The sequence below is a fragment of the Bactrocera tryoni genome, chromosome 1 (assembly GCF_016617805.1).
Source record: "Bactrocera tryoni isolate S06 chromosome 1, CSIRO_BtryS06_freeze2, whole genome shotgun sequence".
Lineage (NCBI taxonomy): Eukaryota > Metazoa > Arthropoda > Insecta > Diptera > Tephritidae > Bactrocera > Bactrocera tryoni.
This window is the reverse complement of record NC_052499.1, coordinates 77,482,666-77,626,844: the sequence shown is the minus strand read 5'-3', so window position 1 is coordinate 77,626,844 and position 144,179 is coordinate 77,482,666. Positions and strand designations below refer to the sequence as shown.

The 144,179-nt window shown below is 36.1% G+C and overlaps 9 protein-coding genes across 17 annotated transcripts; 4 read left to right on the top strand and 5 right to left on the bottom strand.

The window, feature by feature from the left end:
* Positions 1–1,392: 1,392 nt before the first annotated feature.
* On the top strand, positions 1,393–9,943 carry LOC120782342 (pickpocket protein 19). Its single transcript, XM_040114575.1, has 9 exons — positions 1,393–2,013; positions 2,093–2,618; positions 2,675–2,797; positions 4,010–4,159; positions 4,258–4,399; positions 6,257–6,310; positions 6,466–6,604; positions 9,143–9,252; positions 9,633–9,943. Exons 1-9 carry the CDS (start codon positions 1,808–1,810, stop codon positions 9,878–9,880), a joined length of 1,698 nt encoding a protein of 565 aa, XP_039970509.1. The 5' UTR covers positions 1,393–1,807; the 3' UTR covers positions 9,881–9,943.
* A 6,698-nt stretch (positions 9,944–16,641) lies between these two features.
* Positions 16,642–18,624, bottom strand: LOC120776869 (pickpocket protein 19). Its single transcript, XM_040107964.1, has 7 exons — positions 18,464–18,624; positions 17,855–18,386; positions 17,704–17,793; positions 17,418–17,567; positions 17,026–17,342; positions 16,861–16,964; positions 16,642–16,790 (listed from the first exon to the last, which is right to left on the bottom strand). Exons 1-7 carry the CDS (start codon positions 18,622–18,624, stop codon positions 16,642–16,644), a joined length of 1,503 nt encoding a protein of 500 aa, XP_039963898.1.
* Positions 18,625–28,147: 9,523 nt separating this feature from the next.
* Positions 28,148–28,688, top strand: LOC120782886 (general odorant-binding protein 99a). Its single transcript, XM_040115435.1, has 2 exons — positions 28,148–28,204; positions 28,270–28,688. The coding sequence occupies exons 1-2, from the start codon at positions 28,166–28,168 to the stop codon at positions 28,675–28,677; spliced, it is 447 nt and encodes a 148-aa protein (XP_039971369.1). The 5' UTR covers positions 28,148–28,165; the 3' UTR covers positions 28,678–28,688.
* Positions 28,689–38,952: 10,264 nt separating this feature from the next.
* LOC120769634 (signal transducer and activator of transcription B) lies at positions 38,953–99,351 on the bottom strand. Of its 4 annotated transcripts, none has more exons than XM_040096742.1 (10): positions 98,660–99,349; positions 80,271–81,286; positions 52,457–52,998; positions 50,993–51,219; positions 50,692–50,888; positions 46,830–46,976; positions 46,503–46,587; positions 44,742–44,823; positions 43,839–44,659; positions 40,014–40,416 (listed from the first exon to the last, which is right to left on the bottom strand). In XM_040096742.1, the coding sequence occupies exons 2-10, from the start codon at positions 80,587–80,589 to the stop codon at positions 40,014–40,016; spliced, it is 2,823 nt and encodes a 940-aa protein (XP_039952676.1). In that variant the 5' UTR covers positions 80,590–81,286; positions 98,660–99,349. The 4 variants fall into 4 exon arrangements, with proteins under 4 accessions (XP_039952688.1, XP_039952682.1, XP_039952676.1 ...); XM_040096762.1 differs by having other exon boundaries at positions 40,302–40,416; positions 43,867–44,659; positions 98,660–99,351; XM_040096754.1 differs by lacking the exon at positions 46,830–46,976 and having other exon boundaries at positions 38,953–40,416.
* A 2,366-nt stretch (positions 99,352–101,717) lies between these two features.
* Positions 101,718–125,022, bottom strand: LOC120781501 (UNC93-like protein MFSD11). Its single transcript, XM_040113727.1, has 5 exons — positions 124,936–125,022; positions 103,827–103,996; positions 103,297–103,766; positions 102,795–103,228; positions 101,718–102,726 (listed from the first exon to the last, which is right to left on the bottom strand). The coding sequence occupies exons 1-5, from the start codon at positions 125,020–125,022 to the stop codon at positions 102,526–102,528; spliced, it is 1,362 nt and encodes a 453-aa protein (XP_039969661.1). The 3' UTR covers positions 101,718–102,525.
* Positions 125,023–126,597: 1,575 nt separating this feature from the next.
* LOC120766507 (inositol polyphosphate 1-phosphatase) lies at positions 126,598–128,926 on the top strand. 3 transcript variants are annotated; one of them, XM_040092068.1, is made up of 4 exons: positions 126,598–127,138; positions 127,189–127,347; positions 127,405–127,536; positions 127,602–128,926. In XM_040092068.1, exons 1-4 carry the CDS (start codon positions 126,940–126,942, stop codon positions 128,228–128,230), a joined length of 1,119 nt encoding a protein of 372 aa, XP_039948002.1. In that variant the 5' UTR covers positions 126,598–126,939; the 3' UTR covers positions 128,231–128,926. The 3 variants fall into 3 exon arrangements, with proteins under 3 accessions (XP_039948002.1, XP_039948003.1, XP_039948004.1); XM_040092069.1 differs by having other exon boundaries at positions 126,602–127,146; positions 127,215–127,347; positions 127,602–128,924; XM_040092070.1 differs by having other exon boundaries at positions 127,045–127,138; positions 127,215–127,347.
* A 921-nt stretch (positions 128,927–129,847) lies between these two features.
* LOC120772810 (LIM and senescent cell antigen-like-containing domain protein 1) lies at positions 129,848–135,182 on the bottom strand. Of its 4 annotated transcripts, none has more exons than XM_040101611.1 (7): positions 135,098–135,182; positions 131,695–131,814; positions 131,325–131,630; positions 131,041–131,182; positions 130,848–130,964; positions 130,640–130,781; positions 129,848–130,573 (listed from the first exon to the last, which is right to left on the bottom strand). In XM_040101611.1, exons 2-7 carry the CDS (start codon positions 131,796–131,798, stop codon positions 130,377–130,379), a joined length of 1,008 nt encoding a protein of 335 aa, XP_039957545.1. In that variant the 5' UTR covers positions 131,799–131,814; positions 135,098–135,182; the 3' UTR covers positions 129,848–130,376. The 4 variants fall into 4 exon arrangements, with proteins under 4 accessions (XP_039957545.1, XP_039957555.1, XP_039957537.1 ...); XM_040101621.1 differs by having other exon boundaries at positions 135,085–135,154; XM_040101603.1 differs by lacking the exon at positions 135,098–135,182 and adding an exon at positions 134,732–135,011.
* A 273-nt stretch (positions 135,183–135,455) lies between these two features.
* Positions 135,456–136,134, top strand: LOC120772831 (bolA-like protein DDB_G0274169). Its single transcript, XM_040101641.1, has 3 exons — positions 135,456–135,559; positions 135,619–135,833; positions 135,892–136,134. Exons 1-3 carry the CDS (start codon positions 135,457–135,459, stop codon positions 136,039–136,041), a joined length of 468 nt encoding a protein of 155 aa, XP_039957575.1. The 5' UTR covers position 135,456; the 3' UTR covers positions 136,042–136,134.
* On the bottom strand, positions 136,098–137,757 carry LOC120772804 (protoporphyrinogen oxidase). Its single transcript, XM_040101591.1, has one exon. It carries the CDS (start codon positions 137,634–137,636, stop codon positions 136,203–136,205), a length of 1,434 nt encoding a protein of 477 aa, XP_039957525.1. The 5' UTR covers positions 137,637–137,757; the 3' UTR covers positions 136,098–136,202.
* Positions 137,758–144,179: the final 6,422 nt, after the last annotated feature.

Genomic DNA, 144,179 nt, shown 5'->3' with positions numbered 1-144,179 from the left:
CAGTCATACCTTCGAATTCTTAGATAATTTCATCTGTCTTGGAACAAGTATTAACACCAACAACAATGTCAGTCTCAAAATCTAACGCAGAATAACTCTTTTCTGCAGGTGCTACTTAGGATAGAGTAGGCAATTGAAAAGTAAAGTCCTCTTTCGACGAAAAAAAAACCAAACTCTATAAGTCACTCATTATTCCCGTCCTGCTATATGGTGCCGAGGCATAGACGACACAGCTGATGATTCGGCGTTACGAGTTTTCGAGAGAAAGGTTCTGCGGAAGAGCTATGGTCCTTTGCGCATTGGCGTCGGCGAATGCCGCAGTCGATGGAGCACATCGTTCGTGCAAGATATACGACGACATTGGCGTAGTTCAGCGAATTAGGAGACAGCAGCTACGTTGGCTAGTTCATGTCGTCCAGATGGATGAGAACATTCCAGTTCTGAAAGTATTCGACGCAGTACTCGCCGGAGGAAGCAGAAGAGGAAGAAATCTCGGTCATTTTATGGTTGCTTTCCAATTTCGTATGCCAAGTTTATTCGTCTCCTACCCGAGTTGGTCAATCCATCTCCATCGCGGTCTTTCCCTTGCTTTAGTGCTGAATGCTTCCATCTTATACAGCATACTTGCATAACATTTTCAACTTTTATAAGTTGCTCTGACTCAGGGTTCCACCATATACGACACTTGTCATTCTCTTTTATTGCTCCAAAAGATCCATCTCAGTATATTTCTTTCGAAGATTTGCAATGTGGCTTTGTTCTTTTCGAGTGGAGTCCGTGATTCTGTTCCGTAGCACTATACTGGTCGAATTACGGTTTTGTTAAGAATCATTTTATAGTATAAAGCCTGTTGAGTATTTTTGAATTGAAGGGACGCCTATTGGCGACTTGTATTCTTTTTATGTACTCAGACTTGTTGAGTTATCGCTACTGAGCTCGACGACCAAGTAGGAAAAGCTTTCAAAGTTCCTAAAGCGTATTACTCAATTTTCACACTCGGTGCTGGTTGTTTTTCGTCTAGATTACAAATGAGAGAATTACTCTCCAGCTAAGAAATACATTATATCTACTTTAAACAGTGGATTAGAATTAATTTCCTGCCGATTAATATTAAACTTCTTTAGAGTTTTTGACTCATAAATATCTAAAGAGAATGCCTGTAAGTTAGATTTTCATTGAAGAAGGCTTCAAGAGTTATTAAAATATGCGAAAGGATCACGCTCAAAACCAGTGAGGCTTTCAATGCTTTTTTGGCTCAAATGTTTTATGCAAATTGAAATAAATTTTATTGAAATCTATTGAATAAATATTTTATATTTTGAATAATGGCTATATATTTCATACTCACACATATTTTCACTTAGGCGAAACATCTTAGTCTTATCAAACAACCCTCATACCAATTGTTAACCAATTTCCATTATCATTTCCTTTATTGGTCTGCTTAGAGACATTTTCACCTGAGTTAAAAATCGATTGTGTAATTTTGTGAGTAATGGTAGTTAAAAGGAAAACTACTCGTATTAAGATGCCCTCACAAATCAACGAAGTGATTGATGTACGCAGTGGCACATGAAGTTGAATAAATCAGAGCGACAAATAAGTGTCTTCAGTCAGATTTTGAGTAAATATTTCCCTAAAGCTTATTTGCACTCGGTAAACACTCCCTCCTTCCTACTTCGTCCAGCTCATTAAGCAGTGGTTTTCCTTGAGCTTTGTGCTATTTAAACCGCAAGCTTCAATAAAGTGCTCAACAGATTTCCGAAAATCTTCTGCGTGCTTTGTTCGATTGTTCGTTTGTGGTGGCATGGCATACCTGCATGAGCTCACATATCCAATGTCGAGGCCACGCAATGACTTGCTCCTCTTCAACAAAGCGAGCACAAAGACAACTCTGACAAAGAAGCCGACATTATGTCAAGTGGTGTTGCCGTATTGCAAAGGCTACTGCGACATCTCCTCCTTGCATGGCGTGCGCTATCTGACCGACCCAAAACTTTACTACTTCGAACGGTGAGTTGAGCAAAACAAAGCGCACAGTTTGCATTGCAAAGTCTAATGTTTTTGTTTGCATGTGTGTACATTATCACAGCGTCATCTGGCTGCTGCTGTTGATCGCCACCACCTGCGGCTGCCTGTACGTTTACGATGATTTGGCCGATTTGTACTATTCGCAACGCATTCAAACGATTGTCGATGACACCGTTTCGCCCATCTTCACTAAGCCATTCCCGGCGATTGGCATATGTCCACGCAACCGCATCAATTGGCCAAAACTTATGGAGGCACATGAAGTATTTCTCGCACGAAATGCCAGCGACGAAGTGGTGCAGACATTTCGTCGCTTCTTCGCCATAATGGGCGATTTCAGCTTTGGCGAATTTAACCACTTGTCGCGGCTGTATCGACTTGATTTGAATCTGACACTGCTGGACGATGTGAACATAATGGAGGTAATGCGTTATGTCGGCTTCACATGCGATGAGCTGTTCGTGCAACCCTGTCATTGGCGGCGCAACGCATACAATTGCTGCGATCTCTTTTCGATGGAACGTACGGAGTATGGGTTTTGCTTTGTCTTCAATTCGGTAGTCACAAAACGGGGGCGCGAGCGAATGGTGAATATTTCTATTGTTTAAAAGAAAAATTTAAACTTTCTTTTTGTGTTTTCTAGCTTAAGGACCGTTATTATCCGTATCACAACGCAAAGACCAACGAGTTGTCTGGTTTGGATGTTGTCATAAATCTTGACGAGACTAAGCAACCGCCAAATTTTACTCGCACAAATGGAGTCTATGTAAGTTAGAGATTTTCAGTTGAATATTCTAGACTTTTAAGAAATAATTTTATCTCATAAGTATTTTGCTCTAACTCATGAAAAAAATCTAGTAATTTAGTGCTTACGAACTATTATTATTTAAAGCAATGTTATAAAATGGATCTCATTTAATTTAGAACGCCGGTGCGCTGTGGTTCTAAAACGATCTGAGACTGTCACAAATTTGTTAAAGTGGCTTTCCGCAAGTATGACTGCATTGATGTTCCAACCTCAGTTTTGCAAAAATTGGACAATGTAGGAAAAATGCATGGATCTTTCAACGTCAACTTCACTCAAAAAACTTTGACAGTGTGAACCCGACAAAATTTGCACAAGCCTGTTGGACTATGTGCAGTAAAAACTCCTACGTTTGCGTGAATAATATCTATTGTGCAAGGGACAAGTAGTTTCATAGAAATCTAGACCAGAAATATCTCATAGTCGGATAAAAGCTAGTCGTCGACCAACGTCTGCTAAGCTTACACGAAGATTTGATTCAAGAACTGCAGAGCACAACGTAGATCCAACTCGTTTCCACTCCGATGCGAGAGGGACAAGGCCCCTATCAAAAAAAAACTGAAAATTCAATTTTTGGCGGATATTTCTACAAACAATTAAAAATTTCAGTGAAAATTTCGCGACATTTTTTTCAAATAGTTGGAATCGAAAACAATCCTCTATCCAAGTCTTCAAGGATTGTATCTTAAAGAACTGTGTAAAATTTCATGAAGATTGGCTAAGTGGTTCTCGAGAAATCTTGTCAGCCGACTTCAAAAACACAGTTTTGTGAAAAATGCATTTAAAGACGGCGCACTTAGCCTAGCTAGCCACGAGCGCACAAGTTCTCAAGGCTGTATCTCCGAAACTATTACTGGGATCAACTTGAAAGTTTAGGACAATATTCTAGAGCTGTTGTAGAATTTAATAAGATAATAAATAATAATCGATTTCTTGAAACCGTTAACCACATGTAACCCCTTAAACTAGAAAAAAAATAAACGAAAACTCCTAGCGAGCTTATTACCTTATAGTCTTAACTTTTTCGAGAGAGTCTTCAAAAGTTTTAATATGAATACTCTGGTATTTCATCATACACCTGCTTTGATTATTTTTTTATAATAAATAAAGAAATTATGACCTTCATAACCTCTACGACTCACCTTTCTCAAAACTGTTATCTTCTATACATAGGTTATGGTAAAACAGCCGCAACAATGGCACAGTGACCCACGGTTTATCAACCCAAATACATACACAAAAATACCGGTAATACCACAATTCACCTTAACAGACGAACGAACACGTGCGGTGGGACCAGAAGAGCGGCGCTGCTTCTTTCAAGTAAGTGCAGGAAATTTATAAAACATTTACTATAGAGATTATGTATATATCTATGCCATCATATTTGCAAAAATGCGTATATGCACAACTTCCTTTAGAACGAAAATGGTCATCCTCTTTACAAGAAAATCCCAGGTTTGGAATATCGACGTGGCAACTGTTTCACACGCTGTCATCAGGAATATGTTTTCAAGCTATGCAAATGCAATTTGCGGGTGTTCTTTCCACAGGCTGCAAGTGGTGAGTGCTTATATATACGAAACACCTACATATGTGTATGTACTATGTACCCTGTAGGAAAAGTACTTTTACGGGATAATACTCTTACGAGATTTATTTCTCTATCTGTTATCACTAATATTGGAAGGACATGTCGGTTGACGATTCAGATTGCTGATATAAGTTCACTTTTATATATCCTGATTATTTACTGTTTCGGTGATTATTTAACATAAAAGTAAATAAATATCGTACATTTTGACGCATACACATTGACGAATACTATAAGGAAGTAATAAAAAAATGTCAGAAGTTGACTCCATCTTCAGTTGAAGAACTTATGGACCCATAAATAAATTACGCAAAAGAGTAAAACTTTCTTGAAGCTTCCCTAGTAATTATTTACGTATGTAAAACCAGTACCTTTGTCCGGATAGTAATAGGACTGAGTGGATTAAAAAAACAATTTATTGAACCAATCGCTACAATTCTTTAAAAACTTTCAAAATAGGGTCTTTCTACGAAATAGAGAGAGCTGAGGTGCATGCTGATTGGATCCCCTTTCAAGTGCCTTTTCTGGCAAAGAAACAAAAAAAAGTCCTTTGGGATACCGGTCTTGGTTAGGTAACTGTTACCGGTCTAAATCGTGAAATATCCTGCTCACCGAATTGTTCTCTCAGTAATTCTATTGAGTGTCACCGAGGAAAGACGGTGTGAGCCGGGGCGTTGTCGTGGTGCAAGTTCAAATCGGCCCGATTGACCCTTCGTTTGAGTCTCTTGAGCACTTCCACGTAAAACTTGGAGTTGACTGTTTGTCCAGGAGAAACAAATTAATGGTGGGCAATGCCTTTGATATCAAAAAAGACAATGATGATTGTTTTATCTTTGGATTCGCTCATTCTTCCTTTTTTTGGTCTTGTACCACCGAAACACACCACTTCTTGCTAAAGCAACATCTGAGAAAGCCTGCTTTATCATATCAAACGTTTCTGTCGCAGATTTACCGAGTTTCACACAGAATTTAATCGCGTACCTCTGCTCTAACGAACGCTGCATTTTCGGCTTGCACCACTCACAGAAACATGTCGCGCGAAAATGTTTATCCTGACTCTCCAGGTGCTCAGAGACAACTGCTAGCTAGGAACGCCTTCTGCCGAATACAGTCGGTCTGCGCACCCTCCGAAGTATAGTCGTGCGAAAGAAAATTAGGCGTTGATCCGATGTAAGACTTTGGAGGACAATTTACTAGAGTAAATTGAAATTAAATGTTAAACGTATGTATTTACTTAGACTGCTGATTTGACAGCTTTCCCTCTAAGAAAATTTATGTATACCTCCCAAAATAGATTTACATATCGTCATCTAAAATGCAAAAAAACGTGTCATCAAAAAAATTGAGTTTTTATTGCTTACGATTCACTATATCATGTTAAAAATATGTAGCATAAAATTTTCAGTTGACGCTGTCAGGTATAACCAATATATAACCTATATAACCAATATAACCAATATGTAACCTATATAACCAATTTATAACCAAAACTCAAATTTTGCTACAATATGAGTGGATTCTATCATATTGCATTTCCTTGTTGTGTTTTTTGTTAGGTTATTTTACGCTTTAGGTGACGATATATACATATTTTTAGCCCTTTAAATCACCGGAACAACAGAAAATATTAAGCAAGTTAATGGAAGTACACATTTTAGCCATATGAACTTTCTCTTCCGACTTTTTCCTACAGGGTATATGAGTTATTTTTTGCAAAGTGTGCAACTGTTCAACTGCAGATACATGATATTCTTCGAGGAATTTGCTAAATTTTCTTTTTTTTCCCCACATTTTCTCGTTTTTCTTTCATTCCAATCATCGTATAGATAATATAACGGCATGTACTGCAAAGGATTTCAAGTGTCTCTATGAATATAGAGGTAGCTTTAGTGCGTTAATGTGTAGCACCACTCAGTACAAATGCATACTTGTGCTCACCATGCGAGCAAGCACCGTTGTGATTTGCACTTGTGTGACTTCACTCAATTCGCATTTTTCCTAAGGACTTACTCGGTATTGACTTTTACTTTTGCAGAGATTTTCAAGACCGACAATCTCGTGGCGGAAAGCCAGTATGTTGAGGCCGTGTCCAATCACACTATGATTTGTAACTGTTTGAATAACTGCAATCAGATGATATACGTCACCAATTACATAAGTATGCCGCTGGAAGAGTGAGTTTAACATATGTATACATATGTATATAGTTATGTATATAGTAGTGATTTAAAAGTGCTTATGTTTCGTGTTATTGTTTCTATTAGTGAATATAAAAATATATTATTAATTGAGTTCAAAATTGCAAATAGCGGTAAGGAAGAGATACACCATTCCATACAGATATTTATATATTTGCCTTCAATGAATTGAGATTTGACACAAAACAAATTTTCATTACGTATGAGTGTAAATATTTAAGCTAGGAGAAGATGTGGACGGATTTCATTTACTTTTGACCTTTAACGAAATATGCTTGAGAAATAATTTTCACCAAATTTTATAAAAATAACTCCCACACTAGCTGGCAAACTCTGAGCTCAAAGTTAGTTAAGAAGAATCTGTCCTCACTAGAAATAGAGGCATGCTACTTCATCTTCAGACTCATTTCGGTACTTAGTCAAAGTGGAAACGCTGAAAACTGCAAGTCCCTTTAGCTAGCAACACGAAGCACTCGTACAGCGCTCACATCGGTATGGGAATGAGTTCTACTGTCCGAATGCGAGTCCCTTTCGGCCTGGAGTAGAACGTAAGAGATCTAATGAATTGCTTGCCCTTAACAAAGTTCATCTTGCAGCAATTGTAGAAGTTCGTACTGGACGCTGTCGAATAGGCATTCATGCCGCAAGGCTAAAGTAAAGTCGGACGCAAATTTCCAAATTTTTAGGGAAAATGGTGAGGTGGAAATATCCAGACACTTTCACCTCCATTGTCCAGCCTTTGCAAGATTGAGGTTCGAACATCGTGGCAGTCATTCTTTCTGATAGCTTTTATAGATATTTGTCATAAAGTGAACTTGATTAAAGAATATTATTGTTTGGCTGTATATAGGCATTGATAGGGAATGATTCTCGAACCGATTTCTGTAATTTGGTGGAACAAGCTATAGTGTATACGAAACTACACGTTCACGTAGTCCATTTCGAGGTTCCCTACCTTTTTTTAAAGATACACACACAGAAACTTAAAATCTAATGGGGAATGTTTAATATCATTCGACGGAACATTCCTTGGCATTTATTTTTTAAAGATTATCTCTTACAAATGTTGGCCGCGGCTACGTCTCAGATGGTCAATCCGTTGAGTCCAGTTTTTGATGACCCGTTTGAGTATTTAGACTGGTAACTGGCGAGTGACACGCGTGATATTTTGCTCAAAGGCCTCAATTGACGCGGAATTGATCGCATAGACTTTATACTTTACATATCTCCCCAGGAAAAAGTCTAACGTTGTGGTATCACACTTGGTGGACAATTTACCGGTCTAAATCGTGAAATATCCTGCTCACCGAATTGTTCTCTCAGTAATTCTATTGAGTGTCACCGAGATCACGAGCTTCAATTTCAGGCATCAATTAGTCGGTTATCATATCGCAATCGGTCGTCATTGACGGTTACGCTGTCATCGGCATCATTTTTTGTAAAAATATGGACTGTTGATTCCACTTGCCCACAAACCACGACATATCGTTTTTTTCTGTATGAAATGGCAGCTCATGATTCTCTTCAGGTAGCTCTTCGTCCCAAATGCGGTAATTTTGATCGTTAAATATCCATTGGGTCAGAAATGGACCCCCTCGCTGAACAAAATTTGGCTCAAAAAAGTCGGATATTCTTGGAACTTTTCAAGAGCCCATATAGCGAAGCTATGTCGCTTGGGAAGATCAAGCGGCTTCAAATCATGCTCAAGCTGTAGTTTGCTGCTTTTAATTAGATATCTTGATTTAAAAGGTGCCCTGTCATTCCATACATCAGTCCGAGTTGCTGCGAACGGAGCCGAATCGACTCTCTACGGTCTTCGTGTACACTCTCAGCTACGACTGCTATCTTTACTTCACTGCGTGCTAGACGTGGTCTATCAGGTCGAATATAATCCAATAATGACTGCTGGGTTTCAAGATGGATGATGGTGTAGTGAATAGTACCATCATAAGTTGAGCGAACCGCGAGAAATACATTCTTTACAGAACGTGAATATTCGTAGGAAAGTTGAAGGATTTGTAAACGTTGTTCAGGTCATGATGAAACACCAAACAATACTGAACAAAAAGAATATAACAGCTTGACACGACTCATGCACGATCTGTCAAAACTAGGCTTTTGAAAAAAGTACCTTTACTAGGATCACCTGTTAGTTCAATTTCGACTACCTCATATGTAAAGATAACCGACATTTGATAATATGCTGCATTCAAATTGGTTAGTAGTTGCTGAAGAAAAGGATTTCGTCAAAAAGTGGGCCGTGACACTCTCCTTGTCGAATATTTATACCGTCTTGCCTGCAAATGTGTTGTATTATCCTAACGTTGAGTTGCTTGAAATTTTTTCTGATTTTCTCTTTCTAATACATTACTCTTAAAGAGACTTTAATAAGCATATCTTCCAGATTTTTTCGATCCAATATTATATTTGTATTAAAATCATTTAACAATTTCGTTATATCTACATTTTATTAAATCCGAACACTCTTTCTACTCCATTTCACTCTAATCTCAGCGTCAACGCCACAGACGAGGTGAAAAAAGTACACCTGGATGTGCACTACGCCTCCAACTACATGATGAGCTACAGCACACGAATCCGTTACACTTTCGTCGAGCTGTTAGGTGAGTGCGAGCAGCCAAGCAACAAAAAACTTCATAACAAAAAGTGCAATAACTTTTTCACTTTGCGCGTTAACCGCTTGGACTTAGACATGGTTTTGCGTTGTCACTTTTTTGTATGATTTTCTGATTTCTCTTTTTAACTTTTCTCCCCAGTTTTAAGCACTTTTTTGTTTCGCTGCGAGTTTTGTTCTCTGACACTTCCAATTTGCCACTTTTATTGGTTGTTGCAACTTTTTTTGCGCAATTTATTCACATTTTCAATTTGGTTTCAATATTGTTGCCATTCAATTCGGAATTAAACGTGCAGTTTTAGCTTTTTCTCTGCTATGCTTTAGCAAAATCCTTGTCATTGTGTGTGTTTGCTGTTTTTCTTTCGCCAGCTAACTTCGGCGGCATCATTGGCCTCTTTTTGGGCGCCTCACTGATGAGTGGCGTTGAGCTCTTCTACTACTTCACCATTGGCCTTTATACATATCTGCGTCAACGCGGCTATATTTCCAGCGGATTCAATTTCTCTTTGCGCAGCAGCCCAATAGTTGCGAGTTTAAAGCATAAAAAAATGTTGAAGAAACGCAAGCGATTTTTGGAAAATAACAATCGTAAGTTTAAAGTTCAACTGAGACATTGAACTTTGTGCTTAAAATGAATATGAAATTTTATAAGACAAAACCAATAATTTAAGTTGAAATTATAAGAGGATTATTGTGCTTTCTCTGCAATGCTATATATATTATATGTACAATAAATATTTAACATTTCAATTAGAATTAACTTTTAGCATTTCTGTCAAAAACTTTTCACTCGTACGATGAGTATTTAGGTCCTTAATGTTTATTGAATCAGACAGAATGCACTAAGTGTCATGTTAAGTGAATGCTCATAATGGTCCGATTCGTACAATTTGTTCAGAGGTTGTATCTGTGTCTTAAACAATAATCCATGCCAAATTTGCATGACCACCTATACGCCATAGTGGTCCGATATCTGCGGCTTCGACAAATGAACGACGTATTGAGAAGAAAAAGATATGCGCAAAATTTCGGTTGGATATCTCAAAAACTGAGGGACTGGTTCACGTGTAACAGACAGACACGGCTATATTGATTCAGCTTATCACGCTGATTATTTGAAGGGTGATCCACTTCGGGGTTACCAAAGTATTTTTTTAGAGAAAAAACACAGAAACTTCAAATCTAATCGGAAATATTTATTTATCTTTCCAAAGAACATTATTTGGCATTTATATTTTAAAGATCATCTCTCTCAAATGTTGGCCGCGGCTACACCTCAGATAGTCCATCCGTTGAGTCCAATTTTCGGTGACTCGTTCGAGCTTTTCGACTGGTAACTAGCGAATGAGACGCGTGATGTTTTGCTTCAAGGACTGAATCGAAGTGCGATTGTTCGCGTAGACTTTAGACTTTACATATTCCCACACGAAAAAGTCTAGCGGTGTGATATCAGGCGATCTTGGTGACCAATCGACCGACCTGAAATTATCTGCTCACCGAAGTGTCCTCTCGATAAATCCATTGATTGTTGCAAGTGATGTGGGAAGTGACGCCGTCTTGTTGCAACAAAATGTCGCCGAGATCACGAGCTTCAATTTCAGACATCAAATAGTCGGTTGTCATGTCGTGATAGCGATCGCCATTACCTTTACGTTCTTACCGACATCATTTTTGAAGTAATATTGAATGCAGCTCTTGAATCTATTCAGGTTGCTCATCGTCCCAAATAGGGTAATTTTGCTTGTTTACATACCCATTGAGCAAAAAATAGCCCTCATCGCTGAATAAAATTTGGCACGAAAACGTTGGATCTTCTTGGAACTTTTCAAGAGCCCATGGCGCGCAGCAACGTTGCTTGGTAAGGTTGAGCGGCTTCAGTTTTTGCACCAATTGCATTTTGTACGCTTTCAATTTAAGAGCTCGACTTAAAATGAGCCAAGTCGTTCCATATGTCAGTGCGACTCATGCGTGATCAGCCAAAATTGCCTTACTTGGATCACCCAATATACACTTTATAGGGTCTCTGCCGTTTCCGTCTGGGTGTTACAAGCTTAATATAAACTTTTCGGGGTATAAAAATATGCCAGTGTTATTGATATGGGAAATGGAAAGTCCCAAAGCGCCACCAGATAAAATTAATTTGAAGAGCTCCAACTTTACTAGATTTTTTCGTCAATTCGGACAATATTTCATTCGATATCTAAGAAAAAAATGAAAAAATATTTTTTTTTTAAGAAAAAAATGAAAAAATGTAAAAAAATTATTTCTATTTGTCCACCCTAACATACACATATGTTTATAAAAAAAATACCGCTATAGCTACATATATGGTATTTAGTGCAAGTATTTATTCGCTTGAATTGCAGACAAACTTTCAAATCAAATCTGAATATTTTAATGCAACCTTGTGAATTGTAAAATCGTAGAAAATGCAATATTTATGCAGAAGTAAATGTAATCCACAAACAGCATTTATTATTCAAGCTACTGAATCACTGACTGCGAGAGCAAGTCAAGTGCCAGTGGTAAAGCAAATATTGTATAAACAGATAAATATGATGAAATAAATGCACTGATATGTATTCATACACATATATACATATATACCAACATTTATACACAAACTCACACAAACATCAGTTAGTTCGTGGTATATACTTTATGATTTTATGTAAGAACTGATGCTTGACCATCGCTCATAGTGGCTGCAATGGCTGCAGAAACTTTTGTGCAGCTCATGCAAATCACTTATGCGTGTATACCACCACTATTATGGGCATACAGACTACATAAATATATTTGAATATATGTAAGTATGTGTGTGTGTGCATCCTTATTTCTTTGGGAATTGTTCGCAATCAAAATATTTTGCAACGGTTGACCACAAGCCACTACTATTCAAGCATAAGGGTCATTATTGTGAGTAAGTTGCAGCAAAAATAAAACAACAACTAAAACCAATAATAAGTACTGCAACGGACAGATAGCAAAACCAAACTGTTTGGCTTTATAATAAATATATTAATTTGAATGACTTAAATGTAGTCAGAAAGCGCATCTATTTAAAATGGTAGACGAAACGAAATTAGAAGCTTTTGAAATTGAAAGAACATTAAGACTTAAAAATTATTGGTATATGAAAGTAAAAGAATGTTATTGAAAGAAAAAAACAAAAACACAAAGTAACATTAACATTAACATAACATTATTTAATATAACATAACATAGCTTAACAAAGAAGCGATGCGATCTGCACAATTCAAAGGTTATACCCTTGGATAATAACACATGCCGAATTTCGTGAGGATATCTTGTCAAATAAAACAATTTTCCTTACAAGAACTTGATTTTGATCATTTTTTTTTTTGACAGTTGTAAGCTACGTTGGACCGATTTCGGCGGTTTCAAAAAAGAAGCTTCACGGAAGGAAAGCAAATATGCAAAATTTCAGATCGGTGTACAAAAACTGTAGACCTAATCGACTCAGCTCGTCACGCTGTTTATTTATGTACGCATATATATAACTATAATGTATTCGAGGTTTCTTCTAAGAGCTACCAACTTCGTGACATACTTAATTTATCCTGTTCAGCCTAAAAAAGAAAATAACTATTCAATAGGTAAGTGTAGAAGAATGTCGTAGACACCGCCTACGCGGTTATAGCCGAGTTATCATTTCAGTATTTAGCGCCAATTCGAGGTGCTTAATGCAGACAGGTACTTCTCCACTTGATCTCTCCAACGGAGTGGAGATTTTTCTCTTTCTCTGCTTCCACCGGCAGGTACTGAACCGGAAATCTTCAAAACTTAAGTGCTTTCTTCTATCCACGCAGCAGATCATATACCGCAAAATCTTTCTCTCGAACGCTACTGAGGTCAACTCATTAGATTTTGTCATCACCCATTACTCTGCACCATGTAGCAGGACGGGAATAATGAGTAACTTGCAGAGTTTGGTCTTTGCTCGTCGATAGAATACTTTACTTCTGAATTGCCTACTCAGTCCGAAGTAGATCCTGTTGGAAAGAATAATTCTGCGTTGGATTTTGAGGTTGACATTGTTGTTGCTGTCAATACTGGTTCCAAGATATACGGAATTATCTACGACTTCAAAGCATAACTGCGATGAGTGGAGATATTTCGTCTTGTCCTCGTTCACAACCAGCCCCATACGCTCCGCTTCCTTATCCAGTTTGAAGAAAGCAGAACTAACGGCGTGATTGTTGAGGCCAATGATATCAAAATCATCGATATCATACGATAGAGAGTCCCTTTGTCTGAAACCTCGCACGGCTCGGAGATTACACTTGTGACAAGGTTTTTTTTTCAATACTCGAAACAGTTGTTAAAGTCAATTTCCGGAAAAGCTTTCAATCTGCGTAGCGATTCACGTTTAATGTCTTCAAATGACTCAAAACGGTTTGCATGGAGAGGTCGGTTAAGTTTGCTGAATAGCAAGAAGTCACACGGAACTAAATCAGGTGAATACGGCAGTTGCGGCACGATCTTTGTCTTTGTCTTTGGCGAAAAGCTCAAGAAAATCAATGCAGTATGCGAATATGCATTACCGTGGTGCTTAATTTCGGCCTCTTTTTACGAATAGCTTCGCTCAAACGACCCATGACACTCAAATAGTATTTCTTGTTGTCAGTTTGGCCGGTAAGAAGGAGTTCGCAGTGCTCCAGATCTCGATAATCGAAGAAAACTGTCAACATTACCTTGATTTTTTACCTGCTTTGACGTGGTTTTATCCGCTTCGGGACACCTTTGCCAAGATATTTGGCTGATTGATCGGCTGTCTCCGGTACGGTAGCATAGATTCAATACTCATCGCCATTATAATACGTTTCATGTAATCCTGGTAGTTAGAAAGCCACGTTTAAATTCAGTGATTTTATAACCAATAATGATTTCACTTTTCTAAGGTCCAAACTATCTTTCAAAATGGATTTCACTGCGGCTTCCGATATTCCAACGATGCCAGTATGATCTCTGGCCAATCATCGATTCTCAAGTTCCAATTCCTTTATTTTATTGTTCGTCATCAATGCGTTCTCGACCTTCTTTAAATAATTTGTACCAAATAAAATCACTTGGCTCGCGACAAACAATTATAAGCGAAGGCCTTTTCAACGTTCGAAACGTTTCAACACCAGAAATTTAATTCCGCACACAAAAGTCAATGAATCTTCTTTGTTAAATAACTTTACTCATCGTAAAAATCGCCAAATACACTTTATGTACTTCAAAATAACAAACGTCTATTTTTTTTTAATATTTCTTTATTTATTGGATCTGCTTGGTAAAGCCTAACAATAAGTATTCAAATCTTAAATCTATTTAAAACTAAAAAGCTCAAGAATGTGGTTGAGCTTTTTGGTTGCTCTCTAGTAGGCATGTTTCATTGCAGGAGTTTACCATGGCATTAGCCAATGGGTTTGGATGTTCGCGAAGTTTAGAAATATATCGAATTCTGCTGTCTTCTATCTCCTTCTTTACCATAGAGAGGCTTACTAGAGCTGTGTCATCCGCGAAAGTGAATGTTAATGCGTTAATAACTGTTGGAATGTCTGCTGTATACTCGTATATTATGTACAGATTTGGACCTAGCATTCTACTCTGAGGTACATCAGCCTTTATTGCTCGTTCTTCTGATATGAAGTTTGCTACTTTAAATGTAAATTTGGAGGAAAGGAGTCATCTTTGATAGTAACACTTTTTCAAATATTTTAGAAACACAGTGTAAGCGACTTATTGGTCTGTAGGAAGACGGAAGTCTTTCCCAGGCCTATCTATCATAATGATCTGCGAAATTGAATAGTCCCCGAAACCAATAATTGCATTAAAGAGCAAGGAGAGCACCGCTATAGCAATATTTGGTAACCTGACACCTTTTTCCGGTTGAGCTCTTTTATGATACTAGTAATTTCAGAATTAGAAAAGTCCTAATGGACAAAGTTGAAACTTAAAGTTGTTCTTTGGGTAATTAGATCGAGATACATTTTCTAGGTGATTTGCAAAGCAAATTGGTGGCTACTACTGGTTGCTTAAAAGATTTTTGGGTTTTCCAAAGGAAGTTTCTTTATATAATTTTCAGTGTTGTGTTCTTCCTCGCGTTTAAGAGCTTATTTAATTTAAGCGGTTACTAAACACTAATAATTATTTTGAAGTGGCATTTGGCACAGATGTCACTGATAGTCCATAACTACTTAAAAAAAATTGTCCTTGAATGGCTTTTCGCGCGAAATTTAAATTAAGGAATCTGACTATTTTTTGCCCACATATAACATATGTATGCTCATGATATTATCACCGATTTTCACTCTTTTATCTTTTCTGAAACAAGTTAAATAATTGTAGAAACAGAAAATTATTATCTATCAAATATTTAAATTAATATAGTAATATGTATACATACACATACACAGCTACTTAACGTGATTAACATTGGATTCGGTGGCCACTAATTACAGGTATATTACAGTTATCTCTATTCGGCTTGTACTGAATATATCTTATCTAAAATGTTCGATAGTAATGAAATAATAATCGAAAGAAACGGAAAAATTTTTATACACATATACATAAATACTTTTTTCAAAAATTGCATAGTTCTGTAGCATATTTTTCTGGGGACAAATCGAGTACAATGAAACAAATTGCAAAGCCGAATTAAGGGGGCATTCTCATGTTATCACTTCGAAAAATCGATTTTTTACATATGTTCTTCGACTCATTTATAGTTATCGTTCCTACCAGAATTGTTTATTTTCGAAAATATTTTCATATTTTTTAAACGATTTTTAACGAAAAAATTTTTTTTTTGGACATTTCAAAATACAAATAAAAATATATTAAAAAATTGAAATGAATGAATTTTGTTGTCGCATAAAACAAAATTTCCTACAAAGTGGTAAAATGTATGCGTTCACATGAGAGTACCCCCTTAAGATAACGACATATTCTGCGCTGACGTTATTTTAGCAGTTATTTTTGTGAAGAGTTATCACCATTTCTACTCATCAGTGGTCACCTAAAACATTTTAGTTAGAATTGCCTTAGGTATTATACACAAAAAAATATTTTTAAAAAATTTATTTTTAAATTTTTTTTAATTTTAATTTTAAATTATTTTATTTAAATTTTTAAAAATTGATTTTTTTTGTATTTAATAATTTAAAAATTTGTTTTTCTTATTAATTTTATAAAACTTGATTACCAAAACACAAGCGTCATCACTTTTCACATTTATTTGTTAGCAAGTCCAGAAACCCTCCTTAAAAGTACAATCTCTTTGATTACCAAATAATCACAACACTCTCCTGTGGTAAGCAAAGCTTTTACATTCCACATTAGTTGCTGCCGATATTCTTATATTTCAGTGTACTAACGAAAGACCGATGCGCTTGAAATAATTATATAAGCCGATAATTCTCCGCTTCCAACGGCCGCAAGAACGCTTAAAGTACTCGATTAAGCTCATAGCCGAAATACCGAGAAATAGACCAGCGATGCCGCCATAGGAAACTGTAATTATATTGGTAAAATAATGAGATTTAAAATTTTGAACAAATCACTTCTGAATTCTGATACTCACCAAGCAAATCCACCCAAGTGGCGACCAATACGGAGCGATAGGAAAAGAAAGTCGCTTGCTGATAAAATATTTGAAACTCACTCAAGTTAGCATTTAGTTCGTCACTACAAATTAAGGCAATTAACAAAAATAGTTTAAGCAACATTTTTAACTATATAGTATTACCCCCAAGGATCGAGGTAAAGCGCTGCATTATATTTTATGTAGTCACAGTTGTGATAGCAGGAGCAATTCAAGCCGCTTTTATACAAAGCCTCCTCGTAGTGATTTTTGCTCGCATAATACTCAATGAAATCTTCTAAGTTGTTTAAACAGCCGACATTTGCGAGGTTGCAAAATTGGGTTGTATTCTTGAGTGCCTCGTTGGCGCTTTTACTAGTGGGTGATGTTGCAACGGTACAATTGCACTTGGCGCGGATATATTTTAAGCGGCATTTGCGCATGCAAGATCCTTCTGTAATGCCCTTCTTTCTCATTTCACTCTACAATAAGCAGTGATTTTGAGACACAGCGTTGTATTTTTCTAAATTTCGATCTGCCATAAAAAGTAAACTTACGGTAAAATAGCAGCGTCGTAACATTGGAAGGAGAGAGGCTATTTCCGGGTCAGATGTAAAGCGTATTGGGTTGACCACGATTATTGTACGTTTGGCCTCAAGAAATGTAGCTCCGATATCCGGCTCCGTACTGGGTTCATGAACAACTAGCTGCCAAACAATTATTTTTTTTTTACAAATTCTAACTAACTTTTACTAGAAACATTATATTTATTATTATATAAACTCCATACTCGAAGTCTGTCGTAAGTTCTTAAGTTTGAGATTAATTAAAACGAACACTCACTGCAAATTTATCCTTTTCCATATTCCGAATATAGACCTTCAAACCATTGCCAGGACCAACGCCAAAAGATGTTCTTAGTGAGCTCTCATTCTTCTTGAGGAATTAATCAGTTGTATACAAATCACAAAAACTAAGAAAATAAATTAGTTACCTTTTTATGCAGCATATTGAAAGAGAAGCAGTAACCTCCATAAATCGGCGTGTATCGAAAAATGTCACAACACGGCAACTCTACGCTCTGCCAAACACATTTCTCGAACAACTTTTCACAATTATAGGAAAGCATTTTTTGAATATCACTCCAAGTGTAGTTAGAACCTTCAGACTTCCAACCATATTCATCATCCTCAGATAATGCTACATTTTCTTGAATCCTACTAAGATTTCGAAAATCGTCCAGTTGTTGAGCATAAATTAGCTTGCGAATTTGCCGATCAAATTTCGCTTCAAATAATGCAGAATAATTATTACCCAATAACTTTATTTTCATTTCCGGTATTTTGGTCCAATTGATGCCGATCAGTGGGCAAATAGAAATAGCGGGAAACGGTATTTCGCCAATGTGCAGATCGGTGTGTTCGACAACAGTTTGCACATAATTGTTAATGAAACGCTTCGAGACTTTCAAGCTCACATAAGTTGTGATCAGAACAACGACGAAGATGGTTAAGAAGCGGATTATTCTGCGGGAGATTAGAAATATATTCATACCATCCTTTAATACCTTCCACTTAATCCAAAAAAAACACTTTGCTGTTACCTTGTAAAATATACGCACTTCATTTTCGAACCTGCCCTTTCATCATCGATCGCTACTCGTTCTGTTTTAATTTTACCTTCCGTGTCACTTGTTTTATAATTGGAATTTCTGTGTTCCGTGTTATTTGCTTTATTCGCGGTTTTAACGCCGTGGTGTGCCATCATTGAACCCTCGTTAAAATATGATTGGCGCAATTATAGATTTGGAGAGACTACCGTGCGATTAGCTAACTAATTAGTTTTATCTCAAAAGCTCCTAGTACAACAAATTACAATGGCAAATCTAATTATCGGGAAACAAAATCACAATCAGTTATAATTAACTGAATACAAACTGATAAAATATACAAAGTAATATGTTATGTTATGTAATTGATAAGTATGAGAGTTGCCACGTATACATATTTTATTCCATTAATAAAATTTCGACTCGTTTAGATGAAAGGTACGTTGACTTATTGTAAGTAGATTGCATTCCAGTTAGACTACAATATTTGGAACAAGCTTGACTGTCTATCTGAAAGTTTCGAAAGTAGGTTTGTTGTATCTTAGAATCGATTAAGTTTGTGAGAATTGTAAATATGAGTGAACTAAAATTTATATTAAATTTAATGTTTTGAGAGGGTTTATCTGTTTTCAAAATATTAGCAACTCTGCATTTATTTGACCAAATTCAAATGCAATCATCTAGTCCAATTAAGTCATCTCTGTTATTTCTTCTCTTTTTCTAACGCCAAAAACAGTCTGCGCTTTTTCTTCATTATGTACGCAGGTCATTTTTTATATTTCGAGAATTGGCAATCTTAGCGTTGCATTCTGTTACCACAACAAACGTTTTACTTACGAGTGCTCTTTGTGCTACTGACAGTTACTTAAAATATTCATCTCGGCCAAAAATTTTATTAAATGATGCCTCATCCACCGTGTAGGACTGACTTGCCAACGAATGACTTTGTTTGCCGTAAATAAGAAATATACTAAGATTCTCGATACCTGAAAAATCGTTTCATGCGTTAATCAAGATGATTAAATCTGTGATTAGTTACTTTGCTGTGCCCATCATACCAATAGTCATGGTTGCTACAACATCAGTGTATTTAGTAGGCGGTCTTGCTTAACCATTCGGATGATTCTATCGAAATTCGTGAAGAGTTATTCGGTAGGTTAAATATATGATGATTAATCGTTTATGTAGACTTTTAACAACATTCGAAAGCGAATAAAGCAAAGATAAATCCGAGAAAGATATAGGGTTGTTACTGAAATGCAAAGTCGTGGCATTAACCCCTTGGCAGCGTCGCAGTGGGATATTAAGGGATTTGAAGCAGCACCAAGTTGGACTATTATTATTTTTCTGTGTCTGAAAATTGTAACCATTCGCTCGAACCAATTTTGTTATATTTATATTCCTGCGACCAGTTGCTACAGAGTATTATAGTTTTGTACACCTAACGGTTGTACGTATCACCTAAAACTAATCGCGATAGATATAGGATTATATATAATATATAAATGATCAGGATGACGAGAAAAGTTGAAATCCGGTTGACTGTCTGTCTGTCCGTGCGTCCGTCTGTCCGAGCAAGCTGTAACTTGAGTAAAAATTGAGAAATATTGATGAAACTTGGTAGACAGGTTCCCTAGTACAAAAAAAATTCGAGTTCGTAGTTGGGCGGAATCGAACCACTGCCACGCCCACAAATCGCCATAGCACAGTTTTAAATTTCACTTGTTTTTTTACTTTCCAGTACACAAATCAATAAGCAATTAATATAATGGGATTAAACTTTGCAGGAATAATGCCTTTGGTGTATGCCACCTTATGAGCAAACATTTTTCAAATCCAAGCATAACTGTTCAAGATTCTAGCTACCCAATATGTGGACCCCAATACCTATAGTTGACTTTTAATCGAAAATGTCGGTCAATGTGTGATATATATGACTGGATCTAAGGGATAATTCTCTGAGAATGGCATGTCTGCATGTCCAAAATGGCTTGGATAAGATCAATACTTCCCTTGGCACCCATATAATTAATATAAAGATTTTCGAACTTCTGGACGACTTTGTACCGCATATATCGGCTAATATGTTATTTATCCCAATGAAAAAAAGAAAGCGTGTTGTACTCATAACAGTGTATCTTTGACTCTTGACCTAGTCCCCATATAAAATATATGTATGTATATCTGGATTTTGGAACAACTGAATAACTTTACTCCATACGATTGGTAATTGTATTTAAGGAACCTTGATGAAACCTTGGGGCATTTATCAGCCTGTGGCCTTTAATTGCATGTACTATTGTCAAAAAATAGATGAAATCGGCACAATTCCACATCTGTATCTCCTATATATACAATAGGGTATTTTAAAAAAATTTTTTGAATTTTTTTTCAACTCTTACCCCCTCAAATGTTAAAGCCAGGCGCTGTAGCTTAACTCTAAGGGGTTGCTATTTTTTTTTTTAGGTTCCCATATATTTTACATAGGAATTTTCGTTTTTTCATTCAAACTAAAATTTCACCAACTAATTTTCGTTTCTCAAAAATTACCATCGCATATTCAGTAAGCTCACTTTTCAAATTCAAGTTTGATTATCTCAATTAGGCGATTAAACATAGTGATTTGAAATTTGGAATGATTTCAATAAAAATAAAAACAGTCTCTGAAAATAATAATTTTTACGCTGGAATTTTCCTAACTTTGGCAAGTTGCAAGAGTATGAAATGTTACACCCGAACATAGCCCTTTCTTACCTGCTTGTTTTAAATTTCATTCTGCTGCAACTTGTTCGTTTGTATTTTAGTTTCTCTTTCTAATTATCCTTCCATTTTGATGTCTTCCGGTTATGCTTGTTTTGATTGTGTAACTACATACATACTAGCTGCTGCTACTACAAAACAGAAGGTAACGTACATACCCGCATGATTTGCTATAGAATTTGTGGTATACAGCGTGTATTTATGCATGCTTGTGTGTTGGCCGATTACAGTGTAGTTGTGGTTATTGCTGTTTATCAATTGTTGTTTAGTTATTAGTGGATGTTATTGCGAGGTATCGTATAAGTACATTTAATCAAGCGCCTGTGTGTATGCTTTAACTTGTGAACAACAGCGGTTTTAATAGCGATCACTGCAGCTCAACTTGTTACGTTTATTTAATACAAATTTCGCTAACACAAATTTCGCGGAAATTTATATATATTTTCGCGTCTCTTTTACCTCATTTACAGCATTAGTATTCATTTTTCGAGCATTATGCTTCGTGATTATTCACCTGTTTGTTTCAAATCAACACTGCGTTTGTGGTAATTCTAGCCACAAGTTTTTCAGTAGTTATCAATATTTGCAACTGTTGCGACATTTGAATTTTAATTCGTAGTTTAATTGTTTTTGTTTTTGCAGTACCATTTTAATTATGTTGGCTTTTAGCCTTTCTATCACAAGTAGACATCCCTCGCGAGGACGTTCGAATGATTTTGCTGCATATTTTGGGTACGAGACGCGTTCTTGCTCGACTCGCCCCGATAATGCTGTTTTCTTTCTTAAAAGAATACCGTAAATAGGTCTCTTTAAACAAATTTGATCGTGCGAATTCCGATCCCACATTCATGGAGAGCATTATAATTGCCGATGAGACATGGACTTATGAGTTTGACATGCAAATAAGTCAACAATCATCGGAATGGCACCGTTTTCAGTCAATCGAGGAGATAAAGCAAAGTTCGTTGAAGGAACTGAAGGCCATCCCACAAAGTGCTTATGAAAAGTGTTTCGAGTGCTTTGAAGACGACTTATTTTCGGAGATACAGCCGATTTTGTGACGTGGCGTCCGTGTTCACTAGAATTGTCTCCTAAACTTTCTCAAAACTGACTTTCTCGGAACGACACCCACGATTTCTCAGGTTCTACTGGATGGATTTACTTGAAATTTTTATAAAGTCTTCTTTATAGATTTCTTAAAAAATTCGAGATAGTCAGAAAAAGTAGTCCAAAACAAATTTTTTTTTTCAGGCAGTCGCCATTTTGTGAAAAAAAATTGTTCCCACTTTTCCGTAGTTCCGGCCATTGCGACATTATTCTAGATTAATAATTTTTTTTTTTTTTTGGTTTCAGATAACTAGGAGGGTTGAAATCATGGTCACATGGAAATTTTTAGAGTCTCCCCACTTCGTCAGCTCTTAATTTTTGATTTTTTTTACTTTTTTTAGTTTTTAATTTTTTTCTGAACTCTTCTAAAATTAACAAATAACTAATAAGAAAATGGATACTAAAAATATTAATTGCCTTTTTTTACGACACTTTAAAAATTACCTGAAATTCATACTTCTAGACCAGAATACCCCCTTAACAGTATCTACCAACTAGTTTTATATAAATTCTGTAATTGTTCAGAATTTTCTGCGATCAAAAAGAAAATTACACAACAAAATATTTCTGACAAAACTTTCAAGCATTTCAAGCTTGGCAGCAACATCCTTTCGCTTCATACTTGATTCCAAAGAAAATTGTTTGCTCATCTTTCAAAATCTTAAGTTCCTCAGTCGCATAGCTTATATTTGTAACACGTCTTTTGCTCTTGAGATTTCCGCTTCAGAGATGCCACGAACTGACACTTTACCTGCACGTCAAGAAGTAAGTGGCAAGCTTGCCGGAGTGAAAGTGCAAGCGTGCATGCTTTGCGAAAAGCTGTCAGTGAAAGTTCAACAAGATTTCGCTTGATGTAAATTTTCACATTTCGATTTGCTCCTTCACTTGGTTGCTGCATTAGTTGCGCTTGCCGCTGGTGTAGGTGAATGTGGAAGAATGTAGAGAAACTGTAGCAACTATACGATATGCTCCCACATTTCGTGGCGGCAACATGTGTTGCATACTGCAAGTTGGGACCACACATTAAAATGCAGATGAAGCGCAAAACTTTTTCGAAAATGCGAAATTTCAAATGAAGTACAGTTGCATAATGCAACAGTTCGCATGTGCGTGAAGAAGCCTGTTTGTGTGAGTGTGTGCGCTTGGGGAATATGCAGGAGATACGGAAACCAAAACTCATGAGGAACTCGAAGGAAACGTTGAAAATATATATGTATGTTGTTTGAAGTTTTTTTTAAGTACATATATTAGGGGTGTCCATTGTAGTAAGTTAGTTTTACTAATTCATCATTTTTGAAATTTCATCTAAACAAATATATACTGATATATTTACTTCTCTTCACAAATTTGTGCGTAATATAAGATTACATTGATTTTTATAGTAAGAAAGCTCCAACAGAGAAGACCCCAAAAAGTATTTTCAGAATATAGATCGGATCAACATTCACCTAAAATGCAAAACAACGTATCATCAAAAATTAATAAATATTAAGCTTTATATTTCTTGCGATTCACTAGAGCTATAACCAACATATATCCATTTTATAACCATTGAATAACCATTTTATAACCAATACTCAAATTTTGTTTCAATTTGAGTGGGGTCTATTATGTCGTTTTTCCTTCACCTGTAAACTTATGAAAAGTGATGTTCCGTTTTTTTTTTTTGCATTTTAGGTGACAAAATATTCTTACGACTCAAGAGATATCCATATACTCCTTTGCTGAAGATGCATCAGACCATCCTAAAAAAAGTCTGCTCTCCGTGAAACAGTTCGACACAATTATTTTCTTGGTATGCATCTCAAATTTAAACTTTTTTATTTCGAATTTTGGACTCATATAAGTACATACATAGCGGCCCCAAACACTTTACAACACCTCAACTTACCCACAATAAGTCAATATTTAATGATGATGTTTGTTAAATTCCGCCAAAAATTCATTCCGCATAATAGATTTAAGCTTAAGGTCATGCGTTTTGCCTTGTCGCATTGCCTTTCTCTCTTACTCTTTATCTCTCTCTTCCTCCTGTATTTGCAGGAAATACTTTTTATAACTGAAATGTCAATGAACCGTAATCAACCAATCTAATCTGAAACTTTTCAAATACATGGCAAACAAAGTTATTGTGAGACGAGTAAGGAAGAGCTAAATTCGGATAGAAAGAAATTTGAAATTCTCTAATAATAATCTAGGAATACATATATTGAAATATTTCGTAAAATATATTTAAATCGGTTTTGGCGAATAATTTAACTAAAATTATTTGTTTAGGTTAAAAATATCACCAAAGACCACCGATGCCACGCCCATAATACAATAAAAATTTTATTCGTTCCGTACTTGCAAATTTACTTTTAGGCTTTTATTTTCACTGTATATAGCAGATAATGTTCTAAAATACTAATAATTTATTTGTCCTTGCCAGAAGCTACTTATGTTACGGAGCAACTCTGCTTATCAAGTAATCTGTAATCCAAGCGAGCATTAAATTGAATCAAAGAAATCTTATCAGTACTACTTTCACATACTTTCTATGACATAACCCGAAACTCTTCAAACTCAATTAACCAAAAATAAATGAAAATTGTTTGTCTCTGTCTACTCTCATCACTGAAAATTTCGACGCATTCGAAGCGGAAACCGAAGCAAACAAGACAATAGTCAATATCCACATGTCTGCACAATACTTGTATATGACATGGTGTATGCTACAAATGCGTGCAACTGACACAAAGACTGGCTATAGAGAATGCGTTTCAAAGATCTAAACGATACGAAAGCAGATTGAAAAGAGAAATGAAAAAATCACAGCAGATAAATAAACGCATAAAAACTGATGTTATAGAACTCGTTGCAGGTGCGATGATGTCCCTTCACCTGTTCGATGTTTATTTTCAATGGCAACGACATGACGAGCACACACACACCTATACATAAGGAAGCAATTGTGTATGGGTACATATATGAACTTGCCAAGACGTGGCATGCAGGGAGCATGTCGCCGCAGGTAAATAAATTGGTGGTTAGATTATAATTTAGCTCAAAAAAGTGAAATACTCAAAAGGTGAAACAAAAACAAATGCACAGAATAAAAATAAAAAAGTATTGGGTTCCTTTTTTATAACTATGGGTACGAAAATAACATAAGAGACAGACTAAATATAATTTCGGTTGCATTCTGAAGTGAGCCTTTTTTATTTTGGAGTTAAAAGAGCTCATGAAAATATTAGTTTGAAGAAATATATTTAAAAAAAACAACAAACTATTTAAATTTACAAAAATTTATAATGCGACATAATTTTCAATTATTTTTTTAAGAAATAATTTCGAAACAAAAATGCATTCTAAATTTATTAAATTTTTTTTTTTAATTTTATTATTATTATATATTATTAAATTAAATTGTTTCAAAATTGATTTTCCTTCACCAACTTCAAACCATATTCACTATTGATTCTATTTTAATGCCCGCCACTGTATATTTTTACGGTGCATTGACTTGGAAAGATAGGACGCGTAAGCCAGGTGAGGCCATGGAATATGGCTGATGTGATAAGGAAGTATTATAACAGAAATAATCGATTCTCAACGCATTTCAAGTGAATTGAACCGAAAGAATGGGTAAAAAAAACTATTATTAGCAAAAAAAGTTATCTTGCGTAAAAGGATATATAAATATATGCGTAAGAGTGCGTAGGAGTTTACGTAAATACGTCAAGCATATATACATATTTATATGTAATTAAAGCAGAGGATTTAAATGATTTGCAAAGTTCCAGAAGAAAGTGTGTTATGTCTCTCAGCTTGCCATACATACTAATCGATCAAAATCAAGTTCTTGTAAAGATATTTTGAAAGGTATTCAAGCTTCTTTTTTGTTATTTTTTTTTTTTTGAAAAGGACTTATTTAATCAAAAATATGCATTTAAAAAAATTTAATTTACTTTAATAACCCATCCTTATTCCATCCTAATTTTTTATACACTAAGTTTATCCTTCATCATTTTGACCAGGACTTATTATAAAACGCTTTAAAAAATTTCGTGAGAAAAAACGAAACTAAAATGGACTTTATTATTTTCTTTATTTAATTTTTAAACAAGAAGTAACGAGATTCAATATATTTTTATTTGGCACTATATGAAACATCAGAACAAAGCAACTAAGAAAAACTTTTTTCAAACAAACCTAAAATCGCGCGGCGTGGTTTTGACGAAGGATGACAGGGCAGGGGAAAACAACAACTTATTTTAAAATAATTTTGGATTCCTTTGATCCCACAGCCTATCACCAGATGGACTTCTGAGAAAAGGTATCTGGCAATCAGAAGGATTCTTCTGTTTAAAATTAGCTCAAATCCAAAAACAACTTCAGAGTGGCTTTAAAAATCGAGATTATTATATGTTATTCCTTTCTTGTTACCTGACAAATATATGTATATAAGAAGGTTGATCTATATGATATGTTTCACCATTTCGAAAAAACTTTCTTCACCTTCACAGTCGAGGAAACACGTTTAAAGTTTGGAGTTTTTTTTTTTGGAACTGTGCGCTGATATCTTCGAATCTATTTGGCGGATCAACTTAAATGTTTCAAAAATGTCTTCATTTTATATAACAGGTGATTCAAGTAGAGGAACTTTTTTCAATAGCCTTTTTACTATTCACTACGCCATCACCCATCTTGAGACCTAACATTCATTTATAGATAATATTCGAAGCTTGTGCAAGAACTGAAGCCTCTCGACCTTCCCAAGCGACATCGCTGCGCTCTATGAACTCTTGACAAGTTCCAAGAATATCAGATGTTTTCGAGGCAAATTTTTTTCAGCGATGATGCCAATTTCTGGTTCAGTGGGTAGCAAAATTACCGCATTTTGAACGAAGAGCAAACCGTAGAGATTCAAGAGCTGTCATATCCATGTTTCTTCAATATTTGGTGCCTGAAATTGAAACTCGTGATCTCGACGACATTTGGCTTCAACAAGACGGCGCAACTTCCCACACATCGCATCAATCAAAGGATTTATTGAGAGCACACCACGGTAAGCAGAAGTATATGCGGACAACCCCGCTTCGATTCAGGTGTATCATTCGCCAGTTGCCAGTCCAAATGCTCGTACGAGTCATGGAAAATTGAACTCAACGGATGCACCCTCTGGGACGTAGCCACGGCCAATAATTAAAAGAGATAATCTTCAAAAAATAAATGCCAAAAAATATTCTTTCGAATAATAATAAACATTCCCCATTAAGTTTGAAGTTTCTGTGTTGTTTTGTTATTATACCCATACCTATTATAATATCTCGTACTCAACATACTTATGTAAGCAAAAACGTCGTTGAACTTCAATTTGCTGGCTGGATTATCCAAAAACTTGGCTTTCAATTCATTATGTTAGTGCTTTCGCTTACTTAGCTGTCTGCCTAAACTATGCACGCTGCTGACTAAAGTCCAAAACTACACATTAAATTAAAAAATTGGAAGGTCCATGAACCTTTATACATATTTTCAAATATATGTATATACAACACATACATATGTAAGTGAAGAACAGAAAAGAGATTACCGATAAGCAAGGCTTCACTCTTTTGGATCGAAAACGAATATTTTATGTATTAGAGATGCTACAAGAGCAGGTAAGTACCAAAAACACACAGGCAATGAAATGCAATCAATTTATAGCCACCCTTTGTTCGTTTAATTCAACCAACCCAATCGGGTATAAAAGAACGTCGAGCAAAGGAGAAATTATTCAGTGTTCTACAGCAAGTGAAGAGTGTTAGACAGTTTAAAAATTACTTCAAAATTTACTAAATACAAATGAAGACCGCCATCGCACTCTGTTTATTACTTGCTGTGGTAGGTGCCAGCTGAATTTTATATTTTTATTGAATAAGGATTAAATTTAATAAATTTTTCTTCAGACTTCAGCCGAATATGTCGTGAAAAACGAGGAGAACTTGCAGCAATTTCGCCGCGAATGCGCCACCGAACTGAAAGTGCCCGCAGAACACATAGAACAATTTCGCAAATGGCAATTCCCCAATGACTCCGTCACACAGTGCTATTTGAAATGTGTTTTTGAAAAATTCGGTCTGTTCGATGCTGAGACTGGTTTCAACGTTGAGCACATTCATCAGCAGCTGCAGGGTGCCGAAGTGGCGCCACCTGGCGATGCCGACCATGATGACGTCGTTCACGACAAGATCGCCGCCTGTGTCGACACTAATGAACAGGGTTCGAACGCCTGTGAGTGGGCTTATCGTGGTGGCGTTTGCTTCATTAAGGAGAACCTGCAATTAGTAAAGCACAGCGTTAAGCCACAAGCTTAAATTATTATTATCTGGAGACTGATTTATTTTACATTTAATAAATAAATTTAAAAAATAGTTTTAAACTTCTCAGACATAAAACAATTATCTTAAAATCCTTCGAGTATTTTATGGTGGCTGCATGAGTCTGCATGTCGGGTGCAATGCCCACTTGTCCGACGGCAGCACTTGAAGTCATGCTTGAGCTCTGCACCGTTTCTTCTAGTGATCGTTCAGGTAGCCAAGCACACACTGCTACAAATGACAGCAGAAGGATGTGGCAGAGGTGAAATAATCTCGTCCCAGCGGTTGAAATGGTTAAGTGGTACTATAAGATCAATCGATACACTGACGGCTTGAAAGCGTCGGAGGGAATCGGTGCACGGGTCGCAGGGCCACGTACCAAACTCTCCATACCTATGGGAAGTAATGGGTTTCCGGTCACAAAGATATAGCCGGGAACGAAATGGCTGTTGAGTTCGTCCCCTCCGCAGCATCTACTGAAATGGTAGGACTTGAACATTTCACTGGGGCGGGTTCCCATACAATAAAGGAGCTGCTCCGCAACGAAGAAGGACTAAGCAGAAAGAAGTATTGACAACAACTACCAAGTTTTATAACCTCTTTAGGTTAAATTATGCAATCAACCTCCCTAGATATAAATATAGACTACTTTTGACATTTTACACTGGCCATTTACACAACATGGGCCTAGATTCTTGCGTAAATTGCCAGTTCTGCGACAGGAAGCCTGAAACACCAGAACTCCTGCTAATTGACTGCACAGCAGTCTGCAGACGCCGGTCAAAGGCTCTTGGATTCATGTTTCCAAATAGAAATCACATCACTTCACTAGCACCCAGTAAAATATTGGACTTTATCAATATGCTGGGGCAAGGTGACTTAAGGTCGTGATGCATTCCTGATTTACTAAGTTTGTCCGGAAGGTAATAATACTGTTTTTCTTCCGCCGCGGCTGTACTTCGTAGCATCCGCTGAGCGACTGGATTCGGTAGAGGGCGTTCTTAGCTAACGAACGAGCGGCTGGTTAGTAGTCTCCGAGCACCTGGAGAGTCAGGACAAACATTTTCGCGCGACGTGCTTCTGTGAGTGGTGCAAGCCAAAAAAACAGGGTTCATTAGATCAGAGGTACGCGATTGATTATTATGTGAAACTCGGTAATCCTGCGAGAGAGACGTTTGATATGATCAAGCAGATCAAAAACTAATATATTTCGGTGGCACCAGGCCTCTTTGGTGGGCCGGGAAGAGGTCCAAAGTGAAAACGATGTTCATTGTCTTTTTTGACATCAAAGGCATCGTTCACCATGAATTTGTACCTCATGGACAAACCCTCAACGCCAAGTTTTACGTGGAAGTCCTCAAGAGACTCAATCGAGTGCGACAAGACATCGCTGCTGATTGTAAGTTGCATCACGACAACGCCCCGGCTAACACCACCTTTCTTGTGAACAGCTAACTAACCAAGACCGGCATCCCAACGCTTCCGCAACCGCCCTACAGCCCAGATGTGGCCCACCCGGACTTTTTTGTTTCCTTGCCTAAAAAGGCCGACGAAAGGCAAGCATTTTTGATCACGTTTCGGATGATAGCCGTTCACCATACTTGGCAATCTCGTCCACTATTTCATTGCCTTCGATGCCTTGCACCCAGTAGAAGTGAAATTTCTTACTTCTGGCAACATTTTTCACTGCTGCCCTGCTTTCCAAGACACTTCTGGCCGATATGCGATATGAGCTTACTGCCTTGAGTGCTGCTTGGCTATCTACGTAGATGTTGACTCTGGAATTGCCTGCAGGTACATTAGAGGCCAACTCCGCGGCTTTCGCAATAGCAAAGACTTCAGCTTGAAATATACTGCAGTTGTTCGGCAACTTAAAATACTGCCATATGCCTAACTCTGGACCACCGCTCAAAATCATCTTCTTATTCTGAGCAAATTTGAGTTCTGAAAGTTTGAACTTAATAAATGAATATCAAGCATTTTATGGAAGGTCTCTGAGGGAACATGTTCATCCAAGATTTTTCGTTAATTTTTGTATGCTTTGGTATTTTCTAACTACACACGAAATCAACTTAAAAACATTGACATCAATTCAAGTCCCGCCAATCATCATGACTGCATTCATAGCTAACCAAGAGCGAAGCAATTAGTCGTAATAAGTACTTCATTCTGCACATTTCAAAAATCATTGTCAAATGTACACGAAGCTTCACTTTCAATAACACAAATTGTGCCAGAGGTTCTTGGCTCTTCTGTCTTGTACTGAATGTGTTGTTGCTAACATAATTCCTTGTTGTTGTTGTCCGTCAGCTACTTATTATGATTACAATGCTCGAACTCAAGCTACGTGAAAACTATTGTTCAGTGCGCATTTGCTCCAGAGTTCGGCGACTTGTTGTCGCGCCATTGTTTCTCCCCGCCATCTGCACTCATTTGCTTACCTTCATCATTTCGCGCGCAATTCTCTTCATTATTTTGTTGCGTTGCATTGCTACGGATTAATCTTTCGTTGCAAATGTTTTTGGCATGAATTCAGCGAAGTTCAAATATTCATTTCAGCTGCCACATTTCGGATGATTTTCTGTATTTCTCTCTCTCGCTATTTAATCTCGCTGCTTTGTAGTGGATCGGTGGAGGTCAGTGCTGCTGCTGCTGCAACATTTAGTCATTTGTGTTGGCGGCAGTGTGTGTGTGTGTGTGTGTGTCATTCAACTATTTTTCCCTAGGTTCACTAACCACCGTTAGAAGTTGAAATATCATTATAATAAAGTGCTACGGTGAAAGCTCTCCAAAATATGCAAGAAATTCGTGAAAGCTGAGAACACATTAGAGGGGGAGAACAAATCGTTTAGATTCTTAAAATATTGTTTTGTCAGCATTCTAACATTCATTTATCACTGTTGCACTGAATTGTAAGGATTATAATATTACTAGGAATTGTAGAAAGTAAGAGGGGTTGGACCTGAGTTGCTTATATGGCAAATAATCCATGTTATTCCCCTCTATATACCTGCGACCCTGAACAGAAAATTTCAGAAATTTACTGATAAAAGTTTAAATGTTAATTGACTGAAAGAAATGTTTCCATTTCCTAATACCCACACCCACGGCTTGATCCTATCATCCAATCTTCGCAATATTTTCTATAAACTCATTGATGACCATTAATGGTATCTTCATTTCAAGAGTTCCGAGTTTCCATAATTTTCTCTGATTTTCCAAAGCATCTTGAAACAGCTTTAGAGTATTTAAAACAAAAAAATATTCTCGGATCCCGATTGCCGATGATATAGAGTCCACCAAAATAGCAATAATATTTACATTACTTATGTATAAGAGCGCTAGATGAAATACTGGACCGATATATCATCAGATTACATTATGACAAGGAAAGAGTGCCGGCTTAGTTTTTTAGTATATTTTTATATAATTGAATGATATTTTCATGGGGGGTTGGTGAAGTTATACATATGTAACGTTTTTGAAAAATTTCCTTATTTACCGCGCTTTAAATAGTTTGGAACAAAATCGTTATATTATATGACATACCAGCAGATCATTTCATTTACAGGACCTCATATACATGGAATGTGAACATCGAACTTTATTATTATTTATATTCAATTTTCGTGAACCAATGACGTCAATATCGCCTATTATTAGGTCATTCACTAAGTGGTTTCTTTTGATTACTACTACTTACTGATCTTGTTGAATTTTTTCGAAGCCAACTTCACACCTAACCGCTTTACCATTCTATATTTGAACAGCTAATTAATAAACAATTTTCTTAAATTTTTTTAATAGTTTTTGTTTGAGACCCTTTCGAAGTTGGAATATCTAAGAAACATTTGTGATGCGTACGAAGTTGACTGAACGCCAAACCATAATTTGCAAGATTTCGTTCCGGAAATTTCGATCCTGAGAATGCACCGCGTTCTGAAGACCTCTTGAAACAGATGTGGATGAAATAAAGTCGTCGAATAATCATTCGAGAGATTGATGAAAGATTAAATATGTCTAACAATAAGGTCTAGGACTTATTTCGAAACCTAAAATACGGAAATATGGATTCTTCATGTTCTTACAGAACGTTATTTGCTTCGTCGCATTAACGACTGCGGTTTGCTTATCAAACGTCATAGAGTGAACAATTTTTGAAGCGGATTATTACTGGCAACACCTACAACCTACTGTTTACAATATGTATGTATGTGAAGTGCAAAGGATCATTATCTAAAAAGGATGAGTTATTGCCACCAGTATTCTCAAGACTTGGCACCTTCGGAATAAGTATTACTTGTTTCGATTTCTGCAAAATTTTTTGAATGGGAGAACATTCACCTACATTTATAACCTCAAAAACTACTTGGACCAATCCTTTGTTTGCTCGGAACAAAAACGTTATGAACGTAGAATCAATCTTTTGGACAAAGTATGGCAAAAGATATTGTATAAAAACAGAGAATATATAATTATATAAAAGATGTTATACAGGGTCCGGCACTTGAACTGTAACCAATTAAAAAAGCCATAAATTCGATTTGGAAAATTATTTTTATTTTTTTTAAGTACAAAATGAGTGAAAATAAACATAAATTCAGGACCAATGCACTTCTTCTCGATATGACCACCTTTTGCCTTAACTATGGCCTTGAGACGGTCAAAAAACGAATCGCATGCTTCCTGAATGTGGCTTGAGCATCTCGAGACTGGTGTATTTTTTACTTCGGACCTTGCTCTCCAAAATGACCCAAAGAGAATAATTCATTGAATTTGTATCTGGTGAACTCGAGAGCCATTGTGTGGTCGTAATGAAGTTCGGAACGTTGTTTTTCTGTCATTCTTGGTTCACTCGCTCTTTGTGAGACCGTGTTGAGTCTTGTTAAAACGTCCATGGTTTGCGACCGATATGTTTGTTTGCCCCCGGCTTCAAAGCAGCCTCCAGAACACTTTCCCGATAATACGTCGCATTTACTTTGACCATCTGCGGTTACAGCGGCCCAAACCATTATTTGTGGCGGGTGCTGCCTCCTGGTGGCCAACTGATGACTTAGATTCTCGTATGAACGGTCGGTCAAGTAAACCCTATCGTTTTGAGAGTTCACGAATTGCTCAATTGGAAAAAATTTTTTGTCAGAAAACACAATGTTTGGAATTTGACCGCTTTCAGCCAAGCGAAGCTACTGCTTCGCTCTTTCAAGTCTTACTTGTTGCTGCTTCGGTGTGAGATCATGGGCCTTTTGGAACTTATAAGGCTTGACCTTGAGCTCATTTTTCAATATGCGTCGGATGCTGCTGTCGGATATTTTCAGTTCTTTAGCCATTTGATTGGCACTTCGTCGCGGATTTCGCTCAAGTCGCTTCTTCACTTTCCGAACCATCTCACATTTTGATGACCACCTCCATGGCGTTTTGCGATGCTACCAGTATCATTGTAACGAGTGATGGTGCGATAAGCAAAAACTTTATTCACATCAAGGTGTTTGAGCTCACGAACAATTGCTGGCTGTGATTTTCCAGCTAAATATACAGCAATCACACTATTTCGTTTGAATTCCATCGCTAATCACTTTTTTTGCGTTCACTTTTGGCAAAACGCTTTTGTACACTTGTGAACAATACTCCGAACTGTCATTCAGCAAATTTATAAACAGCTGATTCTAGTGCGGCAGTTGCGAGAACGGACTGAAGTTGGTTACACTTCGAGTGCCGGACCCTGTATGAAGATTAGCTACATTCATGAATTAATTCACTACGAATCATGATTATTGAATGTAAAATGCAATCAGCGTGAGTTCTGAAGGGTTGACAGTGAACACGGAACTATTTACAATTGTGGGCCTTGCCTATGTCCGTCTAAAATTTAGCGACAGCAACGTCTCACACACACACTCGCGCAGATAATTTGCTGCCCAACAACAAAACTCACTTTGTTCGCACAAATATTCGAAGCTCCGTGCATTGCTCTTTTTCACACTAAAAACCGCGCCTGTAAATACAATTATGTGGGCGTGGCAGTGGGCCATGTTGCACTGTAAAGCGTATCCCCGCCACCATGAAAGCTGTGCCATTGTTGCACGCAATGTTGCACAAGTTTTACAAGTTTTAATCTTATTTAACTTGTTGTACATAAATTTAATATGTGTGACTTCATTTTTATGGCGGACTTTTCGCGCCAAAACCCATTCATGTGCGGCCATTGGAGCTGCGGCAAGCGCACAATTGCGACGGACAAATAGCTGTGATGCCCATGCAATGTAAATATATATATATGTAGTTCTTTACTTGTGTGAAATGCAACTATTTGAGGTAATAAAAGCAATAAAACAGGCGCTGACTAAGAAAGGGGTTGTGTGTCATTGTCTCCTCGTAGTCCTCTCACCATGTACTTTCTTCAATGAAGTATTGTAGCACAGATTTCCTTTATTGCCTATGTGGGTGTTCTCAGTTGTAAGAAATAATTTTAGTGGGTGGTAAATGTGTTCCTTAAACTCCCATAAGCCCAGTATAACAATTTCCATTATTCTGGTTATTTGTAATCGCCTCATAACACATTGAGGGCAAGATTTTCAAAGCTTTTCGAATCTGGAACTCCAGCAGAAGAGTAATTACCTCAAAGTGGGGTTTACTACGTCACATGGTCTACACAAATATCAACCGTACCGCACTAATATATGATGAGGTGGTTGTCTCTGTCGAAAAAGTATAGCAAGTCTAGCTGCTGTCTGGGGATTACGGCCGCAATGAAAACTACGTCTACTAAAGCTCTGAAAGTTATCCGGGACATTCTGTCAATACATCTACAAATGAACTATGAGGCAAGGCCAAGCGACTTATGATTTTAGGACATTGGAGTCACACTCGGCTAGATGGTAAGTAATAAAAAAGCTTTGAAAATTCCATACAACCTTACTTAAAAAGCTGAATATCTCGAAAAGTATTAATGATAGCGATTTTGACGTCGAACATTTTTTGTAGCAAATACAATTTTCTACAAGTTTGTAATGAACATTTTTTCTATAGCTCTTGTCATTTACGAGATTTATAGAAAAAAATGCGAATTTCGTGAAAAAGCCAGGTTTATAGCCCCGTACTACCTCGCCGGTGTGAGTTACGACTTTGTTGCACTGGGCACTTTTGTAAAGTGAACAATTCTGAGAAATATGCGTCTAAAGTCAAAGCGATGCCAAAAAATACCTCTGAACTGTAGGAATTTAAAGATATAAAATCACAATTGTAGTGTATTTTCTATGGAAAATTTGTACATGCCTTGGTCCAGTTCTTAATGTTAATATTAAGGGCTAAAATTTTCAGGAAATTTTTTAGGGTATTTCAAAGGAAACTTCGTGCCGGGACTGAAAAAAATTTAATAATTCAAAAAAAAAAAAGAAAAACACCCTAATATATATATATTAAAAGGAAAAATAAATTATTATTCAATTTGCTCTGTAATTTAAGGTATTAAGTTATATAAAATGCAATTATATTAAATATAAAAATAACAACCCAATTTCGGTTTTTAAATTATTCAAGATTTTCTGAGTGTGTTCTAATATGAGCAAAAGATATAAGACTTTATTCAAAATTTTAAAGTTCTTAAGGGGTCTGTAGGGTAATCTGGCCTGTTTTTTTTGACATTTTTTTTTGTCATAGAAATTTTTACTCTTCAATAGAACTTTTTTCACATATCATGAGTTATATCGTGTATAATATATGGTATATATTTTTTCGGAATTTTTTGATGACACCTGTCGGAGAAATGGCTGGGTAAATGAGATGCGTTTTTCACTGGCGAACACGATTTCTCATGTTTGGATCATCTGAAACACAAAAACCCAATTTTTTCTTAAAAAGTACGTGAATGGTTATCGTCCCTTCTAGAATAATGAAAAAATGTTCATAAATAAAATAGTTTTTTTTTTTATTTTTCTAAATTTTTTTTACATAAGTTTTGTCATAACATTGTCAATAAATTATAAAAAATTATTAAACTAATATGGACGACAGCCAGGCGTTTTATGAACATTTAAAAAAAAACTAAGCAAATCGGTTGAATAGTTCGACCGGAATCATGTCCGCCTGTTTAACAAACGTGTGTGTTTGAGAAAAAAGTCATTTAAAGTTTGAGGTGTGTACTCCGAGCGCTCCGAACGTCGAGCGGTATTATTATTTATGGGCCTTTTTCGAAACCTTCAAATGGTAACGTGGGCTTCTACATTAATTCTAAGGGTATAAAGGAACAGAAAATACAAAAAAAAAAAATTTTAAACGATTACCCTTCTGACCCCTTAAATTGTTCTTCAAAATCTATGTCGTCCCACTTAAAGTAACCTTGGCGCCAATCACTTCGAAACAGTTCTTAAAGTTAATTTCCGGAATAGCCTACAATGCGCTTTGCCAATCAATTGACTCAAAATGGTTTCCCCGGAGCGGTCGTTTGAGTGTAATGAAGAGATAAAAGTCACACGGAGTTAAATCAAGCGAATACAATCAATTGAAAATTTTACGAAAAACTCAATCACAATCAATGCAGTATTCGACGGTGCATTAGCAAAAGTTGTCGTTCCATAATTCCGGCCTCTTTTTACGTATAGCTTCGCGCAAACCACACATTTCATTCAAATAGCATTCTTTGTTCACTGTTTGGCCCATCGGGAAGAATTCGAAGTGCACCTCAATAATCGAAGAAAATAACCTTAAATTTTGATCTGCTTTCACGTGGTTTTTTCGGCTTCGGCTCATCTTTGCGACGATATTTAGCCAATTGATCGTCTGTTTCATCGCCAGTAATAATACATTTCATGACATCCTGGTAGTCGGAAAGCATTGTTTCACAGACGTTAAAAATTAAGTGATTTTGAAACCAATCGTTCCATCACTATCCTTAGGCACATATGAGCTTTTAAAATAGTTTTTACTCATCCTTTCGATATTACAACGATGCCAGTACAACCTCTGACTGTTAATCTTCGATTCTCAAGCACAAATTCCTTTGTTTCTTTTCCTTTGATGTTGGTCATCGGTTTTTGTTGATAGCTGTCTTAGAGGTGCTCCGTCGTCAGCGCGTTCTTGACTTCATTGAATAATTTGTACCAATGAAAAACACCAACTCGCGACAAACAATTAACACCGGAGGTCTTTTCTAAAATTTTGAAAGGTTCCGCAAATAAAATTTAATAGAACTTCACTCATCGTAAAGGTCACCCAGTGTACTTAATGTTCTTCATAAAAATAAAAGTATACTAAACACTAATGATTATTTTGACACTGACAGTCATACCATCCTAGAAAGAAAATATTTCGACGAGTGGGTGTCCGCGCGAAATATAAATTAAAAAGTCTTATTATTTTTTGCCCATAGGCAAATGTTACACGATATTTTTCTTCCCAATGTGATGCTCATTTGTCGGAACCGCAGATACAAGTATAGCTATCCTACAAATTAAAGGATCGGAAGTGCGTGTTTCAAAACTTTTTCATTTGACGAGATGTCTTTAAGAAATTTGTCAGGGATTTAAGACACAGATCAATCTCCGTACAAATTTTACAAATCGGATCAAATTTCATGATAAAAAATGGATTAATTTTACGCATTTCGATTTTAATAAAATTGTTCCTAATATCATATATATTCATGATATAAATTAGTTAAAGTAACCCTCAGACTTATCACACTGATCACATATGTATGTACGTGACAAGCACACGCTCATTCAGAGAATATACTTTACATTCTCTGCTCTGACTAGGCAACCAAAAACTCATAGCAGACAACGCAAGAAAATTTTATTTCCCACATATCCAGGCACACATACATATGCCTACCTACAAAGTCACCGCGTGTTGCATAGCAAAAGGCGCAAGCGGTGCGTGTCTCTGCTAATTGAGAACTCGACGTGTCAACAGTTACCAGCAACTTATTAATTATGTTTTACTGCTTTATTGTAATATTCTATCACAAAAAAATTAATTTAAGTAAACTATTTATGGTGTCAAAGTGATTTTATAAGGCTAGAAGCGTTTATAAGTCAACAATCTAACGAATAAACGAATACTAATCTTCTGCGTACTATTCAGATCTAAATGTCAGCAGCGCCCTCTGAGAGCGCATAGTAAAAATATTTTAAGGTTGCTGCGCACATACCCTGTAGGAAGTCGAAGTCAAATTACAAAAAACCAGTTCTATTGCTTTTTGGCCCAGTTAGTTGACAATTTTAGCGACTTTTAAGCAAGAAGCGTGCAAAATTAGACAAAAACACAATTTAAAAATTGTTTTTTAACTCAAAAATAAAATATTTATTATATTGTTTATATAGTAATGGCACTTAAAATATCTTATTTTGCATATTGTAGTTTCTATTATACGCGCTAGCTTATACAAATATATATGCATGTATATAGTATTTAATGTCATTATATATAATATGTTTAAAATATTCATATTTAATATTTTTCAAATTGTTTTTATATCATGTATGTACTTTATTACGTAATGGTTTTAGTTTAAAATTTTTTTCATTTTAATTTTATGATTTTTTTTTCAGAAATTTGAAATGATTTTGGGGAAAAATTTATAATATTTAAACAGAATTTGTATATAAGCATATTTATAATTTTTTCTTTCAAATACAAAGATAAATTTTTACAGTTACACAAAATGATCAGCAAAAACATTTAATTTGCAACGAATTTCAATTTTTGTTCGTATGTTTCCAAAAAAAATTGTTTAGGGGTTTTCAAAAACGCATACATACACTACTTGACCATAGAGTCTATTGTAAAATATTATTTTTTATTATTTTTAGTAACAAACTACTTGGGTAAATACAAACTGGAGTTATGTAATAATAATTATGGACGATTTTCCAAATGCAAAACGCAAGTCAAATATATAAAGCACAAACTACACATATACATATGGACGAATTGCACACTAACACATACACAAAAAATGCAAATGCGAATGCGTTAACGAGTGTTAATAACAATTACGAGTATACTTATGCGCAAAAATTATGCAAAAAACTATGCCGTTATGGACGTTCATGAGTGAAGTCGTCGCAACACTTCGTTTGTATTCGAGTGTGTTTCGTATATCAATCAACACTTCGTTTGTATTCGAGTGTGTTTCGTATATCAAGATTCGAGTTTCGTTTACCGACGCTTTCGGCTAAAATAGGGATTCATCGTCTACGCCCACGCTCCACCCGCCGCACGCAGTGGCAATGATGTGTATGCAGGCGTGCGCATTGGTATGTGGCATGTGGCCGCCGCTGCTGCAGTCAGAAATGCGTGACGCGTACACGTCGCTTGGTGGCCGTCAGCTAGAACTATAAATCCGTTATGGGTCCAGCAACGCTCAATTTGGTTGGCGATTGCCCGACACAACCGATGCTGCTGCTCGCCGTGGCGATCGTATGCGCTTTGTGTTGCATTTGATGTGGCATGATCACCGCCGCCGCCGCCGCCGCCGATGTTGCTGATGACATTGCCGTTGAGTGTGTTGTTGGTGGTGGCAATGCGCTGCTTGAGTTGTTGGTAGTGCAAGGGTTAATGTTATAAGTGTAACCAGCAACGTAGGGATTTACAACCACACCGTTACCAGTACTACCTGTACCGTTAGTTAGTTTATATGCAACACTTGCGTTTGGATAATGGGATGCATTGTTGTTGTTGGTCGCATTGTTGGCTGTATTGGAATTTAGACGTAGTGTTTTTACCATATGCTCAAGCCTAAAATGAGAGAGTCAGTAAGAGCATACGGAAAAAATACAAGTGAGGTTAGAAACGTACACGGAAAAGTCGGTTAAATTACTTTTTAAATGTAAATGTTATTACTACATACTTGGATTGTATATTTAAGGAGGAAAGTGCATAACAAGCTGAGGAAATGTGAGTATATTTATGTATGTTTGTATGGGTGTGCATGTACAACGAGTATGTGTGCGGTTTTTTGGGTTATTTTGTGGCCTTGTGGCATGCCGCAAATGCAGTGGAATGCTTTTGTGTTCTTGTTAGTTCTGCTAACCATTTCATTGTAAGTGTATGTGTGTGTGTTTTAGTTTTTTAGTGTTAGTTTATTACAAACAAAAATATTACAAAAAGAAAAACAAAAAAAAAATAATGACAATAAATTGCAGCTTAAAATTATTTTGTTCATATAAAGCATGCAGCTTAACTTTAAATAAAATTTAATTAATTTATAAAAATAATTAGAAGAAAAATAAATTTGGAACTAATTTAAGTTTTGATTTAACTACATAAGGCATAATATTTTTTACATGCAAAATAAATATTTATACTAAGAACATATGTGTATACATACATATGTGTGTCTGTACATATTTTTTTTATTAAATCTTATACAAATTACTATTTAAAATAATAACTAATTTGGAAATTGTAGTCTATTACATTTTTTCGGCTAAAAAAACTTAATATTTATAATGGGTATCTACGTAACTGCCATAAAAGCCAGTGATTTACATACATACATATTTAGCAAATTTAAATTTTTTTTAATTAAAACAAAGTAAAATTTAATAAAAAATAATTAAAAAATTAAAATTTTCCGTGGAAATCAGTTAAAAAAAATAAAAAATATTAAAAAAATAAAAATATTAAAAAAAATAAAAATATTAAAAATAAAAAAATTAGAAAAATACATAAATTAGAAAAAATAAAATAAATAACATTGTATAATAATTTTAATAAATTTAAAAATAATTTTTAAAGGCAACAAATAATCCGAGCTAAATTTTAAGTATTTGGCTTTCTTGTGCAACCAAGCCGGCGCTGAACTTTGGTTGGTGGTTTTGTTTTTTGATCATATACATATGTATGTACATACATATACATAGTATGTGTATATTATATTCAAAATTTTGTCATCATTCTTGGTTTTAAATATTTTGAGGTTAAAAATGGTCTCTATATTTTTCCTAAAATACACTATATATGATTAATAACCGCACTTTGTGTCTTTAAAATTTGTTTGGTTGAAAAAAAAAACAAATAATAACGGCCCCAGTGATGAATTTTGAAAAAAAAAATAAAATTGTATTTTTTGCATATTTCGAAAGTAGGTTTTTACCCTGAAAAAGTCCATAATCAAATTTTAAATGAAGATTTCGAATATTTTTTTTAATTACAGGCTTGTAAAATGTAGCAGTTGCTGTTGTTGAAGGGACAGAAAACAGCCACCTAAGCAGTCCTTATTGGATAAAAAACCGGGACCGTTCCGGTTAGCTTGACCCGACTGTTGTGAGAACGATGTATGTATAATGTGGTCGGCCAGTTCAATCAGCTCGATCAGTTTATCTCTAAATGCGTTTTTCTTGAAACAAGTTTGTTTTTAACTCAAAATCGTATTTTGGTAAGAAAATTATGAAGAGAATTTTCTTCAACTTTCTTTTAAAAACAATGCAATTTTGTAATTTTTAATTTTTTTTAAATTTTTTTTTTGTACAGAATATACTTTTTAATACTGTTTTTTTCGGTTCATCCAATGTAGAGATCGGAATTAATGCAGCGGTCAAAGAGCTTTTTTTCAGCACCCTCGACGATCACTTATCCAAATCCCTTACCCAAATTTATTTCAAGAATGTTTTCTGCCGCTATAACAAATCGCTTATCCGCCGATCTTTGGCGATCCATTCCCACGACAGTAGGGTCTAAATAACAGGAAAGGACCTGGACGTTTTTCCGGTCAAAGAATTGTCAACTCGGCACGATTACTCAAAATTAAAATTTAAGAATGTTTTCTGCCGCTACAACAACAACAATGCACCAAATCTTAAAATATTTAAAACAAATCGTCTTTTTAGACCAAACAATGTCGCATACAAAGAAAAAAAATTGTAGTTTTTAGAAAAAAATTCTTGCGGAAATATTAACAGGCGCTTTTCAACAAGCTTACTAAAGAATTTTTTTTTTTTGAGAGCCAATTTTAAAATAAATTAAAATAATAGAACTTTGTCGACCGAAATTATAATGAAAATGTGGGATATATCTCATTTGGAAATACTATTAAGCAGCTTTAGTTCTCTTGATATCGAATTAAGTTCTTTTGAAGAAACAAAAATTGAGTAAACCTGAATGGCAACAAGTTGCGAGAAACGATGTAATAGAAACCACTCAAATTGAAAAAAAATTGACTTTTGGTTATAAAATGTTTAAATATTGGTTATACAGTGGATATATCAGCAGAAAATTTTATGCTACATACATATATGTTATATGATGTAGTGAATCGTAAGCAATAAAAAATGAATTTAAAAGTTGTTTTGCATTTTAGGTGACAAAATGTAGATATAGAAATTAAAAAAAAAATATTATTGCCTTAATAATCAAAGATTGGCTTCCATGACCAATGAAGCGACAATGGCGTACTCAACTCATTGTTTACTGATAAATCATAATTGTCCTCTCTTAAGCAAATACTAAACTGCTTGCAACAAATAACTAGGTAACTGGGTAAACTATATATGGACTAACCGATTCGGACAAAGAACAAAAAATATTTTAATAAAATCAATATTTGCTTGAAATATCAATTTCGTTTGACTCATTGGTGATAATAATAATATGAAATAAGAATAACTACAATAAGTACGAAATTATTAAAAATAATACAAAAAAGTGCCGGTTTTATGTACAAAGGTATAACCAGAACTAGCGAAATATTGCTTAGAGGTTGTCCTACAAATAATATATTATTAATTATTGTGAAAACTTATTGGATTGACAAGAGAAAAAATTTAACCAATTTTGCTTCACTTCCTTTATGTTCGATTATTTGTTGCTATAAATTATTATAATAATTATAATACTTGCAATGATGCAATAACTCTGAAGTATTGGAAACGTCAATTATTTTATTTTAATTTTTTTAATATTGTATTACTTAATTAAATTTTTTCTTGTCAACCAAAAGCAAATAATGAAAATAGTGTAGGCAAATACTGGCTTAATTACAGCATGTTGCATGCAACAAGCGCGCAACAAATATACATATGTATATACATTTCATATTAATGTAAAATATAAAATTAAAAGTAACATTAAGCCATAAATCAAACAAATAAGAATAAGAAAACAACTATCTTTGTGCCACACAACATTTCACTAAAGTGTATGCAAGCAATTAAACCCACGCAATGACACGATTATCGGCCTCCTTACGCGCTGCCACCGCATCCTGCAACTCCTGCTGCAGCTCCTGTGACGACAGTTTGCTATCGTCGTCCGCCTCATTGCCAGCATCCTCATCAGCGTGTGTCGCAGCCACGGCAGCGCCACTTACTTCCTCGTGATATTCACCGTTACGCTTCGAGCCGTCGATTTGTGGCACTTTTCGGCCCTTCTTTTTGCGCATTTTGACCGCCTCCTCCTCGGCCGGTGTTGATATCAACGCAAAGTTTGGCGGCGACATCAGCTGTTGACCGCTGGCCATTGCAGCGTTACCGTTAGGCATGGCTGTTACTGTACAAATGCCTACGCCACTGGCACCACTGCTGCCACTGTTACGCGCAGCAGCACCGGTGCCAACCACACCACCACCACAACTACCCGCTCCCACGCTACCGCCACCATCCGAGCTGGAGAACGAACTGCGCAACTCAGTGGTGCGTCTATCACTTACGGTCACCATGTCCGCGGCGGTGGCACGCTGCTGCGTGGCCGCCTCAACGATATGCAAGCGCTCGTCCTGCTCATCCACGGTGAGCGCAACGGTTGGCGGTTGATGGTGTATGGTGCCGTAATGCAGATTCATCGATTGTGAGCGTCGTGCCGGCGCTGTTGGAAAGGATTTGCGTTGTGTGCGCAGTGTTTCATTCTCGTAGATGATGTCGGGTGCGTTGCGCTGGTTGAAGAGATTCGTCAACATTTGACGCATGTACTTGTTCTCCGCCTCGAGGTGTGTAATGCGTTTGTTGGACTCTTTGCGGTCGGCGCGCAGATGATGGACTTGAGACTGAAAGAAGAATGGAATAAAATGACATATAGGATGGTTAGATTAGAGTAAATATGCGCGTTAGTATGTATTTTTAACTAACCTTTAGCTCTTCAATGTCGCGCATCATGCGCAAGTTGCTCTCATTAAACGACCATTGACGCTCTTCGACCATCGCTTTTACCCTGAAATATTAAGAATGGGTGTTATTGTGTTTTGACATTTTGTATAATTAAAAATCAGGATGGAATCATGTGTAGAAGTTCACGCAAGTGGAGAAAGTTCTCTAATTGCCATTCAATTGGTAGTGGCCAGAAATGATTCTTTTACATACGGCTCAAGCAGCTCACGACGGTCCTAGACGAAGAACATCCGTTTGAAGCCGAGCTAAAGTGAGAAGGCGAAGCAACTCCACAGGGTTGTGCGCTGGGTTTGGGACCCGTGACGTAAAAAAAACGCTCCCAATGAAAAATTGCCAACAGTCTCGGAAGAGAAACCATCTTTTGATGACGACCATGGCAAACGCATTAAGGATAACTTTTTAAGGGCATGACCTGGATGTCAGGTGCCTTAATTGAGAAGCTGCCGCTGCGCAGATGACTGATGTCTTGCTTTCCTTTATGCCAGGGTGGGCAAGGATGTTATCTTTGGCACAACAGTCGGTAAATTCAGCCTCCACGAGGAAACATCCCCAAATGGGTTGAGGCTGATCGACTTCGCCGGAGCCCAAAATATGGTTATCTGTAGTACTATCTACCAGATTTTCACCGCTTTATGCCGCTATGGTATGGTGGTATCCTCACAAAACTAATACGGCTGTATAAACTGACTTCGAGCAATATCAAAACCTCCGTCAGTATCGGGAAAGACCTCTCCAAACTTTTCGGTATCAAATGAGGTTCATACAAGGCGACTTTCCTATCATGTGACTTTTTCAATCTATTTCTGGAGAAAATAATTCGAGCTGCAGAGCTAAATAAAGAAGGTCTTCAATAAGAGTGTACAACTGCTGGCGTATGCCAAAGACTTCGATATCATTGGTCTCAGCAACCGCGCCGATAGTTCTGCTTTCTCCAGAGTGGATAAGGAAGCGAAGCGTATGGGTCTAGTCGTGAATGAGGATATCGCACACGCGACTGGGCTCCCACGTCAGTGTTGACAGTCATAACTTCGAAGTCGTTGATAATTTCGTCTATCTAGGAAACAGCATCAAAACTAATATCACTCTTGCCAACAGGTGTTACTTTAGACTGAGTAGACAATCGAAAAGTAAATTCCCTCCCTCCACGAACAAAGACCATACTCTACAAGTCACTTATCATTCCCGTCCTACTATGTGATGTAGAAATATGGACAATGACATCATCTAATGAGTCGACCTTAGGAGTGTACGAGAGAAAGGTTTTGCAGAAGATTTCTGGTCCTTTGCGCATTAGTAACGACGAATACCGCAGTCGGTGGAACGATGAGCTGTACGGTATACGACGACATTGACATAGTTCAGCGAATCAAGAGACGGCAACTGCGCTGGCTAAGTCATGTTGAAGTCATGAGAAAACTACAGCTTTGAAGGTTTTCGACTCAGTACCCGTCGGTAGAAGCAGAGGAAGAGGGAGACCAAATACAGAAAGATCTGACTGCACTTGGTATTTAAAAAAAGAAACGACTAGCGCGACGTTGTTAACTCAGCTATAATTATGGAAGTGGTGTCTACGCCAGTAAAGAATAAGAAGAGTAACAATACTCAGCCATTTCAAATAAATTATGGAAATATTTAAAAATAATGTTTCTAAGCCGGCTAAGCTACCTTATTTTCAGTGCATTTTAAAGCATAATATATCTCTCGTACTCATTTTTCACTTACCGATTTAATAGCGCATCTTCGCGCACACGAGCGGCCTCTTTCACCTCACGAACCACGTCGGTCATCATACCTGGGGTGTATGCGCCTAGAAATATGCAGCATTATGTGAATTTAAGAAAATATGCAACAAAATCGTGAAATCAAAATACTGGTGTGTTGTTGGCGTTGTAGTACGAAAACCAAACCAAGTTTTACAAGAAAAACGAAACATAATTTCAAAATACTCGTACTCAAATAGAAAAGCCAAAACAAAAATTTATTTTTGAAAATTAAAAAAAGATATTTGGAATACAAATAAAAAAAGAAACATTACATTGGACAACATACCTGAATGATAAGTTGGCGCTGGACTTTGCATACCACCAAATCCACCGCCAAATACCATGGGCTGACTGTGCGTACTTAATCCACTCAAGCTATCTCTACGGTGTCTCAAACCCCAATTGGGTGCGTGCTTTAAAGCTTCAATATCAACTAAAGAGTTTGTTTTTGGAATTTTTTTTGGATTTAGTTTTATTTGATTTTTTATTGCCAAGATCGATACGATAAGAGAGAGGAAGAGAGTAAGAAAAGAACAAAAAGGGAAGACATAGAAACAAATAATAATTAAAATACAAAAACAGAAAATAAATTAAAAGTACAATTACAACAATAAATACATAACAGACTACTAAATTACAATGCTAAATGGCACTTATTTACAACTACAAATACAAATACAACTAGAGTCACGCTGACGTTGGAAGGGGCGTAAATAGAGATAGTGTACATAAAATAAAATTTTATTTTTGCAATTTAAAGCGGCGAGTAAACGCTGTGTAGCTTTGTATTTAATTGATAACTAAGCTCAAAACAAATATTTACTTGCAGTTGCACGCTTATGAATAGTTAAATACTGCTTAGCAAAGCTAATGAGCTGTGAAAGTGCGGATGCTACAGACATATACATGTGTATATATTAGGGTGGGCAAAATAAGTAATATTATCGTTTGGTGCTATGAAAAATTGGTTTTAAGTCACCGCTACCAAAATCTCGTCAAGTATGAATGAGTTATTTTCAAGTAGTTGGAAGCGAGAAATGAATTTTTCTGATCTTATAATGAGAAAAATATCTCAAATTTTACGGTGCTAGACCTTTTCGTTACAACTAAGAGCTCATGCTCGAAAAGATTTTCTTAGAGGTGTCTAAGAACCTATTTTTCAGGGTGACAGCAAAAAAAATTTTTTTTGAACCACCCTAATATGTTGTATGAGTATTTATGTACCATATACACAAGGTAGTAGAAAAGTCAGAAATAACTATGCCGTAATTACTATTTTTCAGAATATCAAGCGCAAAATTTTTTTTGAACCACCCTAATAAGTTGTATGAGTATATACTAAATATACAAAGTAATATAAAAAGTGAATAAATAACTGTGCCGTAATTAATTTGCTTTCGTAAATTATCTTTGCTGATGTGAGATAAAGAATCTTTATTGTAAGTCTAAGATCAGAAAAGACAATTGCAAAACGAGATAAGAGCCCAGAGTTCAATTGAAGCAAATCTGTTTCAGTTTATTAAAAATAATTAAGTTGTTATTGTGGTAGATTAACTGTAATTTCAATTAAATGTTTACTAAATGCATTCGGTCTTATCCATTATTACAAATGTTGTCTTATTTCTAACCAAAATCGAATTTTGAGGGATAGTTATATTCCAGAAATAAAAAACCATGCCGTTTCAATGAGTTTCAACCTCACTTTCATCTTTTTTTCACCTTTTTTAAGGCCCACTTTTGTAAGATCGTTCTCCTAACCTGAACCTGCAACAACTTAATCTAGCCTTAGACTGCTTTTTATGCCCTGAACATGGCGTATTACATAAGTTTGCCACTAAGTTCATCTGTCTGTCTATACTATATATACGAACTAGCCCGTCAGTTTTTGGGATATCAATCTGACATTTTGCCGACATCGGACCCCCATAGAACATAGTTGCCATATAAACTGATTGTTCAGATTCAAATCTTTGCATTTTTATTTGGCAAAGTATTTTTACCACAAGAAAACTTTAGGAATTGGCTCGTTTATTAAGTAATCTGATCTTATTGAAGCTTTTCGCAGCCAACTAGTAAGACTTGTTTATAACAATTTTTTTGAATTTTTTGGAATAGTTTTTGTTTGGGGCTTTTTCGAAGATGGAACATCTGAAAGGGTAAAAACACAGTTCAAACGAAACGAAAATTATGTGTTGTGTACGGAGATGATGTGTTGACTGAATGTCAATGCCAGAATACGTTTTCAAAATTTCGTTCCGACAATTTCGATCTTTAGAATCCTGGAAGGACTCTTGAAGCCGATGTGGAGAAAATAAAGTTATTACCCAATGAAAATCATTGAATAACAACTTGAGAGTTTGCTCAAAGGTTAAATTTGTCTAGCGCGACCGACGACAAGCACATGAAACGTCCAGGATTAATTTCGAAGTTTATCATATCGGTTCCTCATGCTTTTACAGAAAAACTTGGTCGCATTAATGACTGCTTATCAAACGACAAAGCAGTGATCCAATTTTGAAGCGACGAAAAGCGTGTTGTTTCCTTGAATGTAAAGTGCAAGAGATCATGGCCTAAAAAGTATAAAACAGCTCAAACCATTTCGAAGACTGATAGTCACAAAAAAATATGACTTTCTCTGTTTGGTGGGATTTCAAAGGAATGCTTTATTTTGAGCTTTTGTAGATAAGGTATAGCGTTCCAGTTAGGATAATGCGAGGCCTCATAAAAGTTTGATGACTCGCGGAAAGCTTGAATAGGTTTGGCTAACAAACCCTCCATATTGTCCAGACTTGACACCTTTAATCTATTACTTGTTCCAGTATCTGCTCAATTTTTTGGATGGAAGAAAATTCATGTTCTGTAATGAATGTGTTTCGGGTGCTTCGCTCAATTTATGGTCAATATTGTGGGCCTACCGAGCATACTATTCGCAACACCATCACCGATCTCTAAACTCAAGATTCCATTGTTGGATAATATCTGACCGTACAGACTACCCACAGCACAGAAGAAAATATGGCAGCTGTAGGTGAGAGTGTACAAGAAGACCGTGGAGAGTTGATTCGGTTCCGTTCGCAGCAACTCGGATTGACGCATGGAACGACTTAGCGCATTTTACGTTGAGATTTTAAATTGAAAGCCATTTCTGGCTCCATGGATATATAATCAATAAAATTTGCTGCATTTGGAACGAAGAAAACCTGAAGAGATTCAAGAGCTACCATTTCATCCAGAAAAAACAACGGTTTGGTGTCCGTTGGAATCAATCCGTCCATATTTCTACAAAAGTTATCCTGGTGAGAAAGTTACGTCAATAGCGACCATTATTGCGCCATGATAACCGTCTATGTGATGACACTTTGTTTCAACAAGAAAGCATCACTTCCCACATATCGCATTAATCAATGGATTTATTGAGAGAACACTTTGGGATTTCAAAAAATAGAAAATCGTAACCTCGAAATGGATCACCCTCTATGTTTTCTGCATGTTCTGTATATACTACTTCAATCATTGACCTACCAGTTTTTCAATTCGATCAGCCAGAAGAAGGCTTCACTGTAGAAAAAATGATGAAAATAATCAATTCTTTTTCCCACTACTATAATTGATAATGATGATATAAGTATGTAAGAGTAATAACTCTTTAGCCGAAGTACAACTTGACTTACTTAGTATTATTCAAGAAAATGTGCTTCGTTTCTAATTAATTTCACTCAACTTGTTCAACTACTGTACTATCGGAATTCAGTAAACATGTGTATGATATATACATATTTTATAGGAATACTTATACATTTATTTAGAAGTGCTGAGCAAATAAAAGTTGAAAGCCTACAATGACATTAATGAAAGCATTCATTAAATTGAAGGAGAAAACCTACTAAATTAGTTCTGAGCGATTAACTAAGTATAATTAGCGGCTCACAAGGTAATACTGTGCCACAAATAAAAAAGTAAAAACAAATTATTTAACTCTACATATACATACGTATAAGTATAAAATTAAGAAACTAACAATGAGTAAAGCTAAAACTTAACGTGTGTGTTGTTGCTACATAATAATAACTAAAAATATATATATAATACAAATATATAGTACATCCCGTGTATGCTTGTAGTCAGACATAAAATACTTAATTGCTCACCTTTTGTTTCGTGTAGATTTCGGCAAATCTTCGTATTAGTTTCGTGCAATAGATTAATCTGTTCCATTAGAGCAGCGAAGAATTTATTATTCTCCAAATCGCTCGGCAACTGATTGCGACGATCGGGTGTATTTTGGCCACTCACTTTCGAGTCGTTGTCGGACGGATTCAGCAGGCAAGGATCGCTGAAACGGAAACTAACGGAGACGAAAAATATGGAAGAAAAGTTAACAATATTGTATAAAAGGTATAACGTCTGCTAAATGTGCATAAAAGATTAAATTTAATATATTTTACATACCCTCTACTAATATTCGGATTGCTGCCACTGCCATCGAGCACATCTGTCGAGTTATTTTCCATTTCCGATGAACCGCCCATCATATTTACTATGGGCGGCAGACTGGCGAAGTCTTGGGCATCGGTTTGTTGATAATAACCACCAGGACCAGGTCCCATGCCGCTGTGTGGGAACATCATGGAGTAGCGGTTGTTGTAGTGAGATTGTTTCATGTAATTTGGCACATTCTGAAAGGGCAGCAAAAATGAGAGCTTGAAATAAAAAATTCTCTATGAAAGACCCGAGGGATAGAATGAAGTCAGGATATTTAATTACAAAAAAATTTGAAAAATATTAGCCGTTTTTATAGCGAATATGCTAAAATGTTGGTATTGAAGAACGATCTCACAAAGCTTGTTTCTTTCGAGGTCTCAGCTAATGTAACAATTTTTGCTTATGAGGTCTATGGACAGTTGCCTATTAGATAAATTCAATACAACGGTTGATCCAAGTAGAGGCACTTTTTTCAGTAGCTTTTTTTGGCAGAATAGACCACGTCAACCGCAGCGAAGCAAATGCTGCTATAGCCGCAGATGAGAGTGTACTCGAAGGCCGTGGAGAGTCGATTCAATGCCGTTCGCAGCAAGTCGATCTGATGTATGAAACGACTTGGTAAACTTTACGTCGAGAGTTTAAAATGAAAGAGTCTTTGTGCATGAACTGAAGCCACTCTACCTTCCCAAGCTACATCGCTTCGCTCTATGGGCTCTTGAAAAGTTTCAAGAAGAACCGACGTTTTCGAACTAAATTTTGTACAGAGGGACGGTGGAATCATCGGTTCATATTTCTTCAATAATCATAAATCAATGGATTTATTCAGAGAACACTTCGGTGAGCAGATAATTTCACATTTTAGGGCTGTTGATTGGCCACTAAGATCGTGTGATGTCACACCGTTAAACTATTTCCTATAGGGATATGTAAAGTCTAAAGTCTCTGCGGACAATCCTGCTTCGTTTCAGGTCTTGGAGCAAAACATCATGTGTGTCATTTGCCAGTTAAATGCTCGAACATTGGACTCAACGAATGTACAATCTGAGACGTAGCCACGATCAACATTTGAAAGAGTTGTTCTTCTAAATATAGTTCGGTGGTCTACTTAAATTAAATAAAAGAATCCTTTCCAGGACGCGGCTTTCTCCCTACCGCATTGACGCTTAGAATGTTAAGTATTCTCTTTTTCACGGTTTTCACAGATTTGAGCAAACAAAAAGAGACAACATTGAGTGCCTCAGAAGCCTTTTGTCTTCTATCAATATATTTTCGGTAGAACAAGGAGATCTGAACCATTTTGGGTTTAAAGAATGCTTCTATGATCGTCTCAGAGATCTTCACTGAGTTCATTCGATTTTTCTTCAATCTCTGCTTCCTGCTAACTGACAATGAAAGCTTTATAATACAGTTAGATTCTCTAGCAACACTCACCCGTTGAAAACCTTGGCTGAAGGGTCCACTGCCACCGCCCGCATAACCGCCGGAAAATGACATTGGACCCGAACGCAAACCAAATTGTTGTTGTTGCATTTGTGGCGAGTGCTGTTGTTGGTGTTGCTGCTGTTGTACATATGAAAATGTTGGCTGTTGATTCGCGTTATTCAAACTGTTATTAGACAAATACGCTTGATTCTGTTGTTGTTGTTGTTGCTGCTGCTCACGCTGTTGTTGCTGGCTTTGTTGATGACGTTGCTGCATTTGTTGTTGTAGGAATTTTTGCGGATTTGTTGTACTAATACCACCACTACCGCCGCCGACGCCACTAACAGTACTCGCGGGCATTGGATTATAATCTAAGAACTCTGATGAGGAGGACAGCTGTGCATTGGAGGCATCCTTGAGACAAGTCTCCAGCCAGGCGTCCAAGTGATCCTTCATATAGCCCTCAGCATGGGTATGACCTTGACCGCCGCCACTCGGTACAGTTGCTGTGCGTGATTTCAGTTTCTTGCGTTTATTCGATTCGTTCATAACTGTAATTAGAGGAAATGGAAATTGATTGAAAGTTTGCAAAGTGATGTACTGTTTGTGTGGGCGTGGTGTGTATAATAGAAGATTTGGTATTCAGCGGGTGCAATCGTGCGTTGCAAAAATTAGGTAATCGCAATCGAAATTACGATTCGGCATTGAATCGCGGACAACAAAGCGGCGTTCGTTCAATGCCAAAGCTTGTGCCATACATATCTACAGACACACAAAAGTATATATTCGTAGAAATAAAGTGAATGATGTGATTGCCGCGAAGTGATGTCACCATGAGCCATCATTAATTTCGCTTTGCATTTTTTATTTTCACTTAAAAGTCTCTGCATTTTTTTATCGAGTTTTAAGCTCCCTTTTCCGCATTAAAGTAATGAAAGTGGGCGCATCAATTGCAACTGCATTACTATAAATCACCTAAATTCCGTATTAGGTGCCCTGCATTCATGAACTGACTAAGCCCATGCAGTGCAAGAAGAAGCATAACGCCTCCGCTATTTTTGGCTCAGCTTTCCACATTCGGATCTCATTTCTCATGCTATTAAATAGTGACAGCACTTTGAACTTTTCACGGTAATAAAAACATATGTCGCATGTCGAAATTATTTTTAAAGCCTTCCTGTCCTACTATAAATAGTTGAGCAAAGAGAGGAAGGGTTGAGTGAAATTGATATGCCTTGAGCTATGAGGGAAAAATATTTCAAAAATACAATAGTTCCGATTTATTTGAACTGGCAGCTTCATCAAAAATTTTTTAATAAGAAGTATGTATGTTGTCATTTCCCTTTATATTCTTGTTCTGCGGTTTAAAACTTTTTTAAAAGTGGGCGTGACTCCGCCATCTAATAAATTGTATATGCATATCTTCCAAGCCACAAAAGCGATTTCAACCAAACTTGCTGAAAAGAAGATGTCCTGCTAGCACTTCTAAAAGCACTATGAAAATATATGAAATCTGTTGATAACCACGCCCACTTCCCATATAACGAGTATGTTGAAAACCACTAAAAGACCGATAATTCACTGAATAAATGCGTCATTAGATTATACACCCAAGATAGTACGCAAAGACTTCTTAGGAGTGGGTATCAAAAGTGGACAATGGACATGGCACCCCCTGCCTTAGTGTGAAATCCTTTATTGCAGCGACTACTAGACACATTTCAGCAAAATTTAGTGAATATCATAATCAATACTAGAGCCAACATCTACGTAGACAGTCAAGCTGCAATCAAAGCAGTAACCTCGTATCGCATATCGGCCAGAAGTGTCTTGGGAAGCAGGACAGCAGTCGAAAGTGATCGGAATACTAACTGGTCACTGCCTGGCGGCGGCACACGCCCGCAGAATGGAGTTGATAGATCAAGAAGACTGTAGGAAATGTCTAGAGTAAATCACCAAAGAAACAATGGAACATCTTTAGTGGACTTGTCCCTCATTGGCAGGACTACGCTGCAAGCATCTGGGGCCCCAACGGTATGATACACTGAAGGAGGTATCGATAGTGATGCCAGGTATACCATCCCATGTTCAAAAATAGTATGAATTTACCACAACTTTTCAAGTTTACAGATACAGATTATGTGAACCTCAGTGCTTATATCTGATTTTTTTACCGCAAATACCGTTAAACTTTGATCGTGAAGCCAAAAATTGATAGATTCGAGTCTATAGCTCTAAGCCCCCATATATGTAACATACAATTTTAAACTTCTTTTTGACTTAATTCGATGTATAGGTCAATATGTAAGATATCTTAACAACATAAAAGAAATGTATAAGACTCGAGATCCTATAGTACCGAATGTCTTTGAAATCGGTCTGTGAATTACCCAAGCCTCCATATATTACATATAGTCATTACCGTTATTCTAGCCAACTTTATGCCGAAAATGTCAGTTTTTGAATGATATTTATTATATTTCCCCGGCTTTGGGTCTTCAAAATTATAAGAGCTTAAAATGTTGGGTTGGATTACACCCGAACTTAGCTCTTCCTGCTTTTCTCTTTTTGTTGTACCCTAAACAAATATGCTAAGATTGGCACGAAGTTTGTAGCAGGAGAAAGCGTTAGAAAACTTATAACAAATACATACATATAGTACATATATGTGATCCAAGTAGACTTATTTTTTTCAATAGCCTTTTTTTTGAGAGAGATCACGCGTAAGTCGTGTCAAGCTGTTACACCAAACAACCTTTACAAATCGTTCAACTTTATTGCGAAAATTTACGTTCTGTAAAGAATGTGTTCGGGTTGCTTCGCTCAACTTATGGTCAACACAATAGACCTATACTATACTAGATACTATTCGCAACAACATCACTCATCTTGAGACCCAGCATTCATTATTGGCTAACATTCGGATACAGATCTATTGAGAGAACACTTCGGTAAGCAGATCATTTAATATTTTAGGCCGGTCGATTGGTCACAAAGATCGACTGAGATCACACCGTTAGACTGTGGGAATATGTAAAGGCTAAAGTCTATGCAGACAGTCCCGCTTCGATGCAGGCCTTGGAATAAAAAATCACTCATGTCATTGGCCAGTTACGAGCCGAAATGATCGAATGAGCCATCGAAAATTGGACTCAACAGAAGAACCATCTGAGAAGTATCCGCGACCAACATTTGAAAGGGATATTTCAAAAAATAAATGCTAAAGAATGTTTGTTCGAATGATAATAAACATTCCCCATTCAATTTGAAGTTTCTGTTTTTTTTTTATTTTAAAAAGTAGGGAAGCTGGAAATGGATCACACTTATATAAGTGACCAGCATGATCAGCTGTGTCAATTTAGCCATAATTATTTCTATCTGCCCATCCGTCTGTCTCTTTCAGATGGGATCACTATAGCATATAGTAGTCTTATAAGGAATCTTTTGTATTTGTTAAAGGTGGTATAGCAACCGAAGTTAATTTTTTTTCTTTTCTTTTTTTGTTCACCTATTCCTGTCATAATCGTTTCCCGGTGAATTAAGAAATCGGATTCCGTTCAGTCAATTACCGATCGAATCGCCTCAATTACCAAAGTGTTTAGCGGACACCAACATGCACACACACACACAGAAGCAATGTGCTAATTAGCGGATATTTTTTCACTCAGCCCCTAAGCAAATAAATATAGTATATACTAATGGCTATACCTACGCATGGGGAGGTGTGTGTAAAGGTAACAGCTACTGTTTATAAATCAGCGAATTTGCCTGTGAGTGCAACAAAAATGTGAATTGGAAATTAGATTGACGTGAGAAATGCGATACTTAGTAGCGCTATCAAATGCCAATAGCGGTAAATTTGCTATTAACCGATTGCTAAGCGGCAATATGTCATGCAATAATGCTCACAAATCAAGCGTACATGTGTACCTACAGGCAATAACAACAATGTTATGTATTATTGGATATATGTATGTATGTACATATGCAAGCTTGTGTTTAATAGTCTTATTTCGCGCACATTTTGATTGCTGAATTTCGTCTTCTGGAAATGGGCGTGTTAACACTCGCTTATATCGTTAGTAAACACTGCTAATGGCGTTAATTGTACGTTGTTGTTTTTTGCAAAATTTGTTAACATTGAAGCGATGGTCGTTTTGGTGGGGAAGAGGTGTGTATTTTGGAGGCTTAAAGCATTAGTTGTACTGTTGTGATAATCAGCTCTAATTCCAAAATATTTTGACTTTATACCGTTTTTGTTGTGAACAAAGGAGACTGAATCTATTTAGACAACTCGTATTTCTAAAGCTTGTTTCGCGATGATTCACACGTGCTTGCTGCGTTTGCGCGCTGGAACTGGCTCGACCAGCTTTTTGCCTTACGTTGGGTGCAAGAAATCGCAGGAATTTGTGAGTCATTGCGTCAAAGCATTCAATTTATTTCGTTATATAGGTGCAAGCATGCTTATGACTAGGTCTGACTGTATACATATATACAGTATGCATTTAAATATAGCACCGGGCTTATGACAGTAAGAATCGTATTTTTTAGGGAATTGAGTAAGATGCTAAAAGCTTAACAAATTACAAAAAAGTTGTAAATTTTTAAATTATTAGAAATTTTTAACACATCTATAGATGTACATATAACCAATGTATGAAGTTCAGCAATGTGCCACACTCATAGAAAGAGGCTAGGATAGTTTTCATACCGAAGAAACCTCCCAACCTACTCAAAAGTGTTTAGGTCTATAAGCTTAACTTCTTTCCTGCTGAAAACGCTAGAGAAAACCTTGGACACAGTACGTAGTCTGTAGAGATACTCGCCAAGGTGGAGTGCTATCTCCGCTTCTATGGAAATTAGTGGTGAATAAATGTCTAAGAGACTTAAAAGGCAAAGCCTCTAAGATAGTGGCATATGCGGACTATATTGCCATTTTAAAAACTGATCTGGGATTGAACCCGGAGAAAACGGATCTGCTTGTGTTCACAAGAAAGTAAAAAATTATTCTATGGAGATTCCTCTCTCTCAAGAAACAATTTAAGTACCTTGGGGTAATCTTGGACAGCAAACTGCTGTGGAAGCACAACGTGGAAGAAAGTGTGAGGAATGCCAGCAATGCTTTATATGCGTGTAGGTAGATGCTCGGCACAACCGGGAGCTCTCTCCCTCCCTTATGCATTGGCGCTACACAGCTGTTGTTAGAGCCATTCCGCTCTACGGTGCAGTAGTATGGTGGACAGGCGTACGGAGATTCACGTATCAGGTAAGGGTTCAGAGACTCGCTGCGCTAAGCATAACAGGAGCTTTAAGAACAACTCCAACGGCGGCTGTTGAACTGTTACAAAACCTGCCACCTAAAAACTTCATCGCCGCAAACTGCGCAGCAAAATCGGTGGTATGGCTACTGGCTGCAGGAGAATTTACATATAGAACCTTCTGGCATAGCTCAGTAGGTAATGGCGTTTGGGCAAACACACCTCGGATGATGACGACCACAGCAAACGCTTTAAGAATTACGATTTAAGGGCATGCACCTGAAAGGAATGGTCTCTTAATTGGGAAGGTGCCGCTGCCCAGATAGTTGATGTCCTGGTAAGAGCAAAGGCTGACACCACCACCATCCAAGAAGTGCGATGGACGGGACAAGAACTGAGACGAATAGTTCCTTGTGGTATTTACTACAGTGGCCCCATAAAGGAGCGCAAATTCGGTGTGGGATTCGTGATGGGAGATAGACTCCTTCGCTGCGTTCTGACATTCACACCGGTAGATGAATGTCTAGCCACAATCCGCATCAAAGCGAAGTTCTTCCACGCCCCAACAGAAGAGAAAGGCGGTATGACCAAAGATGTATTCTATAAGCCCTTGGAGCGCACATATAAGACTTGCCACAGCCACGATGTTAAACTCATCCTTGGCGAATTTAACGCCAGGGTGAGCAAATAAGGCATCTTAGGCACAACGGTTGGTAAATGTAGCCACCATGATGAAACATCCCCAAATGGATTGAGACTGATCAACTTCGCCGGGGCCGTAAATATGATTATATGTAGTACTAGACTCCAGCATAGAAAAATTCATCAGCTAACTGACTGTCTCTGGATCGAAAATCCACTAACCAGATCCATCATGTTGTGATACACGGAAAACATGTCTCCAGTGTTAGACGTGCGTAGGCTCTGAAGTCCTAGCATCTACTCGGACCATTATCTCGTTGCAACCTAGATGAGCACCCGCCTCTGTGCAGCAAAAAACGCACATCAACAAACACAAGGAAGGTTCGACGTCGAGAAGCTGCAATTACAGCAGACAACCTAACGATTATCTACTCGACTTGCACTTCTGATCTCTGACAGCACTCATCAGCAACTCGGTATAAGGAAACTGTGGGACTGTGGGACGGCAATTCAAGCTCGTTACGTACAGCTGCAAATGAAACCATTAGGTTTCGGAAAAGGCAAAAGCACAGCTGGTACGATGAGAAGTGCCGTGACTATTGCATCCCCAAAAATTTATCCGATTACGGTTTCGAAATGAGACAGGAAATGCCGTTATCAACAATACAAATTATGTTAGACAAAGGCCGATTTTAAATTAACACCAATTGCCGCAATTGATCTAATAGCGTTATTTTTATTATTTCCGAAATATCCGTGTATATTCGGGTCATTCCGAATACACAAGAATACGATATACAAGCTCGTACATATACGATGCGTATATAAAGTTTATACTACGTATGCCATCAGAATATTTCTTCATATAACCGTTAACATTGATCCCATAAGAAGAAATATATCATAGTAGATGTGAAAAGGATTCTCTATATTTTCTGCTAATCAAAATGTTGTATGAAGACGGCAAATATGTACGTATGTATATACCACAAAACCAATCCCCAAATCAAATTAAATTAATATCAAAACCCAACGGTATTTGCAATTCGCATGCATGTTAAGTCTTTACGTAAAAACTTGGAGCAGTCATGTGAAAACAATACAATGACTTACATAACTGCACTTCACATGACAGCTGACAGCGACGCAAAAAGAAAATTGCAACAAACAATGATAAAACCACTTAAATACAGATATATGTCCGTTATTGTCATTTATCGATTAAATTAGCAATTAATTAAAATTACTGTTTTTCCGCACGCACACAGCTTTGCACACACGCAAACCGAACAGAGCCGAACGAACGTCGAGCTGCCGTATTTCACTAATCTAAATTGCATTTGACCGTCAACAAATTACGATTTCATTTCCAGTTACCAAACGACAGCGATAATAAACCATTGGAAACTAACTATTTAATTACAATTTGAAAATAAAAGCCACTCCACTTGACGTCAAGCGAGAGCAAGAAGGAGAGGGAGATAGAGGGGAATCGGTGGCAAAAAGAATTAATGAAAATAAAATAATGAATGGAAATAGTTAAAAAGCACAGTTATAGCCATTTATCTTCATTTCAATGAGTGCTCAATGCAGTGGGCTTTAAACTGGCGGGCAGGTGAGGATCAACACACATATGTACATACCTGCATATATTAAGTAGGGTGAGCCAAAATAAGCTAATATCGAATTTATGGGTTAAATTGTATACAGAGGAATACTGCTGTGGGCAAAAAATAGTAAGACCTTTTAATTAAAATTTCACGCGAAAACCCATTTGTCGTAATATTATTTTTTTTTCTGGGTTAGTATGACTGTCAGTGACATTTTGTGTGCGGAATCAAATTTCTGGTGCCGAAACTTTCAGAATGTTGGAAAAAACCTTCGGTGATAATTGTTTAGCTCGAGAAAGTGCTTTTGATTAGTACAAATTATTCAAAGAGGGTCGAGAACGCGTTGACGATGAACTATCTACATCAACTGATGGTCAATATGTCAATAAAATATAGGAATTGATGCTTGAGAATAGAGGATAAACAGTCAGAGATCTTTTTGAAAGACTATTTGGGCTTAAAAAAGATGAAAGCAAAATTGGTTACAAACACACTAAACTTTTTCGATAAACAGAGTCGCTCTAACGTCTGTAAAACAAAGCTTTCCCACTTTTAGTATAACATGAAGCGCATTATTACTGGCGATGAGTGTTGGATATATGCTTACGACCAGGAAACAGACGATCAGTCGGCGGAATATCGTGGCGAAGGTGAGCCGTAGCCGAAAAAAATACGTCCAAGCAGGTCAAAAATCGAGGTTGTGTTGTTAGTTTTCTTCGATTACCGAGATGTGGTGCAATCCAAATTCCTTCCGACAAGATAAGGTGTCAACAAGGAATATTATTTGAGTGTTATGGGTCGTTTGCGCGAAGCTTTTCGTAAAAAAGGCCGGTATTATGAGCCGACAACTCTTGGTTTTTGCAACACGATAATGCACCGTCGTACACTGAATTGATTCTTCGTAAGCTTTTGCCAATTTTCAACCGATATCGAGCCGCAACCACCATATTCGCTTTACTTAGCTCTGTGTGATTTCAAATAGGCGGTTATCATAGCCCGAAAACGGTTGCCATATGTTCTCATCGACATCATTTTTCTGGATAAAATGTCAGCCCTTGAATCTCTTCAGGTTGCTATTCGTACCAATTGCGGCAATTTTGCTTGTTAACATACTCATTGGGTCTGAAATGGACAGCATCGCTGAACAAAATTTGGCTCGACAACTTCGGATCATCTTGGAACTTTCCTAAAGTCCATAGAGCGAAGCGATGTCGCTTGCGAAGGTCGAATGGCTTCAGTTCTTTCACTAGCTGTATTTTGTACGCTTTCAATTTAAGATGTCGACGTAAGAGATAGAAATTCGATTTTTTTTTGGCTCACCCTAATAAATGCATACCACCATGTGTAAGCCCGCTAACGTCGGATTTTGAATTCATGTGTCGATATGTGCCTATGTGCTTACATGCAAACAAATTTCAGTCACTAACTGTTAACTACAGTCATTCACGCACACACACATGCATACATACAATGTGGTAGCCAAGTGGTTGAGCGAATATCTGAAGCGGTGGTGGGTGATTGAGTGGTGAGTGGCTTCACCTGCACGCTCGAAAGTTCAAACGTCGCGCATATTCGTGAGGCCATTCAATTGGCAGATAACAAATTTAATTGCCCATTTTGCATTATTATGAACCGTAATGGACGCGAGTACTCGAACGATTGGACAGATATTTGATGCGTTCCTCATGAATTCAGCAAAATTTATAGCGCAACACGAGGCACTAAATTCAGCGACGAGTTAGTAGCAGTAAAACCATAGGATGCATGCACAATGTACCTGTATATGTACTGTTATCTACTGTAGGAAGCCGCACTGGCACGCACACAATGTGGGAGCTCTCAGCGCAGGTATGCGATGCGCCAATAATGTCCGATACTATTTTCTCGTGATTAACTCTGAAATTGTCCTCAAACGCATGCAACTCGGCTAATGCTTGCTTATGACATTCAAAAGCAAATTTAATAATTATACTACTTGTATTTTATTGGCAATTCACTTATGACTAGCGCATTTGGCTTGGCATTTTATGCATAATCGTTTTGACTTTCTCGCAGAGCTCGCTTTGGTTTCATCATTGTCATACCATTGTTTTGAATACCGCTAATGAGCCGAAGAAAGTTGTATGACAACATAAATGGATGAGATATTATGCATGAATGTCCGTAAACTGCTTTATGACAAACAAAACTTTTATAGGCATGCATATGTATACGTATAAGTATGACTTGACTTGACTATGCGAAATATTCACATAAAAGTGCATAATGAAATCTATTTTTATCCAACATTGCTCAGTTTTGTGCTCCCAGAGGTGTGGCTGATGGCTACCACATCGCGATAGAGGTAAAGTTTGGCGGCATAAAAGACTCAGAAAAAGATAGAGTTAATACATGAATGTCGCACACCTGCTTCTTAGAAACTAAATAATGCTTCGGAAAGCTCTGTGAACTGGGAACCTAACCTAACTCTCTGAACTTTTGATTTTATTCAATGAAAAATTTGAAACGAATTGTGAGTATTTATTTTTCAGGACTGTTCTTCGAAGCAGCTATGGATGTCACAAAAAGAAGAGGCTCTTAAAGCATTCCAAATGATGAGTGCAGATGTAGTCCCTCCCATAATCGTCTTACTATAAAATATTCCCATGAATATATGTGCACCCGGGTTGAACGAACCAATGAGCCTTTCGGACGATAGGTTGAAACTAAATAGTCTTTAGAAGACAATATTCATACGAAGTTCATCAATCATCGCTGACTTGTTGGCACAGACATTAGACTGGACGTGGCCCCATAGGTAATAGACTAACGGTGTCAAATCGCACGTCCGAGGCGGCCACTTGACTCGATTGACATTCGCTGTGTGGCTTGTGGCGCCGTCCCGTTGGAACCACATATTGTTCAAGTCCATGTCATCAAATTCGGGCCAAAAATATTCGGTTATCACTGAGCGTTAGCGATTTCCATTCACAGTAACGTACCGGTCTTGATCATCACGGAAGAAGTACGACCCAAAGATGCCGCTAGCCCATGAACCACACCAAATCGCAATTTTTTTCGGGATGCAATGGTGACTCTTGAAGTACGTGTGGATTGCTGTCTGACGTATATACGGAGATTCTGGAGGTCAAGCGGTTTCAGTTGTTGTGTAAATTTAATTTTGTATGGATGTAGGCCAATATATTTTCGCAAACCTTGCCACAACGACAATTGACGGGCGCTTTTTTGTCACAATGTATACATTTAAAAGGGTCTCCGACGTTTCCTTTTGTTGTATTGAATTCGGTGATTTCTCAGGAGATTTAAATCTTTGAAGTAGTTCGAATTATCATTTTAATCACATTATTTCTCAACTCAAGCATCTTGCAGCTTCGCATGTACAGGTAAATACATATATGTATATATGTATGTATGCACATAGAGTCACACATACATATATTAAGCAATTACAATTACACTTAAATTGAACTCTCGTCGGATAACGTATAAAATTCAAATTCAACTCAATCCAATTGGCGCTAATGTATCTCAAACACAAACTGGTAGTCATATGAATATGTACATATGTATGTGTGTATGCACTGCCAGTTAATAAATATGTCTATCTCAAACATTAGTTTTGTATGCTAATTAATTGGTTGGCGCACAATTCGACTTTGTCACACTGCCGCCTGCCGACACTTAAACGTTTTTATGGTATATATGTACATACATACATACATAAATACTCAGAGTCCATAAGTACATACTCGAACAAATATTTAACTTGCGTTTGCATGTCTAAGCACACACACACACACTAACACACCGAAGTCAATACGTTTGTGCTTTTAACGAATTCGCGTGTCACGCGGCATCAAAGTCGTTCATTCGTTAAAATTCATGTGAACAAGACTCTTATCCTCTCAAATTGGCATGAGACAACGGAAGGCGGACAAAAAATACAATAATCATAGCAACAACGATAATTTAGGGGAGTAACAAGCCAGCATATATCTGTCTACACACATAAATAAGTATCTATTTCGTGGCATTTGAACATGGATCTGCTCTTAAATTTATTATTTCGGTTTATTTTTGCTTAGTTTCTTGGGAAATTTAGCTGAATTCAAGCAATATTAATTGAAATCGAAAAAACGATAATGATTGCTATAATTTAAACGATATCTGATTTTTACAAATGAATTCTAGTCGTGGAAAAATAATGAAAAAATTCTCCAAGTCCATAAGTTTTAACAAAACTCTCCACGCTTCCGCAATCTACTGCTTCTTCATTTTTTGGCATTTCTCAAATATCTTCAACTAAGGACCTAAATCGATATCTATCTATAATTAGATCTGTGAAGATTACTTCAGAGGACGAGAATAACCAAGAAACGCGGTCACAGAATTAATTCTATTAATAGAATTGGCAAGAGGTGGAGTATCTCACTGAAAGTGGTCCTCTGGCTCTATGACACCATAGTCAAGCTCATTACGTTCTATGGAGTCTTTACGTGGTGGAAGGCGCTAAAAAGGACCACACTTGAAAAGAAAGTCGATAGTGTTCCAAGGATGGCGCTCATCAGCATGTTTGGTGCAGTAAGGACCACTCCAACCAAGGCACTTAACGCCATTTTGAACATAGTGTATGGCCGCGAAAGTGGCTATTAGACTCAGAGAATCTGGATCCTTTAAAGAACGCCTATCTGAACACTCGGATATCCTGACATACTTTGACTTCACACCGGATCACCTAAACCGAACCCTGACGGCTTCTTCTCTGCCCATATGCCAACAAAGGAGCTATGGGTGGGAAGAACCCGTTGGAGGGGAGGAGCAGTGAGTTTCTTTACGGAGGGGCCAAGCTTGGGGGGTAGGTTGGTGAGAAGTTTTCTGTCAGTAGCTCTCTATCAACTCCAGTTTCCAACTTCCTGACTATTGTAGTGCCTTCCAAGCCGAGGTTGCAGCCAGTAAGTTATCAGTAGATCTGCTGCTCCGCAGTGTATCCTCTTTCAGAGAAGTGACCGTTCATTCAGATAGCAGCCTCGAACTCATTTACAGTGCACTCAGGGTTGGTCGAGGAGTACCTAGCCTCGTTATTCATAGCATCAATTGGCTTTGTGATAAGACCGGAATGTGTGCGAGGCCATTACGGAAACGCAGGAAATTGCAAACTGATGAGCTGGCAAGGAAATGCATTCTAGAACCGCTATCGGTAGAATGGGAGCGGTATCCTCCTGTGTTCAACTACTAAATAGCTGGGCTTCGCGGAAGCTTGGCCATCTGTACTTGCACAGTCGCAAAGTCTTTTGGCTTAAGATTGATCGCAGGAGATCTAGTGATCTCTTTGCCCAATGGGTTAGCCCCTTCATAGTAGGGCTTTTAATAGGTCACTGCCCTATTGGCGTCCATGCTGTAAGGTTGAGAGTCTTACCAGGCGTCGTTTTCAGAATCTTTATGGAATAAGATGAGGTGGAAACAACTCAGCGCTTCTTTCTTGATAGTTCCGCGTATGAAATCCCACTGAATTGGCGATAGTTGAAATTGAAGGCCTATGCAAATTTGTATTGGCTACTAAGCGTTCTGCCAATCTACAAGTCCGAACACATGAGTTCTTCATTTTAATGGCTTCACAAGGGACTACATATTCCAGTCCACGTGCGATCTTCGATCAATCATCTAACCCAACCTAACCTAACCTAATATTAGGTCGAAAAGTATAAAAACTCAATTTTTCGCATAGACCCAATCAAATATATACATAATAGTATACATACATCAATATATACATGAGTACATCCCTAACGGCTCTTGTAATCTGTACCAACAGCTTGATAACAATAAAATACTTATTGATGTTTCCAGCGGGCGTATCACTACACGATCACATAAACTGGCTGTGCCATGCTCCCACAGCATCACAGTGATGTGAGTGTACACACATACATATGTATGTATGTATGTAAATATGCTAATGCGATACACAGCCTTCGCACAGACTTCCCTTTCCTGCTTCGCGCTTTGATGGCGGTTGGTTCAAATTGAGGCGAAATGTCTCGCACATTTTCATACATTTCTCTTTTTCTTTGCAAAATATGAAATCTAATAAACAACCAACCACACACACACAGACACTGACTGACAACTGTCCACACACACCTCCTCGGCTCGACACGACCATACGCAATAAGCGCTGTTATGTAGCTGATGTTCGTTGGTGTTCGCTTGCCGATTATTTATTAATAGCAATATCAACAACAATAAGAGCAACATCAATAGCAGCGTTTTATTTCATTCCATTTTCCATTTCATTAATGGCATTTGAAGATTTATGCCGCAATGAAATTATGGTGTCAGTGCTGTAACGTAAGGTAACGTAACATGTACTGTTCTTCTTGCCTTTCCAAGAGCCGTTGCTTTATTGTACATCTGTATGTATGTATGTGCTATGCATATTATTAAAGAAATGTGTAGCCATCAAAGTTTTCAGATAGTTATTATTGTTTTCTTTCCATTATTCTGTTATTACTTGACTTGCTTTGCCGTTGTGCGCCGCAAATAGCCGACAAGCTGACCGTTTCAAGTGCTGTTAGACGCGCAGAAGAACCGCCATAATCTATGGCATTTATCTTCAGCACTCCACTCCATTCGACTTATTGGCATTACTTCACATGCGCTCTTTCTTTGCATATCTGAAAGCACCACTTAACATTATGAGTGTGCAAAATAAGCAAAAGGAAAAGAAAAGAAAGATGTGGGATTCGTTTCCTAGTGGAAACTTTTCTAAGCGGCTTGAGATAATTGAAATGTATTTACAGAGTATGTAGATGCACATATGAGAAATTCTGGACTTTTGACTTACATTGTGACAAAAAAGTACCCGGAAATAGTAATTAAATTTCCCGGTTAAATGATATTTCAAAAAAATATTATTGGTAAGTTAGTAGAACTGTCCTTAATTACTATGCTAAATAGGAGCGCAATCTGTCAACCAGTTTCTTTACAGCAGCTGCTTAAGTCGGTAGACTTCAGTATTAGTTGCGATTTTTACATTGGATAAAAATATCGAGGAAAGGTTTTGTCTCAAAATTTGTATTTCTAACCAAATTTCGTGTGCTAAATCATTGTCAATGTTGGAAAAGGCTTGCGGCGATTCTGTTTTATCAAAAACACAAGCCTACGAGTGGTGCAAAGCCTTCAAAGACGGACGAGATATCGTTAAAGATATGCCACGTTCTGTACGACCTTCGACCTCTTCAACTGATTAAAATATTAAAAAAGTGAAGAATATTGTTGAAAGTTGCTGTCGAATGATTTTGGTGGATATTTTGGGTATCAAACGCGTTCTAGCTCGACTCGTCCTGATAAAGCGGATTTTTTTTTTCAAAAATAGTACCGTAAACAGGTCTCTTTAGAGATGCTTGATTATGAGAATTTATTGGGAGCATTATAACTACCAATGAGACATGGTTTATGAGTTCTACATGTAAACAAATTAACAATTAGCAGAATGGAGGGAAAAACGAGCCGAAACCAAAAAACCACGCCAAAGTCGCTCATACATCAAGGGATGCTCATTGTTTTTTCGACATTCGTGGTTTGGTGCATCATGAATTTGTTCCGGAGGGACAGACGGTCAAGAAGTTTGGCCGTATTGCGGCGTTTCCATGAGAACATCCGTCGAAAATGGCCGGAATTGTGGAAGAAGAATTAATGGATTTTACACGATGATAATGCACCATTGCATCGAGCTACGATTGTGACCAAATTTAAACCCAAAAACGATATGAATGCCATCGATCAACCACCGTATTCACCAGATTTGGGTCCGTGTGTTTTTTTCTCGTACCCCAAACTGAAATTGCCGCCCTATGGAACCCCTTTTTCGGTCATTGAAGAGATGAAACAAAGTTCGCTGAAGGAGTTGATGGCCATCCCAAAAAGTGCTTGTGAAAAGTGTTTCGAGGACTGAAAAAATTCGCAGGCGAAAAAATAAATATTGATGAATAAATAACTATTTTGCATTTTGTTTACAATTTCCGGGCATTTTTATGTCATAATATAAAAAGAATTGCAACTTTTAAATATAAATGTTGAAAATTTCCTGGTAATTTTTTGTCACAATATATATGCAGATCAAGAATAGTTTATGTATTAAGAATTCATTTTTTATTTGAATGAATTATTCATCTCAAGTGCTTGCTATAAGTACACTTTTTGTAATTAGGTCTATAGCATAGGGGCAAAATGTTAAGTTTTGAAGATGGATTAATATTTGGATACTTCAAAAAATTAATTGAAAGTACTTCTGACTTGTTTGCATATTACATGCATTCGAATATACATACTTACACATATGTATGTATATAAGAATATCATTCGAATATTGATCTGACAAATAGTTTTGACTTTCAATGCGATATTTTTGAAACGTTGTTTTTAGGCCAGTGAGGAAAATTACTCCGAAATGGCTTGAAATTTTCTCACGACCTCATAAATAAATTTATCAGGTATGTTGACCCTTAAAAAATTAATTTCCAATACTGTATTTAAAAACTCATGAGCCTTGTACTTGTTTTAACCATTTAGTCTCTAAAAGAATAACAATATTGGGAAAGAACAAGCCTAACCTCTGAATCATTTATCTACAACCAGGGAAGAGGTGCTCGGTTAGGTTGCGTTAGATGTCTGGCCTCTCAGCATGGCCGAGATCACATTTGGCCTGTTATATACAATCCTTTGTGAATCTAGAAAGTCCTGTAATTGGATATAGCCCGTCTTTCTGCTTTCAATGGTTATTCTAATCAGACACTGTCCGATAGGGATTCATGCGGTAAAGTTTAACCAACTTACTGGATGCCAGCAACATTAGTTCTTTGGAAGAATATGAGATATGTTAAACTCAACACTTCTACACAAGGCAAAAGCACCTCGGATCTCATACTTTTAGACATCTAGGTGAAATATACGTACCAGAAACCGAAATCAAACACATAGGTAGATTTTTGGTAAGTTCAGGCGTTTACGCCGATAGCTACTTGAATAATATTCGCCCATCTCCAGTGTAAAATCGTATGCCTCTGGCGTATTAAGTTATTGATTTATGGCTCTCTCAGTAGTTTTAACAGTGCCGTTGTATGGGGAGTGAGCGGAGTTGCCGTCTGATTTCTAAATATTAAATTTGCCTTCGTTCCATTTTTTACCAAAAGTTAGTCATTAACAATATTTCCTACAGGGTCGGCAAAAACTACGTACGCATAACATATGAAATGCAGTAATGCACTTGCATATGTATTACGTAAACACGATCATACGCGGAATTAGCGACGCTATGCTATACTTATACTTACATATACATATGTTTATGTTATTCATACATTCACATCTTCACATATACATAAATATACGTATGTAATGTAATATCTTTAAGTAAAACCCATATGATGCATTATTAAAGTTTGATGTGTATATTTCCTGTGAAATGTAAACCACACATACTCATATACAGAAAAAACGAAGAAAGTCACTCCAAAAAAGCAACAACAAAACAGGAAAACTTCACTGGATATCTATTACAATAACGCCAAGACAGTAAGGTGCGCACCCTAACACGAAAGACACCAGACAGACACAACAAAGGAATATAAAACTGCAAAAGGTTGTATGTTTTACTGACTAACCCCTGGTTATAAGTACGTCTAAAAAATGGACAGATGTTCTACTAAACAAACACGAACGCCAAAAGGCAGCAAATAAACCAATAAATCACATTTCACCACATTTCACTGCATTTCGGTCGGATGTGCTTTTGGTGAGGATATCAATTAGGTGTTAGACAAGGATTGACGGAAAAGTCTAGTTAAATGGGAACATATTGCAGTTTTTTTTTTATTTTCTCTAGTTACAGTAAAAATTTCAAAATTGTATTTATAGCCGAGTGAATTAAGCTTTCTTCTTATAGTTTTATACGATATTTGTATAATCTTTTATGGCATATGCCTCTCGTTATTAAAGCAACAAACAGCAGTATGATATACATACATACATACTATGTAAATAATGATATTCCCATACACCTTTTGTGGTTACAACTTTCTTTCACACCCTTCGGTATAATTGCAAAAATTTGAGCTTTGCAACGCAATAGGGAAGTAGAGTTGTAAATTCGATAATCACGGTGTTGAACACTATTGCCGGATTACTAAGCCACAAATACCATAAAACAGCTAGGATTATTTCACATTCCTTCCAAATTCCTCCTCTACCCTCATCCTCATCTCGCTCACTTAACTTTGTCAGCGGCGCTCAATGAATTCAGTTCCTCACTTAATCGAAATATTCAGCTATTGCTAACAAGTAGCTGGGAAAATTGTTACTTTTTGAAAGCAAGAACTTTTAAAGATTGTTCTGAATAGTTCATTACAACTCATCTCTTTTGCGCAAACATTGTCAAGTCAACCATTTATGCGATAGAGTAAGAATCATTGACACTAAAAGGATGTGCTACAGCGAAACCAGCCGAAATCAGAGAAATTTTTCCATACAAAGATTTGAATATTATCGTTCAGTTCGTTTGGACCTATAACGGTGGTTCCGGTAAATGAGCAGCTTCTTGGGGAGAAAACGATATGTCTAAATTTCAAATCGATGTCACATTTCTTTCAACTGATGGTCAACATAAGCGGCCTACTGAGCATGCTATTCGCAACACCATCACCTATATTGAGACCCAGCATTATTGGATAATATTCGACCGAATAAGCCACGTTCAGCAAATGTTCGTACTTTGGATGGAGAGCAACCTGAGAGATTCAAGATCTGCCACTTCATCCAGAAATAATCGGTGGAATCATCGGTCCAAACTTCTTGAAAAATGATGCCGATGGAGAGAACACAACAGATAATTTCACGTTTTGGGTCGATGGATTGGCCACCAACCGGAGTGTGATCTCACTCCGTTAGACGTTTTCCTATGGGGATATGTAAAGTCTAAAGTCGTGTATAACATATAGTTTCCTTCTAAGTGCCACAAACCTCATATACCCATATTATTAGTAACAACACTTGCTGAAATTTCTATTTTTAAGCATTGTCTTCAGCATAAATTTGATTCAAATATGGCGTAAGACATCCGAGATTATGTACCTAAATCTTAAAAACTTCTTGTAGATTAAGCTAAGGGTTTTCATGGAAGGTAGGTGGTGTAAATTCTGCTACATTTCAAGAAAAAATATTTAATATTGTAAATTATACTAATGAAGGGAAGTCCAACAACCATACCAGGGTATCTTAATGTCTTAAATTAGTTTTCTTCACTCGCCTCTTTTTATATACTATACATACATATATGTAATACAATAAATACTAGATCACAGGCACGTACATACTTATGTGAGCACAAACTAACCTCTCTATGGCTAAACCTCCAAAGCCCACAACTTTCAACGTGTCCCATACGCCGGATCTACACCAACAACAAAAATCATTCGACCACTTTTGGCTTGGCCGTACTCTCTCTTTTTCGAATGTCAGCATGAAATCGTGTAAATTGTGCAATAAAACAAGATTTTAACGATTCAAAGAAATTTGATTAATTCCCCATAAATGGCAATTGCAATAATTCGCAATTTGCAGATTGCCCCGAGTATGTATGTACATATGTATGTACATATGTGTGTGCATACCAGTTATGTGTCAGCAGTGGCAACAGGAAAAAAAGCCAAATTGCCACATGTTGTAAATAAGTTTCATTGCTGTCGCATAACACGCACAACGTGTTGGCATGCAATCGACTATTATGAGTGGCGACTGTCGAGGCACTACACTAAATATTTATGTCTGTAGTGACCTAAAAGTAGTATACGTAAACGTGTGGCACGAGTAGCGGTTATTATTAATTGATTCTGGATTTTCGGGTTTTCGACAGTTTTCGTGTTTAATTTCCAATTAATAGCTCACGGAAGATGAATATTTATGCTTTTGATGCCGCGAAAAGCTGGCATAACTGTACATATATGTATATATTTACCAATACCGTATGCAACTTTTTTAACTACGACGGCGGCTTGATAGATTACTTTTGGAATGATTTCTTTCGAAGTTGAAAGGAATTCTTTTCTCGCAATTTCTTTCGATGTCTGATATAACGAAATCGAAAAAATTGGGCAACAGCATACAAAAAAGAGGATACTTTGGTTATTAGATCCAACCGGGACTCAAAAATGGTTATAAAGGAATTTTAAAGGTCAGAACAACGAGTGAACTCCAAAAAAATAGGTTCAATAAGAGAGAATTAAAATTAAATTTAAACTTAATGAATAAATGAAAAATGTTGGCAAATACCATCTGATCAGCCTAGACTGACGAAACAAAGTTACATTTTCTCGCTTTTAAATGGGGAACCTTTTCGGTTTCGGCTCGTTTTTGGTGTACGTTTCACAAGATTCTTGGATAGTTTCGCTTTCAGATAACGATCCATTAATCAAATATAGAGTCCTCAGTTACGTTATCAAGCGTCTCTTTTGCGACCTCTACTAAATCTGAGATTCAGATCTTTCGGTACGAGTCTAGCATCGACCCGCTTAATAGTCTACATAAATGTGTTAGGCGATTCCAAAGAGAATTTGAGATCAACTGATAATTCCCGCATGCCAACGTAACGTTTCACTGTTCCTTGAATTTGTTCGATATTCTTAACAGAGGTGAATAGATGACTCGAATGAAGAAAGTTTTCGGTGACTTCACAACCTTTACTGAACGCTTTGCTCTACTCAAATTAGTTCGTTCGGGAAAAATTGAGCTTCCCAAACCACTTTTCCTCCGGAGTGCAGCCTCCACTCAGATCGCAGAGCGGCGATACTAGCCTTGAACTCATTAATAGTGCGTTCAGGTTTGGTCAAGGAATTCTCGCTATCAATAGCATCGAGTATCTTTGTGATATGAAAACTGGAAATAGTAAAACTGATGAGCTAATAAGGAAAGGAAACCCAGAATGAGTGTAGGTCGGTACTCTTGTCATCTACTGCTAGATAGCTGGGCATCGCGGGAGCTTGGCCAGCGCTGAGCCACCATCCGTACATGTGCTGTCGCAAAATCTTTTTGACCCAAGATCGATCGCAAGAGATCTAGTGATCTCTTTTTGGTCTCAGTAAGGCTAGCCTCTCCCTAGTTGTGGGGCTTTTAACAGGCCATTGGTCTATTGGCGTTCATGCTGTACCATGGAATCCTACCAGAAGCCATCTGCAGAAGCTGTGTGGAAGAAGACGAAATAGAAAGAACTCAACACTTCCTTCTTGACTGTCTCGCATTTAGGAGGTCAAGACTTAAACACTTGGAAGCGCATAACTTCAGACTTTCCACCGAACCGGCGGGAAAGGAAATTAACTCTGGACGGGTTACGAGTAAAATTGTCTCCCGATTTGAAAAATTCAGTTTCGGTAAAATACGTTTATACTTTCCTTTCAAAAAGTCGATCTTTTGCCTAAAAATTTGAAAATTCTCGGCTCATAAATATGCAATCAAGCAATACAACTAAATTGAACTATAATTTTAAACTAAGAGATCAAAGATCAAAGAGATCGACTGAAATCTCTTTTGAAATGTTAATCAGATTCTCGCATGACCAGAAGAACTCTTCATAGGCACTCTAGGCGAGTTCTAAACATTAAAAAGCAGTTAACGAGATGCATTATCTTTATTACGAATGATACAAAGCCAAACTAACGGAACAATTCTCAATTGAAAGCCTTTTACCGTAATTTCCGCAACTCACGCATTTCCGCTCATTCAAATAATTACGAAAGAAGAATTATTACCCAAAAGTCAATACGAATTTGTAACGCTTATACTTTGCCGCAGCGCTTCAAATTGTATTTATCTTTCATTGAAGGCTGGCGGACTGCGAGCGCTGCCTGAAATTGGCAGCTACTCAACTATTTCGCACAACAAGCATTTGATTAATGATTGAAGCCAACATTTTTTCGCTTAATATACTTATGTATATATATATATTCATATATGTAACACCAACGAAGAAAGAAAAACGAAAATCAGAATTGATAAATGGGGGGAAAAAGCAAGTTAATTGTTGTTAACTTGACGCTATTTAGGCGTGCACAAGCACGCGAAGATGCCCGAGCGCCGATTGCGGGACGCTGCGGCAAGCAACAGGAAAAGAAATGAATTAAAAAGCCATAATACACACACATATAAAAAGTGAGTTGTAATAAAAAATCGTTAAAAAGCAACAACAACGAGAACAGCAATGAAAAAATATCTGAAGTACATTCCGAGGCAGTGAAGTGAGTGGCGACGGCACTCAACACGGTTGCAGCAAACAGCAAAAGTGATAGCAATAACAGTGCCAACAACACCATCTTCATCAACAACCAGCAGCAACAACAACAACAACAGCACCAACACATACTGCTGCAGCTCCATTGCGCGCTCTTCTCCTTTCCACCGACACGCCACCGCACCGGCAACATCAACCATCAACGTCAACTTTATGGCAAATAATATCGCCGTCATCAATGCTGGCGGTTGAGGATATCCTCAGCACTCAACGACGCATTTTCATATTCACATTCACCCAGCCGCGCACTGCAACGGGTTATATATGTATGTATACAGTGACGGGCATATAAATAAGTATAATCTCTGTTAAAAACAAAAGTCTATGCAAAAAGTTATATCCCAACCAAGATTGCGAATTTTATAATCCTAAAATTCTGGTTTAAAAATTAATTCCAACATCGGAATTAAAAAATTAAAATTTAAGTTTTAATCCGAGATCGGAATTAAAAAAATATTTGTTTACCAAGCTTTATATAAATTTTTCCACAGTTGTTATTTTTCAACTTGACGTTTCAATTTTTTTCAGGAGCTCTCAATCAATTCCACTTTCAGACTTCCTGACTGTTGCAGTGTTTTCTAACCCGAGCTTGCAGCCATTAAGGGAGCGGTAGATTTACTGCTCCGGAGTGTATCCTTCTTTAGAGAAGTGACCATCCACTCAGGAATCTGGGCGGCGATACTGGCCTTGAACCCGTTAACAGTGAATACAGTGTTGGTCAAGGAATGCGTTTCAATAGCACCCAGTCTCCTTATGATAAGACTGATATGGGTGCCAGGTCACAGCGCAATCGTAGGAAATTGTCGGTGCTCTCGTATTATATTGTGTTCTACTACTATACAAGGTTATAGCTGAGTCACCATCGATCCCAAGAGATCTTGTGATCCCTTTGCCCTCAGTAAGGCCAGCCTCCCTTTAGTTGTGGGGCTTTTAACAGGCCATTGCCCTATTGACGTCTATGCTATAAGGCTGGAAATCTAACCAGGCGCCATCTGCAGACGAGATGGAAACAACTCAACATTTGTTGTTACTGCTAGATAACTGCTCCTGTTAAGACGGTAAGAATTAGCTAAGTTGTCGTCAACGTCATTCAACGGTAGGCCCAAGAAGCGTATTGTTTCGACGGGGTCGGACCAAAGCTAAAGGGGTACCAGATGAGTAGGAGTTTAACCTGCTACAATATCTAGAACGAAGCTGCGCAAGGGTCAGGGTCTCATTTCTCGCAGCAACACGAGCTCTTCGTCTGCAATGGGAGTGGTTTGACTCCAAGCACGCCATTCGGTGAAGGTGTTGATGGCTCTACTGGGAATGGCGGTCAGTGCTTGTCGAAAATTAATTGCGACAACTCAACACTTCCTTCTTGACTGCCCCGCGTACCGTCTCCTAAAAAATTGTTCAGATCGGATAACTATGGCTTAAAGCTGACATAAAAACTGGACATTCAAAAACAAGGTCTTGTATTTAACATTTTTATTAATGAAGGGTATTTTAGCTTCGGTAAATCTGAAGTTACCGTTTTATATTGTTGAAAATAATTTCCCATCGAATGTTAGTTGGTTAAGTGTTCTTATTTTTTGTCTGTGAATGTATGTACATATGTACATGTGTGTATATAGCTGAGATAGTCATCCATTCACTTGTGCAGCAGCAGAGAACACCAGTGATATGCATCGCTGCGCTGCGCTGTGCTGGCGACAAGGCAAGTGTGCAGGATTTTGTTGCAAGTACTCACGTGTGCTTCATCTAGCCAGGGCAGGGGGGCGTGTGAAGTGCGCCTGGATATATGTGGTAACAAGTATTCTAGCTTATTCTTTACATTAATAGAACGTGAACAAGTGTTGAATATGAAGTTGAAAGTATGTTGATAATGTAGAATTATGCGCCAATTGTTGTTTTTGTTGCGGTTGGGTGACTACTCACAGTTTTACGTAGCATTGCATGTTCATCGGTACTTTGTTGTAGCGGTGTTGCACAAAGTGGCTACACTCCACGCACACCTAGCGTCCCAACCGTTCAACTGTCTCACTTGCCGCACTCGCCGCCACCGAACCACTGCCACTTGCACCATTAAAAAGTGTTAGCGGCCACGGCGGCGTTTATGTGTGCGCTGACCATGGCCGTGTGCAGTGGACCCATGCGCACACATACACATGTACTGCAGCAAACTTAAGCGGCAGTATTTAAGTGCATGCCACTCGTAATCCACTAATTCACAGTCACATAACTGCGTTGCCGGTGAGTGGCACATTTGCATACTTATTGCCATTGCAAGTGCCATTTGACTGTGAGCTGTGAGCTGTGAATGCCAGCCCACAAGATCACTTAGGTGTGCATGTGTGCATGTGTGTATGTATGTATGATAGTAGTTATTAGTATGTGTGTGCGTGCACTAAGATTTATGTGCTTTCAAAAAGGAGTGGCGATTATGCTTGCATACAAGACACTCAAGGCGACCGCCTCGGCCGCCGCTTCTAATGCATCCGAATTTTTAGTACCAATTTAATTCGCTCGTTTATTGCACATACAAACGAGACATATTTTTGTCAAATATTTCCATGAACAGCGCGCCGAAAATTTATTTGCTAGTCTCACGAACACTCGAGGGAAGTGCAGCTGGCGTTTGGGAATTAGTTAAAGATACGGAGATAAGAGCAAAGAGGCGGGTGGAGACGTCAAGTTTGAGTGCAATAGAAGTTGTAACTAGTGGAAATTAGGTGAATAATATAGAATATGATTTGCATTTACAATCAGCTGATTATTGCAAGGGTTGCCATAACAAAGAAAACATTTGCGAATAAATAGTTAACATTCAAATATGACAGTTTTGGAGGACTTTGATTCTGATTATCAAAGGAATTTATTATGAGATTAGGCTATTTTTTAATGTAAAACAGGTTACAACTTTAACCGATTTTCAGTATGAGAATTAGTAAACTCATTTTTCTCAAAAGTGCAGTTTTCAAATCGTCGACATCCATTAGACAAAACCTTTGCGTTACATATGTTTACTGGTTTCAAAAATCGATTTTTTTATTGTAATGTTAAATTCTACAAGACCTCAACATTTGAGCACTTGCGCGCTCGAGGCTAGCTAAGCTAAGAGCGCCGTCTTTAAACACTTTTTTCGCAAAACTGTGTTTTTGAAGTCGTTTTCTCGAGAACTACTGAGCTTCATGAAATTTTACACTGGTCTTTGAAATATAATTCTTAAAGACTTGGACAAAGGATTTTTTTTCGATTCCAACTATTTGAAAAAACCAAATGTTTCGATATTTTCTCTGAAATTTTCATATTTTTCTAAAAATGTCTGCAAAAATCCAATTTTCAGTTTTTTTTCCTTCCGTCCAAGTTCTGTGGTAAGCTACGGTTATTACTAAAACACGTATTTTTTTTACTTTAGATAATCCTGTAAGGAGTTATATTGCCACACCGGGCGCATCTTTTTTTCGAGGGGTCTTGTTGAAAAAGGCTGTTTTTACCCAAGAAAACCCATGTAACTCTTTAATAAAACGTTTTTAATAGCAAGTCTTCCATAGATTAAGATCCCGCTTTTTAATTGGTTTTATATAGCACGAGTTCATAGATTTACCGTCACCAATACTAGCGTATGTAGATACACAGGTGGCTCCGAAGAATTTTTGTATTAAAATAACACTTTAAAACATTTTTAAACACACACGACTACTCGAAATGCATTCTTAATAAGACCTGCAAGGGAGAAATTGAAATTCTTGTTCACTACTTCCAGAATATATTTTCGGAATTAGATAATTTTTGAAGACTGTACTCTGGTCTAACCTCTTAACCGTTTTCCGTACCAAGTAGGAGGTATGAAAGAATTCCATTAACATTATGATGTTGATAGAGACGAATTTTACTGTTTACCAACTTCTTCCGTAGTTATGTAAATGTAACGTACAACAGCAAAGATCCACGGGAATAAATCGAAATCTATAACTGAAACTAATCGAAATTAAAGAACACTCTAAAAATATATGACTGAGTCAAAATTTTTTATCTTTCATAATTGGAAATGCTTGACCTTTTTCCTTTTCTATGAAATTTCGAATGCAGGGAAAAGGGAAAAATATTTCTCCTTCAAAGTCAAATGATAGGTTTTTCTAAATAGTTATATGACGATCTGGTATGGATTATTCAAAAATCTGCTTTTCCTCATCCATATACATATGTCAATCTAAGAGTAAAAAAGGAAAAATAAAATCCTCAAATCTGTAAAGTGTTGAGACAAACCTCGTCCGGGTCAAGTGATTTCTTATATGACTGTAATAATCGGTTGCTTCAAATGATTTTCAATATAAAATATTTTCACACCACATCAAGTAAAAAGGTATTAGGTCGTTTCGCCCTAAAGTTTGGTGATAATCTTTAAAGTTAAAGAACACACCTTGGGTAAAATAAAAAAATTTAAAATTAATTTTTATATTCGATTTTTTTATTGATTTATTGATTGGTTATACCCTTGAACCTAACATACCAAAAATTTAAATATTACAATTTTTCGATATCTCAAATAGTTTTTGAGTGACAGCCAAGTTTTGCTGCTGAGTTCAATCAGTTCATTTTTAAACTCATTTTTCTTTAAACCAAATCTTTCAAATTTACTTGAGTACAAATGAACAAATCGCTATAAATTTCATATACTGTGTATTGTCTTCCATTTACACCTACTTGTTTTTTGATTTAATCAAACAACCCAAATTTTTGGGTAAAATTCTAGTTTTTTTAAACGCCGACATTTTGTAATTTTTTATACCCTGAATTGGGTTTACTAGTTTCCACGAAGTTTTCAAAACCTAGAAGTAAAGATCGCGAGCCCTATAAAATATATACAAGTATACTATATATAAATGATCAGCATCACGAGTGATTCGATTTAGTCAGCTTCAGTTTTTGAGTTATCGATCTGAAATTTTACACATGACCTTTTCTTCCCAAAAAAGCTGCTCGAACTTATTTAGCATATAGCTGTCATTCAAACGGACCGATCATAATCAAGTTCTTGTAGGAAATATTTTGTAATGGGTGATCCAACTAAGAGGTTTTTTCAATAACCTTTTCTTGTTAGACTTTCTCCTATGGGGATATGTAAAGTCGGATAAACGGGTTCGATTCAGTACTTGGAGCAAAACATAACGCGTATCATTCGCCAGTTACCATCTGATACGTAACCGCGGCCAACGTTTGAAAGAGATAATCTTCAAAAAATAAATGCGAAAGAATGTTCTTTCGAATGATAATAAACATCCCCCATTAAATTTGAAGTTTGTGTGTTTTTTTTTTTAAATTAGGAAACCTCGAAATGCATCACCCCTTATTTGTGAGGGATATTATAACTTCGAAACTCAACCGAAGTTTGCGGTGTCAATATCTTCTAATAGATAGAAATACCGCGTGTAACTTAAAATAAACTAAATTTTTTTCTCTTAAAATTGTATTACACATTCTGCAGGAAAACATATATACTTAAGTCCTTAAAACTTTAAAACAATTGATACAGTACTTCTTTTTTAGCCTTTTTTAGGCTGACACACTAAAACATCGATATAATTTAAAGTTTTTATAGGTTATAGTTAGAAGAAAATTAGCAATTTCAGCAAAAACTAAAAATAATTTCATAGTCCAACTTTTGTGACATTTTTTTTGCTTTCCATTTTTTCCTCAATACTAAGATCAATTTAAGTTTAAAATATTTCTCGCTCATAAAGGCCAAACGTTCAATGCTTCGATTGCAATTGGAAGTTGAAAATCTGCCGCTACCAGAAACGTAGCAAATTGTGTGTGCCAAGGCAAAAGTTAAACTACAATTACCCAATACCCGCCTAGCCTTTCTCACCGAAAAGTCTTTATAGAAATTGCTGCCATTAAATTAATGCGCCCGAGAGCAAATACGAGGATAATAGAAAATTTCTTTGCTGGCAAACAAACTACGTGAAAACATTCTCACACTGCTTACTTACCACGCTGGTTGTTATTTGCTGCTGCTGTTGTTGTAGTTGTTGTGCTGCCATTATTGCCAATATTTGAATTTGAATTCGATGAATTACTGTAGAAATTATTTGTGTGGTTCGTGTGACCATTCGAGTTTCTATTTGACGGCGTCAACGGCGATCCCATGCCGTTGTCAACATCGGTGCCCACAACAATGGCGTTGCCGTTGCCAGCGCTAGTGCCGATGCCGCTGCCGCTGCCGGTGGCACCAACGGCTGCAACGTGACCGGCCACTTCGTTGGCGGTTGTGGTGTTTGTATTGATGTCAGCCTGTTTGGTTGTTGTCATTATTGCTGCTGTTTGTTGTTGTTGGCTTTGTTGTGCAGTTGCAACGCTGGCAGGCACCGCGGCAGACAGGCGTGTAGTTATTTGCTGTCCGCAGTTTGCAGTTGACCGTTATTTGTTGTTCGTTGCCGTTGTGTTGGCCGGCAACGTTCAACACCCTTATTTGTTGCAGCTAAATGTGGCCCTCACCGGCAATTGGTGGTGGCACGCCAGCAAAAAATTGTAATAACACAAGTTGGCAAAATTGGCGAAAGGAAAAAAGTCGTCCAAGCAATATCTTTTATCTATAACACTAACGGTTTTTTGGTTGCAACTTTTTTGTTGGCCTTTTTGTTGGTGTTATTGGGCATAATATTTTTCGCTTTGTTTGTTGTGTGTTGTTTTTGTCAAGGTGTTGCAACAATCATGCAAATTGCGCGCGCAAACAGCAATTGTTTGTTGTTGTAAATTTTGTTGGCCTTTTCGGTTTCTGGCGGTGTTGCCAATTGCTCTGACAGCTGTTACACTTTTTACTAGTGTTTATTTTACGCTCGTTGTTGTTGCTGTGTCATTACCGCAAGTACACCGGTACTCAAAATATTTGTTGGTTTTTATTGTTTTTGCTTTTGTGTTTGCTTTGGGCTAGCGCATAAATTGCCGGTTTATTATTTTTGGCTTTCAATAAACAAATTTCACTTTCCACTTCAATCCAATGTTTACCCTGAAATTAAAGCGTGAAATATTTGTTAGTGATCTTGTGCAAAACAAGCATAATTATATACAATTCGAAGCAAAGTATTTCAAAGTACTCATATTTGTGTGTTTGTAGACATTTTAGTACTTCATTTGTTTATACGCAAATCGCTAATTGGTTTCGCTAATAGTTAGCAAGCGTGGTTGCTAAGTACATGTTTTAGAGTGATAACTAGCAGATTACCCACTCGTGTTTAAAAATAGCTTCAAACAAGTGAAGAAGAGCTAAGTTCGGGTATAACCGAACATTTCGTACTCTTGCAACTTGCAAGGATTAAGGCCAGGAAAGTACCTTCAAGTACATAAGACCTGTTAGTTATATGAGATCTAATGCGAGTTCTCACCCGGTTTCATTCATTCTAAGCACAAATACGCACCGTTATAAGAAAAATACGCCCACTCAATTTTATTAAGATAACTTATTAATTGGCCGATATATCCGGTGTAAAGACACCCGTAAGTTAGAAAATCTTTATATTAGGTATATGGAGGTTAATACCATGTTCAGACCGACACTTAATCACACGATTTCGGCTGTTGAGTGGTTTATCCCACTAATATTATAAATTTATCAAGATTTCGCCATACAAAAACGATAGTTCAAAATCACTTCATCGGAGTGATTTGAAACTGATCCACGCTAAATCTTGCTGTAAGCATTGGAAATCTATTACATTATCACAGCTGATTTAGACACTACAAAGGAGAAAAATTGTAAACAAACAAATTTTTATTAGAGCAATGAATCTAATTTCCGCTGAAATTCGACTTCCCAAATGAAAAAATGCATCCATTATTTCCATTATATGGAAAATATTTAAAAGACGGCTTTTATTACAAAATACTATATGACAATGTTTTCTTTTGATAAATATTGAGCGATGTAAGTTCTTGAATGGCAAAAACAGCTGTTTTTAATCTTTTCAACGACAGTAAGAAAGAACACTATTGGGATATGAAATGCTTAAATGTAATCTAATCTTTTAAATTTCGGTCTAAACATGGTATAAAGGAAGTATTGACCCCATTCAAACCATTTGCAGCATACAAACATACTACTATTAGGAAAGGATTCTCTCTGATTTTCCATTATCAATCTGTTAAATTGATCAATATTTTCGGTAAAATGTCAGCTATAGATACAAGGGTTTTCAAAACGACGTTACAAAATATATATATTTTTTCCTACTCTTTTGACATTTATCTTTACTAAGGTTTCTTGGTCTACATCCTTACAACACGCAAGAATCGAAGCCGCTTGACCACCAGAATCGTCACATGTTCGTGAATTGGGCTGAGCAAAAACAAGAAGAAAATAATCCCGATTTTCATCGTCAATAAGCGAAATATGCATTATTTGGTTACGGTTTGGTGCGATTTATGGGCCGGCGGTGTCATTGGGCCGTACTTCTGCCCTGATGATCAAGACCGGCACGTTGCTGTGAATGAGAATCAATGATAACCGAATATTTTTAGACCGAATTGGACGATATGAACTTGCACAATATGTGGTTCCCACTAGACGACACCACAAGCCACACAGCGAATGTCACAATCGATTGGAAACCAAGTTTGGTGAACATGCTATCTCACGAAACGGCACAGTAAATTGGCCCCCTCGGTCGTGCGATTTGACGTTGTTAGATTATTTTCTGTGAGCGCACGTCAAGTCTATGGTCTATGCCAACAATCCAGCGACGATTGATGAACTTCGTAGGAATATCGAAGGTGAAATTGCAACAGCATCGGCCGATTTATGCTCGAAACCGTCAAAAATTGGCTTCAGCGTCTGGACTTCTGTAAGCGTGCCCGTGGCGGCCATGCAAAAGAAATCGAGTGCCGTACATAAAAGCATGGATTGTACTTTCTCACGCTTAGTTTTAGGTGATACGAACAACCGTTAGGTGAAGAAAACTATTGTAGTCTTCAACAATATGTTGCAAGAGTATAAAATATACATTACATTTAAAATATTTTATATTAAATATTGCTTTTTAATTTTTGCGTTAAAGAGTTTGATTTCTGTTCTGTAACTTTATAAAGAAAGTAGAAATAAATTTGTAAGCAGACAATAACCAAAACGTTTAATAACATAGATTACCCGACTATCAATGCCAATATGACTTGGATTAATCCTTTTGAACACCGCATGCAAGCCGAACCGATAAAAAAAATTGTATGTTGGTACCACCCTTCTTATGTTCGTAAGAAATTTGTTTGACTTTATTAATCATGCAAAAAAAATTCACAACAAATTTGCGGAAATTACTTTATTACGTACAAAAATAATTAAGTAACACAAAGCATTCAAAGAAGGTCGTGAATTAATCGAAAACTTCTCTCATGCGAGTTGCCTATCCAACTCCTTTAATGAATGGTGATCGGTTAAAATAAAGAAACAGAAAATTATCGCGTTGACATGGGAAGGACAGCAGGGGATCTCAAAATGTTTTAAATATCGACTAAACACATTTGGTTAATATTTTGGGCATAAAGTGTAACAATACTAGACTCGTACCGAAAGATTACATAAATCTTTTAACAGACGCCGCCGGGAGATCGCAAAAGAGATGATTCACAACGTAGCGGAGGACCCTACATTGAACACGCGCGTCTTCGCTGATAACGAGAAGTGAATTTACGAAATCTTCTAAGAACTTCGCAAATGGAGCTTCAAAAATTAACCGAAAACGAAAAAAACAAAATTCGATAAAGGCACTGAAGCCCATCCCATCCGAGACTTATAACAAGAGTATAGAAAATTCGAGTGTCTACCTCCATTCACAACTAGTATGTTTAAATCACAATACTTTTTGGACTTCGTAGTGATTATTTGAATCGTTTATGTTCTCAGAATCAGCAGTACAGAGAGCTTACGAACCCAATCATGATTGATCGCGAGTTTGCTAAAAGATTAATAGAGAGTTATTATTTCCTAGCAGACTATGGCATTCTTTGTAAAATTAGCGCTTCGGTTTCTGCCTGAATTCAGAATATATTTTGAGATCCTTTTCGAACTAAGGTGGTTGTCACCTTCTCGGTTTGAAAACATCGGTTTTTTTTAATATTTCTAATGTAGACCAGGAGTGACCAAAAAATTTAACTCTGGAGCCATACGTTAACAAAACCGGCCCCGACACTGCCCATTATCATCGCTCAGTCAGTGATTTTTCATTCGAATGTTCGAAACACTCTCGGATAGTCACGAATATCGAAGAAGCAAATATCTTATGCTAATTTCTGAAAATACAGCCGAGGAAAGCTACAACATATTTCTAAGAACTAAACTGAAACGTGACACCGGAGCTCTACACGTTCAGCTCTGCTGTTCGTTGCGTTGTGTGACATAAATGTGAACATTTTCATTACAAATTATTAGTACCTGTTATTAATATGCATAAATATGTACACACACTGCGCCATGTGTGTTGCATAATCTGTAAAGTATCGGTGGTCGATTATGAACAAGTGTCGGCTTAAGGTATCTACCTCGTATTGTTTACTCGGGCAGCTCTAGAAACGCACAACAACACCTGCGACTGCCGGCTGCGGTGTGGCGTGTAAATGTAAACAAATTGTAATGCTAGAAGCTTATTGACGCCCTATAAACAAATTAACAGAAACAAAAATGCAACAACAAGCAAACCGAGCTATGTAAAAGAGTGAACTGGAGAAGCGTATGGAAAAGTGCTGACTACAAAGTGAGGTTCATTAAACCTCGTCGATTGCAGGTGAATCGGCGACAAACAAATTGCCATGCAAGACACGTCCAACGCCATGGCAATAGACAGGTAGACATTAGACAAGAGACGAGAGACAGCTCCTAAAATACACAGATTTACTACTAAGTATAAATAAAGCAGAAATGTGAATGTGAGTGTGCGATTTTGTAGTCAAGTAGCCACATATCTATGTATATACATATATAGGGGTCCAAACGCATGTCAGTCCAAATGTCCATCAACGAGTTGCTGAGCCGATTACTTAAAAGCAAAAGTAGCCGAAGGTGAGCGTTGTCAGGAGTTGTTGTTTTTATTCTCATTTTTTATTCGTTTCTATTTTTTCCTTGTCACTGTTGTTATTGTTGTAACTAATTTGAAATGAAAGTAGCAGCGTCACTGCAAATTAAGTATTTAAACGATTACCCGCTTTAATGCGAGTTCAAGGCGCTCAAATTAATTTTATACGACAACAACAATGTATCATACAAATATGTAAATATGTATGTAAATGCATAGGCAAACGACTGAAAAAATATTGAAATAAAAATGCGGAAACAAAATGAAAATCTTTTAACAGGCATTTCCCGGGGCCATTGTTTAAATGCTTGCCATTTAGAGTTAATAATTTTAATTGATCGTCTTTTTAATAACGCCAAGCAAAAGTTGGAGCGCAAAGTGCAAAATCTGACGAAAAAAGGTCACACTTAAGACGGAGTTTGCAGCGGAACGGATTTAGGCTGCCGATTAAGGTAATAAATGTAGTTTCTCATCGACGCTCGAATTTTTTATACCCTGAACAGGGTATTTAATTTTACCACATCTTTCCAACACCAAGAAGAAAACGTTGGAAACACTATGAGACATAAAAAGTGTGATTCATTTCAAGGTTCCCTACTTTTTTGAAGAAAAAAAAACAGAAACTTCAAATTTAATGGGGAATGTTTATTATCATTCGAAGGAATATTCTTTCGCATTTAATTTTTGAAGATTATCTCCTTTAAATATTGACCGCGGCTACGTCTCAGATGGTCCATCCGTTCAGTTCGATTTCCGATGACTCGTTCGAGCATTTGGACTGATAACTGCCGATTGATACGCGTGATATTTTGCTCATATCCCTACAGGAAAATGCGGTGTGATATCACAAAACTTTGGTGGCTAATAGACCAGCACAAAACGTGAAATTATCTGCTCTCCGAAATGTGCTCTCAATAAATCCATTGACTACTGCGATGTTTGGGAAGTGGTGCCGTCTTGTGGAAACCAAATGTCGCCGAGATCATGAACTTCCGTTTCAGGCGTCAAATAGTCCGTTATCATAGCGCGATAACGGTCGCAATTGACGGTAACGTTCTCACCGGCATCAAATTTGAAGAAATCAAATCACACCAAACCATTGTTTATTCTGGATGAAATGGCAGTTTTTGAATCTCTTCAGGTTGCTCTTCGCCCCAAATGCGGCAATTTTGCTTGTTTTCATACCCATTCAGCCAGAAATGAACCTCATTGCTGAACCAAATTTGGTTCAAAAACATCGCATATTCAAGAGCTCACAGAGTGAAGTCATTTCGATTGGAAAGATCGTGCGGCTTCAGTTCTTTCACAACCTGTATTTTGTACACTTTCAATTTAAAATCTCGACGTAAAATGCGCCAAGCCGTTCCATACGTCAGTCTGAGCTGCTGCCAACGGCACCAAATCGACTCTTCACGGTCTTCGTGTATACTCTCAGCTACGGCTGCTATATTTTCTCCATTGTAACCATCATTATGGTGCAGAGGTCGCAAAAGAGATACGTAGTAGAGATAACGTAGCTGAAAACCTTACATTCATCAAACATGTAATAATAGGTTTTAATATACTACTTTATTATTAGTAAAAAAATATAAAAGGGAAACTTAAGCTAAGACGTAAACTTGATTTCCATATCCGTTAGAGTTCTCTCAAGTGCCATGAAACCTCTAATTTGTCCGAATTCTACTTCCGCAAAGTATGAATGTATCACTTCTTCATACTGTAATTGAGGGTTTTGCTGATTCATCAGCCTCGTCAAGAATTGTATTTTATTCTGTATAGTATGTTGATTTTACACTATTCTACAAAGTATTTCGGGATTTTTGTTTATAATTTCAGCTTTTCATATTTCATTTCCCCTTTCGTCATGCTTAAGATCTTTATTTCTTTATTATTTTCTTTCCGGTCATAATTACAGATTCACTTTACGCGCTCGCCACTTGCAACTAATTCGTATAATGAGCCGAACAATGTGGCATTCAGCGAGCTGAAGTGGACTCTTCACAAACTCTTCAAGCAAAACCCTTCACAGTATGATCGTGCCATTTGTGGCAAGTACAAACGTACGTACATATGTATAGTATGTACATATGCTTCTACAATATATATATTTATTTGTATGCATGTATATGTAAAGAGTGCACAGTTAACACAAGAGCAGTTACAGATTCATAGGCACAGACAGCCAGGCAATGAATGGGCAAAATTTGTTGGAATGGGAATTCTAAAAATGGAGCATCGAGCAGGAGCCAATGTATGTAAGTACAAGAAAGCGAAGAGACGGCCAAATCGTTATACTTTTGTATGGTTTAAGTGTTCACGTTTTTAGTTTTTTTTATTTTTATTTTTTTTATTTTTTTTTCAATTTTTTTTGCGTTTTTTTGTGCATGCACGCGACGCTACACCGCAGCTAAGCGTATTCATGTCAACTTGGTGGCACAAGACATGCGCCCAGTCAATACCGGTGCGACCGCATTCTTAAGCGGATTTCCGAGATTTGCACTTGAGGCAAATGCGGTGATTTCGCCGCCAAGCGAGAATCGCACACCAACACACACACACAGGTTTAAGGCTTAAAATAAAAGCGCTAAAAAACCGAAAAAAACCGCGAATGCAAGAAACAGCAAAAAATCGCAAATAAAATAGCAAAAAAACAAATAAATTAAAATTGCATAGGCAATTTCAAGTCGGCTTAGATGGCATGGTTGGCATTGCAGGAAAAGTGAAAATCTGTGCGAATTCCTGTGGTGGGAAAAATTTCGAAAATTCAGCTCTACCAAAAGACTGACATCCACACATACATATATGTAAGTATATATAGATACACACTAGCATATTAATAAGTCAGCATAGCTCAGCTGTCACTTTTCGTACGCTTATTCCCATAAATTTTGCAATGGCACATAGGTCGGTACGCATGTGCATATGTGTGTGTGTGTGTGCGATTGCATGTGCTTCGCTGCCTTGGCTTGCGAGTGCCTATAGAGTTAACCGCTTTTGAAAAAATGAAATGAAAAATGCACCGCATATATCGTGGAGTAGGCGCTAGGGCACCCTCTCACCGTTCTGCAAAGCGCAATTACGCGGAAACACACACACAAATGAACAGAAGCTGTCACATACACACATGCATTGCTGGGGAGCAAATGCATTCAGCGAAAACTAGTTTTTTAATGGAAATTCCATGCACCGCACTGCACTCAAAAGTAGCGCCCACAAGCGGGTTTTTTATATATAGGCAATATGAGTACTCATATATAGTAACCGATCCAATGCCAAATTCGCGCAGTCATTTTATTCACAACACAACAATTGGCAACAAAACAACAAAAGGCGCAACAGCTACACTTGGCTTTGCGAACAATCAAGCTGGATAGCTTGACGCTGACGTATGAATGGGAGCAGACCCTGCAGGGAAAAACTGTCTAAGTGTAACATTAAAATGTTAGAATTTTTAACTGACTTGAGTACTTCATATTTAAGTGGTTAGGTCAGAATATGGTTTTATATATTTTTGGTAGTTTTCTAGATTGGAAAAAGAAGCGAAGAAAATGGATCTGGCAGTGAACGAGGACAAGCCGAAATATCTACTGTCATCGAACAAACAGTCGGCGCGTTCGGTACTCGGATCCCATGTCACTGTTGACAATCATTACTTCGAAGTTTTAGATAATTTCGTCTATCTTGGAACCAGCATTAACACAAACAACAACGTCAGCCTTGAAATTCAATGCCGAATTACTCTCGCTAACTGGTGCTACTTCGGACTGAGTAGGCAATTGAGAAATAAAGTTCCCTCTTGACGACCAAAGACCAAATTCTACAAGTCACTCATCATCCCTGTTCTGCTATATGGTACACAAGCATAGACGATGACAACATCTGATGTGCCGGCGTTACGAGTTTTCGAGAGAAAGGTTCTGCGGAAGATTTATGGTCCTGTGTGCATTGTCAACGGCGAATGCCGCAGTCGATGGAACGACATTGACATTGTTCAGCGAATTAAGAAACAGCGCCAACGATGGCTAGGTCATCTACTCCGAATAGACTAAAATACTCCGGCTTTGAAAGTTTTCGACGCAGTTCGCTCCGGGGGAAGCAGAGGAAAAGGAAGACCTCCACTTCATTGGAAAGACCAGGTGGAGAAGGACCTGGCTACAATTGGAAACAAGAAGAATTATTTAAACTTTAGGTTCGTAAAAGTTTTTCTTGAAAACGACGGTACTTGGAGACTACCACTTCAACATGAAATATTTTATTAACAACTATCCTACGATTTCTATATTAAACTTAAACTTTACTTATCTTACTAGCAAGCCTTATGTAGACTAAGGTCTATTTTATATTTTGTTGCAGATAACACATCTTTCTGATTTCTCGTGAGATCACGAATAATTTCACTTGGACAGCTAAAGACACTTATACGTTGTGATGCTTAGAACTTCAAAGTATGGATCAAGCAGACCGTAGGATTTCGACAAATCGCCTAAAGCCTGCCTAAAATTAATTGAAAAGGCTAATATCAATTCCAGCCAATACGACGGATTCGTAAAAATAATATAATAATAATGATAAACGAGATGCTTCAACTTAAGTTTGGCGAAAACTGGACAGAAAAGAAGGAAGTGTCTAGAAGTTTCCACCAGTGTCCAGTTTAGGACACTTATCATTGCGGCGAACCTTACCAGTGCTGGTTGCTGACCAACGCTTGCTGAGCTCGTCCAAAGCCCAGAGATTCAGCGCCCAAGTGCACGAAGACAGAGGAACCCGCTCTTTCCCATTCTGCTCGAACCTCCCTAAAAGAAGCCACACTTCGGAAAAGTACATCTGTAGCTACCTTAATGGCTGCGACTTCAGCTTGAAAGACACTACAGTAGTGTGACAGTTTGGACTTACTCTTTAAATGGAATAAAATTACAAACGAAATTTCTTTGCAAAACCATTTCTTTATTTTTTTATTTTTTTTTCATTAAAATTAAATCTACTCGTACCATATAAGTATGTATAATGAATCAAACATATAAAATGTAGGTCTTTACATATTGCCCGCTTTTTTGACTTTATCAGAAATCATGCCTGATAGTTTGCGGTTTCTAAAATCGTGTTTTACGTTAAAAAACAGACCAGTTTGTAATAAATTTTTATTTTCCAGAACTTATACAGCAACCATACCAACACCTAACTGGAAATCATTACTTCTTAAAATGTTTAAGTCACAACAAGAAGAATTCAAGATTTTCCCACAGGGTTTGTATGAAGTACGCATGCGGCACACATACCTATGCAAAATATATATAAACTTTTTTGCACATACACTCGTACATACACCTATAAATATGTACAAATATGTATCAAGGAATGTGGTTGAAAGTGAATTTCGCTTCACACAATTTGCCACAAGCTGCAAGGGGCACGAAAAGCTGAATATGGCAGCAGAATACAATGGTTTATAAAAAGACAACGCGTTTTGTGTCTTGAAATAGAATATTGAAAGCGTTTAAAAATAATTTGGATTTATGCTTAGAGACCATGCTTCAATAGCTAGCGACATTATTGGCAGCTCGGAATGCCAATCGGTAAATGTTAAGTTTGGGTAGATTTAAATGGAAAATTTGTATATTCTAATATTTTTGCTGCATATAGTTATCCAACTCGTACAACGTTGTCAAAGATTCCACCATTGCTTTAGACTACAACCCAGGCCAAATATCTTGAAGATATCTCGTCTTTCCGTACAAAGACTTTCTTGCGATCGTCAAGTTTGTATGGAAGCTATATGCTTTTTGGAGAGAAAATGATGAGTGCGATGTTTCATATTGATATCTCAAAAACTGAGGGCCCAGTTCGCGTTTACGGAAAGAGACATGTCTAAATTGACTCAGCTCACGATGCTGATCACTTGCTTCCAAATGTTTCAAACTTCGTGGCAAACTTAACACACCCTGTTGAGGGTATAATAATCGCTTTATATGTACTACCAAATTTTGAACAACTCTTTAGGAGCTCTTTTGTTGGACCAGCATTTATTATTTATTGTGATTCTCCATTTTCCAAACACGTATTTTCCTTTTATTGCTACAATATATTAATACATATTTATATTTATGATATGTGCTTCATTTAAAAATATATCAGTTCATAAATCTAATTTGAAGTAACTAGATTACCTCGCATTATTATATATTATATTTATCTGTGCTTTTGTATGTTTATTTTTATTTTTATTTACGTAAGCAATCGTGAGGTAATTTAGCTACATTTTTACTGAGGTAATTTTTATTAATTCTTAACCACATAAGTGTGATAAGATTAGTAGCAGTGAAAGTATTTTATCAATGCGAAATGGAAAAAGTGAGTTCATAGTATGAATTTCAGGCATGAAATGGCCGCTTCGGAATTTCTCGATAGTTTTAAAGAGGACTTGGAGGTTTTAAGCCACTCGTTAAAAAAATTTACACTCACTTCATAATCACAAGCATATACATACATACATATATTATATAATATATAAATATTTTTTAGAGAAAAAAATACGAAGAGCTCGTCACAAATAAAATGGCACAGATAGAGTTGATAAAATTAAAAACTGAGCAAAGACTACTCGTATTTCTAGTTAGTTGACACATTCAGAAAAAAAGTTAACCCACTTTTACAGAAACTATTTAAAGATCAATTTTTGGTTTCCCAAGTACTATAACTAACAAGAAGAGGATACACGGAATTTTCAAAAAACCCGGTCTACATAAATTATTTGAGCTTTTTTATAAATTATATAACGGTTATTATTATCTGAAACAATTAAGTTTAAGTTGCTTTTTGATTGGCATCACAATGCCGTAGTGAATCCAACTACGACTACTATAGCTCGCCAGTCGTTCTTAGTCTTCACGAAATGTTAACGAAAATGTCCCCAACTTGATTTTGTACTTGATTCGATATAACGGGTGATCTATTTTTGACAGATCACGCATGAGTCGGGTCAAGCTGTCATGTTACTTTTGGTCAGTATTGTTTGGCATTTCATCATGGAACGACTCCAGCCAACGTTTACAAATCGTTCAACTTTATTACGAAAATTCAGGTTCTGTAAATAATGTTTTTCGCGCGCTTCGCTCAACTTAAGTCAACATAATCGGCCTGAACGTAGTATTAGCTACCCCATCACTCATCTTGAGACCCAGCATTCATTATTGGATAATATTCGACCGTTCAGCAGGCAGTGAAGAAGAATATAGTAGCCGTAGCTGAGAGTGTACACGAAGACCGTGGAGAGTCGATTAGGCGCCATTCGCAGCAACTCGGAATGTCGTACGGAACGACTTGGCGCATTCTACGTCGAAATCTTAAATTGAAAAAGTCGTTCTATGGGCTCTTGAAAAGTTCCAAGAAGAGACGATGTTTTTGAGCCAAATTTTGTTCAGCAACGTGGCCCATTTCTGGCTCAATTGTATGTAAACAAGCAAAATTGCAGCATTTGGGTCGAAGAGCAACTTGAAGAGATTCAAAAGCTGTCATTTCATCCAGAAATAGCAACGGTTTGGTGTGGTTTGTTGGTCGGCGAAATCATCGATCAATATTTCCTGAAAATGATGCCGGTTGGAAAGTAGCTATAATCGCGATTGTTATCGCGCTATGATAACCGACTATTTGATGGATGAAATTGAAGCTCGAGATCGGCGACTTCTGATTTCAACACATCGCATCAATCAATCAATTTATAGAGCGTCGATTGACCACTAAGAACGTGTTATATCACACCGTTAGACTTTTTCCTGTGTGGATATGTAAAGTCTAAAGTTTATGCGGACAATCCTGTTTCGATTCAAGCCTTAGAGCAAAAAATCGAGCATCTCATTCGCCAGATACCAGTCGAAAAACTCAAATGAATAATTGAAAATTGAACTCAACGGATTGACCATCTGATACTGCGACCAATATTTAAAAGATATAATCATAAAACAGTTAATGCTAAATAATGTTCTTTCGAATGATAATAAACATTTCCCATTAAATTTGAAGTTTCTGTGTTTTTTCTTTAAAAAACTTAGGAATCTCGAAATAGATTACCTTTTATTATATATATAATTTATGAAAAATTGTAAAAAATAGATGCTTTTGCAATTAAAAATTAAAGCAACGGCACCAATATTAAGGAAACTTGCGCTTTCTCATAAAACAATCTATATTAGATTATCTTCCGAAAGTTCATTACCACTAGCCCAGTAATTTCAAGCGATTCTTCGCATTCAGACCGTTATTTGTTTACATTTTACTATCGGCGATAAATATCAAGCTGCTTTTATAGCAACTTATCACTATACATACATACATACATATTATTATGAACCAATTTCGAAGTCGAACATGATGTGTAAAAAGAGATGACCTTGGCGTAAATAACCATAAAAATTAACAATCATTCACAGCAAAAAATATATGGCCGATTTTCATTGTGTTTATATGGCGATCCATCACCTTCCAAACGAATAAATACTCCAGCATATTTACAAATGTAGACAATAAATACATTAGGGTGGTCGCAATTTCTGCATAAGTTGGTGGCGGTTGGATAAAATGGGAAGAAAGCTCCAATTTTAAATATTAAAATTTTTATGTTTGAGCTACATAGGTGTTTCTATATTTGTCACAGACTTTTTAAGGCTGGTCTTGATAATGAAGATATGCGGGAAACAACAACGATAGTCACTAACATAATATATCCGGTTCAGGATATAAGAATTTTGCAATAAGATCGTTTAAAATTAAAAAATCGTTCAATATAAATTACCCCTAACGACTTAAAATATCCCTTTTTAACTAATAATATAACATGCTCAGTGTACATATAAACATTTTCCAATGAAAAATCGTTTAAAATAAAAATTTCCCCTAAGGACTTCGAATATTTCCCTTTTTAACTAACAATATAACATTGTCAGTATATAAACATTTTGCAATAAAAAAATATTTCAAACATAAATTTCCCTTAACGGCTTCAAATATTCCTTTTTAACTAATAATTTAACATGTCCAGTATATAAACATTTCGCAATAACAAAGTAGTTTCAGATATAAATTTCCCTTAACGACTTCAAATATCCCCTTTTAACTAATACCATAACAAGTTCAGTATACAAATATTTTGCAACAAGAAAATCGTTTCAAATACAAATTTCCCCCAACGACTTAAAATATCCCTATTTAACTAATAATATAACATGTTCAGTATATAAACATTTTGCAATAAGAAGCTCCCTTCAAATATAAATTTCCCCTAACGACCACAAATATCCCATTTTAACTGATAACCTTACTTTTATTGACATCCCACAACATAAAAGGCTCTCTCTCTCAAGAAAAACTGTTTCAACTTAATGTACAAAGTTTATGTATATAAACAAGTAAATATGTATGTATGTATATATGTACAATGATATACTTAGATAGTTATTCACGATGTGCACATAACTGCCGCACAAAAGCCATTGAAATGTTATCGCATGAAGTAATGAAAATCATCAGCATTGAATAGAAAAGTTTAAACTCAGCTAAAAACCGTTACCGAATGACACAATTTTCGAGTCGTGCGACTTAACGGTCAGCAAGAAACGAAAAAATGGCCGTAAAAATAAACTGCGAGGAATCAGCGAATTCCGCAATCGTAAGCCAGTGATTTCAGTGATACATACACATACACATACATATGTACATACATACAAATGTCTTATTGAACGGGTGAGCGATTGTGGGATTTTCAACGTCAGCTGATTTCAAATATACCCACATATCTGTGTAAATAGAGTAAAGCAAATGAAATGAGCAAAAAACTAATTAACAATGAGCATATAATAAACGCGACAAAAAAGTGACAAATAATCTAAAAGCAACAACAGCAAAAACCCAAACACCGCTGCTGTTGTCACAAAAAGTGTACCAAAGGCCAAATAAAAAGTGAAGAAGCGGCAATGACAACAACAACAACAATAACAACACTAGCAATTAACTAATATCATAAAGACACGCGCGACTTGTGAATTAAAAGCCAAAACAAAAGCAGTAAAAAGCGAACAACAACAACAGCAAAAAAGCTAAGAATTAACATTTTCACGTTGTGTGTAGGAAGTTTGTGTGAAACTTTCTAACAAAATGGCATAAATAAAATTTATATAAGAGAAACCGTGCGCTGAAAACCAGTGGCAAGCAACAACAAAGGCGTTTTACAATTCGTGACAATGGTCAATGGCGGAGACTGTGCTAGAGAAGGGCATTGAAATTTCATGTAATGTTGTTTCTTTGGGTTCACCTTTTTCACAGTTGTTTTTTGTTTTTTGTTGTGGTTGTAGTTGTTGCGCAGCGGCGCACCTTGATTGACTTACTGATACTTCTAAATTAGTGGCAACCAACGCGATGAAGAAAGTGGTTCACATGGTGTAGACATTAGCAGTGAAATAAATTACCCAAGGAGCATCCCGAGCGTGCTTAGGGAGCAACTACTCACACACACGCACACACGTATTTTTGTATGTTTGTGCTCACAATATATTTGTGGGGGAATACTAAATGGCATTAGTGTTGTTATTATTTACTTAAACGAATTTGTTGAGCTGCCGAAAGGCGCTACACTTTACAAGCCATCCACATAAATAATATACATATGTATGTACGTATGCATGTATGTGTGTACTCATTTGACATCACACAAATCCAATGCGGCGCGACGGCGAGTAGCGATTAACGCGCAGCGTTTATTGACCCGACAAATGAAGTCGCCGCTGGCTGTCAAATGTAAATTTGTGCATACACACATACATACATACATACGTATGTATTTGTTGTTATGCAGCGGCAAATGAATGAATTTTTGAATGCACATCGTGTTTTATGTTTATATGTATGTGTGTATGTATGTTTGTAAGCACCGCAAGTTTGTGTCTATTTTCCCCCTCCAACTATTTCTGGCAATCGCTGTGCGACGAACTGTGCACTTTTCCGCTTTTGATGCTCACAGTCGGCGTAGATAGTGTCGATAAAAGAACAATAGTTAAAGACAATTGGAAAGCAAAAAAAAAAACAACACAAGAAATAGACAAGCGTGGAAACTATAACTTTTCAAAATTAAGAACCTTCATAATATACAAGTATATAAATACCCGCCATATGCAAATGTCTGTATGTGTTTACGCAACAGGGGCGCTGCACAAATAAAATTTAGGAGGGGTCAGGTCAAAAAAATTAATTAATTTGGTTTATTTAAATATAATTAAACACATTGTACGAATATAAATGTTCATTGGGCTATATTCGCCATTGGTCTATTAGTCCTAACAAGATTTTTAATTAAGATAAAATTAAATGATATTGAACTAGTCATTCAAAAAAAGTACGGTATATTTATTATACAAATATCTGATACTGAAATTTGAGCTTATAAACCCTTTTTAGTATATTTGTGAAACATTTTTCGAATGCTCAAGCGAGCAACATCTTTTGCCTCTTAACTGGTAATTGAAACAACCTAAAGAGATTCAAGAGCTGCCATTTCATACAAAAATAACCGGTTTGGTGTAGTTTGTGAGCCTATGGAATCAACGGTCCATATTTCTTCAAAAATGATGCAGGTTAGAACGTCACCCATTATAACCGACTATTTGATGCCTGAAATTGAAGCTCGTGATCTCCGAGATATTCGGTTTCAATATCAAATCAATTTCAAGTCAATGGATTTATTGAGTAAACACTTCCAAAAGCAGATAATTTCACGTTTTGGACTGGTCGATTAGTCACCAAGATCGTGTGATCGCACACCGCTAGACTTTTTCCTGTAGGAATATGTAAAGTCTAATGTCTATGCGGACAATCACGCTTCGGTTCAGGGCTTGGAGTAAAACATCAAGTGTGTCATTCGCCAGTTAGAAGTTGAATTGTCGAATGAGTCATCCAAAAATTGAACTCAACAGATGGACCATCTGAGACATAGCCGCGATCGACATTTGAAAGCAATTCAAAAATTAAATGTCAAATAATGCTTTTTCGCATGATAACAAACATTCCCACTAAATTTGAAGTTTCTTAGCTTTTTGTGTTTTTTTCTTTAAAAAATTATGGAACCTTACATTAAATAAACGTTCAAATTTTGAAAACGAGTATAGTTACAGTTACAGACTTCATTCATAATTTTTTAAATTTTTCAGAACATATTTTTTCGATTATTGAAACAAATTTTCTGTTTTTAAAATCTCAAATATTGGCTCCGACAAACTGTTTTTCTAATCACAAATCTATACCGGAAATAACAATAAGGCTTTGAATGTATCCTGTACTGCATAACACAAAATATTCTCTATCAAACCGATATATCCAAATGCTTGACTGTTTCTAACTCATCTGTAATTTGTGCCATATTTCGAGAATAGTTTTAGTACATTATGGAGAACCAACTTTTATGTCATAAACACGAAACTACTTCTATCCACTAGGTAACCCCACCGAAGCAAAGAATAATACATATAAACTGATATTTCACTTAACTGTAGTTACCTAGGCAGAATGATTGACTATAGAAGAGAGCTTGCGTACTTATAACTGTTATGAATGACGATAGTATTATTGGCCATAAAATTAATCAGCAAAAAATAAGAAATCCCCGACGTGAAGGCAAATATATTACCCTATTTGTATCGCCACTGTATTTATGAGCGAAAACGACCTTACACATAGATATGTATGCATGTATGTATTTATGTAAATAAGTGAGCATGAGCACACAAACAGCGCCGCGTATTTTGGTCGCTGAGGGCAACAGTTGCGGGTGGATGAGCAGATAGATACATAGTTAGATTTAGATGTCTGAGATTCGAAAACGAAGCAACGTAAAATGCCAACAAACGCCCGAGACAGACGTATATTTGCACACATGCATTAGGATTGACATATGGGGATATACAATATACATAAGTAATGAAATACATATTTACAGACGCAGACGTCAGATGGCTGCGGCAAACTTGAGAGCTTAATGCTCGTCTAAACAAAAACAAATTAGTATGAATGTATAAATCGATGTTGGATTTTGTTTTGTCTGACATTCGCTGCAGTTATTTCCCAGCCATACAGGAAAGGTAAAAATTGGTGGAATAATAAAAAATGCTATTAAACAAATGCAATTATGACAAATTAATGCACACATATGTATGTGTGTTTTATATTTTTGAGCGAGCTCATTTCAATCAATGGTCATCGATTTATTAAGCACACGAGATCATTTTCATTAGCCACGGCCTAGAGCGCAAACCACAGCCCAAATTAGTATGACCAAGGCCTCTTACCTGATGGTCGTTTAGCTGCTCGGCAGTGGCGCGGCAGCGGCAGCAGCAACCAATTGGAATGCCATTCAGCAACAGTCCAACAGTCGACACTTTGGATACCTTGGGCACGTTTTGAAGTACCGCACAGAAATTCACGCTTCACAGCTGCAACGGCTTTCGAGCGTAGAATCAAAAAGCAACAGCAAAACACATCTTCGTACAAGATTTATGTTTGAAAATTTGCCTACGCTTTGGCACAGTTATTCGCACGAATTCACACTTTGTTTTTCACTTTTTATACCGCACACACACGCACAAACACAAATATTATAACGCACACGCGCAAGTACGTAAATATGTTTGTATGTAGATAATTTTACATATTTTGCTCTGCACTGGATGTGCTAATTGATTTGTTTGCATTTGCAGACACTTCCAGCCACTGCCGTTAATATTTTAATAAAAATTCCACAAAAACACAAAAGGAAAAACACAAATACATGTAAAAAATCGGACGAGCTTCGTTTAAGCAAATTATTTCAGTTTTGCAATCCGCCGCAAGATTTAAGAACTAAACACAATTGGAAAAACATTTTGTTCGATTTGTTGGGTGCAAAGAAATGCCAATGCAGCGCCGTTCAGACACGAAAAATCACCCGCAGCGTTTTATTATGAACATCACCAACAGCGAATTAGCACTCAACTAACGTTTGACTAAAGCACAAAGTCACACAGCGTTACACTTGCGCTGCATTTGAAAATCACTCAAAGCGAACGCACTCACACAAGCACAGCGAGCACTTTAGACCAGCCAATGCGACTCTGTGTTGCAGCTGTTTAGTAGCTGGCGTTGCCACTGGGCTGGTTATGCGTTAATATTGTTGTAGCAAACACTTTATACCAATTCAGGCGGAAATAGTAGTTGTTGTAACAGTTGTATGTATTAAATAATAAATTGAGCAAAGATTGTGATGTCAATTCTTTCGAATTGTAACTCGTAATTGTGTTTAACCAAAAAATATATAACTAAAAACTGTATGTACTCATTTCATCCAGGCAGATGAACTCGAGCGATTATATCAGCGCCTAAAATAGTATCGGCTAAGACAGAGGAGAAGAACAAGGACATCAAAATGTAGCAGCAGCGGTGGCAATCCTCATCCAAAGGGCGTTGGCCCCCAGAGTTATTCCGGACATGCACTCGCGTATAGCCATACGACAAGGGACTTGGATTTCTATCTGATTCAGAGACTTAGCGGACATCGATGCTTTAGAAGCTACTTTTACAGATTCCACAAAGACATTAGTCCGGACTGTCCGGCGTGTACGGAGTATATAGAAGCAGCGTTTGAAAAACTACGCTACTCCCGTAGCATTTCATTTTGGCATGTGTAGCATGTGTGTTTTAACTTACAAAACTCGAAGCAGAGCACATACTTTCCCATTGTTATGCTATGGCTCTGCTATGGGCCCCGACAAAAAGTGAGCGTTAGCAATGAAAACCCTGTATAGAAGACTCTTCTTTCAAATACAAGGGAAAAACTAGAAACGATACTCTGTAGTAGTTTTACGGTCGATAATTTTTGAAATGAGCTTTAGGGACACTCTTGTGTCTTCTTCTTCTTCTTCTTAATTGGCGTAGGCACCGCTTACGCGATTATAGCCGAGTTAACAACAGCGCGCAAGTCGTTTCTTCTTTTCGCTACGTGGCGCCAATTGGATATTCCAAGCAAAGCCGGGTCCTTCTCCACTTGGTCCTTCCAACGGAATGGAGGTGTTCCTCTTATCTCTTGTGTCAGTCGACTGAAAAATGGAAAGCTGTTAGCGAAGCTCCCATATAGCGGAAATATAAATAAAACACCTACCATATTTTTGTTGGGTTGAGGGCGTTTTTCCGATAACTGATATTCAACTACAGTAGTAGTTGAACCTTTCTCTCTTCTTCTCTGCAAGGAGCTTAACACTCTGCCCCACTAAATCCACAGCGACCATATTCACGAACTGGACAAAGAATTTTAACGTTACAGTCGAGGGTATTGAAACTCCAAATGTCAATTATCCTAAGATTTTAGTTGTAACGTTCGGTAGCGTGGGCTCCTTCAATTCTTATACAAAAGCGATAACTGGCAAAGTACAGAGCCGCAACATAATCCTCAAGTCGACAGCCATCAGCTTATCGGGAAAATACAAAAAAAAGTTGTTGGCAACAAACAAGGCAATCGGCCAGCCGGTCATAAACAACGCTGCCCCGACATGGTTGCCTGGATGTAGTGAAGCAAAGACGAGAAAACTTCAGATGTGTCGGAATACTGCACTCCGTACTATCGAAGGATGCCTACGGTCGAACATGTAGACTGCGAGCAGTTTCCCTATCATACCTTCAGTCGCCTGTTTGAAGCGGAAGTGCCTCCTAGGAACGTCAAGAGGTCCTTCCTTAACTACGTGGGCGACGAATTAACTGCAGATATATACTGACCGTCATTCACAGTTAAGCCATAAACACCTGCCCGACTCTCTCGCAGTGAATGAGATACTTGGAGTCAATCGACCATCCTTTGCAGACGACGAGCTCAAGTTGCCGCGAGAATCGACAGTGACCTTTGCGCAGCTTCGTTCTGAATAACGTAGCAGGTTAAACTCCTACTTATCACTGCATTTTCATGCCCAACTAACCCTACACATGTGACACCCCTCTTCCTGTGGCCCGACCCCGTCGAAACAGCACGTTTCCTGGGCCTACCGTTGGATGTACTCAATGACAACGTATATGAACTTTACCACCCTAACGGGATAACCCTTACAACAACAACAGTGTTATATAGGGTAGATTTTTTTTAATCGAGAACTTTTATTTCTGCAATATTTTTCCAGATCCAGGAAATTGGGCATCTCTTGCTGTAGAATATTTTTTATTTAATGTAAAATTCACAGTTATAGATAAATATAATACCATTATGTATTTACAAAATAATTTTGAGAATTTATTTATTTCTGGGGTTTGAAAGCACATATTTATATTTAATTGCATAATAGCCTTATTGTCCAAACTAAACTGAAAAATAAAAATAAAATAAATTTCAAACTTTAATTAACCTGCACGTATGGCTTAAAAAATCTGAAATAAAATGTGCTCTACTTTTTAAAACATTATTCTTTACTTCTAATTAATCAAAACAATTACTTGTATTTGTAAAACGATTGTATCGAACGAAAACGTCTTTTCATCATTTAATATTTACGGTCTAACATTCTTTATTACATATATTTATAATAATATGTATATACAACAATTACAAACATACACTTACATTTATCTAAATTCAAACAGGATTTTTTAATACATATAGTCAACTTGTGTTGTTTTTTATATATATAAAATATTGTATATATAAAAAAACTCATATCTAAAACAAACAATATGCAATTTGGCGTTATAACAAATGGAAAATATTGCAATATCATTATTAAACGCATAAAAAATGCGTCGAAAATTTACACTAGTGAATTACAATATATAACAATATCTTTACTTTTGTATTTTAGCTTGACTTTAATTATTGTCCCGGAAGACCAAACACTACCTACATAAGCCAACGCACATTTGCATATATCTACAAATGTACATATATATAAATACTATATGCACACACTGTATACATGCACATTACGGTATGCCAACAATGTCTTACTTTCGAAGTTCTTAATTACGTAAAACCAAATATCGATTTCAACTTACTTATAAATATATGTGTGTATATGTATATGAATATATTTAACTTTTCTGCTTCTGTTCATAAGCTTCATAATTGTTGTTGTTGTCAGATCAGGTCGCATATGCCACATTCAGTTGAGCTTTACGGGGCGCTATAGGAGTTGAAGAACTTATTTTATTGATCATATGAAACGGAACGCGAGTCTTGCGAGACAGTTCTGGAGTCTTCCGGAGATTCTCGTTGTCGTCGCTTCACCGCCCATTCCACGATGCAGAAGCAGGCTGTGCCTATTGTGCCGAAAACAACCAATATACCCAATTGAGCGCGCAAGCCGAGGTGTGAGGAGTAGTAGAAGCTTATGGCCGCAGCAATTGACTGAAAGTAATTAGTGGAAAATATTATTTATAATAAAATAAAAATGATATAATATTCGTAAAGCAAACCTGCGTGAATTTGAAGAGCGCGAAGGCGCCCACGGAATTTTTCACATACACACCACCCAACATCGAGTAGATCTGTGTATTCATGCAGGCATCGCCAAGACCCAACATGAAAGCGCATAACAAAGCAATCCAAGCACGTGGCGGATCCATATACGAGATGTCTTCGGTATCCTTGAAGGGCGCATTGTCGGGCAAATTGAGGAATATCAGAAAGAATGCAATCATATGTATGACATAGCCGGCAATAACGATGGGATCGCGACCAAAGCGTGTTGTCTTCTTGCCGAGTATGCCGAAGAGACCACCACCGAATACCTCACCAGCGCCTATACAAATGCCAGCCAAGCCGACTATTTCTTTTGGTGTGTTGTGTATCTTCTTCGTGAAACCAATGGAGGGTCCATAAACGCCGCTAAAGAATGACAATTCCATGCCTGTAAGAAATAATTCCGAAATTTTACTTAAAATGAACTTCGGACGCTTGACTTTAATGAAAACTTACCGGTGTAGAGAAAAGCTACGCTAAGTAATAGCATATCTCGGGTGATGAAAAGTTGTCCAGCCGACTTGAGCGCATACACTGCGCTACCCCAACCAGTACGATGTTGTTGTTGCTGGCGCTGCATTTCAGACGTGCCCACCGAGTTGTCCTCCATGGGACGCAATGCCGCCAGGAATACTATACCTAGTACAGCTAAAGCCGTCAGCACACCAATGACCATGCTGCGTGTGGCCGCGTCAATATGTTCCTTATCTTGGAATTGGAAGTAGACGAAGATGTTGCCGAAAAACATGCTGCACTGCAGTAGCGCCCAGAAGACGCCCGAATTGCGTGATATCGTCGAGAGATCACTGCAACGTGCCAAGAAGTTACCCTGACCGGTCCAAGTGATGGCGGCACCGGCACCCAAAATGCCACTCGACAGGTAGAGCAGCCAATTGGAGGGAAACAGAAAGACGAGCATGAAAAGCCTGCGAAAATAACGGTTAATGGTAAACGGTTACTTGAGTCATACAAAGGTTTGTGCTTACGTATAGGTGAGCGAGCCCACCAACATGGCTACCCGCGGCCCTGTGAATGAGATGAAGGACGGCGCTAGCCAATTGCATAGCGAAAATGTCGTATAAATTATCGCCAAACTGGTATAGCCATCGCCGGTAAAATTGTTGTCCTCCTTCGCAATACTGTCCAGAATAGTTTTCTGAAAAAAAAATTATGAGAATAAATTAAAATTCGGTTCACTTTTTGAGGTTGAATAATGTATTAAGGCTAAGCCTGGTGTTGTTACTGTAGTAAAATTTATTTCAGAAAACTTTATAAGTTTAGATTAAAATCTATGAACAAGCTTGTTAATCCACACCTTATGGCTATATTCGGTGATTCACTGCCATTTTTTCGGTAGTATTGGTTTTTGGCAATTGGATTATAACGATTTTCGTTAGATGTATGAAGGTGTGGGATATATGAGAACTTAAAAGGAAACCAAATAGAAATTAGAAACAATCTTTGACCGGACAAATTCCGGGACCATTTCCACAATTTTCAAATGGATTTTGTAGAAACTATCCATTCATGAGACAATCCCTCACCAAGTATCGAAGAACTCGATTTGACTTGTGAAACCAGGGAGAATCTTGGGATGTTTCTTGGATCTAACATTAAATGGAGCTTAGGTTAGATTCTACGGCTATCCTGATGGGGATCACCCTTCGCCTGCCTGTGGCGATAGAAAAACTTTTGTAGCCGCTTTGCTAGTTTACCTTTATGTCCAAGGTGTATTAGTCTTAATATCGCAAAGATATATAATAATAGACAAAAAGTCGTGTGGTTTCGGTTATCGGATATTTGTAGCATATGTATAGCTGCCGTAGAAGATAGATTGAAAATAATTGATATATGATCTATTGTATCCTCTCCTATATCACATATGGTCACAAAGGTGTAGCACTCTGAATAATTCCAGGAGCTTGGGGGGCGGTAGAGGTGATGTGATCCCTGTCCACGTAGATGGATTCTGGAATCTTGAGTCTGCTTCTACAATTGTTGGCCAATCTAGACACAGGTGTTCTGAAGCTTCCTTATCCATATCGAAAAACCTGCTGTTTACGCCCAGTATAGAGTGCGACAAGGAGACGGAATTTTTCTCGGAGGAGGTTGATCATATATCTAAACCTTGCTAGGTTGTAGCCTCACAATAGTAACTTGTCTTGGCGCATTCCTTTTGCCTGCTGCCATTGCCATTCTTTCCCTACTCTCTCTTTCGTGCGCAGCAACGTTTTATGGTGTGGTAGCCCACCGCAATTCATGGTTCTGGCCCAATCATCCTGGAAACCGACACAGAATCAGGCTAGTTCGTCGGCCAGCTCACTGCCGGCTACCCCTTTATGCCCCGGCACATAGATCAGGTGTCGTATGCAAACTGATTTCTACACACCGACTTATAGCAAAGACTTCTGCCTGATTGATGCTCGATAAACATCTCATTGGTATGGATAGTTTGGTATGCAGTACCGCAATGTCTTTCGGTGATTTCGAGCCGTCTGTACACCACTGGATAGTGCTGCCCCTCAGAAGTAGATCGAGCATGGAATCACTCCACTCTGCCTTACTGCCGAGAGCCCGCAATGCCTTTAAACTTCTTTGTGAAGTTTATCCTCTTCGTTACGCCGTCTCTAGGAAGATGGACTAGTGGTGTGTATTCCCCTAAGGCCTCAATTCGTTGCGACGACATTACCTTCCTTATGCTTTGCCAAAACCCTCTGCTGCCATGAGCAGTATGATATCCTTCGCTGCCTGTTTGATCACTAGATGCAACAGTATGAGTACCGGGATGACTTCAAGTGCTGCGGTTGGGCAACTGCGCATTGCTCATGGAACGCAGACGCAGGAGAGTCTTTACAACTTCGATAGTTGAGGGCCTACCGAAGCCTTCGATGCCCAAACAACTGCACCATAAATGTCAATAGGTCTTACGATCATTGTATACAGCCATCTAATGATACCCGGCTTGCAGTCCAAGGATCTACCGGATAAGCGTCTGCATATCATGAGTGCCTTGGTGGCTCTGGACACATCCACAAGCCTATTCCACCGTAAGGTTGAGTCTAATGGGAGGCCTAGAAATTTGACCTTTTTAGACACTTCCAACTCGCTGCCACCAAGTGTAAGGGGTCTCAAGTCCGGGAGAGATCTCCGCTGCCGTACAAACTGAACGATCAAAATTAAGTCCTACATACAAACTGTTTTTTCTTCCAACAAAATAAAAAAAGAATAAAATTTGCCAATATTAAGCATTGAACTCGATCGATCAATTGCGGATACAACTTGAACTATTTTAAAGCATAATTTTCGGCGCACTTATTGGCGAGCGCCTACATGCACGTTATACATACATATGTATGTACATGCTGTATGAATATATATGTTTGTGTGAAAATAAATGCGCATCAACTGAAATTGCGCCATAAAATGTTAAACAGAAACAGTCGGAAGTCAGTTAAATGGCACAATTAGCATATAAATATCAGCAACGCGCATGTTTTACTTTTGATTTTGTTGTTGTTGTTGTTGCCGTCAATGATAAAAAGTGACTGACCGCTGGCATGTAGGTCCATAATAAGAAAACAATATCTACTTATTTATCTACGCTGCGGACGTGTCAATGAACGGAAGAAAACTAGAATATGCAAAAACAATAGCAATAGCAACTATAAATAAACATACATACATATGCATGTATGTGTTTGTGTATTTTGTGTAAATGTTTTTAGTATGTGTTTATTATTGGCTGATGTTAGTAGAATAATAGTAATTTGAGCTTGAACATTCACAATGAAGAATAAAAATTACTCGAGCCAAAAATTATTAAAATAATAGAAACAACAACTAATATTGTACACGCATTTATAAGCCAGAAATGTACAGCCTTTGTACATACATACATACATACATATGTATTTATTTATTTGTAAATATTTCCCATAAAAAAACTGAACAAATAATCATTCAGCTGGCGTTGTTCATTGTTTCAAGTTATTCTTTTGTTGGGACCCGGCAAACATGGGGGTACTTCACCTCTTCTCGTCGCAAGTCAGTACTAAATGCGCTTAAAAATGCCAAGCTTGCACAGCAGTAAATTTGTAGAATTTATTATAACACCTTTTGCAGCTAAGTGTCTTTTTAATATCACACGATTTTTAATATTAACGATTTCGGATTTTAAAGGCGCAAAAGCCATATAAATGAGATGATGCCTTTAATGAGTTGCAGAACAAGTATCTCGCTGGAGCATTGAACTGCGTTTATTTTAGAAGATTTTTGGTTGTTTTTGCTACAATTGGAAACGTGCTTGAGTAAGCGTAATCATGCAAGCAAGGCAGAAAAGCTGAACTCGATTTTTGGAAATTTTGGAAAAAAATGTCCAAGTGTCAATTTCATTTTTCGGAATTAAATTTGGTGATAATAAATACTAATACCCAGCATGTTTGCCTTTTTTATTGTGGTTGTTGTAAACTACTTAGTCATAGGCGAACATTGTTTATTTTTGGAATAATTGAAATTTTAATTTCGGTAGTAAGACAACAAAAAAAACAAGAAAAATCGTTAACATTGGCTGCATGGATGATATATCACCCTCCACAGATGTATTTCCTATAGCAACTATAACTACTTGTAAATCTGAAAGCAAAACCGGAGAACGATTTGCATCCAACAGAAAACGTTTTGTTAGTTCTTCCTAGCCAGATTGTTTGAAACAAATGTTGTATGGCAGCTACATATGTTGTGTTTAGTAGTGTTTAATATACACTTGTCTTTCTGAAGTACATAAAGAGCATTCGGCCATTTTAACGTGAGTGAAATTATTCAAGAAAAAGAAGTTCCTTTTTGTGTGCGGAATTAGATCTCTGGTGCCGAAACAATCAGAATGTTAGAAAAGGTTTTCTATGGTAATTGTTAGTCGCAAGAATTTTTTTGATTGGTTCTCGTACAAATTATTCCAAAAGGGTCGAGAACGCGTTGACGACGATCCATGTTCAGGACGCCCCTCAACATCAACTGATGATCAACACGTCAATGAAATAAAAGAATTGATGTTTGAGAATCGACAATGAACAGGGAGAGATCTTATTGGCATCGGAAAGATTATTTGAGCTTCAGAGCAGTGAAAGTACGATTGGTTCCAGGATGTCATGAAACGTATTATTACTGGCGATGAGTCTTGGATCTATGCTTACGACTCGGAAACTGACGAATACCGTGGCAAAGTTGACCCGAAGCCGAAAAATCCCCCTGAAAGCAGATCAAAAAATCAAGGTTATGTAAGCAGTTTTCTTCGATTATCGAGATGTGTTGCGCTCAGAATTCCTTCCGAACGGCCAAACTCTCAACAAGGGATACTAGTATTTGAGTGTTTAATATTGTGGCTGAGGTTGCGCATTAAAGGCTGTTCTTACATTGAGGAGGGCGAGATAGATTTTGAAGAATAAATCAAGAATTTTAAAATTATGAACAAAGTCTCACTATTTTTTACTTAGATTTGAAGAAGCCAAATTTCGATATCTTGAAAAAAAATGTGCCTCAAGGATTTGATTTGAATCGATCAGATTGTATGGAGAAAAGTACGTGTGCAAAATTTCAGATCGATATCCCGAAATTAAGAGACTAGTTCGCGTATATAGACAGACAGACGCACATGGCTAAATCTACTCATCTCGTCACGTCAACGTCAACGTCGTTCAGAGCATACAAATAAGATTTGAGTTACAGCCCTCAGCTTCAGTAGTTATGGCAGTAAAAAAAGAAAAAAATTAGGATATTTGGATACTTATGTACTACAAGGAGCATTCCAAAGTAAATAGGACTTTCTGAATCTAGCGCCCCCTGATGGCGCCATCTATATGTGCCAATCCGTGTTCACCGGAAATAAAACACTCGTTCGACATGCTTTTGGACCGAGCAAAAAGCTCTATTGAAGCAGGAGTCTCCTTCCTTTTGAATAAAATAAATTGAGTTTGCCGAAAAAATCATTTGTTTTGTTTTTTTTTTTAAGTCCTGTTTACTTTGGAATGCACCTTGTATATACCTTATATGTATATAAAAATAACGCCATCAATTCATTCATGCAAAAGAGATTATTAAATTAACATTAATTAAGCTGTATTAAGCATGACAAATGTGGATCTGCAAATATATGTACATACATATATACCCAGCCACCAGTATAAATTTATTTGGCGTTACCTAAATTTATATAAGAAAGTAACTAAAGCCAAGTGAATATGAGAAATTCTGAGCGGAGATGCCCAAGTACAGTGTGGTGCGAAAATTAAGCAATTTGAAACATGAATACTTCGTCCACTTGTTAAGTTGTGCATTAATATTGTAGCTGAGATTGTATATATAAATTTTGAAAACTGATCGACAACATTGATAAAGTGAAGGAAATTATGAGATACCCGAAACTGAGTTTCCTTGTTTATGATCTTGTTTGTCAAACGCAAATTTAGTTATAATTATATAATTTAAAGTATTTGGTAGGTAGAATTTCCTTAAAGTGAGCAATGAATTCAGGGTTTGTATTAAAGTCTTCATAATATGATTTGCACAGATAGAAAAACTGTCGTTTCCGTATTTCTCTCTAACTGCGTCAGTATAAATATAAACCGTAAACACCTTATGTAAACTATTTTGCGATATTGGATTGCGATTAAGAGGTTACAAGTGTGTACTGTATTCAAAAAATCGATTTTTTTTTATTGTCTTATTAAATTCTACAACACCTCTAGAATATTGTCCTAAATTTTCAAGATGATCCGAGTAACAGCTTCGGAGATACAGCCTTGAAGACTTCTGTGCTTGAGGCTAGCTAGGTTAAGTGCGCCGTCTTCAAACGTGTTTTCCACGAAACTTTGTTTTTGAAGTCGGTTGGCAAGATTTCTCAAGAACTACTCAACTGATCTTCATGAAGTTTTGCACAGGTCGTTGAGATACTATTCTTAAAGATTTGGACGAAGGATTTTTTTTTCGATTACAACTATTAAAAACAAAATTCGCGAAATTTTCATTTTTTTGCAAAAATGTTGTCAAAAATCCAATTTTCAGTTTTTTTTTGCTTCGCCCAAGTTCTACATTTAAGTTTTAACTAAAAAAATACTTTAGATGATCATGTAAGGAGTTATCCTGCGCATATTTTTTCCGAGAGGTCACCGGAAATGACGCCGCAATGATCAAGTTTACAATATTTTTCCAAAATATTCAGAATTTTTTTGTTAGTGGTTTAGCAAATAAAATTCTAAAAAAATTTTTCATTTTTTATTTGAGAAAAAAGTTTTTGAAAAAAGGCTGTTTTTACCCTAGAAACCCCATATAGGGGTTACATAAATAAATTTGTCAGCCTCATTTGTTAAGGACTAAAAACTGTGTAGATGGGTTATATGTGAAAAAATTGTGTTATTATAGCCAATCATATGTTTATAAACAGATTCAAAGAAGAAGGGATTTCTGTTGCATCAGACAGGTGATAATGGAAGCACCTAGAATCTACTAAGTCATACTAAAGTTTCAAAAAATTTTCAAAATCAAACAACAAAGATGTGGACATAATCTTCGATATTACAAAAAAATAGTTTGAAACAATTATGGATTTTAGAATCCATTATATAAAATTATAAAATGTTTTTTCATTAACCCTTAGCAGATTATAATATTAAATGAAAAGGGTTGCATGTGGACCATCACTTTTGCACCACACTGTATATACTTTCGCTTAGCCTTTGCTCGCATAGTATGTATACTCATCTTGTTATTGTAGCTATACGGCGCGCAATGTAGAGAAATACGATATCAAATTGAGAATGTAACGCAAAAATTAAATTAATGACGCATCCATTACACACGCCAGAAGAGCCAATGGGATTGCTATAAATGCTAACAAGTGGTGACTGTCACCGATGCGACTGAGATTGGCAACAGAACGGGAAATGAAGATAATACAACTGAAAGCCATCAGAAAAACTACTCATAAACCAGAGATGTCATAAAACTTTGCAATTAAGAGGTAAGAGGATGCAGCGCGTGCACATAATTATATTCCTTCAATATAGTGCGAGTATACTATATTCGATTATACTTGGAGTTATGACGTTAAAAACTGAATGTGCTTAGCAAATTATAGAACGGGCATGTCATAAAATATGTAATTGAGAAATTTCTTCAAATAGTTGGTCACGGTTGCAAAAAAAAAGGTGGAAGTCAACGCTTGCATTAAATTTCAGAAGTAATTTTGAGAGATTTTTATGTTTTTTTTTGCATTTTTCTAAACATTATCTTCTATTCTCTTACCACAGTTATTCGCACAGTTTGATTTTCGTCAAACCTGAAATATGTAGTTTGAAGATATGTAGTAATCAATATTTTTTTCTATGAACTGCAATTCATCAGTTTATAATTTTAAAGCAGAACCGGCTATTAGCCTTGTGCTAACATAATTCCTAATCAATTAAACACGATTAACTGTGCAATCAAATATAAAATGTAAAACCTGCCAATACAATACTTTTTGCAATGTGTTCCGGTGTGTATTTTTTGAAATTTAAAATTCTTGTATTAATCATCCTCTTTTCACCTTTGGCTTACGAAATCCGCAAGTGACGCAAAACTAACCAGTTTAAGAACAAATTTTGCAAACGTAATAGGCAGCCGAATGCCAAATTTAAAACGACGCAAAAAGAAGTTGAATCAAGAGATTTCAGAAATTAAGAATTTTTAATATGAATGAAGTCATTAAAGATATTTTTGGTTATAAAGAGTGATCCATTTCGAGGTTCCCTACTTTTTTTTTTAAGAAAAAACGCAGATACTTTAAATTTAGTGGGGAATATTTATTATTGTTCGAAAGAACATTCTTTGACATTTATTTTTTGAAGATTATCTCTTTTAAATGTTGACCGTGGCTATGTCTCAGATGGTCTATCCCTTGAGACCGATTTTCGAGAATTCATTCCAGCATTTCGACTGGTAACTGGCGAAAGACACGCGTGATGTTTTGCTCTAAGACATGAATCGTAGCGAGATTGTTCGCATAGACTTTTGACTTTACATGTTACAGGAAAACGTTTAACGGTGTGATATCACACGATTTTGGTGACCAATTGACTGGACCAAAATGTGAAATTACCTGCTCACAGATGTGTTCTCTCAGTAAATCCATTGACTGATGCGATGTATGGAAAGTGGCGCCGTCTGATGAAACTATATGTCGCCGAGATCACGAGCTTCAATTTCAGGCATCAAATAGTTGGTTATTGTGGAGCGATAACGGTCGCCATTGGCGGTTAAATTCTCACCGGCATCATTTTTGATGAAATATGGACCAATGATTCCAGCGACCCGCAAGCCAGACCAAACCGTTGTTTTTTCTGTGGCAATATTGCTAGTTTACAAACCCATTGAATCATAAATGAGCTGAACAAAATTTGGCTCGAAAACGTCGCATCATCTTGGAACTTTTCAAGATCTCATAGAGCAAAGCGATTTAGTTCTTGCACAAGCTGTATTTTGTACGCTTTCAATCTAAGTTGCTGCGAACGGCGCCGAATCGCCTCTCCGCGGTCTTTGTGCACACTCTCAGCTACGGCCGCTATATTTTCTCAACTGTGAGCTGGATCTGGTCTATTCGGTCGAATATTATCCAATAATGAACGCTGGGTCTGAAGTCCATCATCCGATCTGCCGATTATGTTAACCATAAGCTAAGCGTAGTCCGCGAAACACATTCTTTACAGAACAAGAAGTTAAACGATTTGTAAACGTTGTTCAGACGTAAGTCTTTCCATGATGAAATGCCAAGCAATATTGACCAAAATTAACATGACATCTTGACTCGACTCACGCGTGATCTGTCAAAAAAAAGGCTATTGAAACGAGTACCTCTTCTTGGATAAAACATATTGTGGTCCCGAGACGATTATGTTTAGATCCCGCTATAAAAATAATTGCAACTTTTAAATATAAATGTTTTACCAACGCACTCCAGCTAATAATGCAATATTTTCCCAACTTGATTTATGACAAAGTTAACCTTTTTAGCTTGATAAGGTTAACGTAATCTGAAAATAGGCCTCAATTTTGCCTTTAATATATACATATGTATGTACATACTTCAAATTAACATTGATAACAAATGTGCAATTCCACAGATGTAGACACATACATATGTATATACGAGTATGCACATAATCACCAAATGCCAGCAAATATATTCATATATACTTATACATATGTATGTATATCTGTAAGTAGGTGCAATTTTATACTGCGAATCGACAAGTCAGTCTAGTTTACTTTGCTAATAAATAAACGTGAAAAAGTGTTTTTTCAAAGCAATTGACGTAGGCGCATAAATCGTAAGAAAAATCAATGGAAAGGCGGGAGACCTCAACACATAAAGCATATCAATAAAGGCCAATAACTGATAAGTGCCACTTCAATGCACATTCCAACACTCAATGGCCTCATTTATTGCAAAAAAAAAAACAATAAAAACAAACAACAATATTTAGCTATAATTACAGATAAATTACATTAAAAACACAAACAAATATTTCGTAAAATTCTCAAGAGTGAAATATTCAGCGAGTATGGATTGTAAAGATAACAATTTATTGATCTGGAAATTAGCTCTTTTTTTTTTTTTTTTTTTGAAGAATCTAACTGTAATACTTAACACTTCATTAAGTATAGTGTAATAAATTACCAAGACTCGTGTTACGTAACTGGCTGAAACGAATAGAGACCACTTTCACTTACGTATAGTGATGGATAATCAGCGGGAGTCGCTTAATTGCTTTATATGCATTTATACTATATGTGTGTATATTTACTAGGGCTACGTAACCGTTAAAAAATTCCATTAATGTAATTGTCTAGGCTTCATAATTAAACTGCTAATTTCATAACGGAATTGATCTCTGGAGTTCAACACAACTTTTTTCAGTTTAATTAAATTTTTTGGTTAGGTTCAAAAGTTCAAAGCTTTCTTTGGAAAAAGCTACAAGCTCAAAATTTTTTAAAATTGAATTTATTGTTGATTATCCTCATAAAAACTTCTCCACAAACTGGTTGCTTTTGAAGCTTAAAGTGCTCTACAATTTTTGTTTACCAAATTCAGTAAACTCTAGGTTAAGAACAGGTCTGTGGGATACTAATGGAGTACTAAAGGATTCTCAGAAATAAACGAAAACATTTTCACGTATTTTAATAAAAATTGTTATTATCGTCTTCAAAATAGGATCTTGAGAGAACGAAATTATACCAACGCTTAACCCAACTTTCAATAGACTTCTTATAAGACTTAGAATAGCTTTCAGTGCCTTCAGTGAGTTTCGGTTTTGGAACGCCCTTAGCTAGATTACTGTACATTTTCGACATTTTATTCGTAAACCTCATCGTTAGGTCTTTAAGAACGAGACCAGCATTAACATCTTTCATACCCAAAACATTAACCAAAATGTGTTAAGTCGTGATGTTAAGATCCTCTGCTATCTCTCTGATGTCAAACGTCGTTTTTTAGCTCTTCTTCTTGTATATATATGATTTTATCGTCATTATTAGAGGTGGATGAACGACTCGCATGAGGCAAGTTTTCGAAAACTTCACGACCTAAAGCGGTTACATGTGTTTACTGGTTTTAAAAAGTTTATTTATTGTTTTATTTAATTCCACAATACCTCTAGAGTATTGTCCCAAATTTTCAGGATAATCCGAGTAATAGTTTCGGCCTTGAGAACTTGTGCGCTCGAGGCTCGAGGTCTTTTTTTCGAAACTGTGTTTTTGAAGTCGGTTGGTAAAATTTGTCGAGAATTCCTCAAACGATCTTCATGAAATTTTACACAGATATTTGATATACAATTCTTAAAGACTTGGACGAAATATTTTTTGTTTTCGTTGGGTAGTTTTTTTCTGGAAAAAATCGGTATACAAACTTTTCGCGTTATAAGCAAACAACTGTCAAACACACACTATTTAAAAAAAAATGCATATCTGATATTCATCGCGCCAAATTATTTAGTTATTCGTGAAAGTAAGAAGTTCTAAAGCTATAATCTTAACGCAAGCCTTTAGAATGATCTAAGAATCAGTTCCCGAAATAGTCGGTGTTATGTAAAGAGAACAAAACCATATTTATATTCGTCCTAGACCTTCTTTACTTACAAATTATATGTTATAATAAAAGAGAGAGAGAACAGAGAGTAAAACATAATTTTTTCATTGTACTCTCTGTGATTTAATACTTTTTTGTCGTTTATTGAAGTGCAATTTTTCAGACCTGGCATTTTTGAGGTATTTATTCTTATTTTCGTGATATCAACCCTTGCAAATAAAACACCTATCAATATGTAGATAAAAATTCTGTTTAAAACGATAAAAAGCGCTTCACAACCAATAAAACAGCAACAATTTGACAAGAATGGTGTCAAATTGCTTACAAAATGGCGAAGCATAAAATTGTTGCAAAGACTATTCGACACTTCAATTGAAAAGCAAAAATATGAAAACAATGAAGTGTGAAACATCCGACATACAATAATATTCATGTTAAATGAAATACAAACAAAAAAATATAAACACAATGTTTGTGAAAAATGATGAGTTGACTTGCGCACTTTGGTTATTGGTTAGTTATGGTTATGGCAAACCACACAAATATTAATGAATAATTCGGTTGAAGCAGCAAAACCGAATTCCAAAAATGATTATGCAAATTCGTTATTACTCATCGGATTGTTGAGCCAAAGCAACTCGATTTCCTGACTTGCAATTGAAACCACGATTGTTATGGTATATATACAAGTGCATTTGCACCCATTTGTTTTTTCGTCTATCAACCAATATTACATACATATATGTACATACAAACGTATGTATGTATATAGTTAGTTGCTCATTTCTATTTCATTTATATCGACATTATTGCGTTGTTCATTTTACCGCAAGCCAATATTTTTGTTCCAAATATTGCACGCTTGCGCTCGAAAAGACTAAAGTAGACAACGAATCAAGTATGAAAGCAAAGTATAACATAAGACAGCGAAAAAATTAATTAACTTAAAAAGCCAAAGATATAATTATTGCTACCATATTATAATAGTAAGATTGTACCACTGTCGAACGGACGGAAAACCGAATATAAACTTTAATATAAGGAGTTAAAACATCATAAGCCATCAACTAAACCCAATATTTTTCCATAAAGATAGGAAAATATAGGTAGAGTACCGTAATAAGTAGTAATTTCATAGAATAAGTTCAAACATAAAAATACCTTCACCTATAGGCTTCGACATTCTGAGTTTACTGATTTTCGTTACTCTTGTTGACTTGTGCGTTCGATGCTAACTAGGCTAAGTGCGTCGTCTTTAAACGCCTTTTTCTCGAAGCTGTGCTTTTGAAGTCGGTTGGCAGGATTTCTCGAGAACTAATCAACCAATCTTCATAAAATTTGACAAACGTCCTTGAGATACAATTCTTAAAAAGTTGGTCGAAGAATGTTTCTGCCAAGAATCCATTTTCAGTTTTTTCCCTTCGTTTAAGTTCTAAGTTAAGGTTTTAACTAATACACGTATTTCTTCACTTTAGGCGATCCTGTAAGGAGTTATCTTGCCAACGCGGGCGCATCTTTTTTCTGAAGGCTCATCGGAAAAGACGTCGCAATGGCCGAGCTTAAAATATTTTTTCCACAAATTTCAGAATGTCTTTGTTAATAGTGTATGTTTGCAACAATTAAAAATTCTAATAAAATATTTCATTTTTTATATAAGAAAAAAATTGTTGAAAAAAAGATCGTTTTACCCGAGGAAACCCATGTAACCCCTTCATATGGATATCTTTTATAAAATTCACTTAGCACAACATGAAGTTTAAGCAGATAAATCATTATTTAGATAAAAAATTTATTATTTGATAGTATTTCCAATCTGTCCGGTCAAAATAATCGAGTTTTCATTGCAATTTGGCTTTTGTAGACTAATAAATATAAACGAAAAATAGACTAAGTCTAAATTTGGACTTTGGCATACTTTAGTGCCAAAGGATCACAGTCTGCCCAGAGCCTAAAAACGAAAACAGATTCGGTTAAATAAATTCCGCTGTTCAAACGAAAGTATAAGAACAATGCGAATAATTTAACTAAATAGGATAGCCATTGCAAATACAATCTGCAACAAAAAATTAAGAATTCTAAGTTGAACTTGAGTAATTCAAAATTTATTTACTTGTCTATATATGTAAATAGTAATGCTTATGGACCTCACAAGGAGATTTATACTAGTATATCAATGTATAAATAACAATCGCAATCCAAGCAAAACACTGTGCATGAAAAGTGAATGGCAGTATTACGGCTGAGTGGCTGACTGATCTTTGATTTGCTTATTATTTCCAAATGCAGAAAACAAATATTTTTGGTGGGCTCGTCTCTGCTGCTGCTGCTGCTACTTGTTGTGGCGAGTTTGAGTTTACGTTTATGCTTATGTGAGCAAATGCACAAAAGCACATTAGGGTAGGCTGTTTTTTCTTAAAAACGAAAAAAAATTAACAATTTTCGCAAATATTATTAAAGGAAGTTTTTATTAATTTATTGAGGAGAAAATATATATTTTTAATAATATTTAGTAGTAAAAAATTTTAAGGAATCAAACATTGTGGATAAATCCCGAAAGTTTCAATTTAGAATGATTCTAAACATTATAAAATATGAAGATTTTATAATAACCGTTTAAAAATAAAAAAAGAAAACAAATATATACTTAATAGCATGTACTCCTCAAAACGTAGTTTTATATTATTTCTTCTCAGGAACTGTTTGGGCAGTTGACTTCAAACTTAACAGATGCACAGACTGAATTAAGAACAGTAAAAATTATCGATAATTTTTTAGAAAGTATGAACTATCAAGCTATTTCAAATTTTTTTCCCAAAAGCAAAAATTGCTTGTACTATATTGTTTCCAAAAATGTAGAGAATAAAATATTACGTATGGCTAGCAAGCGAAAAATATTCTGGGAAAACTTTAATTTATAATTACTCTTCGAAAAATTGAAGCTGAAAATACAAATACTGTGTCCAAGATATGACAGTGAAGTAAGACTTCGGGAAATTAAATATTTAAATTATTCAAATTTTAGAATAGAACTATCAAATATCGAAGGCTAACTAAAATATTGCAATATGAGTTCCCATTCTAAACCGTTATTGAAAAAAAAGTCTCTAAGAGACGATAACCCCTTTATAAGTCAGAAAAACGCGTATTTTTATTATTTTTATTCTCGTTTTTTTTTTTTTTTGAAAAGGCATTTTATTTAGTAGATCAATACAAAAATTGTACGTTTGTAGAATTTAAAGTACTTTAATAAACGGCGGCTAATTCTGAAAAACTTTGGATTCTATTGATCCTTTTGCTGATCTCCAGGAAGACCTTTGGTATCTGGCGCTGAGGTAGATTTTCTGCTCAAAATTATTTCAAATCCAAAAAACAGCAAAGGTGATTGATCCAGCCGTTTCGAGAAACACGCGTTAAAAGTTTTAGTTTTGGAAAATTCTTACAACTACGTTCGAAAAATCATTTATTTCAAATTCACAAATGGATATGACCTCTTTAATAAATAATATTAACCTCTTTATATATTGAAATTAATTTCGCTCTACAAATGGAACCGACCTAATGTTCAACACATTCGGTTACATATTTAGATACACTCGTATACACAAGCTCATTCATAAATGTGAATGGTTTGAGGCAAATAGAGCTACACACCCACTTTGACGAAACAAAAACCAGTTCGACAGCAAAATTACAAAAAAAAAACAAAAACATTCAAGCTTATGTATGTATGTAAGGGTGTAGTAAAAGTAGTTATGTGCACAGGTTAATAAAAATAAAAAAAAATACGAAAAAATCTGTGAAACCAGCCACGCAAATTCCAACGTGCTGCAAAAATTAAAACTGAATTTTAAGCAGTCACTTATACATATCTACAAATGGCTGTATATATTTGACTAACTGATAAATATTTACAGTGTGCACATGTGAGAGTCCAACGTTAGACATATGTTATTGCTTTCTCTTTTTTGGTGACCGTGAAACTTTTGCTGAGCACGTGTACATATGTATGTTACATACAGGAATCTATGTAAATACGAATACATATATTTATTTATGAAGCAATTTTCGGCAAAACAGTAAACGAAGAATTTGCGAATCTTTTATGACTTGTTTGCCATTGAAAATTATGTTTGTTGACATTTCAAAAGCTTTGCACTTAAGTTTATAAACTTACAAAGGAAAGTGTGCGGAAAGGAGAATTAAATTAAAGTCGTTTACGTGTTTTTAGTCGACTAATGAAGGAAGTCAAAAACTAACTGATTTAGGGGGAATATTTAATGTGACAGTCTAGATTAGGTTATGTTAGGTTAAGAGGTCGATCCTATCATGATCGCCGGTCCGGTGCATTACCTACAACTTCTAATAAGTTCCAAGAAGATCCGACGTTTTCGAGCCAAGTTTTGTTAAGCGATGAGGCCCATTTCTGTTAAATTGGTATGTAAACAAGCCAAATTGCCACGTTTGGGACGAAGAGCAATCTGAAGAGATTCAAGAGCTGCCATTTCATCCAGAAAAAACAACGGTTTGGTGTGGTTCGTGGGCCGGTGGAATCATCGGTCAATATTTCTTCAAACATGATAACGGTGAGGACGTAAACGTCAATGGCGACAGTTATCGCGCCATGATAACCAACTATTTGATGCCTGAAATTGAAGCTCGTGATCTCAGCGGCATTTGGGTTCAACAAGACGGAGCCTCTTCCCACACATCGCATCAATCAATGGATTTATTTATTGGGAGAAACTTCGGTGAGCAGATAATTTCACGTTTTGGGCCGGTCGATTAGCCACCAAGATCGTGGGATATTACATCGTTATACTTTTTCTTGTGGGCAAGTCGAAATGCTTGAACGATTCATCGAACATTGGACTCAAAGGATGGACCATCTGAGACGTAACCGGGGCCAACATTTGAAAGAGACAATTTTCTTCTTTCGAAAAATAATGCATTTTGCATTAAATTTGAAGTTTCTGTGCTTTTTTTTTTTTTAAAGTAGGGTAACACTTTGGAAGACTATAACCCAAAAGCTCTTCGAGGTATTGAATTATAATTTGAGTATGTTATTTTTAGAGGTTTAACCTAGCGAAACATGAAAAAAAATTGAGTACGTTTTTATTTTATTTCACACAAGGTGAACTCTATGTGGCAATATGTATACTATGTATGTATGTAGCTTTAGACTAAAGAATCCGGTTGGCGATAAAAATTGACCGTAATTTCTGCTTGTAATTGCACTACGCTTGGCTTAGCACAGTCAAAAATACATACAAATGCACATGCAATGCATGTGTTTGTATGTTTCTGAGCAAATGGCAGCTTGAAAGCTTTTAAGCCAACGAAGCTGCAGCTAAAGGCTACTAAAGGAAAAATATTTATGCATATTAATTGCGGAAAATTCCTCTGTGCATGCGGTACAAAGTGCAGTTATTGCAGCAAAATCAAAAGCCAAAAATGTGATTTCAAAGCAAAGCCAAGCTGTAATAATATCGAGAATATATGTGTGGGTATGTATGCATGGCTAGTTGCAAGCCTGAAGGTTGTTTTAAATCATTATAATTACAGCATAGCCAAGCAGATAAATGTGTATGTGTGTGTGTGTGAGTATGCACTCGGGTACATGGAATTTGGTTTCGTTCATTGACTTGCTAAGCCAGTTGGTTGAATGGGCGCTTGAAGCCGTTCATTTTTACATTCACTCGCCAACGATCGACACAGCAAATGCCACGATCTTAGGCAAGCACACGCCCCACAGCCCAGATAATGCAGAAAATGGCACAATTGAATTAAAAAGAAAAGTGTTTTTTGTTTAAAAATTATATAATCTACTAAGTTTAAGACTTCGACCAGCCTTAATTGGCGGCGACTGGGAGCGGGTTTGAGCGCTTTGTTTTCAGCGGCTGTTTTATCATAGTTTGAAAGTTTCTAAGCCGCCATTTAACCATTTTACATGCATATGCACTTGTATTTACATATTTGTTTTAATATTTAATAAATTTTCTTATCATGTTTTATATCGAAACCGGATTTTTTACTTACTTCAGTAATTTTACTCGATCCTACAGCCATACAATAATTGTGGGTTAAAACAAAGACTAACAAACAAATATACATATGTATTATTACATTTGTATATATGTATATAACCATTTTAGTTCATAATTTAATAACAGGTTGTTCATTAAAGTAGGTTATCGACTCATATAGTCAATACTTATTTTAAAATCCGTCGAACTTCTATTTGAAGTTCTTCGTTAATTTAATTTTTTTTATTTTGTACTATATACTTTTTAAAAATATTCTTATTTGATTTTTTGTCATAAATTATAGTTTTGAGATTCCCTACTTTTTTAAAGAAAAAACACAGAAACTTTATATTAATTCATGAAATAATAGAAACCCGTCAAGTTTTGAAACTTTTGAGAAGTTCTGTTTACTTTGAACGAAAATCATTCAAGTTAATAAACAGCCTTGGAAAAGTTCAGCATTTACAAACACCTCTCCATGTCAATATTATTAATGTTTAAAAGGCAAAACTATGAATGATTAAGCTTGCACTTGTATCTTAAAAATACCGGATTGCTTATTGACCTTGATTGCGTTCATTGGTAACATTATTTATGTACATACATACAAATACACAAATGCAAATACATTCGAATGACTTCAGTATTTTTGCAATTGTATCGAAGTTAATATAAATTGTAATAAACATGTTTAAGTTAAAATATATTCTTGAAAGGATATACGGTATGAAATAGTACTCATTCGTAGATACAAGTCTATATATAAGTACATATAAAGAAAAGGTTGTTTATGTTTAGTATGATTAGAATTTTTACTATAAAATCCCAAAACCGCCAATAAAGCCGATTATTATAATGTGTATAGTAAAAAAATATGTTAAATTCATAAAAGCCACTTAATTAAATAAAAATGCTTAATAATTTAAATCATAATTTAAAAGCTTATAATATAAATGAATTGATAAAATATACTGTTTATGTTCGTACGCATGTACATACATACATGCATACATATAAATATGTACATACTCATGACGTTCATTTAATGCTTTGCTCTGATAAGGCAATATCAGGGGAAATATAACGGTTATTAATTGATTGTAAATAATATATTTATGGCATATCGAAATGAGCTAATATCCTTGCACAGCAGCGTGAAGCGGCGATAATTATAATAACAGATGATATACGTGTGTATGTATGTACATATGTATTTGATAAGCAAAGCACACGATTGCAAACATATTTTGGGTATTTTTTATTAAAGTTCCCTACCCCACATTTTAAACTAAAAAGCATTTGCAGTTATTACTCAATAGCGTTCTCATTCAAACATAGCAATAGAAAACGCAAAGGTGGAATCAAAAAATTTATTGATACTACAACAACAAAAGCAAGTGCAATTAAATACTTTTAGTTTTGCGCCAATATAAGCACACATGAACTTAGTATATGGACCACTTGAATGAAAAATTCAATTACCGTTAGCATACTAGACCAACGAAGCAACACTTTATACACTATATTCAACATAAAAAAGAAAAAAACGTTAACTTCTGTTTCAACATAATACCCTTCACAAGTCAAAAAGTTTCTTTACAAGAACTTGATTTCAATCGGGCAGTTTGTATGACAGCTACTCATACATATATGCTATATTAATCCGATCTGAACAATTTCGAAGATTCCACCCTTGCCTTTGGCAATAATCCATCCAAATTTCTAAACAAGCACTTTATACCGATCGCTGTTTGTATATGCTTATAAGTATATCGGCCGTACCGACAAATAACGAGCTTATTGGGAAGTAAAGGATGTGTACAAGATTTCAGTTCGATATCTCCAAAACTGAGGAACTACTTCGTGTATATGCATAGACAGATAGACGTATCGCCATGCTGATCATTTATATATATTTTTATAAGGTCTCCGATTTGTATAGGATTACCCTCTGGGTGTTACAAACTTCGTGGTAAACTTAATGTACATTGTTAGGGGCATAACTATCTTATGTTTATATGTGAGAATTTTAACCATTTTTAATTCAATTTTTCTATTACCCCATAAACTAATGGTAAAAGTAGTTCTACAAACTTTTTTTCAGTAACAGCACACCTCGCGTGACTGGGAAGCTTAAAAAAATTTATTATAACTGTAATAATAAAGCACCAAATTCTTTCGATAGCATAATTAGTTACTATTTAGGTCAACATTGTCTTAGGTGAAGGAAAAATCAATATTGATGATAAGGTAGTAATGAGTGTACTAGGAAATAACGGAAATGTAGGTGTAGAATGTGTGACATCTTCATCAATTATGAAATGAATATGTACAGGTGAGGTGACGTTATCGTCTAAAACATCAAACGGGCGAACAACTCTTGGTTCTTTCATTACTATAATGCACCATGTCATACTGCAATAGTTCTTCGAGACTTTTATTTTAACTTATTTTATTTAACTGCCTGCCAGCAAAAACGACTAAACTTTTGGGTTATATTCAGCTTGCAAATTTTTTTCGACCATAGGTCATTGCAAGGGCAATAGCTTCTAGTAAAAATTTGTTGGTTCATCCGATGAGTAGACTACGCAGTGGAGGACCCTTGTTTAGTTTGAAATCGCTCAGAGCTCGAAAGAAATATTTTTTAGGCTGTCACACTAGGTGTACACCTCAAGCGGTACGGAACGAATTAATCCATCCAAAATAGTATATCAAGGGATTCACAAACAATCAAGATTAAATTTTAAAAATAATTTTCTTAATGTAAGATAATAATAATAATACATTTCAAACAATTTAATTTATCTATGTATGTAAATTAAAAAAATATTCAAATTTGACATATGGATATTACCCATAAAGCAACCCATTCATATTTCAATGTACTTTCAAGTTTTTATTTGCTAATTTTGTATGAAATTTATTTGTTGTCTACAACCACTCAATCAAGAATATTAAATTAAAAGGTCATAGAATTCAATTACTGTATTAAAATTACTACTATGTTTATATACATATACTCACTAACAATCATTAAAGACATACATACATACATAATATGTATGTACATACATATGTGCAACTTTCACTCGGTCACAGAATCAAGAAGGAAAACATAAATAAATAATGGTACACTTGTACTTCTAAGTATTTGTTGTAGCAGACAAAAAGTGGGCGATACCGTTGCTATTCAATCTTAAGCAGACAAGGCTGGCATTGCTTGCTAACCACCTACTCAAATGCACACACACACAAACTTATTTCGATTTACGCAAGCAAATAACCTATTATAAAAATACGGATTCATGGCGCTCCTTTTGCCATGAGTAACTACATTTATAAACAGGAATAGAAAATGTGTACTTGTAAATAAAAAGGTTATATATAGACACATTATATATGTATGTACATAGATACATGTGGGCGCAAATGTTTGCTCGTGCGTGCATAATAACGTCTGTTTCAATACGGTTGTATATTTTTTGTACTAACTGTATGTAGCATAATTTTATGCTGCCCACTAATGACTAATGGACTTTACGAGGCGGAAAACGTTAAGACGGTTTTGGCATTATATAAAAATAAGGCAGATACATAGGTAAGTAATTTGTAGATCGACCCCTTGACCTTCGTGTTATGACATACCAACTTCAGTAGACTACATTTACAGGTACAATACCTACATAGATAAATAAATATATGTTTAAACAAGTGTTTTACATTTTTTGTTGATTTTACAATATTTTTTCTTCGACAGTAACAACACCCACACATCATGCAACGCATATGCACCAATAGCCAATAACAGACAACATTCATCGTCCTTCGTGTATGCCAAGGATGCGCGCAATTAAAGTCAAGGATATGGTTACATACATATCTTTGTATGTAGTACAACTATACAGGCGCACATCTGTGCATGAAAACCTATTTGAAGCAACTGCAACACATGCTTACCTCAATGTTACCCATAGTTTGGAAGGCCGTGAATACGAACATAAAGCCGAAGCCCAATATAATGACATTGACGAACTTCAAATCCATGTTTTAGCTTTTTTTCCAATGCGTGCAGTAAAATTCAATTTGATTTAAATGCAAATATTTATGAGGAATCGAGATTGGCGCTTATTGCACTCCCACGCCAGTATTGTAGGTCGTTTGTTTAATATTGGTGGTTATGGTGGTGGGTCGGTTGCAAGTGTGTGGCCACCAAACAAAATGTGTGTGGAACAAACACTCGAGACGCTTAGGCGCACGGACACACGTATGCCCACTTGAAAGAGCCTACACTTCCGCTGTCGCACATACGTCCTCGGTACGCTCGCAAACAGCAAATCCGTTTCAATGTGAAGGCAATGTTGTCACAACCGATTTTTTAGTGTTAATTTACAAGTAAATAAAGCGAAACAACTTTACTTTTAAACCCATGCACATCAAAATTATTCAGTATTATTTAAAAATCACGCTTCAGATACAAATATTATATTACACAAACGTCACGTCCAAAGTTTCAAATTGAATCACGGCAAAATTCGTAACTTCACCCAACGAAAAATAGCAAAATCGTAGCAAGCACTTTTTAAAACTGCACAATAAAATTGATTAGCCTTTGCATGGTGGGTGTACTATTGAAAATAATTTGTGTGGGCGGTGACTTCCCATAGCACATATTAACTAATATCACTGCTTAGCGGATGTTATGTATTTACTTGCATTTACGTAGCCGAACTTTTGATTAAGCAATTGTGTATACAAATGTATATTCAAGCAATATATAAATTTTACATAAAAACAGATTTTAAATTAAGATGCAAAGCGAATGTGATGTGCGTCTGACAACCGACTGGACAAAAGAAAATCAACTGCACCGACGTTACCGACAAATAACGACGCAATAGGAACACGATTTACGCGACGTTGTCAGTAGACGAAAGCAAAATGAGAACTGGAGTCAGAAGCTCCAATTCTAATATACTATATAATAGCCCCAACCGTTGTGGTTGCCACGAGAGCGCCAACACACACAATTTCACCTAGACATGTATAAATACGAGCGATAAGAGGCGTTTGCGCGTTGATACATTGTTTTTTCTCTGTTATGTTTATACAATGGGGGCTGATTATACAAATTCCATGGTTTTTGGAGGTATGTGTAAAAACAGAAACTCCGAGGAAAATATATTGATAACGCAACAGCAAAAAGTAAATAGAAAATTACCAAAAAGTAGGGTAAAAACCACCAGACACTTCCCAATGTAGCATTGCCAGACTGATCTGAAATGGATGGCTTAAACAAATTTTTAACAAATTTTGGTATAATGTGAATGTTCTAAAAGTGCTATGCTTTTTACATATGGAGACAAGAAAATTAAATATTAAAAAACAAATAAGTGCATATTTTTATACGGCAACATGAAAATAACTGTATAAATGAATTATGTTGATATTTCGTTTAAGTTTATTAGTATTAACTTAAAGTTGGAATATTTTTTGTTGGTGGAAGTAAATTATACGACGTAATTAAATTTTCAACAAATTTGCATATCACACTGGCAACTATGTTTTTTAACGTTGAGTGGTATTTTGAGCATTTTATAACACTAGTTAGCTCGCCTAAAAATAGGCAATAGTTTATTAGGCACGTCTTGTACAATAATTGAACGCAATCAGGGCTATATTAAAGGAAACACTGTGCCGTATATATTTATACACTTCCATGCTAATGTGAATACATATATTTTATAAACAAAAAATAAGAAAAAGAAGAGGCCATACAAAAATTCGCTTACGAATTCTCGCATTATTAAAAAAGTGTTTGACTGAGACAGTAGCAACATCTATACAATTTCATCTGCATATTATAACACTAATTAAATTAAGAGAACTATAAAACTTTAGAAAAAGCAACTTTTTCATCCGACAAACACTGCCATACAAATTCCATAACCAATATTATAAAAAATGGAGCCAAATCTTGTGCAGCAACTCATCAATTCGTCGGAAAAGGCCGCTAATATAGCGCGTGTGTGTCGCTCCAATGAAGCGTTGCTGAAGTTATTAGTGCAGGAAAAGACCGGACCGGAAGCGAATGCGCGCTTCGAGCATGATTTCAAAACACTCGCAGATGTGCTGATACAAGAGACTATCAAACATGACATTGGTGAGTTGGTAAGTTCATAATATTATTCGCATGCCAAAAATGATATACAGTTGTATGTACTTATACATTACACAAGTTTCCTGCGATGCGCGAAGCTATTAACGGCGAAGAGTCACCAAATTTTACCAATGCAGATGGCGAGTCAGTGACTATTGCAGTTGGTAAAACTGCTGAGGAAACAGCGCAATGTCTGGAAGCGATACTAAACGGTATACTGCTTTTTTGTTAATCGTTTTTTACGTAAAAGTTTATTATTTTGCTTATAGTTGAAGCGGCGGAAGTGCTTGCCAATGAAGTCCATCGCGAGGTTATATACGAAGAAGCACTTTTAGGCGAAATACCAACATTACCTGAGGACTTAGACTATGGCAATTTGGGCATATGGATTGATCCAATCGGCAAGTTTTGCATATGCTTACAATAAAAAATTAATTTTGCCTAACAAAATACGTTTAATACACAGATGGCACCGCTGAGTATATATCTGGCGATAGCATTTTTACCGACTTTCCAGGCATTACTTCAACTGGATTAGACTGTGTTACCGTGCTGGTGGGCGTCTACGATCGCACGAATGGCAGGCCCGTGATTGGTGTTGTGTCACAGCCTTTTCACAACAAATTGGATGAAAACCTATATCGTTCGTTGGTATTTTGGGGCGTATGCCTACCGAATTTACAAGCCAATAATTGTCAATTTGAGCGTCCAGCGCGTGATAATCGACTGGGTATATTCTCCAGTTCGGAAAATGGTGATATTCTCCAACGCATTATGGAGATAGGTTATGAATTTGCATTTGCTGCTGGTGCAGGTCATAAAGCTCTAAAAGTTATCACTTGGGAGGTGGATTTGTATTTGCTGAGCAAAGGTTCCACATTCAAATGGGATACGTGTGCGCCACAAGCTATATTACGTTCATTGGGTGGTGACATTTACAGTTATAGAGGAAGCATTAGTGAGTGCAAACCAATACCACTTTGTTATCGGGAAGTTAATGAAGAAGTGGACAATCCTAAATGTAACAAAGATGGTTTAATTGCGGTACGTGATGTAGGATTATTGGAGGATTTACTGCAGAAATTGACAGCATAAGCATGCATGGAATGAAAATATTGAGCAAAATATTAAAATTAAGCTTTGTGTGTCAAAACAGTTTATAGACAGTTGCAAGTTAGAATTCTTGGTTAAGTTTAGCTATATATGTACACACTATATATATAACATATACATATTCATATGTACATACATATGTGTACTTTTGCTATTTTATGTTTATATTCGTCTAAATGTTTGCTGCTGTTGTATTTTATATGAAATATGTTATATTTAAGCGTAATTTGTTTAACAAGTGCAATAACAACAATCCAGTCTGCCTACTTAAGTTTGTGATGTTTATTATTAAGCTTTTAATTAGCGTAAATTGTTATTACACTTGTTTATATGTACTCCTTCCATTAAATTAAATGTTAAAGAGCAATTTAAAAAGCAAATATTTAGCAGGTTGTTCGGCAAAGTAGTTTTATGTGGTGATCAGGGTTGCAAATAATATTATACATAAAAATATTATAATTGTATTAATATTTTAATTGACTTTTTTACTTTGTAATCGTGGAAACAGTAATTAATAGTTTTTAATCTCAAATACCTGTTCGAAAAAAAATCCAATTCCAAATACCGAATTTAAAAATTAAATAAAAATTGAACAATACAACACTTCCAGCTTATAATTAAAAATTAAAAAAGAGATTGATTATAATATAACTTTTTCGCATTTGTTTACATCGTGCTTTACAATTTTTTGTTTCCATAGAAAAATAAATTTTATTTTTTAATGAAATATGAACATATTTTTTCTCTTCTTATCTTATTTATATTAAAAAGCTTTTAATTATAGTGTTTCAGCAAAAAATATGTTAATATTTGCTCTTTTGATATCACTTGCATTTCTTAATTTTTTTTCTAATAAAAATTTATGTATAAAACATAAAAAATGAAAATTTAATTTTTAATTCCAAAATCAGAATTGCAAATCTAAATTAAAATCAATTCTGATGTTGGGATTAAAAATTTAGAATCTAATTTCTTATCCAAAAATTTTTAACCAAAGAACTTGCAACCCTGTTGATAACAGCTAATGTAAAGCAGGGAAATATTTTTAAAAATTACTTTTACGACTCTTTTATTTACCAGTAATTTTAAAAGAAATCTATTAAATATAAAAAACACAATAAATAAAACATTCTTCATTCATTGTTATAATCAGCTGTATTCTTGTTTCTATTACATTATTTCCAACATATAAATCGGTTTGCTTTAGCAAATACATTTAAATAAACAATTACACACATTATTGTACGATACTACAAATAAAAAATAATTACAGAAACACAAAATACAAATTAATTGTAATTATTGTTAAATAAATGTACGAAATGCTTTACAAATATTGTAGCAAATACCGCGTACACTACTTTTAATATTATTTTAGCTGCAGTAAAGAGTTTAAATTTATTACATAAATTACAACAGACACTCTTGGGGTCGAAAATATTACGGTGTTAAGAAAAAAACAATAAAACTAAACTTCATAAAAATTACTTATTCAAGTTGGAGGCTGAGTAAAAGGCACAACAGCGTTGACACATATAAACAACACAGAATATTATACTTGTATGTAGACTAAAAGTGATGTAGAGAGGTTGGCAGTAGTAAATTTTCGCCTTATAATTAGACATGAAATTTTATTCGGATATGTTGGCATTTACAAAACACTTATATAATAAAATTGTTATGGAAGCTGTTTGTAAACTGTATACTTTAAACACGCGCTGCAAATTATATACCGGCACGCGCAAACTACTGCCTTCTGAATAAAAAAGTTACTGTACATTACATGTTAATAATATTGACTATTAGTTGTTGCTTTTACTAGGCACATATAAATATGTATGTATATATGTATATTGTGCTTGTGTTTTGAATTCAGACAGTGGCTATAATGGCAATATAACAGTGTTCCGTATTAAAAATACAAAAAAAATATCGTTTACAGGCACTTATTTAATGCATTTTCCAACGCTGGCCAACGGCTTAGTTAGTCTTCAAAATTTTAATTATCATTTATGCTTTGCTTTATGACTTTTTTGGCCTCACTTTGCATATAGTAATCATTGCGTATTAGAACGTTGCATTCACAATGTGTTGTTCTAATTGTTATAAGCAGATTTCACGCAGACATTTAGAAGTTCTTTTTCATAGACATTTCATGTGCCTTACGCAAACGTTGCCGCAATTCGTTAGGGAAACGTTCGTAGCATTTTTTGCAAACTGGCTTCTCATCATATTCGTAGAATTTCGATTTCTGCGTCATTTTCATATCGCATATCGAGCAAGCGAAATGGTGCACACACCAGGCCTTATTCAGCGCTGTGAACACTGCGAAAAAAAACATGTTGTGATTAAAATTTTTTGTGTCAGAACAAAAGAACTTATAAAATTTACCATCGCCAGCTATGACTTGATTACAAACGAAGCACAAATTGCCAAACAATTGGTGATAATGTGTTTCGCAATATGCCAAACCACGCTTCTCGTAGTGACGATGGCCCAAGAAAGGCTTCTCGCATTTGGCGCATACGAAGTGCTGAAAACAAAAATTATAAAAAAGTTAGTTTTTATATATAAAACAAAGAGTTCATGGCAAACCCACCTCGACATGCCAATGTTTACCCAAAGCAGTGACCACGCGCTCCTCGATCGGGCGACGACAAGCGCCGCAAATTGGTATGCCCATCTTGTCATGGCAACGCAAACAGTATAATTCGTTCTAAAAATATATATGGCAATTCGAAACAAATTAACACATTTAAATTTATATTGCAATTAAATTTATGGAATTTTACCATATCGTTGGCCGTTAAGCCAGGTCGACTTTTGACTTCACGAGCGGTTGAGTCCAATTCCACGCCACACGACGTACAATTAAAGTGATAACCATGGTAGACTTCGCCACGGAAACGCAACGGTGCATCGTCAATGACGCCACTAAAAGGAAAAAAAACATATATAGAGTTGCATATAAAAACCAGTTTCATAAAAAAAAAACGAAAAAATATAATGGCACAACAGAAATTTATGCGTCAAAAATGCATGCAATTGCTTACGGCTTCGTTTGCATTCAACTTACTGGCACTTATGACACATATAACGACCCGTTATCTCGGCCTTCACTTTGGCATTGCACTCATGGCATAAGGCACGATTTTGATTGCGTATGAAACCGGTATCGGCCAGCTCTTTGGCACACATTTGACAACGGAAGCACTGTGGATGCCAGCTTGCGCCCATCGCCTTGATAACACGCCCGATCACGAATTCACCGCACTTATTGCAACACGGTGCGAAGAGTACATGGAAATCACGCTCACAGTACTTGCGTCCTTCGAATTCATAGAAGATGCCATCCTCGAAGGGGCGAAAGCATTGCGCACACCTGGAAAGTTATCAAGAAATTTGTATGTATTTTCATAAATTTACTTGCTAATGTTGCTACTTACACGAAACATTGTGTATGCCAGAGTTCACCGTTGGAGTTGACGATCTTCTCGTTAGGTTCGAAGCCGTCCGCACAGCGGGCACAATGCATAGCAGCTAGCGACATGTCAGCTGCTTGTACTCTGAAAGTTAAGCGAATGTAAAAAGTTTATAATTATGGGAATATTTAAGTGTTATAGATTTGCATTCAAAATACATTTCCATTTTTGAGGACATCTTGAGTTATTTCAATTTTTAATATGTACACTTTCAATGTTCAATTTACACTAAACCAGTGTATGGCTCAGTTGGCGATTTCAAGTCATGAAAACTCTTTTTTTTTATCAAAAACGTGATTCGTCGTTCTTTTCGCGTTTAATGATTCATTATTCTTTACGCCATGCATAACTTATATTTATACCCTGAACAGGGTACATGAAAGTTGACACAAAGTTCTTAACACCCGATATATAAATTATATATGTGTACATATATGGAGATATCATCAGCGTGACAAGCTGAGTCGACTTAGCACTATCAGTCTGAAATTTTGTGCAGGATCTTTTCTCGCCAAGAAATGTAACTGCAAAAGGTATTATAGCACCGCTGCAGCCGAAGTTTATGTTCCCTTTCTTTTTTGACCTTAAACTTGAGCGTACATTTATTTCTTCTTTGAAGGCATAAAATATTTTTGTTAGCACAATCGCATGTACATATGTAAATAAAGTTGTAAAAAAACTGATAAGCTGGATATGCCTCCATAGTTTGGCATAAATAGCAGAGTGCTCACATGTAAATATGTTTTTGAACAATATGAAAAAAAAACAATTAAGAGATTAAATCGTAAATTAATATCTGATCCAAAATGTTTGCTTGTTATTCAATTATTCTAAGCACTTTCACTAAATAGCGGCTATCAGTACTTTCACAAATTGTTTCGCGAATATTGTTGTTAATGTCAGCATAAAACATTCTCTAAATAGTTTAGGTTCGATTTGCGGTTATGCGCATATACATATATTAAGTTTTTTTTTATATTGTATGCTTGATAACGATTATAATAAAACACTTATAATTTACTCACATATTTAATTATTATTTCTATTTAGATGTTTTTGTTGTGACAAATATATTATCTGTATTCCCAGCACACTCAAATATATGTATATTACTTTCCACGTACACCGTAATTTAACGAATACTACACAGTGTTTGATAAAAAATCGAGTTTAATTCAGACATCTAAAATGATTGCATCACCACCATCAACACCAATCAACTACATACATAGATAATTTTAATAATTTTTATTAATTGATGAAAATGTTCTGATTTCACTTTTGAGACTGAAAGTTGTTCGCCCACTAAATGTGTGGTAAGTAAATCAGGGCAACCTGAAGGTGTGCTAGAATAATGGAAACGAACGTGTGCTGCACGTAATGGCGTGACCGTAAAGCATATTGCAAACAGCAATTATAACTCACACGATATCGGTGTGTTGCGGCAGTGATTGGGGCAAGCGTGAAAGATATATAAATGAAGTATTTAATCGTAGCATAAGCTACAACATAATTTATTGCCATACGTAAGCATTGAAAGGGCACAGAATATGTATAAACCTACATATGTATGTAGAGACATGTTTTGTGCATGCATAGAAGTCAGAAAGACGCTTTCTGTGTTCTGAGTGTATATGAATGCTTATAGTGAGGCTTCTGCTTGTGGGGAGATTACTCATAAATTGGCAGATGTTCAATGAATACCTACTGAAACATATTTTTTCTGTAACAGACCACAAATGCTTTTTGGATCGTGCACAAGTATAAATGTATGTTTGTATTGCATATATGTATGTATGTTGGATCAAGCTTTTCGTACAGAATTAGATCGTGTCATGTTTGGCTTTATTAAAATAATAATAAAATTCACAAAAGCAGATATTCAGAGATTAATTTATACATATATACATATATACAATTTTTCGAATGCCTAACAAAAAGAAAACAAAACCGATTTTATATTTTAATATTTAAAATTTCAGGGCATAGTATCTTATTTAATGATTCTGGTTCTGTTTTAGTGCTATGAGTGATTTTAAAACTCAAACAAGACTATCAAAAACGTTAATTTCGGTTGCACCGAAGCTATAATACCCTTCAGCATCTCATGCAAAGGCTTGATTATTATCGATCAGTTTGTATGACCTGCTATATGCTACAGTGGACCAATATTTTCGGAGATTATACCGTTAACTTGAGCAGTAATCCAATTGCGAAGATATCTTGTCAAGTAAAACAGTTTTACATACAAGAACTTGATTCTTAACGAGTTACCCTTGTTCAGGATATAAAAAGCTATGTAATGCTGACTATGTAAGCTTTCTTGTTATATCGTGGTGTTACACGTTGTTTTGTAATACATATAAAAAGATTATACAAAAGATAAAGAAATTGTAATATCTAATGCGCTACATTAAAAATTACATTTATATACTACAAACGTACATACATAGTCGTGTTGAAAAAAAATTGTATGCTTATATTTTTAATTTTTCAGCAACGATCAACAAAACAGCGTTTGTAGCTACACAAAGCTGTGGCGCTGCGTCCGTAAAACAAAAACATTAAATTATCTCACTATAAATAGAATTGTGTTGGTGGATGACGTCATTGATGAACAAATCACCCGTAAGGCAGAAGATTTAAATAAACTTTATACATATTGTTCAATATATACAATTCAAGATCGCTTCAACATAAATTGATTTTACTACTATGAATTTTTAACACTGCAAATGTATAGTTATACGCCCTCAATATTATATATCAGTCAAGAGTATAGTTCATATCTTAACGAAACCGTACGTCTTAAGTACCGTGGGTGTCATTCATAAGAAGAGAATGAATGAAACCTATTGGAATGCAGACAATCAACGATATAAAGCGCTTGACATATGTTTGTGTTCCAATTGAAAACGTTAAACTTGTTATTTGTGATATTAAGGTTGTCGTTATATATAGTTATGCATGTCTTATATACGATTATATATAAATTTCTTACTGCACAGGCGGCATTATGGGCGTTCACTTAATTGCAATGAAGGCAGCTAGTTCAAAAAAAAAATTGCACTTGTTTGATCTAGACGCTTGGCACAATTCAACTAACACACAGCACGTTTATTAGCCAACTGCTTTTCATTCGCCTTCGTATTGACCGACTTGTGGTTTAGCAAAGCTGGTAAGAGCTGATTTGTGATCTTCGTGATTAACAACCTAATTTGGCAAAAATCAACATTTTTATACTTCCGTTGTGTCTAAAGAAAACGTTTATCGTTGAATTTTTTGAGACTTTCTCTTAACACATTTTTCACTTAAATCAACAGATTGTTCACTAATTTAAATAACTCCCTTTACCTGTTGCACTTACTATCAAATCTATAATTTTGCTGGTACAAAATGCGGAAAACAGAGAAATATTTCCAAAAATTAGCACAATACGAACGAGTTTAAAGAGAATATTAAAGAAAAATTGTCAAATTGACAAGAAGATCTCAGGTGAAAATGATGCTGCCACCTGAGAGAAGTTAGTTACTAAGGCGCCATCTGCTGGAGACTAGCGAGACTAGATTTCTTGATTGCTTGCAATATGTCGACACTTATTTATCTTATTTATAGAAATAATATTTTAATTAAATTTAATTTGAAATATAAACATTAATATGCATAACGTTTTGATCCGAGACGAGGCAGAGGGAATTTTTTTATCAAAAATTCTTAGGTGGCAACATGGTCTGGGTATTAATGAAAAAAATAAAAACAGCTGATATTATTGTTATTAGATTACGAATTAATACAAACACAGTTATGAACTTTTTTCGCAGCGCTACATGTAAGTTAATTTATAAATATCAAACCTCTATATAAAAATTTACTTTTGCATTCCTTTAGTAACGTTACGTTCCGCTCAATTGCACAGAATGTCAGCTACACCTCAAACTGCGCCCGTTGAGTCAGCCATACGAGTCGCACTTACAGAGCAGTTATCCCCATTACACTTGGAAGTGATCAACGAGTCCTATATGCACAACGTACCGAAAGGTTCGGAAACACATTTCAAAGTGTTGGTAGTATCTGATAAGTTTGAGGAGCTCACTTTAATAAAGGTATCGATCTGATCAACTTTTCTTGTATAACTCGCCTATACTTTGCAATTAATTACAGCGCCACCGTTTGGTAAATTCAATTGTACAAGAGAAATTGGCTGGCAACTTTGTTCACGCGCTATCTATAGAGGCTAAAACTCCCAAACAGTGGGATCCTAATTACACAGTCGAACCTAGTCCAAATTGTCGTGGTGGCTTTGGCAAATAAGATGAAACGCTGCTGCTTTACACTGTTATAATCTTTTTTGTTTTTGAATAATTAGAAATTCAATATAAATTAATAGAAAATCGCAAAACAATATAATATTACAGCCTATAACTGCATTGTCTAAATCGACCACACTACACCACCAATTAAATGTAAACAATTTAATCATCAAAAGATTGCAAAGATTCTACCTGAGTTCGTGCTGATAGTATAACATCATTTATACCAACTCCATCGTAAGCTGCACCACATAATGTCAACGGCAGTTTATAGTGTTTGATATATCGTCGTATATCGGAGACTCGCTGCGTATGTCCCACCGTATATTGCGGTATACATTTCCTCAATACGTGCACACGTGTCAAACGTGGCTCCTCTGCTATACCCATTACCAAATCCAAATATTGTAATGCTGTGTCCAATAGCTTTTTGGGTGTTGGATCCTTGCCGAAGTTCTCCTCAAACCAACGTCCGCCCATCATAACCGTAAGTATTGTATTGCCCTCCATATCGAAACAACAACTGTCAAAGATAACGCCAAGTATGGGAATACGCTCAATGGGTGGCACCAAAAAACCAAAAGCTTTCATCTTAAGTAAATCCTTAATATTATATTGTAAGTTGACGACGGCTACATCAACGTATTGTATAGCCATAAGTAAGGCTGACAAAGAAGGATGTTGATTTTTTACGCAGGTTGCCAACTTGTGCGTTGGAATTGATGAAATAATATGCTTTGGTTCAACCTCTTGACCTTTGATGTTCATTCGAACACCGTCACGTGTGAATATGATTTCCCGGCATTCCGATGTTAGTTGAATATCAACCTCCTTTTCTTGTAAGTAGTTACGTAATGTTTGCGGTAGTGTATCCAAGCCATCCGGTACTCTATACATACTCCATTTCTCCTTCTGCGATTTTTCATATAGTTTTGGCATTGAATCCCCAAATAGGCCCGCGGGAGCCGTCTTGTTCTTATTTCCAAATAGTTTTTCGTATACCACGCCTTTTATGATGCCGCCCCACTTTTGTTCTTTTTCGAATAAGTCATTCATTAGAAAACGCACACTGATTTCTTTTGCGTCACCAGCACAAATTCCACATATTAATGGACTTATCGCATAATTAGCCAATTCGGCGCCGAAGCGTCTTTCAACAAAATCATAAATAGATTCATCAGCGAGCTTCAATTTCTTTTGACCGGCTACTAAATCTTGTTTAATTTGGCTAATTAGTGGTTTTGAGAATGGCGGCAATGTTTTGAAAATTCCGCTTAAGCTATTCGGCAGCATGCACAATTGGCCTTTAGCATATATTAAACGATTTTTAGCGGCCGGTTGCCACGATTTAATCGGATCGACCGGCAACTTCAATTCTTCAATTAATTGCAATGTATTTGCGCCTTGAATACCCTTTGGACGAATGGTGCGTGGACCCATTTCGAATATGAAGCCCTTGTCTTTATGCCTTTCGGTGCGTATCCAGCCACCGACGCGATGTGACGCCTCGTATACCGTTGCAGGATATCCAAATCTCTGTAGCAAGTAATAAGCAGCCGATAGGCCACTCATGCCAGCGCCTAGCACAGCGGTCATTTCAATTATCAAATGACTTGCAAATTATTATAATAATAGATTAGTTACTAAATGGTTGTAGAAAATTGCTATCATTTCTCAACTCGTAAAAAAATTGACAGCAAAGACAATCAACAGTCTTTGTTTTGTTTATAAATTCTTTCCACTGTTTTGGTGTCAACAGCTGATTTTTAGGCATTGTTGAATTTCTAGCCGGTAAAAAGAAAACAGTGGCGTAGGTTGGAATGCTTATTTGGGGTACAATTAAATAAAATATTTTTTTTTTATCAAACAGAATTTTTTTTTAAGTGCAATGAATCAACTAATTTTAATTTAAATTTTTTGAGCTCACCTGTGTAGATCATTGGAGAACATCGGCTGAAATAATGTGTCTACTAAAAATGCATTTTCACAGCTTTATTTGCAATGCAATACGTGGATTAAACTCGAACTGACATTGTTATTGCCAATTAGTTAAAAAATGGATGCAGGCTAAAGGCAACAGTGGCATTCTTTGACAGCATATAAGACAAGGTTTGTTCTAATCAAAAATTATTAAAATAGAGATGACGACAATTTTGTTATCTACCTGGATTGTGGGTACTCTGACTTTCTGTGAATGTAATACTTGTATGTACATACATCTCATAATCGTTGGCAAGGTCGATGACTATTATAGGGACCCTCTCCCATGATAGTCGATTCTACGTAACCTGAACGGACCCGGATTTTTTATCCGGCCAAGGACTGTCAACAAGGCAGAACTCTGCTGCTACAACAACAACAACATCGGGACACTCTTGGCCTCCATTTGAATCGACTTTCTCACAATAATATATCATCGAAATTTCTTTTTGCAAGTTGAAAACACTACATTGGACGAGGAAAAGTGATCTGGTAGATGAATTATAAGAGTAAAGGAATCAGTGGACAACTATTTTACTAGAATGTAGTATTGCGGCTGAGAATTTATGAATGTTTTTCTTGAAACGCTGTTTTCAAAGACGGTGAGAAAATTTACCCGAAACGGCTGAACCGACTTGAAATTTTGACACGATCTTCTTAGATATATTTGTCAGGTAAGCATTGAAGAAATAAGATTTTTGATAATAATTTCGTTTTTTAAAACCACTTGAAGTGTAAATTCACAAGACATTAGTTATACATAGTGAAGCCGCTATTTTATCAAAAATCTAAATTTTGACTAGTCCTTCGATCATTACCTGTTTTCATCTATCGTGATAAAGTTTTTTCGGATCGTAGATAATTTGATGCAGAAAAATCTTTTTCATTGCCAGACACCTTGCTTTGGAGGTCTTCCTGCAGTTCGGCTGAGTGTTCAAGGAAATCCAAACTTTTTTCGAAACACCTTTTTTCAGAAGTCTTTCGAGAGTTCGGCTAAGGAATCAAGTATATCTAAAACTTTTCAAAACATCACCGATTTTTACAAAAAATGACATTCTCTGAATGAAAACTTGTTTTAACTTATTTATTAAATAAAATGTCTCTTCTAAAAAACCCTAAGACAACATCCCAATTTAGTCAGTTCAACCCTTTAGGGTTATTTCCTTATTTAAAATGTCTCTTCTAAAAAGTCAGTTCAACCCTTTAGGGTTATTTCCTTACTTTCTCGCCAAATCTATACAAAAATTCACTCAGCTATTTACATACTTAAAGTGTGTGAAGTTTAATATGAGGAGGAAATGAAAACTGCATGCCGGATATGTGTCTGATTAGCCGCCCCTGCAAAATGCGGTATAAACAAAGGCGCTGCCATAAACGACATCGAAAAGGACGCGTTTAGCGTTAAGCGGAAGCAAAAACGGAAAGTGGAGATTTGGGAGAGAGCGACAACGGAAGTATGCAAGAACGTACGAGTTGGAGAGTGAAGTATGTGCGGAATGTGGGTGTATGTATGTGAATAACGGTACGACCGACACGAGTGCGCTTTTGTGCGCCGAAAGAAAAGGATTAAAACAAAGCGCAGGATAATGTTGGAAGCAGAAGCAGGCGAACACCAGAGCAAACAAATCGGCGCAAAACAAACTCAACAACAACAACAGCAACAATGAAATAACTGTGTAAAGCAACGAAACATTAAACAGTCAACAAAACATTGAGCGAAAGCGAATTAGAGACAAAAGCATCGCGTCGCGTCGCTTTCCATTGCGCTGTTGTCGTATCGATTCGGAAAGGTCGGCTAACAGGCGCATACCGAAAAAGCTCACAGCGACAACCACGACGACGGCAACGTTAACTACGATGGCCTGGAGAAAGTCTGCACCTTTCAGACTTGTATCCGCTGCCGTTGAGAAAGGTTCGTTCGTGTTTGCGCTGCGTGGCCGTGTGTGTGACTAAAGCAGAGCAGTGAACAAAAAAAGCAAAAAATCAGAAAAAATAGTGTCAGCATAGCAAAGCAGATTTTTCCTCAACAAATACGCACACACACAAGCAATTAAAAGCAATAGCAAATGAAATTTATGCTCAGAAATGCCAAATCACAAGCAAAAGTGTTGAAAATCAGTGCTGGAAAATATCTATTAAGTGAAAAGCTGCAAACGCAGCAGCAAAAATTATTTGCGCTGCAGCGCAATGTTGCCCTAATTCGAGCAGAAGTCGCAGCTGAAAAAATTTTCATGCAGCAGCAAAAGCGTGTGAAAAACCAGCGCTCAGCAGTGTAAGCCAAACACATACATATACCGTTATAAAATATTTAAAAAAAATATTCAAAATTCTAAAAGCAACTAAAATTTATTAAGTCACAAGCTGCGAAGGACTAGGCCAGCGAAAAAATCTTCGACTGGAAATAGCAAGCAAAATTTATGGTGAAAATACAGTGAAAATTCGCAAGAAAATTTTCGGTATGTGTGTATTTGCCAGCGTGTGTAGGTATGCGTGCCTACATGCTGTCACATACATGCTCGTGTATGGATATATGTTGGTTTGTCGCGTTGTTGGCCAGCTTGCAGGGGTGTACTAGGGCTTCGTGACTAGGACACATATTTTTTTCCAACGTCGTGCTTCGCGTATGGGCAACATCGTGTGCCCTGCTGCGCGTTGAAAACGAAACGAATTGTGTTAGTGAGTGAATGTGGCGAGTGTGCGAGCAAACGAGCGAGCGGACGAACGAACGGAAGCTCGTCAAATGTGTGGCAGACACCGCCAATACATTTAATTGCACGAACTGGCAATGTGCTGGCATTTCTATGTATATATGTATATTTTGCTGTTTATGGATAGTGGAATTTAAGCAATAATTGTGTTGAAATGAATGTAAAAAAAATAAAAGGAAAAAAATATAAAATATCAAAAATAAGTTATATTTAAATATAATTGAAATGAAATAATAAAAAAATATTTTTTCTGAAATAATAATTTTATTTGCGCGCAAATTTTTAAAACAAAACAACTTAGAAACATAAAAGAAAAGTAAAAAAAAATATTAAAAACCACAAACAAATTAAAAATAACAAAAAAAAATTTAAAAACGTAAAAAAATAAAATAACAAATAAATTGAAAACTAAAAAAGTTAAAACCAAAAAAATTAAAAATAACTAAAAATAACTAAAAACAAAAAAAAATAATAACAAAAAAAATTAAAAACAACTAAAAAAATTTAACAACATAAACAAATTTTAAAGACTAAAAAAATAATAAAAAAAATATTTGAAAACAAAACAAATTAATATCATAAAAAAAATTAAATATATTTTAAAATTTTTTGTTACAGAATTAATTAATATTTTCCTTAATAATTCCTTTATTTACACATAATGTTCCACAAGCAGAAGAAAAAATTATAAAAAAAACAAAAAAATTCAATACATAAAATAAATTGAAAAATTATAAAAAAAATATGGAAAAACAAATAGTATTTACGAAAAAAATGTTTTTTATTTTTTAATGATGTTTTTTATTTTTTTAAGTATATTTTATATTTTTTAATGCAAAATAATTTTTTAACTTGTTTTTTTATATAAAATATTTTAATTTAATGTACAAATATTTTTCTTTTTGAAAACGTATTTATATTTTTTCTTTTCTACTTATTTGTTACTATTAATACAATTTCATTTATTTTTATTTATTTCATAAAATAAAGTTTTTTTATTATTATTTTGTAATTATATTGAAAATATGGAAAAAGATCGAGTTTTTACGAAAAAAATATTGTTTTAATATTTTTTTATTTTTTTTTATGTAAAAATATTTTTCTTTTAAAAAATATATTTAGTAAAAAAAACAATAAAAAATTAAAAACATAAACAAATTAAAACACGAAAAATTAGTTAGAAACCAAAAAATTTAAAAACTAAAAAACGTAAAACTCTGAAAAAAAATTAAAAACAAAAAATAGAAAAAAGAAACGTGAAAAAATAAAATCATAAACAAATTAAAAACATAAAAAATTAAATATATTTAAAAACTCTTATTAAGGAATTAATTAAAAATTATTTTAATAATTTTTCCAAACCAAGAAAAAGAAAAAAATTGAATACCACCAACAACCGCGCAGCTGTTCAACAACTACTGTTTCTAAGCAACATTTTTTATTTATGCTCCTGCTATGTGCCACATTGTGGCGCTTGGAAATTATACACGCTCATACACACGTCGGTTATTTTGCCTGCTTTTCTTACTTATTTAATTTTTATTTTCTGCTGTTTCTTGCTTGTTACCACTTCGCCGTATACTTCCAGTTCTAATAACAACTATTGTTTCGTGCTTTCATATTCTATGCATATTTGTATATTTGTATGTGTATGTGTATGTGCCAGCGCCTGCTGGTATACATCCCATTCCTTTTCTAATCGTTCCTTGTCTTTTGTCTATGCACATCCTACAATAATACCGTTCAACGCGGTTACTCCCGCTGCTGCTTATTTGCGTGTCTATTCATGGTTATATACATATACAGATGTATGTGTGTAGGTGTCCATGTAGTCCATGTATTGGTGTGTTTTTGTATAAATTGATAGGTTCAAAAAGCTCGTTACTTTATTGTGCACACACACAAACACACACACATCGATTGTATGCACATAAATAGCGCGTAATATATGTGTGCGCTGCTGCTTACGCTCCGACAGTCCCTTGCATACATACAAATGTGCATATTTATACAGTTACTCGTTGACTGAATGCCTGAGAGTTGCTTTCAAATTATTATTATTACTTTTTTTTATTATTTTATTCCACATACTTGTTCATTCGCCCCCCTCGTTGGGTTCTTCTTCAGCCTTCAATGTAATTTATTTTGTTGCTTTGTAGGTTTGTTGTATTTGTTGGCGCTGCTTCCTTGACTCAGTTTGCTTGTTTCGTTCGAGTTGTGTTCGACAACTGTGCGCTCATTTGGCTCTAGGTTGGGGTGAGCAGGTTGCCAACTGCGCGGGATTGTAAACCAAGCGAGGAAATTGAATGTTTATGTTGTTTTTATTTTTTACATGCAATTTACAAGTAAATTTTTAGTTTAGAAAGAAATAAAATATTTTATGAATCTTATGAAACTCAGCAGGACGGATCCTTTTTTAGTGCCGTCGCAGATTGCATGTAACTCAAATAAATTAAAAATAAAATTTTGAAAAAAAAAATCTTTTTCAAAAAATCTACTTTGTTTACTTAAAATATATTATAGACATTCCCTTAAAGTTTTAAAAAGTGTGATTAATTTTGTTTTAATTCCCAAAAATCGGGTTTTCAGGCTGTCACACCAGATGTGTCCCTAAGGATGTACATACATATGTAGATATACTTATAACAGAGTACTTGCCATAATAGCTTAACTCGAGTCAAAAATATTTTTGTTTTTATTTTTTATTTGTTATTAAAAAATACGGAAAAAGATCGAGTTTTTACGAAAAAAATATTTTTTATTCATTTTTTTTAATGAAAAAATATTTTTCTTTTTAAAAACGTATTTATTTTATTTTTCTTTTTCTCTTATTTATTACTATTAATACAATTTTATTTATTTTTTATTTATTTCATAAAGTTTTTTTTATTATTTTTTATTGTTTATTAGTTATCGAAAAATATGGAAAAAGATTGAGTTTTTACGAAAAAATTATTTTTCTTTTTTAAAATCTATTTATTTTTTCCATTTCCACTTATTTATTACTATTAATACAATTTTATTTTTTTTTCATAAATAATTTTTTTATTGCTTATTATTTATTGAAAAATTTGGAAAAGTATCGAATTTTTACGAAAGAATATTTTTTTTTAATGTAAAAATATTTTTTATTTTTTTTAAACGTAAATTTATTTTTATTTTTCATATAATGCAAAAACATTTTATATTTAAAAATGTATTTATTTTTGGTTCCGTTACCACTTATTTATTACTATCAATACACTTTTACAATCTGAGCTGAATTTTTCCTACTGGGTATTACTCGCATGCTTGTTATTATGAATAAGAGCGCTGGTTTGCTGTGACACGCGAAGCACAGCACGGAAATCCAATTTCGACGTGTTCCTTCCACATTTTCTATTTCCTTCATTACAGATTTGTTGCTGTTTTTTTCGTACAAACACACTTTCATAAACATGTGTGTTTAATA

Bases quoted from the DNA above. Each gene is read 5' to 3' on its own strand.
- LOC120776869 (XM_040107964.1), bottom strand. From the start codon at position 18,624: ATGGCACACCACGGCGTTAAAACCGCGAATAAAGCAAATAACACGGAA. The intron at 18,387-18,463 runs GTAACAGCAAAG...AATCTCCCGCAG, and splicing joins AAGTGCGTATATTTTACAAG to AATAATCCGCTTCTTAACCA. The intron at 17,343-17,417 runs GTAAGTTTACTT...TGCTTATTGTAG, and splicing joins TACGACGCTGCTATTTTACC to AGTGAAATGAGAAAGAAGGG.
- LOC120769634 (XM_040096742.1), bottom strand. From the start codon at position 80,589: ATGACAACAACCAAACAGGCTGACATCAATACAAACACCACAACCGCC. The intron at 50,889-50,992 runs GTATGTAAAATA...CGTCTCCGTTAG, and splicing joins AATCCGAATATTAGTAGAGG to TTTCCGTTTCAGCGATCCTT. The intron at 44,824-46,502 runs GTAAGTGAAAAA...TTAATATTTCAG, and splicing joins GAAGATGCGCTATTAAATCG to GGTAAAAGCGATGGTCGAAG.
- LOC120782886 (XM_040115435.1), top strand. From the start codon at position 28,166: ATGAAGACCGCCATCGCACTCTGTTTATTACTTGCTGTG. The intron at 28,205-28,269 runs GTAGGTGCCAGC...ATTTTTCTTCAG, and splicing joins TCTGTTTATTACTTGCTGTG to ACTTCAGCCGAATATGTCGT.
- LOC120766507 (XM_040092068.1), top strand. From the start codon at position 126,940: ATGGAGCCAAATCTTGTGCAGCAACTCATCAATTCGTCGGAAAAGGCC. The intron at 127,139-127,188 runs GTGAGTTGGTAA...AATGATATACAG, and splicing joins GACTATCAAACATGACATTG to TTGTATGTACTTATACATTA. The intron at 127,537-127,601 runs GCAAGTTTTGCA...TTTAATACACAG, and splicing joins CATATGGATTGATCCAATCG to ATGGCACCGCTGAGTATATA.
- LOC120782342 (XM_040114575.1), top strand. From the start codon at position 1,808: ATGGCATACCTGCATGAGCTCACATATCCAATGTCGAGGCCACGCAAT. The intron at 2,014-2,092 runs GTGAGTTGAGCA...ACATTATCACAG, and splicing joins AAACTTTACTACTTCGAACG to CGTCATCTGGCTGCTGCTGT. The intron at 4,160-4,257 runs GTAAGTGCAGGA...AACTTCCTTTAG, and splicing joins AGCGGCGCTGCTTCTTTCAA to AACGAAAATGGTCATCCTCT.
- LOC120772810 (XM_040101603.1), bottom strand. The intron at 131,631-131,694 runs GTAAGTAGCAAC...ATAACTTTCCAG, and splicing joins TGGCATACACAATGTTTCGT to GTGTGCGCAATGCTTTCGCC. The intron at 130,782-130,847 runs GTGGGTTTGCCA...TTTTGTTTTCAG, and splicing joins GTAAACATTGGCATGTCGAG to CACTTCGTATGCGCCAAATG.
- LOC120772804 (XM_040101591.1), bottom strand. From the start codon at position 137,636: ATGACCGCTGTGCTAGGCGCTGGCATGAGTGGCCTATCGGCTGCTTAT.
- LOC120781501 (XM_040113727.1), bottom strand. From the start codon at position 125,022: ATGGATTTGAAGTTCGTCAATGTCATTATATTGGGCTTCGGCTTTATG. The intron at 103,229-103,296 runs GTAAGTTTTCAT...TATTTCTTACAG, and splicing joins CGTAGCTTTTCTCTACACCG to GCATGGAATTGTCATTCTTT. The intron at 102,727-102,794 runs GTTTGCTTTACG...AATTACTTTCAG, and splicing joins CGCTCTTCAAATTCACGCAG to TCAATTGCTGCGGCCATAAG.
- LOC120772831 (XM_040101641.1), top strand. From the start codon at position 135,457: ATGGTCTGGGTATTAATGAAAAAAATAAAAACAGCTGATATTATTGTT. The intron at 135,560-135,618 runs GTAAGTTAATTT...GCATTCCTTTAG, and splicing joins CTTTTTTCGCAGCGCTACAT to TAACGTTACGTTCCGCTCAA. The intron at 135,834-135,891 runs GTATCGATCTGA...AATTAATTACAG, and splicing joins AGGAGCTCACTTTAATAAAG to CGCCACCGTTTGGTAAATTC.